This window comes from Antechinus flavipes, chromosome 4 (assembly GCF_016432865.1).
Source record: "Antechinus flavipes isolate AdamAnt ecotype Samford, QLD, Australia chromosome 4, AdamAnt_v2, whole genome shotgun sequence".
NCBI classification, from domain to species: domain Eukaryota; kingdom Metazoa; phylum Chordata; class Mammalia; order Dasyuromorphia; family Dasyuridae; genus Antechinus; species Antechinus flavipes.
Genome location: NC_067401.1, coordinates 106,243,163 through 106,387,341, shown reverse-complemented (window position 1 = coordinate 106,387,341; position 144,179 = coordinate 106,243,163). Strand labels below are relative to the sequence as shown.

Below are 144,179 nucleotides of genomic sequence, written 5' to 3'. Positions count from 1 at the left end.
AAAACTGGGACACTGTTGCATTGTTGGTGGAGTTGTGAACAAATCCAACCATTCTGGAGAGCAATCTGGAATTATACCCAAAAAGTTATTAAACTGTGCATACCCTTTGATCCAGCAGTGTTACTTCTGGGCTTATATCCCAAAGAGATACTAAAGAAGGGAAAGGGACCTGTATGTGCCAAAATGTTTGTGGCAGCCTTGTTTGTAGTGGCTAGAAACTGGAAATTGAATGGATGCTCATCAATTGGAGAACGGTTGGGTAAATTATGATATATGAATGTTATGGAATATTATTGTTCTGTAAGAAATGACCAGCAGGATGAATACAGAGAGGCTTGGTGAGACTTACATGAACTGATGCTAAGTGAAATGAGCAGAACCAGGAGATCATTATATACTTCAACAACGATACTGTATGAGGATGTATTCTGATGGAAGTGGATTTCTTTGACAAAGAGAAGATCTAACTCACTTTCAATTGATCAATGATGGACAGAAGCAGCTACAGCCAAAGAAAGAACACTGAGAAATGAATGTAAACTGCTTGCATTTTTGTTTTTCTTCCCGGGTTATTTTTACCTTCTGAATCCAATTCTTCCTGTGCAACAAGAGAACTGTTTGATTCTGCACACATATGTTGTATCTAGGATATACTGTGACATAATTAACATGTATAGGACTGCTTGCCATCTTGGGGAGAGGGTAGAGGGAGGGAGGGGAAAAGTCAGAACAGAAGTGAGTGCAAGAGATAATATTGTAAAAAATTATCCAAGCATGAGCTCTGTCAACTAAAAGGTATAATTATATAAATTAAAAAAAAAAAAACTTTAAAAAGTAATAGGGAAATTAGGAAGACGATAGTCCTTTGGGATGAAAAATGCCATCTGAATCCACAGTGTGAACTATGGAGATTGAAACAGGCCAAAGCATTGTATTTTCACCTTTGTTGTTGTTTGTATACTTGTTTTTTTTTTTTAAATTGTTGTTGTTGTTGCTTTCCCTTTTGATCTGATTTTTCATGCATAACATGACAATAATGAAAACATATTTAAAAGAAATGCACATATTTAACCTTTAAAAAAATAAAAGAAGTCCTGAACTTAAGATTTGTACAAAGCATTCAGTTTGAGATGTCTAATAGGCAATTGGAGATAATCAGAGAGGTTGAGGCAGTTTAAGTAGATTTAAGAATCATCAACATAGAAATAATAATTGAATCCATGTGAATCAATGAGGTTGTCAAATGAAAATAGTATAAAGAGAAAAGAGAAGAGGTTCAATTCAGAGTCCTATTGAACACTTACAGGAATTGCCTATGATCTTGTGAAAATGGAAACGAATTTCACAGGGTAATTTATGTCCATGAAAGATGTATTATTATTGTATTAAAGTGCTATGTGCAAACCCCAGAGAGGGGAGAAAGAGGAACAGATGAGCTCATCATGATGATTTCCTCTCTTTTCAACCATTTACAAGGATGCATTTTAACTGGAATTTGAAATATTGCAGATGATATTGCAATAAACGGAAATGGAGAAAATAATATTTTATTTTGGGGGAATAAAGGTAGAAGCAAACATACTTAGTTGAAACATAGAGGACATGAAGAGGGGTAGACAGCTGAAAAAAATAGGTGTGAACCACATTTTGGAGGACTATGAAGACAGTAGTAGCAGTTGGAAACATAGAGAGAATTTAGACTTCTCAGCAACCAATGTGTTTAAATAAGAAAGGGTGATGAACTAGGGAGATTACTTTGGCAATGGTAAGGAGAAAACAAATGGAAAAGAGACTAAAGGTAGACAACACAGATAGAACACTATAATTATATAATCCAAATAAAAAGTCCAAATAAAAGATAATAACAGTCCTTAATAATTGTGATTAATGAATCAAAGTGAATTTAGAAAGACAATTCCTTTGTTTAGGCCTTGGTCCCAAGCATTTAATCACCTAGATGGCAAATGTGCAGATGACACAAAATTGTCCAGGAAAACTTATACATTGTTTGACTGTGTCACTTTTCAAAATGGATCTTGGCAGTCTTGAATAAAATTTGTCAATGACATAAATCTAGGAGGGGTTGCAAACACTGGATGAAAAAATAAATACATCAGGATCAAGCAAGATAGTAACCAGCTAGAACACCGAACTGAATATAAGAAGATGAAATTTAATATGGATTAAAATAAAGTTTTATAATTGGGTCTAAAATTGTTTCATAAGTACAATATGGAAGAGACAGTTTTACTTAATAGTCTGTTTGAAAAACATCTGTTTTGGTGAATCATAAGAAGCCTCCCTTAGACTGGGAGCTCCTATTGGCAGAGACTGTCTTTTGACTTTCTTTGTATCCCCAGAGCTTAGGACAATACCTGACACATAGTAGGTGCATAATGAATGCTTATTCATTGATATGGTAACTAAAATGTATTGAGCTACATTTAGAGCTAGAGGCACAAATTCCAGACATATGGAGGTATTAGATCCTTATGTGTATATTGTCTCACAGTATTGTGTTTCATTCTAAGTATCACAGCTTTGAAAGAATATTGAAAAAGTATAGAGAATCTAGGGCAATATAAGCAATAAAAGGCCTCAAAGTCCATGCTATATAATAATAAGATGGGGGGAAAGTGAGGATGGTTAGTCTGAAAGATACAAGACTCAGAAGGTATATATAAGTTTGGAAGATTTTACTATAGGTCAGGTACAAATAGTCCTTATGAACATTTGGAATAAAGATATCTCTAAATTGCACATCACATATTTCTTTTAATCTATTGTAATCCTGCTTTGCTCAACAGCTTTTCTGATGCAGGCATGCCATGCTGGGAAGTCCTATGCCAGTGTTTCTCATGTCTCACAATAGATTTGAAAGTTATTCAGAGAAACTTTGAGAATGTCCTTGTATAGCTCCTTCGACTTCCATGTGAATGCTTATCTTGTGTGAGTCATCAGTAAAAATGATCTTTTTAGGTAAACATATGTTTTGAATTTGAACAACGTGATCAGTCCATTGCAATTGTGCTCTTGGAAATAGATTTTAACTACTGGGCAGTTCAGCTCAAGAAAGGATCTTAATGTCCCAGTACCTTATCTTGCTGGGTGATCTTCAGAATCACTAAGACAATTCAAATGGAAGCAATTCAGTTTCCTGACATGGTGCTGATAGATCAGCCAGGTTTCAGAGGCATACAACAATGAGGTCAACGCAATGACTCTGTAGACCTTCAGTTTGATAGGTAGCTTAAAACTTGTTCAGATCTACACTTTCCTTGAAAGCCTCCTAAATACTTAGCTCTGACAATGACGGCATCAACCTAATCATTATATCCCTGCAAAGTGTATTGCAAAGATAAGTGAACTTATCTACAGCATTCAAAATTTCTTCATTTGCTATATCTTATATCTTGAAAAACTTCTGTTTTTTTGGTATTAATTGTCAGGCCAATCTTAGTTTCAGGAGCTGCATTGAATGAACAATCATTTGAAAAAGTTGTGCATCAACTCTCTCTCTACTTTGATCTTGATTTGTAGCCTTTTGAAGTTAAATAATTTGCCATCAATGGGGTAGTTGACTGTGATGCCATTTTCATGTTCACTGAAGGTATCTGTCAACCTTGTTAAAAACATTATGCTTTAAAAAAAAAAAAAAAAAAAAAAAAAGGAGCTAGCACACTTCCCTGTACTCCATTGATGACTAGGAAACTGTGAAAGCATTATCCAGAACCCATGTAAGAATGCTATTGTGAAAGTTACATGCAATACTGATGCATATCTCTGGAAAGTCAAATTTTGCCATGATCTTCCACAAGTCCTTATGACTGACAATATCAAAGGCCTCAGTCAGACTGATGAACATCGTATATACACTTATGTTCTGCTTCTGGCATTCCTCCTGTAGTTGTTGGGCAGAAAACACAGTTCTCAGACATACCAGTTTTCAGGTAGATGACTTTCTTCCAAATCAAGAAGGAGCTTATTAAGGAGGACTCTAGAAAGAAGTTTGACAGCAATGACTACCACCCTGTGATTGTCACAAAGCAAACTATTTTCTTTTCCTGTATAGAGATGGTCAGTAAAGGCATCCTTGAATGTGGTGATCTTTTTCTTCTCAAAAACGCAGCCAGGTGATAAAAGTTCAGATCTTTTATTATTTCCAATATAGCCCGGTTAGCTTAGAGGCCTATCTCTCTGCTTGGTTCCAAGAGCTCTCTCCAAATGTCTTTAAATCCAAAGGTCTGGTCCTTCAGCCTTTGCCTCTGCTTTCTTCAGCCTCCAGCCAGCTCCAGTCTTCATGTCATTCTGGTGAAAATCCCGACTTGTAGCTTCTTCTTCTAAAGAACTTCTTCGACTGGCCCATTGGCCTATTTATGCTCCTTCCAGAGAGAGGGATTATGGGTTTTCTCCCATAGTGCTCTCTGGCCCAAAGAGCTTCAAGGGAGGTATGAACTCATTGAACTCCAATGAGTAAAGGTGTGAACACAAGCCTTGTATTAATTAGTTCTACTTAGTACCTTGTTTCAGGTTCTGCCCAAAACATCTTCTTGTAAGATTAGATCAACTCTAATTAGTTAACAGTTAGTAAGGATTCCAACATCTCCCCCTTTCTTTTGTTTTAAAACATAGGGGGTTTCTGAGGGGGTACACATAAATCCATCAATATGGGCCAGAACTTTGTAACAGATATACATGGTATACATGAATCCATCAATATGGGAGGCATTATACATAATTTACAAAAGCACACAGCAATATAACACAGGCTAGTGGTAATGTAACAAATAACATGAATCAACATGAAAATTTAACTACTGCAAAAGTCTCATCAACAATCTTTCATCTCAAGAAATCCAATGATTCTTGCAATTGCTTAAAATACATAAGCACATAGTAATATAACACAGGCTAGTAGTAATGTAACAACATAAATCGACCTGAAAATTTACAAATGTCCATAAGTCCTAGAAATAGTCCATAAGGAATCCATTGTGCATTAGTTCATGCGCCAGGAATCTAATAATTCCTGTAAGCTCTGAAGTACTGCAAAAAGTCTCATCAACAATTTTTCATCTCAGGGAATCCAGTGATTCTTGCTGGTTTTTCAGGAACTGAAAGCTGAAGATTTTAAAGTTCTTTTGACAGTCTCATTGTTAGCCATCTGATTCCTTTTCCACCTGTGGAAATATAAGCAGATCCTCTTCCCCAAGCAGTTAACCTATCTAATTCTCTTCTATTTACCACTTTTGGGATTTCTCCTCATCATCTGGTAATTACATTGGAGTTGTTTGCATTGGATATTGTCTTGTTGTCTTAAAAGGCCTGTATTCTTCCCAACTGTAATCCTGATTGCTTTTCTGTTGGTTGATGACATCAGAATTCTGAATTTCTAAAGTCTCTCTGGGTGTAACCTCAGCTGCTATCATGCCCCACCTGTCCTTTGATTGATACTTTGGAGCTGGGCCTTGCCTCTCCTTCCTCTGGGTCAATATACATTTAGAGGCCCAATGAAAGCCTCGGTTACATTTTGGACATGGGGTTTTGGGTTTTCTCTCACCCTGTCTTCTCACTCTATCTCCATATCTACAATGAGCTCTCAAATGTCCAACCTTTCCACAATGAAAACATCGACGAGTTTCTCTAGAATTCCTTTGCCAAGAAGGACCTTGTCTTTCCATGTTCATCATAGTTTGGGCATAATAAGCATTTGTGCCCACTGTGGCACAGTGTCTTATGATTTCCTCTAAAGGAGCATCTTTGTCTAGCCCCCATATAATTCTTTTGCAAACCTCATTGGCATTTTCCTTAGCCAAATGTTTAGTCATTATTTCTGTTGCTGCATTGTCTCCAATGGTTCTTATTACAGCTGTTTGTAAACGTCCCACAAAATCTGCAAAAGGTTCATTGGGACCTTGCTCTATTTTTGTGAAAGCATTATTTCCATCTTTCTGTCCAGGGAGAGAATTCCAAGCTTTTATTGCAGCCTTAGAAATTTGCTCATACACTGTTATGGGATAATAAATCTGTTCTGAACTCTCTGCATACTGACCTTCTCCAGCTAGTTGGTCAAAAGTAACTTGTACAATAGCTCCTGTTTGCCTATTGCGTTGGGCTTGAATCCTACATAATTCATGAAACTCTGAAAGCCACAATAAATTTTGTCCCGGTTCAAGACATGTTTTAGCGATGGATTTCCAGTCATTCGGGGTTAAGATTTCATAAGACAAATTATCCAGTAACATCTTCACATAAGATGATGTAGCCCCATAAAGAGTGCAACCCTTTTTCAAATCTTTAATTTTTCCCAAATTAAAAGGAGTGTATTTTCTCTCTTTTTGACCTGAGGAGTTGAGCTCTTCAATCACAGGATATGCATTTATAAAATCAGATATATCTTCTCCTTCAATTTTTGCTTTAATTAATGCTTTTTCTAATCTTGTCAAATTCTGCTTTACAGGAGAAGCTGACTGTGTTTCTGTCTCTCTCCCTCCCCCTTGTTCCACCCATGAAGGGTTAATTGCGGGGGGAGGGTCATGAGATGTGGAATCACCTAATTCCTCCTGCTGTGAAGTATCATACTCAGAATTGTAATTAACTCCATTCTCATCTGATTCATCCTCCTTTTCACCTAGTAAAGTTGGCACTTTTTCCTCCTGTACTTTCCTTTTCATCATTCTATCACTTAAATAACTTCTTATAGCCAATTGTATTACATTATATGTATTAATTATTGAGTTAGGCCCATTTTTATCATAGAATTGACAAAGATCCTCTCCAACCAATTTCCATTCATTTAGATCTAATTCCTTATCAAGAGAGAAACAAGGACATATATCCTTTACAGTTTGTAAAAGTTCAGTGATTTGCTGTAAACTTATAATTAAACCTTGGCTTTCCATAACTTTGACAATGCTGTCTAAACATTTTCCTTGAACAGAAACAGGCTGTTTTCTAAATATCTGTCCCATCTTAGCTGAAATTCTACTTTAACTCTTCTAACAAAATTTCTTTGTTACACTCACCCTAATTTCTGGGTTGAAGAGTCTTTTCCACTGGATCAGGATCAGAGGCCTTTCCACTTGAATCAGGATCGAGCTTTTCCACTGAAATCCACTGAGGGGGTCTGTCAGTCCCACGTTCAGGGCGCCAAAATGTGGTGATCTTTTTCTTCTCAAAAACGCAGCCAGGTGATAAAAGTTCAGATCTTTTATTATTTCCAATATAGCCCGGTTAGCTTAGAGGCCTATCTCTCTGCTTGGTTCCAAGAGCTCTCTCCAAATGTCTTTAAATCCAAAGGTCTGGTCCTTCAGCCTTTGCCTCTGCTTTCTTCAGCCTCCAGCCAGCTCCAGTCTTCATGTCATTCTGGTGAAAATCCCAACTTGTAGCTTCTTCTTCTAAAGAACTTCTTCGACTGGCTCATTGGCCTATTTATGCTCCTTCCAGAGAGAGGGATTATAGGTTTTCTCCCATAGTGCTCTCTGGCCCAAAGAGCTTCAAGGGAGGTATGAACTCATTGAACTCCAATGAGTAAAGGTGTGAACACAAGCCTTGTATTAATTAGTTCTACTTAGTACCTTGTTTCAGGTTCTGCCCAAAACATCTTCTTGTAAGATTAGATCAACTCTAATTAGTTAACAGTTAGTAAGGATTCCAACACTTGAACTCCTGGAGGATAATCTTCTCTTATCATATAAACGGGAAGACTTCAGTAAGCTTTCATACAAGCAATCAACTCCCTGCCTTATAAATCTCAGTTAAATAGAATCAGGTACTTTGCCAAAGGAGAGAAGCCTAAAGGCTTTCAAAACCTTCTTAAATTGAAGTTTAGATAAAAGAGGGATTGATTTCAATGTGATGCATATAGTCAATGGCTCCAACATTGATTGATGATAGTCTGTTGAGAATGCTATGGAATTATTCAGTCCATTTCTCCAGAATCATGTCCTTGTTAATAATCAACTTGCCTCCATTATTGCTGAGTAATTGATATGTACTGATAGTATTTGTCCCATAAAGTTCTTTCTTAGGGGATCATAAAACGTGCTTTGGATTGTTACAATTTTATCTGTTTCCTTACTGAAGCAAGAATCTTCTATTTTTCTAAACTTCACTTGCACTTTATTTTTGATGGATTTAAATGCTACTTTCTTTTTTTTTTAATTTAATTTTTATTTAATAATTACTTTATATTGACACTCGTTTCTGTTCCGATTTTTTTTCCCTCACTCCCTCCCTCCGCCCCCTCCCCTAGATGGCAAGCAGTCCTTTATATGTTGGATATGTTGCAGTATATCCTAGATACAATATATGTTTGCAGAACTGAACAGTTCTCTTGTTGCATAGGGAGAATTGGATTCAGAAGGTATAAATAACCCGGAAGAAAAACAAAAATGCAGATAGTTCACATTCGTTTCCCAGTGTTCTTTCTTTGGGTGTAGCTGCTTTTGTCCGTCATTTATCAATTGAAACTCAGGTCTCTTTGTCAAAGAAATCCACTTCCATCAAAATATGTCCTCATACAATATCGTTGTCGAAGTGTATAATGATCTCCTGGTTCTGCTCATTTCACTTAGCATCAGTTCATGAAGGTCTCTCCAAGCCTCTCTGTATTCATCCTGCTGGTCATTTCTTACAGAACAATAATATTCCATAACATTCATATACCACAATTTACCCAGCCATTCTCCAATTGATGGGCATCCATTCATTTTCCAGTTTCTAGCCACTACAAACAGGGCTGCTACAAACATTTTGGCACATACAGGTCCCTTTCCCTTCTTTAGTATTTCTTTGGGATATAAGCTCAATAGAAACACTGCTGGATCAAAGGGTATGCACAATTTGATAATTTTTTGGGCATAATTCCAGATTGCTCTCCAGAATGGTTGGATTCGTTCACAACTCCACCAACAATGCATTAGTGTCCCAGTTTTCCCGCATCACCTCCAACATTCATCATTATTTTTTCCTGTCATCTTAGCCAATCTGACAGGTGTGTAGTGGTATCTCAGATTTGTCTTAATTTGCATTTCTCTCATCAATAATGATTTGGAACACTCTTTCATATGAGTGGTAATAGTTTCAATTTCATCCTCTGAAAATTGTCTGTTCATATCCTTTGACCATTTATCAATTGGAGAATGGCTTGATTTCTTATAAATTTGAGTCAGTTCTCTATATATTTTGGAAATGAGGCCTTTATCAGAACCTTTAACTGTGAAAATGTTTTCCCAGGTTGTTGCTTCCCTTCTAATCTTGTTTGCATTAGTTTTATTTGTACAAAGGCTTTTTAATTTGATGTAATCAAAATTTTCTATTTTGTGATCAGTAATGGTCTCTAGTTCATCTTTGGTCACAAATTTCTTTCTCCTCCACAAGTCTGAGAGATAAACTATTCTATGTTCCTCTAATTTATTTATAATCTCGTTCTTTATGCCTAGGTCATAGACCCATTTTGATCTTATCTTAGTATATGGTGTTAAGTGTGGGTCCATGCCTAATTTCTGCCATACTAATTTCCAATTATCCCAGCAGTTTTTATCAAATAATGAATTCTTTTCCCAGAAGTTAGGGGCTTTGGGTTTGTCAAACACTAGATTGCTATAGTTGACTATTCTGTCTTGTGAACCTAGCCTTTTCCACTGATCTACTAATTTATTTCTTAGCCAATACCAAATGGTTTTGGTGACTGCTGCTTTATAATATAATTTTAGATCAGGTACAGCTAGGCCACCTTCATTTGATTTTTTTTTTCATTAATTCCCTTGAGATTCTCGACTTTTTATTGTTCCATATGAATTTTGTTGTTATTTTTTCTAGATCAATAAAATATTTTCTTGGAAGTCTGATTGGTATAGCACTAAATAAATAGATTAGTTTAGGGAGTATTATCATCTTTATTATGTTCGCTCGGCCGATCCAAGAGCACTTAATATTTTTTCAATTATTTAAGTCTGACTTTATTTGTGTGGAGACTTTTTTATACTTTTGCTCATATAATTCCTGACTTTCCTTTGGTAGATAGATTCCCAAATATTTTATGGTATCAACAGTTATTCTGAATGGAATTTCTCTTTGTATCTCTTGCTGTTGGGTTTTGTTGGTGATATATAAAAATGCTGAGGATTTATGGGGATTTATTTTGTAGCCAGCTACTTTGCTAAAATTATGAATTATTTCCAATAGCTTTTTACTAGAATCTCTGGGGTTCTCTAGGTATACCATCATATCATCTGCAAAGAGTGATAGTTTGGTTTCCTCATTGCCTACTCTAATTCCTTTAATATCTTTCTCGACTCTTATTGCCGAGGCTAGTGTTTCTAATACAATATTAAATAATAATGGTGATAGTGGGCAACCTTGCTTCACTCCAGATCTTACTGGGAAAGGTTCCAGTTTTTCCCCATTGCATATGATGCTTACTGATGGTTTTAAATATATGCCCCTGACTATTTTAAGGAAAAGTCCATTTATTCCTATGCTCTCAAGTGTTTTTATTAGGAATGGATGTTGGATTTTATCAAATGCTTTTTCTGCATCTATTGAGATGATCATATGGTTTTTGTTTGTTTGGTTATTGATATAGTCAATTATGCTAATAGTTTTCCTAATATTGAACCAGCCCTGCATTCCTGGTATAAATCCTACTTGGTCATAGTGTATTATCCTGGTGACGATTTTCTGTAATCTTTTTGCTAATATTTTATTTAAGATTTTAGCATCAATATTCAGTAGGGAGATTGGTCTATAATTTTCTTTCTCTGTTTTCAGCCTACCTGGTTTAGGTATCAGTACCATGTCTGTGTCATAAAAGGAGTTTGGTAGGACTCCTTCAATCCCTATTTTTTCAAATAGTTTATATAACATTGGAATTAATTGTTCTTTAAATGTTTGGTAGAATTCACATGTAAATCCATCTGATCCTGGGGATTTTTTCTTAGGGAGTTGATTGATAGTTTGTTCTATTTCTTTTTCTGAGATGGGACTGTTTAGGATATTTACTTCTTCCTCTGTTAGTTTGGGCAAGCTATATTTTTGGAGGTATTTTTCTATTTCATTTAAGTTGTCGAATTTATTGGCATAAAGTTGGGCAAAGTAACTCCTAATTATTGCTCTAATTTCCTCTTCGTTAGTGGTGAGTTCTCCCTTTTCATTTTTAAGACTAACAATTTGATTTTCCTCTCTCCTTTTTTTAATCAGATTTACTAAGGGTTTGTCTATTTTGTTGGTTTTTTCATAGAACCAACTCTTAGTTTTATTAATCAATTCAATAGTTTTTTTACTTTCAATTTTATTGATCTCACCTTTTATTTTTAGAATTTCAAGTTTAGTGTTTGACTGGGGGTTTTTAATTTGTTCCTTTTCTAGCATTTTTAGTTGCAAACCCAATTCATTGACCTTCTCTTTCTCTATTTTATACAAATAGGCCTCTAGAGATATGAAATTTCCCCTTATTACCGCTTTGGCTGCATCCCATACATTTTGGTATGATGTCTCATTATTATCGTTTTCTTGGGTGAAGTTATTAATTATGTCTATGATTTGCTGTTTCACCCAATCATTCTTTAGTATGAGATTATTTAGTTTCCAATTATTTTTTGGTCTACTTCCCCCTGGTTTTTTGTTGAATGTAATTTTCATTGCATCGTGGTCTGAAAAGGATGCATTTACTATTTCTGCCTTACTGCATTTGAGTTTGAGGTTTTTATGTCCTAATATATGGTCAATTTTTGTATAGGTTCCATGAACTGCTGAAAAGAAAGTGTATTCCTTTCTGTCTCCATTACATTTTCTCCAGAGATCTATCATATCTAACTTTTCTAGTATTCTATTTACCTCTTTGACTTCTTTCTTATTTATTTTGTGGTTTGATTTATCTAATTCTGAGAGTGCAAGGTTAAGATCTCCCACTATTACAGTTTTACTGTCTATTTCTTCTTGCAGCTCTCTTAGTTTCTCTTTTAAGAATTTAGATGCTACCCCACTTGGTGCATATATGTTTAATATAGATAGTGCTTCATTATCCATGCTACCCTTTAGCAAGATATAGTGCCCTTCCTTATCTCTTAATTAGGTCAATTTTTGCTTTAGCTTGATCTGAGATCAGGATGGCTACCCCTGCTTTTTTGACTTCACCTGAAGCACAGTAGATTTTGCTCCAACCTTTTACCTTTAACCTGCATGTATCTCCCCACTTCAGGTGTGTTTCCTGTAAACAACATATTGTAGGATTCTGGCTTTTAATCCATTCTGCTAACCGCTTCCTCTTTATGGGGGAGTTTACCCCGTTCACGTTTATGGTTAGAATGACCAATTCTGTATTACTTGCCATCTTGTTAACCCCGGTTTATGCTTTTCTCCCTTCTTTCCCCTTCCCCCCCCCTTCCCAGTATTAAGCTTGTGAGCACCACTTGCTTCTCACAGCCCTCCCTTTTTAGTATCCCTCCCCCTGCCTTAGAGTTCCTCCCCCTATCTTACCCCTTTCCCTCCCAGTTCCCGTATTCCCTTCCGCTTAGCTTATTCCTTCCCTTTTCACTTTTCCCTTCTCACTTTTCAATGAGGTGGGAGAAGTTTCACCATAGATTGAATATGTCTTAAGATTTTTCACTTAAAGCCAATTCTGAAGGCAGTAAGATACCCACTATATTCATCCCCCTCCATTCTTTCTCTCAGATATAATAGGTTTCCTATGCCTCTTCATGAGATGTACTACCCCCACTTTACCCTTTTTCTGATACAATGTCCTTTCCACATCAATTTCTAGAACAAGGTATACATGTATTCTTTATACATCTATATAGTCAAAATATAGTTCCCAAGATTAATCTTTACCTTTTTAGATTTCTCTTGAGTTCTATATTTGTAGATCAAACTTTTTGTTAAGTTCTGGCTTTTTCATCAGAAATAGATGAAATTCGCTTACTTCGTTGAATGTCCATCTTCTTCCCTGGAAAAAGATGCTCATTCTCGCTGGGTAAGTTATTTTTGGTTGCATACCAAGTTCCTTAGCCTTTCGGAATATCATATTCCAGGCCCTTCAATCCTTTAATGTGGATGCTGCCAGATCCTGGGTGATCCTTATTGTGGCTCCTTGATACTTGAATTGGGTTTTTCTAGCTGCTTGCAATATTTTTTCCTTCATCTGAGGGTTCTGGCATTTGGCCACTATATTCCTTGGTGTTTTGATTTTAGGATCCCTTTCAGTGGGTGATCGATGAATCCTTTCAATGTTTATTTTTTCCTCTGTTCCTATGACTTCTGGGCAGTTCTCTTTGATAATTTCCTGGAAAATAGTGTCCAGGCTCTTTTTTTCATCATGTTTTTCTGGAAGTCCAATGATTCTCAGATTGTCTCTCCTGGATCTGTTTTCCAGGTCTGTTGTCTTCCCCAGAAGGTATTTCACATTTTTCTCCATTGTTTGATTTTTTTGGATTTGCTTGACTGATTCTTCTTGTCTCCTCGAGTCATTCAATTCCACTTGTTCAATTCTGATTTTCACTGAAGTATTTTCTTCACTCACTTTTTAAAAATCTTTTTCTAATTGTCCAATTGAGTTCTTTTGTTCTGTGGAATTTTTTTCCATTTCGCCAATTTTGTTTTTTAGAGAGCTGTTTTCTGTTTCCAGTTCACTAATCCTATTTTTCAAGGATTTTACTTCTTTATCCACTCTCTCTTTAACTTTCTCCAGGCTCTTTTGCCAAGCCTCACTCTGCTTTCCCCATTTTTCTTCTAGCTCCCTTGTGAGAGCCTTTTTAATCACTTCTATGAGGTTCATCTGTGCTGAGGAACAGATGATCTCCTCCTTTGGGGATTCACCTGGGGATTGTCTGTTTTTAGTCTCCTCAGGATTTAGAGTCTGCTCTCTATCTGTATAGAAGCTGTCAAGGGTTAAAGTCCTCTTCAGCTTCTTGCTCATTCTGTCTAATAATCAGAGACAAACTACCAAAGAAAAACAGAAAAAACTGGAGTCTTTCTTTGGGGGAGGCTGGGTGTGTTACCAAGCTTCCTCTACAGACTGCAGGAGGCAGCAGTGAGGCACTAGCAGGACTGTGTTGCGCATTTAGGGTTAGGGTTAGGGGGGGGCGGCCAGGTCCCGAGAGACTCCAGCTGTTTGGGGTTGTATTCTTCAGCCCCAGTGTTTTTAGCTTCTCTGCTGGGCTGCTGACTTGCTGCCAGAGCAAAGTATCCAAACCTGTAGCGAAGCTCTCCCCGCAGAGACGGCTGCGATCACTCCCCACCCCCTCTCCAGTCTGCTCCCGTGCTCTCACTTCCGCTGCCCTCAGCCTGCGCCTGATCTAAAACCATTCCAGCCCTCCAGTAAAGACAAACCTTTCTTGGCGAATCTCAAGGATGGCTTCTCTTGGTAACTATTTGTGGGTTTTTTTTCAGTCAAGCATTAATTCAGAGGCTTGTAATGGAATGGATAGTGAGAGAAAGCGTGGAGCTTATGCAGCAGTGTGCCTCCTCTCCGCCATCTTAACCGGAAGTCCCTAAATGCTACTTTCTTATGGTTGGAAGAACTATCCTGGCAAGTCTTGTGGAAATGTCATTTTTCACTTAGCACATTTTGAATTTTGTCAAACCAATGTTGATGTCTTGGAGTTTTCTGGCTCAGAAGAGTAAATACAGTATTATACACCAAATCTTTGAAAGATGCCCACTTCTTTTCTGCTTCACTATTGTCAACTGTATGTTGGCTCAGCTTTTTCTTTAAGTTACCAACAAATTTCCCACTAGGAGAAGTGTTCTAATCTGTGAGCATTAAGTCTTCTGATAATCATCTTCTGTGGAGCTATTGCTCACATTGAATGTAAATATTTAGTTTGGAAAAGATAAATCTAAGATTAAGGCTTCATTTGCAAGCATTGTTTCACTAAGGGTGGATATTTTGTTGTCATGTATATATTGAGTTCTCTTCCAAAAAGAGCAAGTCTACTGCATTTCTTGTTGTGCATACTAACATACTATGTACCAATGGTGAGTGGAATCTTTTCATTAATCCATAGTCCTTTAGGTCTAGCAATGATTCCTCCAGGGTTAGACCTATATACAGTACTGTGTAATATCCCCACCCCCCATTCTGTCTCCAAGGGCTATTTGCTTCAATTTAAAGATTTGTAGCTTTCGTCATTGAGGGGTTAACTACTCTCATATGTTCTAGGGATATAGCATGTGGGTCTATACTCCTAAAACCTAGTTCATGAATTCCTCATGGTGAATTTCTTATATTACTTGATCAGTAGACACAACCTCAAAATCAAAATTATTAAGATGGTATGGCAACCAATAGATAGATAGAGATTAAAGTTGAGAGGACTTTTGGGAGACAGAATAAAAGCTATTATCTATTGGAAAATATGAAAGATTGTGGGATCAATGACATGCATAGAGAGGTTGACTTTGTCAGGAAAGAGGTAGTTCATATTCAGAAACTAGAGAAAAAAAGGGGGGGCATCTAAATGGCACATTGAATAGAGAATCAACCCTGAAGTCAGGAAGATCCAAGTTCAAATCTGGCCTCAGACACTTAACACTTCCTAGCTGTGTGACTCTGAACAAGTCACTTAACTCCAATTGCCTCATACACACAGAAAAAAATAAAGAAAGAAAGAAAGAAAGAAGAAACTAGAAAAAAAAATGAAATGAATGAGGATGATGTCAAGGAAGTTTGAGATAAAGGGAAGAAAAGAAAAAGGAGTTCACATTGAATAGATTCAATTTTCTCTGTAAAATAAGAATAAAAATTTTCATCTGAAAGAAGGGAGAAAGGAGATATGATTTAAAAAAAAGCTTTTGTAGAGAATAATAAAGGGAATCAGTTGGGAGGAATAAAAACATCATCTTGCTGTCAGTGAGGGTCCAGTTAAAATTGCATAAAATGAATTTATAGCATATCCAGTCAGGAGAGTTACATAACTTCTTCCATCTTTGTTCTACAATATATAAATACAAAGGAAGAGGACAGTGAGAGTAATCCAGGGTTAAGGATTGGTACAGGATGGGTGTAATTAAGTCAATAAAGGCAAGGGATTAAGGAGTAGATCATAGAGTAGAGAGAAAAGTAAAATCAAGGCAGAGTTAATAACCTGAGAAGTACTGAGGGAAATTGACTAGGTTTGGGGGAAGATATAAAGCCTCCTAACAGTTCTGAATCAAGAAAGGGAAGTAATTATGAGTAATCATGAGATCTGGGGTGTAATCATTCTTATGTACGGCCATGATGGAATAAAGGAGTGCATCATGGAACTTAAAAATAATAAAAGAAACCGGAATTTTTAAGTAGTTATATAATATTCTCCAACTCCTCCCTCTCCCCCCCAATATACTCTTCCACAAATATGGACAGCATCTGCAGGAAGAGTGAGCAAAAAAACTGAGTTCAATGATAATAAGGCACATATATGTAAAGAACACATAGCTGACAACTCCAGTACTACAATGACTCAATATACTCCCTTTCCAAGAATTTTGCTCTCTGAAGCTCACTTTTTCTTTGCTGGGGTTGAACTCTACTGAATATAGGTTGGCTCTCTTTTCTTCAGTTAGAGGTAATGATGCTTAACACCACTTTCTTCCTCAAGTAACTACCTTTCAATGATCATGTTTTGCTGAAAACTTTCTATCTCTCTTCCCTATTAGATTCATAGCAACTGTGACACAAATTGCCTCTGATTAACTAAATACAGTAGCTCTGCTGCTAAGCATGATGGCCAATGAAGATGGAGATTAGGAGAGGGGAGATAAAGCGATGGGACTGATGGAACTATTTTGAATGTGAATGGATAGATACTGGTCTATGCAATGATATGATTATGTCTCGAGACCTTTCCCAAAGAATTAGTCTTTTAATGAGATGTATTATATCAGATCTCATTTTCATATACTTTTATTTGGGGATATGAGGGGAGGAAGTAAGCTCAGCGGGTACAATAAGTTGGATAAATATAGTCTGAATTTGAAACATAGTTCTATCATTTCTCAGTTTCTCTTGTTTTCATGTATATTGAGTTCAGACTCTGAAGAAGCATAAACTTCAATTCTAGATCCATATGAACACTTGGGAATACCTTATACTCACCACAAGGAAGATACAGTGGAAGAAAATTCAACAATAAAAACACTGCTAACATTATTTCTTAGCTGCCATGGGTTTATTTTGTGAATAATGCCCAAATCCATATTACAGCCCTAATCTCTTAAATAAACTTTATTTTTATCACTGCATGTTAGACACTCAAAATTTGATCAAAACAGACATTATATTTACCACCAAACCTATTCCTCCTTTGAACTTCCCCATTACTACTAATGAAACTCCCATTCATCTTGGACTTCTCTTTCCTGTAACCTCATAAACATTCAATTGTCAAGTCTTTTCAATCTTATTTCCGATCTTCCCCTTCTCTCCATTCATAATCTCTATCTTTGTTTAAGCTCTCATCATCCCCACCTAAATAGTTTAATTATTCTCCTAGTCTTACTGCAATCAATTTCTTCTCTCTCCAAGCCATCTTACACAGTGCCAAAATATTATTTCTAAATACAAAGCTCAGTACATCCTTACAAATTTAGTGGATCCCTCTTGCTTTCAGGATAAAATACAAATTCTTCAGTCTAATATTTAAACCCTTCCACAATCTAGTCCCAAATGACCTTTCCTCCTTAATTGGGCATTATTCATTGGTTCATGATTTAGGAATTGGACTAGATGATCAACTCCTCCCCTTTTACATTTAAGCAAAGTCAGACCCAGAAGTTCAATTACTTGTCCAAGGGCATGTGAGTAGTAAGTGCCAAAGCTAGTACTTAACCCAGGTTCTCTGACCCCAGATATTTCTACTGTACTATATTGTGTCTTTCACACAATCTGTTCTAATCAAACTGGCTTGCCAGCATTTCTCTGTACACAATGTTCTATCTTCCACCTCTGAATTTTTGTTTAAATGATGCCTCATATCTGAAACAAATTCTCTTCTCACCAATACTTCTTAAAACCCTTAATTTCCTTCAGAATTTTATCTTGAACACCATTTCCTACAAAAAGTCTTTCTTAATTCCCACAATTACTTGCACTTTCTTCCTCCTTGATGCTATTTTATTTTTACATAATTTTATTATATATACAATTTTAATATAATTTTAATATTTTATTTTGTATAATTATACTACATTATATCTTATTATTATAAATGCAATGCATATAATAAAGGAACTTCTACCATCACCACTAGATCAACTTTATGATTACATGTATTACATGTATATCATAAGTCTAACCAGCACATGTCACATATATAGGGCAAATTTGACTGAGAAGGGCTTTCTCTCCTCCCTTCTAGAAAACAGCATATTCAATTCTTCCCAAACCCTATCAATCTCTTGGCTCTTAGTTTTGAATATTACCTTACCTCTGATCATGTTCCTTTCCTTTCTACTCTTCTCTCTGGAGATTTTTTCCCTTAGCCTTTTCCTTTGTATCTTTTTTGCCATATTTGATTGCGAGGGTGAGTTCATTGAGCCTAAGGCAAAAGAAAACCAGGTCTTACAATATTTTCTCAACTATAGTTTTTAAACTCCTAAACTAAGATAGAACTTTAGCTATAAGGATAGAGACATACTTCTTAAGTCCTAAATAAAATATAATACATTTTTAGTTGATCACTAAGCTTTCATTATTTCCCTCTTAGATACAACTAATATACAGAAAATGCAGTATACAATATTATGATAAACCATAATCTTTATGTTAAGAAAAATAAAAGCAAAGGGGCAGTTAGATGACATAGTAGATAGAGCACTGGTCCTGAATCTGGAGAATCTGAGTTAAAACTCAGGTTCAGACACTTAACACTTTCACTAGCTATGTGATCCTGGGCAAGTAAGTTAACCCAAATTGCCCTCAAAAAAAAAAAAAAAGTAAGAAAGAAAGAAAAAGAAAGAAAGAAAGAAAGAAAGAAAGAAAGAAAGAAAGAAAGGAAGGAAGGAAGGAAGGAAGGAAGGAAGGAAGGAAGGAAGGAAGGAAGGAAGGAAGGAAGGAAGGAAGGAAGGAAGGAAGGAAGAAGGAAGGAAGGAAGGAAGAAGGAAGGAAGGAAGGAAGGAAGGAAGGAAGGAAGGAAGGGAAATATTTTAAATAGATGACAAGTATATATCAGACATGCACACATACACCTATGAGACTTGTTAGAATATACAAATAAAAAGAGAAAGGAAAATTTGAAGAAAGAAAAACCTTTCAAAATTCTTAAATACATGAACATCATATAGAATCAGCCTGATTTTTTTCATTTCATAAAGTATAATCTTGGCTCTCAGGCAAGACTGCCATGTTCATTCTAAAGTCTCAGGACATCCATTATCAAGATTTTGAAGGGATTGAATGGTAGTTTTTGCCTCTTCTGTCTGTCTGTCTTTGTCTGTTTCTGTCTTTCCCCTGCAGTCTATCTGTGTGTGTGTGTGTGTGTGTGTGTGTGTGTGTGTGTGTGTGTCTGTCTCTCTCTTAGCTCTGTTTCTGTCTCTATCTCTCCCTCTCTCCTTCCTTCCCTCCCTCCTCTCCTCTGTTCCTTCTTTCTCCCTTCCCATTTATCCCAATGGAGTATATATGTGTTTCTCATATATATTTTTTTGTGTGTACCAAAAATAGTTTATATTTGTATGTGATTTAAAACTTTATAGAATTGATTTAAACAGTGTGGTAAATTCACTTCACACTTCTTAGATTGGCTAAAATGAAAATAATGATAAATGTTGAAGGGAATGGCTGTGAAATTATCTAACCATTCTGGAGAGCAAATTGAAACTATGCCCAAAGGTCTATAAAACTCTGCATATCGTTTGATCCAGCAGATCAGTATCCTAAAGAGATTATAAAAGAGGGGACAGGATCCACTTGCAAAAATGTTTGTGGTAGCATTTTTTGAAGTGACAAGGAACTAGAAATTGAGTGGATGCCCATCAGTTGGGAAATGACTGAATAAGTTATGGTATATGAATGTTATGAATATTATTGTTCTATAAGACATGATAAGAAATTAGGCTGATTTCAGAAAAGCCTGGAAAGATCTACATGAACTGATACTGAGTAAAGTGAGCAGAACCAAGATAACATTGTATACAGCAGGGGTCCTCAAACTATAGCCCGTGGACCAGATGTGGCCCACTCAGGACGTTTATGCAGACCATCAGGTTATGGCAAAATCAGACCAGAAATGACATTCGACCTAAACTCTTGTTAGCAACACACACTTCTGGCACTGGGCTGAGGCAGCAGAGACAGAGTGTGAGGCGATTCTGAGGTGAGGTGAGTTCCCAGGCCGAGATGTGTGGTGGAGAAGGGAAAGAGATGCAGAAGCCAGAGAACTGACGGCCTGCGGCCTTGTACGGTAATAGCAGCCACCACAACAGACAGGTGCGGGGGATGTACAGTGCATGCTGCACATGTCACAGCCGCTGCAGGGGGAATTCACTGCAGTAGTGAAGATCAGAAATAGGAGTGCGAAGAGTGGGAGAGAGAGTCCGGGAAATGGAGGTATCACAACACAGAGGTAGCTTCGAGGAAGTTGGGCATTGCGGTCTATATGTCTCTGTGTGGGCAGAGTTATAGCTGGTATATTGTTTCTGTAGAGCTGTGTATAAATATGATTGGTTGATTGGAGAAGTGAGAAAAGATAAAATATTAAAACTGAAAAATACATTGACAACTCAGCAAAATACTTTTGTGAAGCAGAAGCAGCTAATTATTTCATCACTGCGAGCAAGTTTTCAAGTTGCCAAGCTAATAACACACATTGGCAGACCATTCGTGGAGGGAGAATTTGTTAAAGAATGCCTTCTTTCTGTTGCCAAAGAGGTGTGTCCAGAGAAGGCCGATTTATTTAGTACAGTGAGTCTTTCAGGACCTACAATTACACGGAGGACTGAAGAAATGGGAGACAATCTGCATCAGCATTTTCAAAACTCCATAAATAATATTTCATATTTTTCCTTGGCACTGGATGAAAGCAATGATGTTCGTGATTCTGCACAACTTCTAATTTTTATTCATGGGATGCATGATTATTTTGAAGTCATATAAGAGCTTGCTGAACTGCAAAGCATCAAAGGAAAAACTACAGGAGAGGATATGTATGAAAAGGTTTGCCAAACTATGAATGGTTTGGAGCTGGACTGGGCTAAACTAGCCAGAGTTACAAATGATGGTGCTCCTAGCATGGTGGGGTCTAAGAAAGGAGTAATTGCTCGTATTAACCAAGAGATAGACAAACATAACCATTCTCATCAATAGCCATACACTGCCTCACCCAACAACAAGTACTGTGTAGTAAATCACTAAAGTGCGACTCTGTTATGAAAATTGTGGTATCTTGTGTTAAATTCATTAGAGCTAATACACTAAACCACAGACAATTTCAGGAATTTCTGTCTGAGCTAAATGTTGAGTATGAAAATGTTTTGTATCACACAGAAGTCCATTGGCTGAGTCAAGGGAGAGTTTTGAAACATTTCTATGACTTACTTCCACAGACTTTTCTGCTTTCAAAAAACAAAGAAGTACCAGAGCTCAATGATGCAGAATGGAAATGGCACCTTACCTTTCTGACAGATGTAACAGAGCTACTCAACAATTTCAATATGCAACTTCAAGGAAAGGGGAGGCTCATCTGTGATATGCAATCACATGTCAAAGCATTTGAAGTAAAATTAGGCCTCCTTATCAAACAAGTGAAGAAGGAAAACTTTTGCCATCTCCCCACAACTCAAAATCTATTAGTGGAAAAACCGCTGATTGCATTCCCAATCAAAACATGTGTGCATTCACTGGAAAAATTGCAAAAGGAGTTCCAATTTAGATTTAAAGAGCTTCATCTCCATGAACAGGACATACAGCTTTTTCATAACCCATTTTCTATTGACATTGAAAATGTGAATACAATTTACCAAATGGAACTGGCTGAACTGCAGAATTGTGACTCTCTGAAAGATGCATTCAAGTCAAGCAGCCTTCATAATTTCTATGCATCTCTCCCCTCTGAGACATATCCTCATCTCAGGAACCATGCACTCAAAATGGCAACCATCTTTGGCAGCACTTATGTCTGTGAACAGACTTTTTCTAGAATGAAACATTTGAAATCTCCAACCAGATCAAGACTAACAGATGCACACTTGCATCACTTGTTACGACTAGCAGTGACAAATATGGAACCAGACATTGACCATCTCATTAGCCAAAAGCAGACCCATAGTTCCCATCGAAATACTGGAACGTTTGTTGATTTAACTTTACTTCATTTTAAATATTGTATTTGTTTCCATTTTGTTTCTTCACTTCAAAATAAGATATATGCAGCGTGCATAGGAATTTGTTCATAGTTTTTGTTTTTACTATAGTTCGACCCTCCAACAGTCTGAGGGACAGTGAACTGGCACCCTATTTAAAAAGTTTGAGGACCCCTGGTATACAGTAACAACAAGATTATATGATGATGATCATCTGTGATAGACTTGCCTCTTTTTCAACAATGCAGTGGTTCAAGGCAATTCCAATACACCTGTGATGAAAAATGTCTTCCACATCCAGAGAGAAAATTATGGAGATTGAATGTGGAACAAAGCATAGTATATTTCAATTTTTTACTGTTGTTGTTGCTTGCTTGTTTGTTCCATTCTGTTTTTTCTCCCTTTTGATCTGATTGTTCTTAACCAGTATGTTGAATATGGAAATAGATTTAGAAGAATTACATATGTTTAATGTAAATCAGATTGTTTGCTGTCTTGGGGAGGGAGTGGGAGAGAGAAAAATTTGGAGCACAAGATATTGCAAAGGTAAACATTGAAATTTGGAAAAACAAAATACTATTTAAAAAAATTTAAACCTCCAAAAAAAAAGGGGGGGAGGGAAAGAGTGTGGTGTTATATTTCTTTTACTTATGATCTAGACCTGCTTGTTTTAATGATCAAAAAAATTATGTTAGGGAACAGGTTCAATAACCTCACTAGTTGGATATTCTCCTAAAGAAAGAAATGGCTTACTTGATGAGGGATAGATATGGGGTACTTAAATGAATTTAGGATTTAATTGAAGTCTAGTGGCAAGTTCAGGGTACAAGAAGTCAACCAGAGCTCCCCTGCAACCCCATTGGATTTGGTGCAAGAATATGGAGTTAAATAAGTCTAGTAGTGGCGCGAGTCGGATAAAAGCATTTATTGGCCCGAAAAGCTAGATTGATAAAAGAGGTTTATTATGGGGTTTGGAAGTAAGGTTAAAGTATAGTTAAGGAAATAGGTGAAGGTAGAGATAAGAAGGGCACTGGACAAAGGATCCAGTGAACAAAGAGTCCTGACACGCCAGGCATAAGGCTGGTATGTTTGGGACCTCTGCAAAGAGAGAATCCCAACTCGGCCCCTTTTATAATGGGAGTTTTAGCTAAAGGAGCCTGTGGGTGTAGCCTGAAAGTTGGCTCAGATCTGGGTGGGGCTGGGACAGACCTTCTATTGGAATTCAAAGGGACCAGGATTTGTGAATCAAAAGGTAATTGCATTAACTAGAAGGGGTTGGCAATCAGAAAGAAAGGAATCTTAAAGGGACCATACCCACATCATAGTGAGTCATATTCAATCTTCAACCAGATTGAAGCAATTCTGGTTCTGGGTTTTTTATGACCAAACAATTCTTGAAACAAAACTGTACTGTGGGGAGTGAAGTGGTAGCTGCTACACTTACAGTAGGAAAAACAGGGATTGGAAATAGAGTTTTATTTTAAACAGCAGCAGAAGAGTTTCCAGCCTCACTTAACTTGGATTCTGGGATGCAAAAGGAATTTAAGGAAACTAAGAGCAGTTTCTTACAAGAGGCAGCCCAATTAAAAGTTGATAAGACTTAAATAAAAGTCCAAGTTGTGATAATTCAGATTGTTGACCCAAATAAGACAGTCAAATATGCAAGTATACAGCTGGTGAGAAAAATTAATGATTTCCATCCCCTCCTCTCACCCCTACAACCTTCTGGTGCTTTGGAGAAAGCACCATGGCCAGCAAAACTGAACCCAGGCAAATTTAGCTGATTTATTTCTTGTTTCATAAAATTTCTGAGTAATCTCCCCTGAAGCAAAGAATGCTTTACATTTTTCTGGTGCAAGGTTTAATTTATGTGTATGTTTGTGAAACTGTCGCTATGATTTTCCTATTTCAATGAATGGCTTGAGTTAAATGATCTAAGAAAGGTCCTTTGTCTTATGAATTGAAAAATGCATGTTAACAGACATATATATGTATATTATATGCATTCCTATATGTATACATACATATACATACATGTATGTATCAAACAAAAAAGTGGTTCCATTAAAAATTCAACTTTGATTTTGTTTTTTCTTCCAGACAAATATTTCCTTATGAATGGCCCTTACTCCAAAATAAACTGTACCATGAAGTATATTACTATTAACTCCTAAAGATTTAGATCTAGCCTTTGACTAACAGAATGTTTCTGGAATTCCACCCAACTGCAACTGGTGGTATTCAATTGCAAGAAAAACAAGAGCAACTCTCTGATCCTAAGAGTGGGCCTCTTTAAAATAATTGTTAGTTTGGGGATCTAAAACCAAAGATTCAATTCAGAAGAACTAAGGAACTAAGAAGGGACTCATTGCTATGTAAATGAATCAAGATAGAAACTTCAAGGGTATAGCTTGCCAGTTTTTTTGTTGTTGTTGTTGTTGTTTGTTTGTTTGTTTGTTTTGTTTTGCTTTGCTTTGCTCTGTGTGTGTGTGTGTGTGTGTGTGTGTGTGTGTGTGTGTGTGTGTTTTCCACCATTATACCAACATTTATAGTACTGCAGCTAAAGCAGTCATAGATAGAAAGTATGTGTTTCAAAAACGTGTATTAACAAAATAAAAAAAGATCATAAACCATACAACTGAAAAAGCTAAAAAAATGAAAAATTGTAACAACTGCTGCAGAGACTGGAATATTGTATTCTTTCCTTTTCCACTAAAAACCCATCTGTCCTAGATTCACACATACAGTCTAGACTAGGTTTATTCCTAGAGGAAGCTGACCATTTTGAAGAAGGGATAAACTTCTTTTCTCACATTCTTTGATTTGCTATATTCCCTCACTCCAGTATTCCAGGGAAAATGAAAGCTTATTTTTGAGATCATGTCAAAAGTCTCCCTAAATGGGAGTGTGAGGAGGATAAAAAGTACTTAAAATACAATGAAAATCACATATGGAACTGACAATGTAAGAAATGTTAAACATGAAAGGTTTTTACTTGCTCACACTGACAGGAAGACTTAAAACAGGGTTCAGTACATTATAAATATATTTATACTGGTTGTACATGACAGAAACTTAGACAAGTTGTAGTAATAACTACTGTTATACAAAAAGATTGAGATAAGCATTGAAATATAAAGTTAGTAGGACTGTTGAATAAGTACAGTTATATTTCACCTCAACTCTGAAACGTCCAAAAAATACCCTCAAGGTAAATGTCTTCAACAATCAAGACCAGGACTTAAATTCATCCTGGTTTTGGTAATTATATTCTGTGATGCAGAAACTTCTCTTGCCACCAGTTAACTCAGACTACTTGACTCAAATTCTATTGGCCTCCTGAATTCACAAGGTTGCCTTCCTTCAAGTCAGCTAAAATCTCATCTTCTGTGATAAGGCTTTTCTGGTCTTCCTTAATGCTTATCTTAATATGACTACTGTCCATGTCTAGTGTTGGAATCTTTACAAACTGCTAACTCATTAGAGAAGATGTTTTGGGCCAGAACCTGAAACAAGGTACTAAGTAGAATTAATTGATACAATGCTTGTGTTTGCACCTTTACTCATTGGAGTTCACACGTTTGGGAAATTTCAGGGTTTAGTATGAGATATCTGAATTCACACCTCCCTTGAAGCTCTTAGGGCCAGAGAGCACTATGGGAGAAAACCCATAATCCCTCTCTCTCGTATCCCACAATTCCTCCCTTTTGTATAAAAGAAACAGACAGAGGCTCTCGGACAGATTTCAGCAGAATTTCATGAAGAGTGGAGCTGGATTGAAGGCTGAAGAAAGCAGAGGCAGAAGCAAAGGACAAAGCGGCAAGACCTCTTGGAACCAAGCAGAGAGATAGGCCTCTAAGAATCTAGCTATTAGGGCCCAAGGAAAGAGACAAGACTTGGAAGGAGAAATAAACGTTTGTATTTTTACCAGCTGGCTGCACTTGGGGTAATTATTGATCTGAACTGATACTAAGGCTGCCTCCAAGAAAATCTCCCCCCCAAGAAACCTGCTCTCTCCCCCAGAGAGAACCTTCTTATATTATTTTTTATAAAGGAGAACAAGAACTCCAACAGTCTAGCATACTGGCACCAATCAACATATTGAGTGCCTTTTTCAAGATTTCTTAATATTGTGTGTATACCAATGGATCACTCAAGATATTCATGGATTATCTCTTAATCTTGTTATATTATAAGTCCATTTCTTCTTTTTTTGTTATACTTTTTTCTGTTTTCTTGCAATATCCTTTCTGCTTATTTCTATCTATTGTTTACAAGACAAAATTCTTTATATAAATTAATATGGATTTGCATTTGAAGTAGCAGTCTCACAACACTAAAGAACTGTCAATAAGCTGCTTCCTTTTTAATAGCATCTTTCCCAATTACATGTCAAAATAATTTTTACCATTAGTTTTTACAAAATTTTGAGTTGCAAATTTTTCTCCCTCCTTTTTTTTTTCTCTACTCATTCAAAAATGGTTACACATATGTTGTCATATAAAACAAATTTCCAAATCAGTCACATTTGTGAAAGAAGAAACAGATAAAACGCACACACACACACACACACAAAAAAAAAGAATAAGGAAAGTGAAAATATACTTTGATATGAATTCAGAATCCATCAGTTCTTTATCTGAATATGGATGGCATTTTATTTTATGAGATTTTAATACTTATCTTGGTTCATTATGTTGCTGAGAAAAGCTGGGTCAATCATAGTTGATCATCACATAATTGCTGATGCTGAGTATAATCTTTTCCTCATGCTGCTCACTTCACTTTGCATCATTTCATACAAATCTTTCCAGTATTTATGAAATCTGCCTGTTCATCATTTCTTATTGCACAGTATCATTCAGTAACATTCACATACCCTAGCTTGTTCAGTCATTCCCCAAGTGATGGGCATCCCCTCAATTTCCAACATTTTGCCACCACAAAAAGAGTCATCATAAATATATTTACACATGTAGGTCTTTTTTTTCCCTTTTTTTTTTATGATCTCATTGGATACATATCTAGCATTGCTATTGCTAGATCAAAGGATATGCAGAGTTTGATTGTTCTTTGGGCATAGTTCCAAATTGTTTTCCAAAATGAAAGGATCAGTCCACAACTCCATCAACAATGAATTAGTGTTCCAATTTTCCCACATCCTCTCCAACGTTTCTGATTTTCCTTTTTTTATCATGTTAGCCAATTTCATAGGTATGACATAACATCTCAGAGTTGTTTTAATGTGCATTTCTCTAATCAAAAGAGATTTAGAAAATTTTTTCATATGTCCATAGACAGCTTTGATTTCTTCATCTGAAAACCATTTATTCATATCCATTGACCATTTATCAGGTTGGGAAAAGTTGTATTCTTTTAAATTTGAGTCACTTCTCTATATAGTTGAGAAATGAAGCCTTTATGAGAAATGTTTGCTGTAAAGATTGTTTTCCAACTTTCTGTTTTCTTTCTAATCTTGATTTTCTTCATTTTGTCTGTACAAAAGCTTTCTAATTTAATATAAACAGAATTATCCTTTTTCTATATTTTTGTATATATACATATATGTGTATGTATATATGTGCATATATATGTAATCAATATCTAATGTTATCTATATTACATAATGCTTTCTATTTCTTATTTGGTAGTGAATTCTTCTTTTTGCCATAGATCTGACAGCTAGACTTTTCCTTGCTTTTCCAATTTGCTTATGATGCTTATTTCTAAATCATCTACTCATTTTGACCTCATCTTGGCATATGATATGAGACATTAGCCTTTACCTAATTTGTTTTCTATTGTTTTCTAGTTTTCCCAGCAGTTTTTGTCAAATAAAATCTTGTCCCCCAAAGCTAGGGTCTTTAAGTTTATCCAACATTGAGTTACTATAATTATTGACTACTGTATCTTATATACCGAATCTATTCATTTGATTTGGCATTCAGTTTCCTAGTTTGTATCAGATAGTTTTAGTGATTATTGCTTTGTAATATAGTCTGAGATCTGGTATTGGTAGGTTACCTTCCTTTGTAATTGTTTAATATTCTTTGATATTCTTTGCCTTTTGTTCTTCCAGATGAACTTTGTTATTTTTTCTAGCTACATCACATAGTATTTTGGTAAATTGATTTGTAAAACTAAATAAGTAAATTAATTTAGGCAGAAGTTAATTTTCGTTATATTGTCTTGGCCTACTCATGAGCAATTGATATTTTTCCAGTTGTTTAGATCTGACTGTGTGAAAAAGTGTTTTATAATTAGGTTTAAATAGTCCCTGCATTTGTCTTGGCAGATAGAGTCCAAAGTATTTCATATTTTTTCCAATTATTTAAAATGGAATTTCTCTAACTCTTGCTACTGGGTATTTTTTTAATCATATAAAAATGTGGATGATTTATGTGGGTTTATTTTGTATCTTACAGTTTTGCTAAAGTTGTTAATTCAAGTAGTTTTTAGTTGGTTTTCTAGTGTTCTCTAAGTTTATTATCATCTTATGTACAAAAAGTGATAGTTTTATTTTCTCATCACCTAGAATCAATTCATTTGATTTCTTTTCCTTCTATTAGTGCTATATCTAGAACCTTATAGAATAATAGTGTTAATGGGCATTCTTGCCTCATCCCTGATCATCTTGGAAAGACTCTATCCCAGTAGCAAGAGTTAGAGAAATTCCATTTATTTAGATAATCATATGATTTCTGATGGTCTTATTATTGATATGTTCAATTATATTGATAGCTTTCCTAATATTGAATCAACCCTTCAATCCTAGTATAAATCCCACCCTATGATCAACTTTCTAGAATTATGATCAAAATTTTTGTGTCAGCAAAAGCAAAGATTGATCTAATTAAAAGAGATGAGGAAGGAAACTATATCTTGCTAAAGGGTACTATAGACAATGAAGCAATATCAGTATTAAACATATATGTACCAAGTGGTATAGCATCTAACTTCCTAAAGGAGAAGTTAAGAGAGTTGCAAGAAGAAATAGACAGCAAAATTATAATAGTGGGAGAGCTCAATCTTGCACTCTCAGATTTAGATAAATCAAATCATAAAACAAATAAGAAAGAAATTAAAGAGGTAAATAGAATATTAGAAAAATTAGGTATGATAGGTCTCTGGAGAAAACTGAATGGTGACAAAAAGGAATATACTTTCTTCTCAGCAGTTCATGGAACCTACACAAAAATTGATCATATATTAGGACATAAAGACCTCAAAATTAAATGCAGGAAGGCAGAAATAGTAAATGCTTTCTTTTCAGATCACAATGCAATAAAAACTACATTCAACAAAAAGTTAGGTGTAAATAGACCAAAAAGTAACTGGAAACTAAATAATTTCATCTTAAAGAAAGATTGGGTGAAATAGCAAATTATAGACACAATTAATAATTTCACTCAAGATAATGACAACAGTGAGACATCATATCAAAATTTATGGGAGGCATCCAAAGCAGTAATAAGGGGAAATAGAGGCTTATCTGAATAAAATAGAAAAAGAGAAGATCAATGAATTGGGCCTGCAACTTAAAAAGCTAGAAAAAGACCAAATTAAAAACCCTCAATCAATTACTAAACTTGAAATTCTAAAATTAAAAGGAGAAATTAATAATATAGAAAGTAAAAAAAAAAAACTATTGAACTAATAAATAAAACTAAGAGTTGGTTTTATGAAAAAACCAATAAAATTGATAAAACTTTGGTAAATCTGATTAGAAAAAGGAGAGAGGGAAATCAAATTAGTAGTCTTAAAAATGAAAAGGGAGAACTTTCCACTGATGAAGAGGAAATTAAAGAAAAAATAAGGGGTTACTTTGCCCAACTTTACGCCAATAAATTTGATAACCTAAGTGAAATGGATGACTACCTCCTAAAATATAGGCTTCCCAGATTATCAGAGGAAGAAGTAAATGGCTTAAATAGTCCCATTTCAGAAAAAGAAATAGAACAAGCTATTAATCAACTCCCTAAAAAAGAATCCCCGGGACCAGATGGATTTACATGTGAATTCTACCAAACATTCAAAGAACAATTGGCCCCAGTGCTTTATAAACTATTTGAAAAAATAGGGAATGAAGGAATCCTACCAAATTCCTTTTATGACACAAACATGGTACTGATACCTAAGCCAGGTAGGTTGAAAACAGAGAAAGAAAATTATAGACCAATCTCCCTAATGAATATTGATGCTAAAATCTTAAATAAAATATTAGCAAAAAGAATACAGAAAATCGTCACCAGGATAATACACTATGACCAAGTAGGATTTATACCAGGAATGCAGGGCTGGTTCAATATTAGGAAAACTATTAGCATAATTGACTATATCAATAACCAACCAAACAAAAACCATATGATCATGTCAATAGATGCAGAAAAAGCATTTGATAAAATCCAACATCCATTCCTATTAAAAACTCTTGAGAGTATAGGAATAAATGGACTTTTCCTTAAAATAATCATTAGCATCTATTTAAAACCAGCAGTAAGCATCATATGTAACGGGGGCAAACTGCAGCCATTCCCAATAAGATCAGGAGTGAAACAAGGTTGCCCACTATCACCATTACTATTTAATATTGTATTAGAAATGCTAGCTTTGGCAATAAGACTTGAGAAAGAGATTAAAGGAATAATAATAGGCAATGTGGAAACCAAATTATCACTCTTTGCTGATGATATGATGGTATACTTAGAGAACCCCAGAGATTCTACTAAAAAATTATTAGAAACAATCCATACCTTTCACAAAGTTGCAGGATACAAAATAAACCCACATAAGTCATCAGCATTCTTACATATCACTAACAAAACCCAACAGTTAGAGTTACAAAGAGAAATTCCATTTAAAGTAACTACTGATTACATAAAATATTTAGGAATCTATCTGCCAAGGGAAAATCAGAAACTTTATGAGCAAAACTACAAAACACTTTCCACACAAATTAAGTCTGATCTAACCAACTGGAAAAATATTAAATGCGCTTGGATTGGGCAAGCAAATATAATAAAGATGACAATACTACCTAAGTTAATCTATTTATTTAGTGCTATACCAATCAGACTCCCCAAAAACTACTTTGATGACCTAGAAAAAAATAATAACAAAGTTCATATGGAAAAACAAAAGGTCAAGAATTTCAAGGGAATTAATGGGAAAAAAAAATCAAATGAAGGTGGCCTAGCTGTACCAGATCTAAAATTATATTATAAAACAGCAGTTACTAAAACTATCTGGTATTGGCTAAGAAATAGACTAGTTGATCAATGGAATAGGTGAGGTTCAAAGGACAAAACAGTCAATAACTTTAATAATATAGTGTTTGACAAACCCAAAGACCCCAGTTTCTGGGATAAGAACGCATTATTTGACAAAAATTGCTGGGAAAATTGGAAATTAGTATGGCAGAAACTAGGCATTGACCCACACTTAACACCGTACACCAAGATAAGGTCAAAATGGGTTCATGACCTAGGCATAAAGAATGAGATTATAAATAATTTGGAAGAACATAGGATAGTTTACCTCTCAGACCTGTGGAAGAGGGAGGAATTTATGACCAAAGAAGAACTAGAGATCACTATTGACCACAAAATAGAAAATTTTGATCATATCAAATTGAAAAGTTTTTGTACAAACAAAACAAATGCAGACAAGATTAGAAGGGAAACAATAAACTGGGAAAACATTTTTACAGTCAAAGGTTCTGATAAAGGCCCCATTTCCAAAATATATAGAGAATTGATTCTAATTTATAAGAAAACAAACCATTCTCCAATTGACAAATGGTCAAAGGATATGAACAGACAATTCTCAGATGAAGAAATTGAAACTATTTATAGACAAATGAAAATATGCTCCAAATCATTATTAATCAGAGAAATGCAAATTAAGACAATTCTGAGATACCCACTACAAACCTGTCAGATTGGCTAGAGTGACAGGGAAAGATAATGTGGAATGTTGGAGGGGATGTGGGAAAACAGGGACACTGATACATTGTTGGTGGAATTGTGAACACATCCAGCCATTCTGGAGAGCAATTTGGAACTATGCTCAAAAAGTTATCAAACTGTGCATACCCTTTGATCCAGCAGTGTTTCTACTGGGCTTATACCCCAAAGAGATACTAAAGAAGGGAAAGGGACCTGTATGTGCCAGATGTTTGTGGCAGCCCTGTTTGTAGTGGCTAGAAGCTGGAAAATGAATGGATGCCCATCAATTGGAGAATGGTTGGGTAAATTGTGGTATATGAATGTTATGGAATATTATTGTTTTGTAGGGAATGACCAGCAGGATGAATATAGAGAGGACTGGCGAGACTTACATGAACTGATGCTAAGTGAAATGAGCAGAACCAGGAGATCATTATATGCCTCAACAAAGATACTGTTTGAGGATGTATTCTGATGGAAGTGGATCTCTTTGTTAAAGAGAGCTAATTCAGTTTCAATTGATCAAGGATGGACAGAAGCAGCTACACCCAAAGAAAGAACACTGGGTAATGAATATAAACTGCTCACATTTTTGTTTTTCTTCCCGGGTTATTTATACCTTCTGAATCCAATTCTCCCTGTGCAATAAGAAAACTGTTCGGTTCTACACACATACATTGTATCAAAGATATACTGTAACCTATTCAACACGTAAAGGACTGCTTGCCATCTGGGGGAGGGGGTGGAGAGAGGGAGGTGAAAAATTGGAACAGAAGTGAGTGCAAGAAATAATGCTGTAAAAAATTTACCCTGTCATGGGTCCTATCAATAAAAAGTTATTTTAAAAAATAAAAATAAATAAATAAATAAAATTTTTGTGTCAGTATTCATTAGGGAAATTGGTCCATAATTTTCTTTCTCTGTTCTAACTCTACCTGGTTTAGGTGTTAGCACCATATTTGTGTCATAAAAGGAATTTGGTATGACTCTTTCTTCACCTATTTTCCCAGATAATTTATATAGTTTTAGAATTGGTTGTTCTTTGAATGTTTAGTAAAATTCATTCACAAACCTATCTGTTCCTAGGGATTTTTCCAAATCCCTTTTTCTGAGATAAGGTCATGTAAGCACTATTCCATGATATGTCAATAAAAGTGATTTATATTTTATAAATATTCATCAATTTCACTCAGGTTGTCAGATTTGTTAGCATATAATTGGGCAAAATATTTTCTAACTATTGCTTTAATTTCTTCATTCTTGGTCTTGATTTTGCACTTTTCTTTTGTGATACTAGATATTTGTTTTTTTTCTTTTTTAAAATTAAATTGGTTGATAGCTTATCTATCTTTTTTCTCCCAATAAATCCAGTTTTAAGATTTATTTATTAGCTCAATATTCATTGTTATTGTTTGTTTTTTGCCTTAAGTTCTATGAATCTCATTTGATTTTTAGAATTTCAAATTTGATACTCAATGGGGAATTCTTAATTTGTTCTTTTTCGTAGTTCATAGCAATTCATTGGTTTCCCCCCACCCCCACCCCCTTTTTGTTGATGTAAGAATTTAAAGTAATCAGTTTTTCTACTCATTATTTACTGCTTTGGCTGCATCTCATAAATTTTGATATGCTGTCTCATTGTCATTCTCTTTAATGAAATGATTATCTCTAACATTTTTCTTTGACCCCTTTATTCTTTAGGATTAGATTATTAAGTTTAAAATTAATCATTAATCTCTTTCCACTGCCCTTTGTTGCATGTGATTTTTATAGCATTATGATCCAAAAAATACATGTAACATTTCTGTCTTTTTACATTCGATTTTGAGGTTTTATGCCCAATCACACGATATAGTTTTATGTAGGTTCTATATGCTGCTGAGAAAAACATATTCTTTTCTGTTCCCATCCAATTTTCTCCAAAAAGCTGTCTATCCAACTTTTCTAATATTCTGTTTATTTCCTAAGTTTCTTTTTCAATTACTTTTTTGTTGAATTTTCTAGTTCTAAGAAAGGACACTTGAGGTCTCCTATTAGTTCAGTTCAGCTGTCTATTCCTCTAACTTACTTAATATATCTTCTGAGAATTTGAAGGCCACACCACTTGGGGCATGTATGTGTATTTTATTGTTTATGGTTCCTTTTGGTAAAATGTAGATTTTGTTTTCCTTATCTCATTTAATTATGTCTATTTTTACTTTTACTTTGTCTGAGATGGGATTGCTACTCCTACTTTTTCTACTTCAGCTGAAGCACAATAGATTCTGTGCCAGCCCCTTAGGCTTACTCTGTGTATGTTTCTCAGCTTCAAGTGTGTTTCTTGTAAACAATATATTGTGGGATTCTGGCTTTTCGTTCATTCTGCTTTCTGTTTCAATTTTGGGGCAGAGTTCATTCACATTGACAGTTATGATTACTACTTTGTATATTTCCATCCATCTTATTCTTCTCACTGTTTGTTCTTTCTCGCCTTTCCCTTCTTACTAGTGTTTTTCTTCTGCATACCAACTCCTTTCTCCCACACCCCTTTATTTATTCTCTTGCTCTTCTACTGTCTTCTCAGGCATGATAGATTTCTATCTTCATCTTATTGTGTATAATATTCCTTTTTTGAGCCAATACTGAAGAAAGTAAAGTTCACATGATGCTCATTTTCCCCTCCACTGCAATAGGTCTTTCATGCCTATTTATGTAAATAATTTCCTCCATTTTACCTCTCCCTTCCTTCTGCACCTAATATACTCATCTTTCTTTCTTTTTTATTGTAGTAATTTTATTTGTTTTAATATATATTGCTTTACAAATCATGTTGGGAGAGAAAAATCTGAGCAAAAGAGAAAAACCATGGAAGAGATAAAAGAAAAACAGAAAAAAATGAAGTGAATATAGCATTGTGGATTTATATTCAGTCTCCTTAGATCTTTTTCTGGATGCAGATAGCATTTTCTGTCCAAAATCTATTGAGATTATTTTGGATCACTGAACCACTGAGAAGAACCAAGCCTTTCATAGTGGATCATCACACATTCTTGCTGTTATTGTGCACAATGTATTCCTGGTTTAGTTTGTTTCGCTTAGCATCAGTTCATGTGAATCTTTCCAGGTCTTTCTATAATCAGCATATCCACCATTTTTATAGAACAATAATATTCCATTACTTTCATGTATTATAGCTTGTTCAGCCATTCCTCAAATGATGAGCATCCACTCCTTTTCCAATTCTTTGCTACCACAAAAAGAGCCGCTACAAACTTTTTTTGCACCTCCAAATCATCCATCCTATCCTTTCCATACTTTATAATTTCCTTGAGATAAAGACCTAGTAAGGGCACAGCTGGGTCAAAGAATATGCACAGCTTTTTAGGCCTTTGGTCATAGTTCCAGTTTGCTCTCTGGAATGGTTGGATCATTTCCCAATGCCACAAACAATGCATTAGTGTCCCAGTTTTCCCATATCCCTTACAACATATATCATTATCCTTTTCTGTCATCTTAGCCAATCTGATAGGTTTGAGGTGGTACCTCAGAGTTATTTTAATTTGCATTTCTCTAATCAAGAATGATTTAGAACATTTTTTTTTTCATATAACACAAAAGGCTTTAATTTCATCATCTGAAAATTGTCCATTGAACAAAATTGTCCAAAACTGACGATTGATCAGTTGGGGAATGACTAGTATCCTTATATATTTGATACAATTATTTATATATTTTAGGATGAGACCTTTATCAGAAATATCAGTTGTAAATATTTTCCCCAGCTTTGTACTTTTGTTTTAATAGTTTCTGTTGCTTTTGTTTGTGCAAAGCCTTTTTAATTTAATGTAATCAAAGTTGTCCATTTTGTCTTTCATAATTTTCTCTAGTTTTTCTTTGGTCATAAATGTCTCCCTTTGTCAAAGACCCAGTAGATAAATTATTCCTTGTTCTTCTAATTTGTTTATGATATCATCCTTTATGCCGACATTATATATCCATTTTGACCTTTTATTTTGGTATGGAGCATAAGCTGTAGGGCTATGACAAGTTTCTGATATATTTTCCAGTTTTCTTAGCATTTTTTGTCAATTAGTGAGTTCTTATTTAAGAAACTGGAGTTTGGGAATTTATCAAATACTAGATTGCAATAGACCTTAATTATTGTGTCATGTGCATCCAATCTATTCCACTGATGCATCACTCTTACCAGTTTTGATGACTGCTGCTTTATAATATGTTTCAGGTTTGATACTGATAAGGCACCATTCTTTGTATTTTTTCCATTAATTCCCTTGATATTCTTGATCTTTTGCCCTTTCAGATGAATTTTGTTATATTTTTCTACTTCTATAAAATAATGTTTTGGCAATTTGATTGGTATGGCATTAAAAAGTAGAAAAATTTAGGCAGAATTGTCATTTTTGTTATGTTATCTTGGCCTACCCACGAACAATTGATATTTTTTCAAATGTATAGATCTGACAATTACAAAATTGTCTTCACATACTTCTTGAGTTTATCTTGGCACCTGGACCCTCAAGTATTTTAGCTACAGTAATTTTAAAAGTAATTTTTCTTTCTATCTCTTGCTGATAGGCAATATATAAAAATATAGAAATGGTGATAATGTATATGGGTTTGTTTTATATCCTACAACTTTGCTAAAGCTGTGACTGTTTCCAGTAGATTTTTGGATGATTTTTTTAGGATTCTCTAAGTGTTATTATTTTACCATCTGCAAAGAGTAACAGATTTGTTTTCTCATTGTCTATTCCAATTCCTTTTATTTCTTTTTCTTTTCTTATTGTTTAAGCCAGAATTCTAGTACAATGTTTAATAATAGTGATGATAATGGCCATCCTTGTTTCACCCTTGATCTTATTGGGAATGTGAACAGCTTCTCTCCATTACAAATCATTATTGCTGTAGGTTTTAGACAGACACTGCTTATTATTTTAAGGAAAGCTCCCTTTATCGCTGTTATCTAATGTTTTTAATAGGAATAGGTCCCTTATTTTGTCAAAAACTTTTCTCTGCATCTACTGAGATCATCATATGATTTCTGGTAGTTTTGTTATTGATATGGTTGATTATATCATCCTGATATTGAATCAGCCCTGTACTCCTGGCAAAATTCCACTTGTTCATAGCATATTATCCTGCTGATAAGTTGCTGTCATCTCTTTGCTAATATTTTATTTAAAAATTTTACATCAGTATTCATCAGGAGATTAGTTTGTAATTTTCTGTGTTTTGGCCCTTCCTGGTTTAGCATCAGTGCCATATTTGGGTCATAGAAGGAATTTGGCAGTACTTCTTCTTTACCTATTTTCCCAAATAGTTTATATAACATTCAAATTAATTGTTCTTTAAATGTTTGGTAGAATTTACTTGTGAATCCATCTTGCTCTGGAGAAATTTTGTTTAGGAATTCATTTATAGCGTGTTCAAATGCTTTTTCTAAAATGGAACTAAGTATTTAATTCCCTTTTCTTTTAACCTGAGAATATATATATATATATATATATATATATATGTAAACATTCATTCATTTTGGTTAATTTCATTTCAAAAACCAACTCTTAGTTTTGTTTATTAGTTCAATAGTTTTCTTGGTTTCTATTTTATTAATACCTCCTTTGAGTTTCAAATTTTCAAATTTGATATTTAATTTGTTCTTTTTCTAGTTTTGTTTTTTTTTTTTAGTTGCATGCCTAATTCATTGGTCTCCTCTTTATCTGTTTTATGTATGTAACTATTTAAATATAAAATTTCCCCTAAGAACTGTTTTGACTGCATACTATGGGTTTTGGTATGCTGTCTTATTATTGTCATTTTCTTGGAGGAAATTACAAATTGTTTCTGTGATTTGTTGTTCAATTTATTCATTCTTTAGAATTAGATTATTTAATTGCTAATTAGTTTTTAGCCTATCTTTCCCTGGCCCTTTATTGAATATAATTTTTATTGGATTGTGGTCTGTGATTAATTTGTAAATGCTATCCAGGCTCTTATTTTGGTCATGAATTTCAAGTAGGCCAATAATATCTAAATTGTCTCTTCTGGATCTATTTTCCATGTTGGCTGTTTTGCCAATGAAATATTTCACATTTTCTTCTACTTTTTTTCATTCTTTTTAAGTTTGTTCAAATGACTCTGTCTCACAAGTCATTAGTTTCCATTTGCCCTGTTCTAGTTTTTAATGTGTGATTTTCTTCAGTTATCTTTCATATCTCTTTTTCCATTTGGTTTATTCTATGTTTAAGTAGTTGTTTTCTTCAGACAATTTTTTTTCCCTTCCTTTTCAAATTGTTGACTCTCTCATGCATACCTCTCACTTCTTTTCTCACTTTTTTCTTCTTTTATTTGCCTTTTGAAGGGTTTTGTGAGCATTTTCAAGAAGCTTTTTGGAATTGAGACCAATTTATCTCACTCTTTGAGATTTCTTCTGTGGAGATTCTGTCATTGTCGGAGTTGGTGGTTTGGTCTATTCTGTTACCAGAATAGCTTTCTATGGTCAACGATCTTTTCTGTTTCTTGCTCCTTTTCTTTCCTTTTCTTTTGGTACCTTCTCTTTGTTTTTTGTTTTTTTTAACTTTTATGGTCAAGCTATGTTCTTGTGGTAAAGGTGGCACTATACCAAACTTCCTGTGCAGCTGAGCCTTGGCTTTGAAACCAGGGACCCTTGGGTTCATAGGGGATAGTTTGGTTGCTCTTTTCAAAAAAAGAGCCTGGTTTTCCAGAGTTTGTGTTCTGAGTGGAATAGTAGGGGTTGCCCCACAGATTTATTCCTCTACTGATGCAAGACAGAGGGTCATAGTTGCTGATTTCCTGTGGTTAAAATCCTCTAACTGGCTTTCCCAGAGTCTATCTGACATGTGCTGAATACTCTTTTCACCTCAGTGAGACAGATCTTTCTTGAAAATTTTCCAGTCTATCTTGAGCTGGAGAGTTGTTTCATTATCATACTTTGTTCAGAGGCTTGATTTCATGTTGTTTTCAAGGCAAAATGGGAGAGTTTGAACAGACTCTTGACTTTACTCTGCCATCTTGGCTTCACTCCCAGAACCTGTACTCCTCTTTCCAATCCCTTAATCATTATGTGATTACTTCAAATTCACCTTATATTTGGACCTTCTGTCTATGCATATTCTTTGTAGCTATATTATTGATACTTAAAAAAAAAGAATTGCAAATATTATCTTCCCATGTAAGGATCTAAACAGTACAGCTCAATTGAATTCTTTATTTTTTCTTTTGACTTTTTAGCACACTTAGGCTTCTTTTGACTCATTACTAGAGGTCATTTTTTTAGTTAAATTCTTGTCTTCTCCTTATGAAACCTTGAAATTCTATTATTTCATTGAATAGCCATTTTCTCTCTTGAAGTATTATACTTAATTTTGTCATGTAAATAATTCTTGGTTGCAATCCTAGCTCCTTAATCTTCTGGAATATCATGTTCTACAACTTTTGATACTTTACTGTGGCAGCTGCCAAGACCTGGTTAATCCTGATTGTAACTCTCTGGTGTTTGAGTTGTTTCTTTCTGGCCACTTGTAGTATTTCTTTCCTTGACCTAATAGTTCTGAAGTTCGGCTATACTGTTCCTTGGAGTTTTCATTTAAGAATATCTTTCCTGAGTTGATCAGTGGAGTTTTTTCAGTACCTCTTTTCTTTCTGTTTCCAGGACAGTTTTCTTTGATAATTTCTTGCATGTACTTGTTTATGTATATATGGTCTCGGCAGGGGTCCTCAAACTACTGCCTGCCAGCCATGTGGGGCAGCTGAGGACAATTATCCCCCTCACCCAGGGCTATGAAGTTTCTTTATTTAAAGGCCCACAAAACAAAGTTTTTGTTTTTACTATAGTCTGGCCCTCCAACAGTCTGAGGGACAGTGAACTGGCCCCTATTTAAAAAGTTTGAGGATCCCTGGGCCACTCTACATCATCAAAATGTAAAGCTTTTTGAGGCCAATGATAATTTTTGCCTTTCTTTATATCCCTAGCTAAATTTAGCAGAGTGACTGGCATTTACTAAATGTTTGTGGATTGATTTATTTTCTCAGAAGGAAACTAGATACAATAATATGATAATTATGTTCCAATATAAATGATGGGTGGCCTCTCCCCTATACTACACATGGACATATGTGTCCCAACAAATAACCTTCGTCAGGTTGGCAGGAAGGCAATGAGAGATTATCATACTTTTTCTCTTGGGGATCTCCTGACTTAAGAGATAAAAATCCATTTTGTCGCTGGTCCCCTATGTCTTTGGACTGCACTTCTTACTTCTCCTCAATATCCCATTGAAAAATCTAATTTCAATTCACAACAAAGATTGCATAAATGACTGTGTGCAATCACTTGGTTTTTATATGTATCCTATTACATGTATATCTTTTCCCAGAATTACATCATCACTTGCCTAAAGACCAATTGAAATAGTTCCTACAGGCAGTGATAGAAATGAAGGATCTTGACTAAGGAAGCCAGACTATGATTACCAAATTTAATATAAAATATCTCTAAATTCTTGGTCCTATTGGGAATTCTTCCTGGGATGCATTCAAGACACCGATTTTACTCGTATCCCAGAATTTTTTTTTTTTTTCTGTTCCTTTGTTTCTGGGAGAGTACTACTTTTTTATGAATCAATGTGTCATACCTGAAAGGAGATTCAGTGATTGTACCTACATAAAGGAGTAAAGGAGTGACAGTCTATACAGTGCAGTCTAAAAAGATTATCCCATCCCCATGGGGAGATAGGTGAACAGGTAGACAAAAATAGCTAGAATTCTGATAGATCCATGAGTTCTGTGCCTCCCCCTTTACCCCCTCTACCTCTCATATCTCTCTTGCCTCTTCCCTCCTCCCCCCCCCCGCCTGCTCTCTCTCACCAAATTAAAAGAAATTCTACCATCTTCTTTTTGTATTATTATCTAGTTTATCCTAGACTGATATATTCAGGAGGTATCTTGAATCTGTTGGTACATTTGAAAAAGATTCCAGCTCACTTTGACCACCTGAGTGTCCATTCCAGCCACTATCACCACTAAAATCTAGTCTACACTTAAATTAAATGCTATTTCCAACAACAACAACAACAACAACAACAACAACAACAACAACAACAACAACAACAAAGCACAGTGATTCCCTCTGGCAGTATGAAATGTACAACAGGCATGTGTCCTATAATTATTTCTCAGATCAGTGTTCTTCAGGCAGTTGAGATCCAATTTATTTTTCTGATCCAAATACAAATTCCATTAATATTACAGTGTTTTGTTTTTAAGAGAAACATCCTCACAGCAAAAAGTGTCTACTTTGTTGGCTAAACCAAATCAATTCCCTCAAAAATGACAGGTGCTTTTAAAAAGCACCTAGTAGACAGAGCACCAATCTTGAAGTCATGAGATCTTGAGTTCAAATCCGGATTCAGACAATATTTACTAGCTGTGTGATGCTAGTCAAGTCACTTAACCCCAATTACCTAGAAAAAAAGAGAAATAAATAAAACTTCCAAGAAAAAAAGTTATTCTAGAATCTAGAGCAAGCTACGTGAGACCTTCTAAATGCACATGACCAGAAGGGAAACTAGCCTGTGTCTAATACTCATGTCTGATACTAGTTTACATATTGATTATTTCTGAAAAACAGGCAGAATTTCAGAAAACTCTTTGATGCTTCTGATACCTGCTTTTTAAAAAATGATGATGTTTGAAAATAAATTGCCATTTTTGATTTTGTAAAGTTCTGACACAAGTAGCTTTTTACCACATATATAGCTTTGTCTACAAGACAGCAGACTAATAGGATGAACAACAGTGCTGATTGGTTCATGTATTCTTTGTAACTTTTTAGGATGTGTATAAATGGTTTGCATGCCAATGAACCCTTCTTTAACTGTTAAGGAGGGTGGATTTGTGCTTTTGATTCTTGAGATTTAGAATGTAATGTTATATAATTGAATTTATCCAATCAGAGAACAGCTTCTGATGACTTTTAGATTTCATTCTTGGAAGATGAAACTCAGAGAATTACAGACCACATAGTTGAAAGAGATCTTTATGATGATTGCATTTGAACAGTATCCCTGCTGTGAAAATATGACCTCTGCTTGAAAACCATCAGAGTCATGGAATCTTAAGACCTCAAAGCTCTTCTTGTACAAGCTCACATCCAGTTCAAAATATTCTTTACAGCGTTTTTGAATCCATATATTTCAAGTATAATATAGATTATTTATCCCTAAAACATTTTTCTATTACAATTTATTCCTTTCCACCAGATTAGCCTTCACATAGGTTGCTGCATGAACCTGAAACACAATTTCCATAGAGTTAAAGAACAAAAGAATTTTAGAGTTGGAAGATAGTTCCACAACCATCTAGTTCAACCTTCACCAAGTATTTCTTCTAATAGTAATAATAACTAAAATTTATATCATGTTTATTATGTTCTAAAGACTTCATAGTTATCTTATTTGATGCTCACAATAACTGTGGGGAGTTGGTATTATTATAATCTCCATTTTACAGGTAAAGAAACAGGCTAAGTGATTTGTCCATAGTCACACATCCAGACTTGAATTTAAGTCTTCCTGAATCCAGACCCAGAATGCTATCTGCTGTGCCACCTAACTTTCCCAACATTCCCTATAACAAGCCAGACTCTACTTAGAGACTCCAATTTCAGGGAATTTACCATCTTATAAAAATACCATTTTATGGCTAGACTAAATGTTGAGCTCTTCCCTATACTGAAGTAAGCTCTTGCTCTCTGTGACTTCTTCCCAATGCTCCTAATTTTCCCAGTCACTGGTATAAAATAGATCTTCTATATGATAACCTTTAAAATATTTGAAAATATTCATCTTGTCCATCTTCACATACACATTTAAACTTCTTAATTAAACATCCCCAAGTCCTTCAAATATTAATTTTCTGTCATGCTTGCAAGTTCTCTCATCTCTCTATACCTACACAATTAAATATTAGAATTAAAAAAAAACCCTCTGTCCTCAAAGAGCTGAAAATCTAATAGGGGAAGACAATACATGAAAACAAGCTAAAGAAAGATAAAGGAGGAATTCATGACTTGGTCCTCCAATCGGCTTCTTTGATTGAAGCTTACCAAGAGAATTTATGGTTTTACCCAAGAGAACTTATGGTTTTCCTTATGCCTGAGTTGTAGAGGAGAAATAACACAAGCTCCTATCCTTGAAATCCACAATCAGAAACACTGAATTTAACAGTGATAACAATAAAGTCCTACGCTTGCAGAACCTTAAAAAAACAAATAAAATAAAATAAACATAATAAGTACAACAGAAAGGAATAACTGACTTGGCAACCACTCCAGTGAAAAAACTCAAGGAATTTAATTGTAAATTTGATCAGACCAATAGAGTAACAAGACTAACAAGAAAGTTAAAAACGTTTTCTAGACTTTATGGTAAGCCCCAAAGATTCAAAAACGAATAAAAAGTGTTCCTTGCAAGACTTTGTATTATAGTTATTTGTGTGTGTATGTACACACACAAATAACTATAATACAAAGTCTTATAATACTATACTAATATTATAATACAAAGTAGCAATATATCTATATCTAAATATATAGATATGTATATACCTATATAGCTATAATATATATAATGCATATATGGATATGTATTATGTATAATTTGTAAACATGTATACAAATCTATATAAGTGTATATAGACATAGACATATAACCAAAAGAAAAAAAAAGAAAGAAATGTAATGAGATTTTAAAGGAATGAAAGGATTTTTATCTCATAGTGAAATTAAAGAAAGCCTGGAAAAGGTCATAAACGAAATAGCATGATGTCATTGGAGTAGGACCTTGAAAATAAAAATAAATAAGCAGAAAGACTTCTAGGCATATGTAACTTTGGAAGTCCTCTGTGCCTCTGTGCATTATTACTTTAAGAAATCACTCTGTGCCTCTAGCCTATTTCTTCTATATTTCTATTTTCTAAAAGACTCTTACTTCAAGGTTCTTCTCATTAGCTCCCTACTCTCTGAAGCCTTCCCTAATTCCTCCAGCTGAAACTAAGTTGCCCTGCTTCAAATTTGACTGGTCTTGTGTCTGAATCTCTCCTTTGACAATATAATAATTTATCTCTATCGGGTTGTTTGTGAAATGTCCTATTCCCATTACAGTGTATGTTTCTCTGAAGGGACTGAGACTTTTCATCTTTGTAATCTCAGCACCCAATACAATTTCTTATATGCAGCTAGTTAAAGTTTACTGAATTGAATGAAAATTAAGATGAATTGAATGGGAGGGCTCAGCTTTTTAAGGGATTTTCTGGTACATGGACTAATACTATGTGAGGAAAACTAATATGAAACAATCCTGGAGAGATGGTGAAGAGCTAAATTTTGCCAGGCTAAAGATTTTGGAATTTATTTCACAGGAAATAATGAGTCATCACTGAAGGTTTTTGAGTAGAACAATGATCAAGACAATATTGGGCAAAGACTGGAGTCAGGAGAACTGCTAAGAAGCAAATGTAATCATGTAGAGGAGAGATAACAAGGGTCCAGACTATATATACACATAAAGCAAGGAGTGTTATAGTGAGAATTGGACTGAATGGCCTCTGAGATTCCTTTAAAGTTAAGAATCTAGAAAGATAAGGCCTAAATTAGTCTGCAAACAAACCAGAAGCCCAGGGCTTCTGTCTTTTGTTTCAGCCAGCAGCAACTCTTTAGCTGAAGGATCAGCATCAGAATGATCTTGGCTAGCACCTGTCCCTGCCACCCACAGTCAGCCCAGGAACATGAATGCCAGGCCCCCATAGAGTCATAGTGATCCCTGCTCAGTCAGGAGAGCCCTCACAGCAACCTTTCTGCAAACTTTCCTCCATGATTGCCTCCAGAGAGGCAGAGAAAGTTGCTAATGAGCCTGCTAACGAGCATCAAAACATACTCAGTAATTGGAGCGGTAGAGAGGTTGGGAGAGGGAAACCTGGGAAAAGTCCCAGGAGAGAATCTCTGCCTTCATAATGAAGCATGAACTCAACTCTGTTAATTACTAACAATGTCTCTGCAGGGACCTTCTTGAGCTGGGGCTGAGGGAGTGAACTTTGGGGAGGACCCGATCTCCTTCAGGATACCTCCCCCAATTACTTCTAATTGGCAAGGCAAACTTGGAGGTAGTAGAAATTGATAGGAGATATTGAGGGAACAGACCCTGCCTCCTAAGTAGAATCCCTCCTGCCTGGTCCCCCTGGGGTCTCTAGAGTAGCCTTGGCCTCTTCCCAGTATCAATGTGTATGGTGAACAGGGAGTTTAGGAGAGGCACAAGTGAGAATTTTCAATCCAGAGGTCATTAGTTGAGTATGATAATATGATGGAAAGATCTCTGCCCTTAGAGTCAAATGATCTGTACCAGTCCCAGATATGGTCCAACTATTTAGCCAAACCCTAATAAAGGCAGGCTCATGATTAACATGTTTAATTCTTATACTAAATTTTATAAAACCCTCCCAGGGAAAGCATCATAAAAGGACTCTGAAAAAAGCCAATTGTAAAGTACCCTCCAATTATTTTTTAAAGATTCAGCTTGGTGGGAAGGGAGACAAAGACCACAGCAAATGGCCTCCAGAATGAACTTTAGGTCACTTCACCACAGGACAAAGAGTGAGAACCAAAATCCTAGGGTGTGGCAAGGAGCTAGGAAGAACCACAATACCTCTAGCTTATTGTTTTAACTGATTATTCATGACACTTAAGTATGAAGACCAATTGTTTCTATGCCTGTTAAAGAAATATGCAAGGTTCTAAATTCCTTCACCACAGAGAAATATCAAGTTGTCTTGCCCTAGTTATGTCATGACATCACACCTGGATTAGATGTCGCAGATAATGGATATTTTTTTAAAGTAATCCATCATTCCCCTAGAGAAAGAAGTTGGTACCCCTATTATTGCTCTCCCTTTCTAAAGTACTCTCTTTTTTTTTTTTTTTTGCTTTGTACATATACATACATATGTTTATTTTCACACATGTGTTTGTTTTCAGTGTGTCTTTATATACTCATATGTGTAAATATGTGATGTGTGTGTATGTACATGTATGCTGTATAGTATGTTATTTCTTTGAGAGAATTTTTTTTTACCTTTTACTTTTTACTTTTACCTCTGTGTCTTCATGATCTGACTTAACTCTGTCACATAGTAGATTTCTAATAGATGTTTATTGACAGATTAATTGTCATTTTCTCTTTCTAAGGAAATCTGGAATTTGATAATCAAGGAGATGCTAGGATAAGCAAGAGAAATTTAGTAAGGTCGAATGAACTAAAGATTGGGTTTGGGATCAGACCAGAGTGAATTCTATCTCTACCATTCAGTGGTTATAATTATCCTATTTCTTCTGAGTCAGTCTTATCCTACAAAAGATAGCTAGATTGTGCAGTTGATAGAGCAGAGGAAAATATGAATTCAAAGACATCCTCACACATATAATAGCTGTGAAATCCTTGGCAAATCAGTTAATTTTTATTTACCTAAGTTTCCTCAACTACAAAACAGGAATGATAATAATATATAACTTGAAGACTTGTTTTGATGATCAAATATGATATCAGTTATAAAAAGTGTTAGCTAAGCATAGGACCTAGCGTATACATGGCATTATATAAATGCTTGTCTCTTCCCTCTATCCCTTCTTACCTTTTCATTGCTCATTTTCTCTCTCAATATAGTTTTGTTTTAAATTTCTTTTGTTATGTTTGACTTTCCATACAGCTTCAACTCATGCTGATCCATAATGCTCTTGACACTCATTTATTGCCCTGCCATGATCTGAACTTGTTTCTATTTTTGTACATATTTTTTAAATCCAAATAGGTCACTGAGTTCCCTGCCACAATACAATAATCTCAGACAATTCTTATTTCTCTTTATTGAAATTCCCTTTCTTTCCACCTCTTCTTGCCATATTTCTCTATAGAATGCCTGTCCATGGCATCCTACCTATTTTTCTTCTAAACTTTTTGAAATCTCCTGTGCAAAAATCTAAGGCGTGTATTAATCTATATCCAGATTTCCTTTCCTCTTCTATTATATTCTGGGAAGAAATAATCACTTCATTCCAAAGATTGCTATCACTTCTAATCTAGCAAACAGTTCCTCGTGGTTAGTATGAATAACATCCAGATTAGAATTCTCTTTTCTTGCCTTTTCCACGTTTTGAAGGAAGAAATCATTAAGGTGGGCCAATTAATTATTCGTGCTTTTTGCTCTGTTTTTTTTTGCTTTTTTTTTTTTTTTTTTTGGTAGGGTTCTAACAGAAGTCTGTTATCTAATGCATGCCTTTGTGTCAAGAAGGCAAATCCTTTCCTGAACTCATCACCTATTTTCTTTCTATCTAGGTGGTCTGCAGTATAATCCAAGGACAAAAAGCACTTTCCTCTCTCAATTGATCTTTACTCAAATGATCTCCATCTTTTCCCATTCTTGAAATTTTACCTCCTTAGATTAAGACATATAGAATAAGAAACATGCAGCATTGTACAGTATCATGAAAAGAAAGTGGATTTGTCTTTTGAAAGGCAATGCAGTTAAGTGAAATGAGCAGAACCAGGAGATCATTATATACTTCAACAACAATATTGTATGAAGATGTATTCTGATGGAAGTGGATTTCTTTGACAAAGAGAAGACCTAACTCAGCTTCAATTGATCAATGATGGACAGAAGCAGCTACACCCAAAGAAAGAACACTGGGAAATGAATGTAAACTATATGCATTTTTGTTTTTCTTCCCGGGTTATTTTTACCTTCTGAATCCAATTCTCCCTGTGCAACAAGAGAACTGTTCAGTTCTGCATACATATATTGTATCTAGGATATACTGCAACATATTTAACATATATAGGACTGCTTGCCATCTAGGGGAGGGGTGGGGCAAGGGAGGGGGAAAATCAGAACAGAAGTGTTGTAAAAAATTACCCTGGTATGGGTTCTGTCAATAAAAAGTTATTAAAAATTTTTTAAAAAATAAATAAAAACTAGAAAGAGAGAAAGGAAAGGAAAGAAACAAAGAAAGGCAATGCCGTATATTAATAAGAAGGCTAGATTTGAAACTGAGAAAAATCTGTGTTTAAATCCTGTCAACAAACCTAGTTATGTGAGTATGAGCAAATCATTCAAATATTTTGATCTTCATATGAAAATTGGTATAATAATATTTGTAGTACTTACAACTTAGTAACTGAGTTAAAGAGATGTGAGACATTATGAAGGAGAAAGATACACGAAGAGCGTAAAGGAGATGACAACATGAATATAGCTGCAAGAATCAAAGGCAAAGGTAGCTGTTGCTTAAGTTTCAAAGAGGAAAGACTGTGAGTTGTTTCCCCTCTACTCACCCAGAGTGCTTACAACTGGATTCCTTACCATACCAGGTCTTCGGAAGTTTCTGGCGCAGCTTACCACCCTGCTGCATTCTTCCTTACAGAACACCCGTCACACCAGATTGTTAAGCACAGCAAACCACACTTTATTGCAATATCTCTTTCCTTTATATACCTCTCCTCTGGCATAGTTACAATTACTTAAATAGACCCTATTGCGTTATTCCTCACCTGGGTTGCCTTGATAAGTTATAGGTCACTCAGAGGTAATCATCTATTTTTGTCTTTATTTAATGTGCATATCCTGGCCCTCTGGCCCTTCCATGCTGGACAAGATGTGATGCCATAATGATCTGATCACAAATCCTGGAAGCAGGAAGATCTGAGTTCACATTTGTTATCACATACTAGCTGTGTTAGCCTGACCAAGTTAAAATTCATTTGCATCAGTAAATTGGGGATAATAATAGCACCCATTTCACAAGGATTTTGTTAGGATCCAAAGAGATAATAATTGTGAAGCAGTTTACCATAGTATTTGACACATCATAGGTGCTATATAATTGTTAACTTTATTATTATATATAAATGTATGATGTGATGTCATAATTATAATAACATATTTTATTATTAAATGATATTATTAGTCTTCTCTATCCTGACTCCTTCATCTGCTATATTAGCTATTGCTCCCAGCTTGGTGTCAATTGCAAATCTGATGAACTATTATCTCTGCCTTTATCCAAGTCATTGATTAAAATGTTAAATGTCACAGAACCAAGCACAGATCTCTGGGGGCACTCTGCTAGAGACCTCCCATCATGCTAAGATTAAACCATTAGTTAATTTTAAGTCCTGACCATCCAACCAGTTCTGAATCTATTTAATTATATCATTGTCTAATCCATATTGCTCTGCAAAAAAAAAAAAAAAAAAAAAAGAGTATAAGTTACTTTTTATCAAAAGCTTTGCTAAAATTAAGGTAAAACTCTATTCTCTCATCTATGAGTTTGATAATCCTATCAAAAAAGGAAATGAGGTTAGTCTGGCGTGACTTGTTCTTGATTAATTTATACTGGTTTTATGCAATTACCAGCATGCTTTTAGAATGTTCTCCAAACACCTCTAAATAGCAGCTTAAGTATAGTGGCAAACTCCGGAAATTCAGAAGCAAAATTAGAGAAGGATGAGAGGAGATAACATATATTTATATAAATAAAGAGAATAATAGAACATGAATATAAGGTAATTTGGAGAACATGTACTATCTTCCTCCCCTGGGAACTTTAATTTCTTAACAGTATATCTGAGCCAATATTATGTAGTGGAAGAAGGAAGGAGGGGAGGAGGACTAAGAATTAAAAGACATGGATGCTTGTTCCACCTTTGCTAGTAACTAGCTGAATAGCTTTGGAAAAATCATTCAATCAATCCCTTAAACTCTTGGTTTCCTCTTTTGTAAAATGAGAGGGTTAGACTAAATGACTTATAATTCAATAAGCACTCCAAGGTTCCTTCCATCTCTTGATCTCATAACCTAACATTTGATGAATCTATGAATCTGATGAATTTATCAGACTGGTAGCAACCAGAAATCAAATAACACATCCCCTAAGGATTTCCCTACAATACCCAGGACAGGCTTTTTTTTTTTTTAAATCCATAAGGACTTCAAGAGTCATAAAAATCATAGAATATTCCAACTGAAATGGCTCTTGGAGACCATCTAATTTTGGCTCCACATGGTTATCAGTACATAGACAGTTCTTACTTCTATTTTACTTCCTTTTGATAGGTTTAGCCAAAAGGACTGAATGTTTCTGAGGGAGTTTCTGCTCTTTCTCCCTTTCTTCTAGTGTTTGACCTGATATCAGGAAAATCTGAGTTCAAATCCAGTCTCAAACAGTGACTGTGATCTCAGGAAATCACTTAACATCTGCTTTCATCAATTTATTCAGATGTAAAATGGGGAAAATAATAGCTCCTAACTACTAAAGTTGCTGAGAAGACTAAATGAGTCATTTGTAGAGTAACTGGCACAGTGCCTGATACATGTTAGGCATTTAATAAATATTTGTTTCCTTCTTTCTTTTTCTTCCTCCCCTCTTCTTCCTATGTGTCACCCCTATCCCCATGAGAGCCTAAGCCTAGAGCCTAGGCTGATATTTGAAATAGCTATTCCAGAATGCTCAACCTTCATTTTTTTCTCTTTTCATGATATTTGAGTGACAGGCATATAAAGACAAGCCATTTAATATCTTTGTTTAATAGACTCTTCATCTATAAAATAAAGAGTTGAACTAAGTTGACTTTAAAGTTCCTTTCTTGTTCTTAGGCATGATGGAAAAGTCTAAATCTTTGATCTTCGATCTTAAGGGCTTATACCGATCCATGAAATTATTTTTTATTTCATTTTTTTTAGATGGGGAGGAGGTTGTTATTTAGAAAGCTTTCAACTATATGGATTGAAGTGTATGTGTGTGTGTTTAATTTAAAAAGATGCACTCAAACATATCTAAGAGGTGACAAAATATTCAAACCTTTACAAAGACAGCATCAAGACATTTAACAAACAACAAATGAGCAATTGAAGATTTATTTGGTTTGTGTCCTTCTCCAGATCTCTCTGTTGCAACTCACTTTTCATTTCTGTTAAGGGACAGATCAATTCTCTGAGAGCCTCCACAGCTGTGGATCCTAACATCTGAAGGAGTAGCAAAGCAGCCTTTGCTGACACAGGTGTTGCAGACTGGGAAGGAGATAAATTGGAGGCAAAGGGAAGAGGAGAGAGGTCAGACAACACAACAGTCTCCTTGTATTATCTTCTCACAAGAGGAGATCCATTCAGGGTTGAATCTCCAGCAGTCACTGTTAGGTGGCTCCCGTGTATTCCAACAGCTCTCCCATGTATTCCAACATATGGTGTCTGAACATGGGGCAAGAATTACAAGAAGAACCAGAGCTATTCTTGAGAAAGAGCCTTCCATAGTTAAGGAAGAAGAGCCCCAGTAAGGTTTTTTTAGTCAGGGTAATTAAATGGGCAAATACAGACTGATGAGAGATTTAAATATCTGTTCTGATTATAATCCTCTTCTCCATTTGAAAGTTTGCCTCCATGATATTTCACAAAACCAACACCTGTTACAACTATTCAGAAGTGATAGTGCTGCTTGCATTCCTCAGTGTGTGAACCATGCTGTGGGGAGAAAATAACAGCAAAAAACAACAACAAAAAATGGGGAATTGTTAAGGGACTGATCAATTCTCCAAGAGCCTTCACAACTGTGAATCATAACATCTGAAGGAGTTGCAAGGCAGCCTTTGCTGACACAGGTTTTGCAGACTGGAAATGAGATAAATTTGGAGGCAGAGGGAAGAGGAGAGAGGTCAGAGAACAGCAACTGCCTCTCAGTCTTCTTATATCAGCTTCTCACAAGAGAAGATGTGAGTTGAATCTCCAGCAGCCACTGTCAGGTGGGTATTTCAACAGCTCTCCCATGTATTTCAACATATTTCTATTTCTTTCTTTCTTTTTTCCTTTCGCTTTCCTTCCTTCCTTCCTTGTTCCTTCCTTTTGCCTTCTTTTCTTCCTTCCTTTTTCCCTTCATCCTCTCTCTCTCTCTCTCTCTCTCTCTCTCTCTCTCCTCCCTCCCTCCCTCTCCCTTCTTTCTACCTTCTTTCCTTTCTTTCCTTCTTTTCTTTCTTCTTCTCTTTCTTTCTTCCTTTGCTCTTTCCTACACTTTTCTTCTCTTTTGTGTTTTTCTTTCTTTCCTCCCTTCTTCTCTTTATTCTTCTGCAATATTTTAGTCAATTTTTACAAGTTCCTTACAGCTGAATTCACTAATCTAAGTCTTCCCTTATTTTTTTTTGAACTCTGAGTATTTATCACTTTAGAGTTATATAATATTCCATTATATGGATAAGCCATAATCTATTCAGTCATTCTCTAACTTGTGGGACACGGATTTGGAAAAAAAATAGAACAGCTATGGATATTTTTATATTGATAAGTTTTTCCCCCTTTTTATTACAATTTTGGGATAGAATTCTACATTTGAACCACTAGGTCAAAAGGCATGAATAAATCATTTCATTTTGTATTATTGCTTTCCAAAATGTTTACACTGATCTGTAGACACACCATATAATTTAGGGTGCCTCATTCCTCATAGACCTATCAATATTATAGTTTATTACTAGGAGGAGGTTTTCTGTTATTCCAGTATATATGTGGTAATATCTTAGGATTATTTTCATTTTCATTTTCCTGATTATTAAGAGGTTTGAGAATTTTTTTCCTCTTTTTAAACAGCTAATATTTCTTCCTTCATAAATTGTCTATGCTTTTCAACTACTGTTCCATTTGGGACTTTATTTTGTTGATTTGAAATTAGGAAGATCTAAACATTTTTTTGTAGACAGAAGGAACTAGTCATGATAGAGAATTTAAAGAAGCATTAGAAAAAAAAAAAAAAAAGGACTGATAGCTCAAATAAGACTTTGACCTTGGCCACAAGGAATGGGATAAGAGAAAAGTTTGAGGGGTTACTCTTAATGATGAATAAAGATCTATTTTTGACTGAGGGGAGAGCTAGATTAATGATGTTAAAAAAATTTAAGGAATAGAAGAGGGGAGCTAAGACAATTTATGTCATATGACCTCAGTCTTCTCCATAAGATTTAAGGCTTGGATGACATGAGGTTAAAGGGAAACTATGGGAACAATGAAAGAAAAGAGAAAAGAAAATTTTAAAAGATCTATTATAGATTTTGGTAGGTAGATTTAAAGGACCAAGAGATTCTAGGATGGTAGGTAGTAGAACATGACTTGATGTAAAAAAGGGAAGTCAATAAGAAACACAGATCAGGAATATCTGGCTATGTCAAAACCAAAGGGAAAGGTGCATTAAATTTTTTAAAGAGTAAATTCAGTGTAAATAAGAGACTGAAAGATCAATGCTTGATAATAAAAAGAAATATCTTGTCTGTAGTTAAGATCTAAACTTTCATTAAAAATTTGCTTTGCCAAGGAAATTGGCAAAATGCCACATGAAAAGTTTTAATATTGTACAAGAGTTTGCTGACAATAAAGTCGACAAAAGACAGAATAGAATAGGCTGTGGAAAAGAAGGAAAGGCAAGACTAAACCAGTTTTAAAGAAGCCTCTACCATCTTAGAGATTTTCTGACAACACAAGGTATTCTTATGTAACTAATCACAGAAAAAAATATTTGCTGAAAGAAACCTGTCTGTACTATCTTAAATATTTGCTGCCAATATAAGAATTTCTATTCAGATTGACCATAGAAAAATGTTTTTTAGAACAAAGTTTGATTTTTTTTTTTAATGTAAATTTTGCAACTCATAAATCCAAGACTTGAATGATGCCTTTGCCCCTGTGTTTCCTTTCTTCTATGAAATTTCATTGACTGGCTGTGTATTCTATTACTCTGAAAAACTTATGAAAACCCAATCTCTTCCCTAAGAAGCTGAAGCTGCAATGACTAACCAATCTTGTTATTCAGTAGTCTCAGTTTTGTCTGACTCTGAACACATTTAGAGGGTTCCTGGATTCTGTTTTTAATTGTTTTGTTTGTTTGTTTGTTTGTTTTGGTGTTTGTGTGTGTGCGTGTGTGTGTGTGTGTGTGCGTGTGTGTGTGCGTGCGTGTGTGTGTGTGTGTGTGTGATGGCAAAGATACTGGAGTGGTTTATCATTTTCTTCTCTAGTTTATTTTATAAATAAAGAAACTGAGGCAAACAGGGTTAAGTAACTTGCCCAGGGTCATACAACTAGTGAGTATCTGAGATCAGATATGAACTCTGGAAGATGATTCTTCCAGATTTTAGGCCTGGCATCTACCATCTAGCTGTCCTGAAAGAACAAAATTTATAGCTTATATATGACATCTGTTGTTATAAAGTTATTTCTACATTCACCTTCTGAAAACCATTAAACAGAGACACAAAACAGATCCCAGAGAGGTGGAATTAACAAAGAGTTAGAATGAAACAATTTTTAGCTCAGAAAATTTAGAAAGTTAACAGGAGGGGTCCATCAACCGAATAAGGGAGGGGGAACACAATTCTGACAGGAAGCTTCCTCATGAGCCAGTAGCAAGCTCCACCTCTACAAACCAGCAGGAAATCTTGAGCCTCAATGTAGTGAAGTGGGCAAACACTAACCTCAGGATCATCCACATGCTTTCAAAGACAGTGGACTTCAGCTCTGGGAATCAACAGGTACTTCAATGTAAGCCCAGGTGGGCAGGTATTCTCCAGAGGCTGGATCACTATGGACTTTGGCACAGTCCCTGGCCAAAAGGCATCCTCTATTGTCAGACTACCACATATTGCTCTGTACAGAAAAAAGCAGAAAAACCCCATCAAGCCTCAGTACATGCCAATACCACAACTAGGACCCCAGTTCAGCATCAGGTAAGTTCCAAATCCCCACTGCCCCCAGTAACACTGTTCAATCTGAACTCTACCTACGTGTAGCCCCTGGCACTAGAAACCTGAGAAAGTATTCCTTCCATCCTGGGATCAGAGCTCAAATTTATGAGAAAAGAAAAAGCTCCACCACCACCTCTCCCAAAAAAAGATGATAAAAAACAATGCAATAAAAAAACTAAACACATAAAATTGTGGTTTAGACTAAAATACAAACTTGGAAGACAACAATACACCTGTAAGAAAAACCACAAAGAAAAAAGAAGTAGTCTCAAGGTCAGAAAAAAATTCATGGAAAAACAAAAAAAGGAACTTTAAAATCATATAAGAGACATAAAAGAAAAATGGGAAATGAAATGGGAATGATGCAAGAGAAATCATGGGTAGAAAAGTTTACAGGTTGGAAAATTGCTTAAAAGTAGAATTGGCCAAGTGGAAAAGAAAGTGCAAAAGCTAATTGAGGGGAAAAGTAACTTAAAAATTAGAATTTGGCAATTGGAAACTAATGACTTTGAGACATTAAGATTCAATCAAAAAAGTGGGGAAAAATGGAAGAAATTGTAAAATATAAGTGACCTAGAAAATAGATTCAGGAAAGACAATTTCAGAATTACTGGAATACCTGAAAGTCATATTTTTTTTTTCTTTCAAGAAGACCTGGACAACATATTTCAAGAAATTACCAAGGAAACCTGTCCTGATGTCCTGGAACCAAAACAGTAACAAAATAGTTATCCTGATTACCTCAATAATTACCTCAATACTGATTACCACAAGAAAAAAAAATCCCCAAATAAAAACTCCAAGGACCATTATAGTCAAATTTCAGAACTATCAGGTCAAGGAAAAAATACTTCAAATAAGAAAGAAAGAAACAATTCAGATACCAGGGGGTCACAATCAGGATTACAAAAGACTTGTCAGCTGACACATTAAAGGATCATAGATCATAGAGAATGATATTCCAGAAGGCAAAGGAACTAGGACTACAACCAAGAATCACTTACCCAACAAAATTAAGTGTAATGGGCTGAGTCTTGAGTTGATGCACTGAGGTCCCAAGCACATGAGGCTAAATAGTAATTGGACCATACTCTATTAATATATAAGCTTGGAGAAAGAATGCCCCCCACCCACTCTTTGTGCAAGTCCTGATGTGTTGTATAGGAAATGACGATTTTGGTGGGTGGAGGCAGGGGAGTGGAAAAGGAAGGGGAGGAGAGACTTTTGGGATTGCCATTGCCACGGTTGGCTCGGCTCGCGTTGCTCTCTCTTAGCTGGCTTCCTGTTGCAACTGCCTATATTTGCTATCGCAATCTTTCTTGCCTATATTTGCTATTGCAATCTTTATTCACCTCTTCACTTCAATACATATTGAAGATTTTTCCCTTAACCTGAATTCCTGACTCCGGCTGATTTTAAATACGCGGTCATTACAATTAAGCATGATATACCAAGGGGAAAATGGTCATTCAATAAAATAGGATTCAAAACTTTCATAAGAAGACCAGAATTAAATCAAAAATATAACCTCCTATATCAAGACCCAAGAGAAGCATAAATAGGTTAAAGGGGATGGGGAACAAAGGAGATTTCATAGAGGCAAATGGTTTAAATCTATATATGAGAAGATTATATCTGTAATTCTTTAAAACTGTATCATTTACAGCTAGAAGGAATACATATGCACAGGATATGGACATAAAATGAATTTGAGGGAGTGACATAAAAAATAAAGGATGAAAAAGAAGAGTATGAGATACAGGAGGAAGGGAGAAGTAGAATGGTGTAAATTATCTTACATGAAGTTCAAAAACCTAATTTTTGGAGGGGGAAGATGAGAAGGAGGTTGATGAGCATCACTTGAACCTTACTCTCATCAGTATTGATCTAAAGAGGGAATAATATACACAATGAATTTAATATATAAATGTCTTATCTGATAAGTAGTAGGAAAAGAGAATAAGTAAAAGGGAATAGGGTGGAGACTAATAGAAAGGAGAGCAGATCAGAGGAAGTGGCATATAGAAGCAAAACACTGATGAATAAGAAAAGGGTGAAAGTAAAGAGAGGAAGATGACAGATCTGGAGAATAGATCAAGAAGAGAAAATTTTTTTAAAAAAATATAATGCCTAGAAGTTGTAACTAAAAAAAAAAAAAACACTTTGACACAATAATGCAAGAAATAATCTAAGAAAATTGTTCTGGAGTGATAAAACATGAGAGGAGAAGAGAAATAGAAAAAAAAAAATCCATCAATCACCACATCAATAAGACCCTTTGTAGAAAACACATAGGAATATTATTGTCAAATTTCAAAACCCTCAGAACAAAGAGAAAATTTTGCAAAAAACAAAACAAAACAAACAAACAAAAAAAAACAATTCAAATATACTAGAGTCATAATTAGAATTGCACAGGACTTTTCAGCAGCCACAATAAAAGATCCTGGAGTCATATCTATCAACAATCGAAAGAACTAAGCCTGAGGCCAAAAATATCACATCTAGCAAAATTATCTATAATATTGGAAAAATGGACATTCGACAACTTGTAGGTTTTCAGGACCAAACCTGAATTTAATAGAAAATTTAACCTATAAGAGCCAATGTAAAAGGTCAAATTCAAAGGACTCAACATGGATAAATTGTTTATGTTTTTTACATGGAAAATATACAGCATGTTTAAGATTGGCATCAACAATAGAATAGCTCTAAAGAAAGATTGGACAGAGTTAAGATAAAAATAGTAATTATGTTAAACAATGAAATGTGGAGGAAGAATAGACAAAAAAAATCATTAAAAGGGGAAGGAAGGCTCATAGTTTTGAAATCTATTCACATCAGGAATTAAATAGGCAACTATATTTATGTAATTAAAGATATAGTATCCTCAAAATGTATAAATAAATAAGTGGGAAGGGATGGGCAGAGGACAAAGCAAAGGGTTCAGGAAGAAAAAAAGGGAGGGATCCATGGATAGGGGAAGATTAAGTAATAGTAAGGCAAGTTAAGGAGCAGAATCTAATCACAGAGGCAGAAGGGATAGGAAAGATGTAGGTATATGAGTGGGTGAAAGGGGATGGTGTGTGGTGTGTGTATGTATATATATATGTATAAATTTTCATACATAAATATATCATTTTTAAACTATATCCTAACTTGGGGGTGGGAGAAGAGATGAAAGGGGGAAAAGAATAAAGTAAAAATGGTACACAGCAGAGAACAAAAGAATAATTTATAAGGAAGTAAAGAAAAGATGGAAATATATATATGAAGATATACTTTCTTGAATTGGCAATTTATTATTATATACTTTTGAGTTCTCCCTTATGTTCTGTTGGACACATGATTGTTCTCTTTAGCTTTGTTTTATTCTTCTTTATATTCATTTTCTATTTTTCTTATTCTATTTTAAAATAATAACAATTAATTCCATTACTCTTAAAAGCATTTGGAAAAATCAGCAAAGAAGGTCCTACCAAATTCCTTTTATGACACAAATATAATGTTGAAACTTTATAGAGGGCCACAGATAGTGAGGGGAACTCTGGGTGAGGTACAAGACCTACAGCCCAGAAGGAACTTGCTAACAATATCTGGTTCAGTTCTCCATTTCCCCTAAGGGTTCTCAACCTTCCTGGATATGTCAGAAGGCAGTGACAGCCTGTGTTAGAGTTGAAGCAGAGTGATACCAAATGGCAAAGAATCATCTATATACAATAGCAGTTGTTTATGTGGTCTTGCATGTGCAGTATATAGTCAGTACATATGCAGTGTTGTTATTGCTATATAAAGGTATCAGGGTATATAAGGCTGAGAGAATTAAGAATAAATAGATTCCATGTTTTGACCATCCATGTGAGTCTTGCCTCATCACTCCTCTTCTAAGACCAAGGACTCAGACTGGTACCCAGGTTCTCCAGGGAGCTAGTCTGAACACAACAAATAGGATATTATTTTTTTTTTAAAACAGAGTCTAATTGAGAAGAATCCACATCATCCCCTAATTGATAAATGGTCAAATGAACAGGCAGTTTTCAGATAAACAAATTAGAACTATCTATGGACGTATGAAGAAGTTCTCTAAATCACTTTTGTTAGAGAAAAGAAAATTAAAACAACTATGGGATGCACCTCACACCTATCAGATTGATCAATATTTTTTTAAAAGGAAAGTGACAAAAGTTGGAAAGGATAAGGCAAAATTAGGATACTAATGCACTGTTGGTAGAGGTGTGAAGTGATCCAATTATTCTAGAGAGCAATTGGAACGATGACTCTTTGGTCAATCAAACCAAACTCTTTGAAACAGCAATACCACTATTAGGTCTGTTTTCCAAAGAGATCACAAAAAAGGAAACTACCCTAAATGTGGAAAGATATTTAAAGTGGCCCTTTTTGTGATGGCAAAATATTAGAAATTGAGGGAATCAATTGAAGAATGGCTGAACAAGCTGTGGTACATGAATGAAATAGAATACTATTGTGTAATAAGATATGATAAAACAGTAGATTTTGGGAAAAATCTGAAGAGATTTGCATGAATTGATACAAAGTGAAATGAGCAAAATGAGGAAAACACTGTACCCGGCATCAGCAACATTGTATGATGATCAACTATGATCAACTCTATTCTTCTCAGTACAAACATTGGAACACAATTATCCAAGACAAGTACAAAAGACTCACAAAGGAAGATGCTATCTATAATCAAATCAATAATATATGGACTCCAGGAAAGTGATGTCATAAGAGATTTAAAGTTTATTTGTTTACATTCCTACATGGAAGGATGTTACTTGCAACTCATTAGAACTTTCTCATTATTATTGAAGTTAGACGTAGTATATATAGACAAAGAGCACAGGTATAATTCGAATAAAAAAGATATTTTTTTAATGGTAAAATTAAGGGATGAGAGAGAAATGTATTGGGGGAAAAAGGGAAAGAGAAAAGTGGAATGGTACAAATTATCTGCCATAAAAAAGGAGGCAAGAAAAAGCTTTTACAATAGAGGGGAAGGGGATGAAAAAAAGGACAAGTGGGAGAACCTTATTGTTATCAAAATTGGCTCAAAGAGGAAATAACATACATGCTCAATAGGGTATAGAAATCTATTTTTCTCTGCAGGAAAATGGTAGAGGAATGAGATATAGGAAAGGAGGAAGGGTAATAAGAGAGGGATTATTGGGGGAGGGAATGGTTAGTACCAATACATTTTTTAGGAGGGACAGATTGACAGGAGAGAGAAAATAAATGGGGGGAAATTCAGTTAGCAATAGTAATTGGAAAGAAATTTTTGAAGCAATTTTCTTTGAGAAAATCTCATTTCTCAGATATAGAGGGAACTGAGTCAAATTTATTTTTAAAAATTAAAATAAAAAAGCCATGCCCCAATTGATAAATGATTAAAAGATATGATCTGTACCCAAAGAGCTAGAAATCATGCACATTCTTTGACCTAACAATACCAATACTAGCCATGAATACCAAAAGAGATTTAAAAAAGACAAAACAGAAAATGATTTATATGTTTAAAAATATATCCATAGCAGCTTTCTTCTCAAGGAAAAAAACATGGAAATTGAGGAGATGCCCATCAAGTGGGGAATGGCTTAAAAAACTGTGGTATATGTTTGAGATGGAATGTTATTTTTCTATGGGAAATGATGAGCAAGATGCTCTCAGAAAAGAAATGCAATAACCTGAAAAGTCCTCATGAAATCAAGAAAAATGAAATGTATATTGTATATTGTACAAAGTAATAGCAATATTCTGGGATGACCAACAGTGAATGACTTTGCTACTCTGAGTAGTACAATCATTCATAACTACTCTGAAGGATTTATGATGAAAACTCCTATCCATACCCAAAGAAAGAACTAATTGTATATGATTACAGATTAAAGCTCTCTCTCTCGCTCTCGCTCTCGCTCTCGCTCTCGCTCTCTCTCTCTCTCTCTTTATTTTTAAATTAATTTTTCTTCAGGGTTTTCATTTTCATTCAATTCAGTCAATTTATTCAATAGACTTTTATGAAAATGTTTTGCATAACTTTACATATGGTTTCTTAATTGTAGGTGGGGATAAAGAAGAGAACCTAGAACTCCAAAATTTTTAGAATAAATGTAAAAAAAAAATGTTTTGAATGCAACTGAGGAAAAAAAAAATTAAAAATCAATGGACTTTGAATGCAGATTGAAGGATATGTTTTTTTTTATTTACCATATTTTTTCTCTTTTTTTTCCTTTTGATCTATTGCCTCTTTCACAATCCCCTTCAATAGCATATATATATATATATATATATATATATATATATATATATATATATATATATATATATATATATCCTATATGGCCTACAATCTTTGAAAGAGGGAAGGGACAGGAGGAATGGAGAAAAAATTGGTAGTTTAAAATTTTGCAAAAATTAATGCTAAAAATTTTCTTGACTTGTAACTGGAGTGAAAGAGAGAAGTAAAATATTGTAATTCAGTCATGTCTGGCTCTTGTGGAACCCATTTTATCGTTTTCTTGGCATAGATACTGGAGCAGTTTGCCATTTCCTTCTCCAGATCATTTTTCAGTTAAGGAAAGTAGACTAACTGGTTTGAGTGATTTGTCCAAAATCATAAAGCTAATATGTATCTGAGGCAAGATTTGAACTCAGGTTTTCCTGACTCCAGGACTGTCACTCTATTGACTATGTCACTTAAGTGTCCCAGTCTTCCTTTACAAACTAATAAATTCATTTTTCTTTTATTTCAACTGCTGTCTTTATTTGGTCTCTATTCCTATGGTTCTGATAACAGGTAAGATTCTTCCTGAGTTCTCAAGAGCCTACAGTAAGGAATTTCCCAACAGGGAAAAGCAGTGAATAAACTGCATTACCACTGAACTGGGAAGAAATATGAGTAGAATGACAATGTTCAGAAGAATGTATTATGGACATGCTATTTATACTTTAGGCCATGAGGCTATATTATTGGAACTAAGGAACTAGTTTAACAGAAAGTTGTCATGATAATACTTTTCCAGTGGAGTTTCACAAAATGAACATATTGATGTATTGGGAAAATACATCTGTGAGTTTTCTTACCTGTCCAGTATTTGCTTCTAAATTGAAGTTACTGAGCCACTTCCAGGCAAGGAAAACTAAACACTGCATTTATTGGGTGATAACCCAATTATCTATGAAGTTACTTTCCCAGGTCTATAACCAGAATCTTGTAGGGACAAAGTAGTAGTTAGGTGTTTTCAACTATATGCGTTCTATTTAATATTAAGCTCCTAGAGAGAAGAAACTGTCATTTTTTTATTTTTAGTAACCATAGAATTATGTGCACTTATAACTGTTTGACCAATTGAGTTGAATTGAATTGAATTGAATATGCCAGATTAATTTTGTTAGAAGTTTAATTTTCCCAGTCACAATTCTGGACTTTGGAGTCTATGCTATTATATCATAGGCCTATCTTTCTGGTTGCTTCTCTACCTCTCACTCCTCTACATTACATCTCCCTTTTTTTTTTTAGAACCTCACTCCTACACATAACAGCAGAGCTATCTGTATAACACAAAGTTTACAGATCTCCTGATGCAGATTCCCTGACATTTGTGAAGCAGCTTTCTCCTCCTATGCAACTTAACCTGACATAGAGGACTCTCAGACTTGATGAGTGCTTCAGATCACATAATATTAATCAGATATATTTCAAGATAGAGACAAGAAGACAGAGCACTCCTGAGAAGCTAAGTATGTCTATATCTTTGTCTTATATTCTTACTACCAGGGCAAAATAAATTTCCAGGCAAAATAAAATAACATTTTGTTAAATGTTCAATGACTTGTGAATGACTCATCTTCAAACAAAAACAGACCAGACCAGAACTAAGAAGATACTAGTGTTAGACTACACCGATAATTTCAAATCATAAAGGGCTGGTCTTTCTGAGGGATGCATTGCAAAGATATGCAATAAAACCTCCAAAAGATACATCTAATTGTTGGAAAGGAAAAAGAATTAGTGTGATGATGGGGAAGGGAGAAGATCCAAAAGTTTTCTTGTTTACTGAATGTAGTGTCCATATAATGCAGATTGAAAAAAAAAAAAGAAACTACATGGTATTAAAGAAAAACAATCTGTATAGATGCCATTTTTAGACACTGAAAAACTGAAAAGAAAAAATTGTAACCATTTGCTTTGGCTGCATAAAAGTCGTACTAATTACAGTCATTTACATGAACTGCTTCTCATTTATGCCTAATTACCATGTAGAACAATAGCAATTAGGCATATCATCAAATATATGCCAGATTAACTTTGTTGGGAGTTTAATTTGACTATAGCACTAAACTGTTCATCTATGTTCAAGCTTTCTATTTTGTGACAGATGCAACACGGTAGTCTATCATTCATAGCCCAACACAGAAAAAATAGTTTTCTAAATGTTTCTTATTAAAAATTTCATTTTAGAGTGAAGGTAGGATATGATATAACTGCAATAATTTTTGTGATTAATTTCATATAGAACATCAATTATGTGCTAGTAAATGTTTTACAATTGGCTCTGAACTAGTGTTTAGAGGTACTCAACAACTCATTCTACTAATCAGTCTTTTTCAGCCCTAGAACTATACAATCAGTTTTGGGAGAGCCTCATCTTAAAAAAAAAAAAAAAGTTGGAGCTTTTTTCTCAAAAGCTCTGGCTTTTTATATGCTTATTCTAAAGCCCTGGCCCAGGACCTATATTTAGTCCTATCTCTCTGTAAATATGTGATATATACAAGATAATAAAGTACAGGGACTAGACCTATGGCTTCTTTTTTTCACTTAATAGTATTTTATTTTTTCTAAGCACATGTAAAAATAGTTTCGAGATTAATTTTTATAAAATTTTTAGTTCCAAGATATTTTCTCTCTCTTCTTCTCTCCCCCTTCCCAAGATAGCAAGCAATCTGATGTAGGTTATACATATACAGTCATTTTAACATACTTCCCTATTAGTAATGTTGTGAAAGAAAAATCAGAACAAAACAAAAAAATCATGAGAAAAAAACAAAGTGAAAATAATATACTTCAATCTGCATTCAGATTCCATAATTCTTCCTGTAAATATGGTCTGCATTTTCCATCAACAATCTATTGGAATTGTATTGGATTACTGTATCCCTGAGAAAACCTAAGTCAATCATAGTTGATCATCACAGAAGATTGCCATTACCATGTACAATATTCTCTTGCGTCTTCTCATTTTCACTCAGTATCAGTTCACATAAGTCTTTCCGGGTTTTCTGAAACCTACTTGCTCATCATTTCTTATAGAATAATAGTATTCTATTATATTCATATACCGCAGCTTATTCAGCTATTCCCTAATTAATGAGCAGCCCACTGATTCCCAATTTCTTGACACCACAAAAAGAGCTGTTATATTTTTGTATGTGAGTCCTTTCTCCTCTTTTATGATCTCTATGGGATACAGCTCCAAGAGTAGCACTACTGGATCAAAGCACAATGGACAGATTTATAGCCCTTTGGACATAGTTCCATATTATTCCCTAGACTGTTTGGATCAATTTACAATTCCATTAAAAATGTATTAGTATCCCAATTTTCCCATATCCCCTCCAACACTTATTTTCCTTGTCATCTTATCATTTTTTTTTTCCTTTTTGCACTTCTGAATCTAATAAGTCCTGGGTCAAGTTCCATTTGGTCATTGTTTGGGTCCTGATTGACTCAAATTGAATGTAAATAATGGTCAGTTATGCTTGGCAAGAAACTCTGAGGATCCCCTCCCAAATTCATTCATTTATTCATTCAGATTTTTTTTTTTGGACTAGGCTAAAGAGATTCTTTTCCTCAATTGTTACCTAATTTTAATCACGGAATGGATAAAGCCTCAGTCAAACTGAGACCTGTTGAAGACCTTAGTTAAAAAGGCCAAGGTCTTCCATTTCAGCCATGGTCATCTCTACTTGCTTTGATCTGGAGGGGGAATGAGGCAGGTGACCTTGCATAGCCCAATTCACTTGCATGTCAGGGCATCACCTCCCTTATGTCATGGTCCTCTTCAAGAATAAAGTATAAATACCAGCAAACAGCCAATGTGATAGGTGTGAGGTAGTGCCTCAGACTTGTTTTAATTTGCATTTTTCTAATCAGTAATGATTTAAAGCATTTTTTATGACTATACATACATAGCTTTAATTTCTTCATCTGAAAATTGTCTGTTCATATCCTTTGACCAAATATCAACTGGGAACTGATTTGTAGCTGTATAAATCTGACTTGACTACAACAGCCTGTTGCCCCTAGTATGTTCTTGTGTGATTACTTAGGGAAAAGAAAAGAGCTGCCACAAATTTTACTGAATTTGGAGTCAATAAGAACCAAGTTCAAATCTGGCCTCCTTCACTTAACTGTGTGCTTCTGGAGGAATCATTTAGGTTCTCTCTCAGTTTCCTCATTTATAAAATGGAGATAATAATAGTACATATTTCGTATGTTTGTTGGAAGACATAAATCATATAAGGTAAAAAGGGGTGTTATTATTTTATCTTCTTTCTTTTTTCATTTGTGTAATGTTCGAATAGAAATTTAATACATCCCTTTTGTAAATCTGTATTTTTTTCCAATATTGAGTCCTTGTTAAAGTTATTAAATTTTCAAATTGGAGAAAAGCACTTTAAATTCTTTTATAGAAGAATATTACATGAAAAAGTGTCAGGCACATAATTTCAAAGAAGGCAAAATATATAACACTACACCAGGAGTTAGGAATGTAGTTTAACTCTGATTCTGCCACATATTTGCTTATGTAAGTTATTAACTAACTTAGGTGCTTCTTTTCTTTTAAAAGAAAAACAAGGTTCAGTGAATAGAGCAGCAGCCCTGAAGTCAGGAGGATTGTAGGAATTTAACACTTACTGAAGCTGGGAAAGTCAATAACATAATCTTTTTTTTTTAAATTTTTATTTAATAATTACTTTATATTGACAGAATCCATGCCAGGGTAATTTTTTTTTACAACAATATCCCTTGCACTCATTTCTGTTCCGATTTTTCCCCTCCCTCCCTCCATCCCCTCTCCTAGATGGCAAGCAGTCCTATATATGGTGGATATGTTGCAGTATATCCTAGATACAATATATGTTTGCAGAACCGAACAGTTCTTTTGTTGCACAGGGAGAATTGGATTCAGAAGGTATAAATAACCCGGGAAGAAAAACAAAAATGTAGATAGTTCACATTCGTTTCCCAGTGTTCTTTCTTTGGGTGTAGCTGCTTCTGTCCGTCATTTATCAATTGAAACTCAGGTCTCTTTGTCAAAATAACATAATCTTAAAGGGAACAATTCCCTTCCTCCTTCAATGTGGCAGAACCAGAATTGAACTACTTTTCCTAATTTCTGATGCAGAGTTTTATATTTTGTGTCCTCCACAAGAACCAAGTCGACTCAGGAATACTGTGCCCACCCTGAGCAAATAGCAAAACTCATTGCTCCTCTCTTTCTGCACAGGATTTGAATGGTTAGGCAATTAACTTAGCTCTGAGCTTTAAATTCTGTTTTAACTTGTTACTTTAAAGCTTAGTCAAGGCTGAGGAAGAGCTCTGACACAACAGTGGGAAGAACAATGGAGTAATGTCACAGGAAAAAAAAAAGATGAAGTGATTCAAGAAATGAAACTGAAAGTGTTGTATTTATGAAGTTTCTTCTAGCTCCCTTCGTACCAGCTTAGATCCAGAGCCTAGCAGACAGCTCCGAACAGTTTGCAGCTGATTGAAACAACTAGGAGCTGAGGGGAAGCTGTTACAGCTATAACTCCCTTTTTATTCTTTTTTAAAAATTTAATCTTGTTTACTGCTCCAGCCCCTAGCTTATTCAGTTCTTTCCTCGTCTATTTTAGCGATCTCTCTTCCTAACCAAGTATGTTTAGGCTTAGGACTTTCTGCTCTGGTCAAGCCATTGCTGTCCCTCTAATACATACACAAAGGTGCGCACGCGCGCTCACACACGGCTCTCTCTCCCATCCAATACATACCTCTTTCCACAAGGTGTCTTTCTAGGTCCAAGTTCCAGACTTTCTCAGTTCCCATTATATCTTTTCTTGTTGCCTGGGAGACTCCTCCCCCATTAAAAAAGATTTAATATTTCCTGCCCAGCCTCTGACATCATTTCCCGCCTTAGTTTGAGTGTTGGTAGCTCTTTCTTCCACAGAGAATTGCACTGTTTACTTTAGAAGAGAAGGGCATACCGACCGATTAAAATCTGAATCTATAGAGATGTCAACAAGGTAAGAACAACTTTTTCTATCCTTAATAGTCACAAAGAAAGCTTATATAGAAGCCTCGTAAGATTCAGGGCGCAGAGAAAGGGTTTTTCCCAGAAAAGAGACATTTGAGAATGAATCGAATCTCCGGGAGTCACTCAACATGGCGACACATACACACACACACACACACATATGATTTTGTTATTCTTTGTTTGGGTTTTGACTTTTTCCCGTGACTATTTCTCCATTGTCTCTGCACCTGAACATGGTACTATTTGAACTTTTTCCTCTCTCCTGGTTGTTCCTAAAAGCATTATCTGCATTAAAAAGATTATACGTTATGATCAAATGGTATTTATTATGGGAATACATTACTAAAATGACTGGGTATTCTGATAATAAAAGTAATAAAAATCATATGGTTGTATTAATAGATACAGAAAAGATGATAAAAGTACAACATTCATTTATATTAAAAAAAAAAAACTTGAAATTATAGGTATAGGGGAGGATTATAGGAAGATGGCAAAATAGCTCAGTAAATTTCAAGCTCTCTATATTCTTTCCCTCCCACCACACAGAACAAATTTATGCCTAAGGTTGAACATAGAATAGTGAAAAACAAGGAAGATGGGGCAGTTATGGGGTCCTCTTGGGACAATCTAGAAGAAAAACAACAGTACCGTGGTTAACCTGTGTGAGGTGCAAATACCTCCAAGATAACTCCCCAGAAACTGGCAGCAGGAGCTCTGAGGCTAGCTGGGTTAGGCTAGAGCTTCAGCCTGAACTATAGGAACATCCACCACCGCAACAATGTGAGACTCAGAACTTCTGCTGGTTAGGAATATCAAGCCCAGCTATGGTGCTGAGACATGGCCCTGGGAGAGAAGGTATCAACACGCTGGTGAGTGCATAGGCAGTAGAGTAGGGAAGCTGCTGGCTAGGAGCACTTGTAGGAAGGTGGAACCTTTGGATTAGGCTTCCAGGTCAGAACAGATAACTGAAGTGAAACTAGTGTAACCATCCTTCCAATATAGGATTAGAGGTGCTTACACCAATAGTTTTTTTTTTTTTTTTTAATTAATGAGCAGGCAAAAAAGAAAGAACCCTACCATAGAAACTTAGAATAGGGAAGAATAGGATCCATCTTCAGAGGAGGACAATGAAGTAAAGAAAGCTTCTTCCATCGCAAAGAGTAACATTTAATGGTTACCTGCCCAGGCAGAATTTATAAAAGAACTGAAAAAAGACTTTTTTAAAAAGTGAGAAAGATTGAGAAAAAACCTAAAAAAAAAATTCAAGAAGATTATGGGAAGAGGGAGAAGTTAACCAATTAGAAAAGGAGATAAAAAGTCTTAAATAAGAAAATAATTCTTTGAAAATTAGGATTAAGCAAGGGAAAGCCAATGAAACTATTAGACTAAGAAATAACAAAACAAAATATAAAGAATGAAAAAATAGAACAGGATGTGAAACACCTTATGAGAAAAGCAATAAATCTGGAGAAGAAATCAAGAAAAGATATGAGAATAATTGTACTACCAGAAAGCTGTGACCAAAAAAGAACCTTGATACAATAATGCAAGAAATAATCTAAAAAAAATTGTACTGGAGTGACAACATGAAGGGAAAGTAGAAATAGAAAAAATCCACTAATCACCATCTCAAAGAGATCCTTTGTGGAAAATACATAGTAATTGCTAAATTTTGAAATCCCAGATTAAAGAGAAAATTTTGCAAGAAACAAGAAAAAATCAATTCAAATATACTGGAGTTACAATTAGAATTATATAGGACTTATGAGTAGCCACAATAAAAGGTCATAGGACCTGGAATCATATATACTGGTAATCAAAAGAACTAAGCCTAGGACCAAAAATATCATATGCAGCAAAATTATCCACAATATAGAATGAAAAAAAGAACATTCAATGAACTTGCAGAATTTTGAATCAACCAAACTGGAACTTAATAGAAATAGAGCCAATATTAAAGATTAATTATAAGAAATGCAATATGGACAAATAATTTATATGCTTTACATGGAAATGTATACCATATGTTTAAGAATGACATCAGTAAATAAGTATCTCACAAGAAAAATTGGAACAGAGTTGAGTATGATCTGACTCTAAAAAGCAAAACTATCTAGGAAAAGATAAAACTTGTAATTATGTTATACAAATAAGATACAAAAGAATAGACACAGAGGCATTAGATGGAGGTGAAAGGCTTGTAGTTTTTAAAACCTACTCACATTGGGAATGGGTTAAGTAGTAAATATTACATATATACCATGAAGGATATAGCACCCCTCCCCCAAAAAAATCTATAAAGAAATAAGGTGGGAAGGATAGGTGAAGGGAATGAGATAAGGTGAGGTATAGAAGTATATGTAGATTGATAGCAATGGAACAAGGTATGTAGATTAATGGGCAAGAGATAATGGATAAAATGGGGTATAGAAAAGTGTTTTATTATTGTTTTAATTCATTTTAATATTGTTTTAGATGCATGTTTAAACATGGGTAAACATATCTATATATACATGTGTATAGGGGGTATATTTGTATGTATGTAAGTGTATATGTACATATATGTATATGTGTGGGTGGGTGGATGTGAATATATATGTGTGTGTGTTTGTGCTGAAAGAGGAAAAAAAGAATAAAAAGTGTATAACAAAGGACAAAAGAATTACCTACAAGGAAGCAAAGGAAATATGGACACTCATGAAAATAATCTATTTTATTATTATATATCCTTTCTTGAAATGGAAATGTACTGTTTTTTATATATACATATATACACACATATATATTAATATAATATTATATATATATATATATATATATATATATATATATATATATATATATATATATATATTAATCCCTCTTGATGTTCTGCTGGACACAAGACAATGTTCTGTTTTGTTTTGTTTTTCATTTTCCTTTTTGGTGTTTCTTTTTCTATTCTGTTTTTTTTTCTTATTTTGTTTTTAATTCAATATTTTTTTAAATTATAAATATAAATAGATTTTTTCTTTAAATTGATAAAAATTATTTAAGAGCATCAGCAAACATTTTCTGTAAAGGAAATAAATTAGAAACCTTCTCAGGAAGATCAGATGTAAAAGAAAGATATACAATGTCCACAATGTAATTCAATACTGTATTGGAAATCCTAGAAATAGCAATACAAGAAAAAAATGATAATAGGAATCAGAATAGGGAATAAGGTAAGCAAACTCTCTTTTTGCAGATAATATAATGATATATTTAGAAAATATTAAAGATGATTAAAAAGTTAGTTGAAACAATTCATAATTTTAGCAAAGTAGCAGGATATAAAATGAATCCACTTAAATCATCAACATTCTTATGTATCAAAAATAGAACACTATAAGAAGGAATAATAAGAGACGCTTCATATAGAATAACTCTAGAGAGTATTAAAATACTTACCAAAACAAACCCAGGAACCAAGGGGACAAAAATATTTTTAAAAATTTATACAAATAAAATCAGATTAAGTAATTGGAGAAATATTAATTGGGCATGGGTTTAGTTGGGGCCAATGTAATAAAAATGACAATTTTACCTAAAGTAACCTATATATTCAATGACATTTCAATTAAATTATCAAATATTATTGGACTAGAAAAAATAATAAATTCATTTGAAAGAATAAAAAGTCAAGCATAACAAAGCAATTAATGAAGAAAATTTTAAGGAAGGAGGTTTAGCAGGTACTAGATCTTAAACTATATTATGTCAGTAATTATCAAAATTATCTCACACTGGCTAAGAAATAGAAATGTATAACAGTAGAACAGGATAGAATAGTAGAATTTATAGCAGCAAATGACCATAGTTAACTTTGTGATTAGCAGATATAAAGAATGAACTTTTGGAATTGAGAATGCATTATTAAAAAAAAAATTGTTGGGAAAGTTAGAAAACAGTCTGGAAGAAAGTAGATATAAACCAACAGCTTACAGCATTTACCAAAATATGGTCAAAATGGATACATGACTTGAATATAAAAGAGATATTACAAGACAATTTGTAGAACATGGAACATGTTTTGTAAGAACATTAGTGTTTATTATTATTATTATTATTATAGCTTTTTATTTACAAAATATATGCATGGACAATTTTTCAACATTGACCCTTGCAAAATCTTCTGTTCCAACTTTTCCCCACCTTCCCTCTAGTCCCTCCTCTAGATAGCAGGTAGTCCAATATATGTCAAATATATTACAGTATATGTGAAATCACACACACATATATACATTTAAATGTATATGTATACATATACACACATACATATTTATACAGTTATCTTGCTACACAAGAAAAATCAGATATAGAAAGAAAAAAAACCTGAGAAGGAAAACAAGAATGTAAGCAAACAATAACAGAAAGAGTGTGAATGCTATGTTGTGATTTACACTTATTTCCCACAGTTCTCTCTTTGGGTGAAGCTGATTGTCTTCATTACTGAACAATTAATACTGGTTTGAATCATCTCGTTGAAGAGAGCCACATTCATCAGAGTTGATCATCATATAATTTTTTTGTTGCCATGTATAATAATCTCCTGGTTCTGCTCACTTCACTTGGCATCAATTCATGCAAGTCTCTTCAACCCTCTCTGAAATCATCCTGCTGGTCATTTCTTACAGAACAATAATATCCCATAACATTCATATACCACAATTTATTCAGCCATTCTCCAATTGATGAACATCCATTCAATTTCCAGTTTCTAGCCGCTACAAAAAGGGCTGCCACAAACATTTTTGCACATGTGGGTCCCTTTTTCTTTTTAAAGATCTCTTTGGGATATAAGTTTAGGAGTAACAGTACTGGATCAAAAAGTATGCACAGCTTGATAACTTTTTTAGCATAATTCCTAATTGCTCTCCAGAATGGCTGGATGTATTCAAAATTCTACCAACAATGTGTGAGTATCCCAGTTTCCCCACATGCCCTCCAACTTTTGTTATTTTCTTTTCCTGTCGTTTTAGCCAATCTGAGAGCTGTGTAGTAGTATCTCAGAGTTGTCTTAATTTTCATTTCCCTGATCAATAATGATTTGGAGCACCTTTTTATATGACTGGAAATAGCTTCAATTTCTTCATTTGAAAGTTGTCTGTTCATATCCTTTGACCATTTACCAATTGGAGAATGTCTTAATTTCTTATAAATTAGAGTCAATTCTCTATATATTTTGGAAATGAGGCCGTTATCAGAACCTTTGACTGTAAAAATGTTTTCCCAGTTTATTGCTTCCCTTCTAATCTTGTCTGCATTAGTTTTCTTTGTACAAAAAAACCTTTTTAACTTAATAACTTAATATAATAAAAATTATTTCTCGCTGCTTAGCGAGATGGCAGCTGCGGAGCCCGGCGGCTCCCCGGAGAGGGGCCTATTGTCTGGAGCGGGGGCGGCGGGGCCCGGAGCAGCGAGCGCCGGCGTCTCTCCCCCATCGCGCCCTCCGACCCACTGCTTTGGCTGCACCTCAGGAACTGCAGGGAGTCCGGGTCCGGAGGCGGACCTCTTTCCCCTTCTCAGGCCACCTGCCCACTTCGCCGGGCATCGTCCGCAGCGGCCGGCAGCCCCGCCCCACTCCGAGTCTCCCTCCGCCCCCCCCCCCCCCCGCCCCACTCCGAGTCTTCCTCTCCCCCCTCCCCCCTCCTCCCCCCCCCCCCTCCCGCCCCACCGCGCTGTTGGGAAGACTGGGCCAGCGTTTCCGCGCCGCCGCCTCGGGACCTGGGAGCCCTCGGGCCGAGCCGCTGTTGCTCCCCAGAGCAGGCCCCGCCATCGCCGCTGCCGCCACCGCCACCGCCGCCTGGAGCTCCCTCGGCGGGCAGCATGAAGATCAAGGATGCCAAAAAGCCCTCTTTCCCATGGTTTGGCATGGACATAGGAGGCATCTTGTGAAACTTGCTTATTTTGAACCCATTGATATAACAGCAGAGGAGGAGCAAGAAGAAATTGAAAGTTTAAAAAGTATCCGCAAATATCTGACTTCTAATGTAGCCTATGGGTTGACTGGAGTTAGGGATGTTCATCTTGAACTGAAGGATTTGACACTCTTTGGCCGAAGAGGGAACTTGCACTTTATCAGATTTCCAACCCATGACCTGCCTACTTTTATCCAAATGGGGAGAGAGAAAAACTTCTCAACATTACACACGTTGCTATGTGCTACTGGAGGTGGTGCTTACAAGTTTGAAAAAAATTTCGCACGATTGGAAACCTCCAGCTGCACAAACTGGATGAACTTGACTGCCTTGTAAAGGGCTTGCTATATATAGATTCTGTCAGTTTTAATGGACAGGCAGAATGCTATTATTTTGGCAATGCCTCAGAACCTGAAAGATGCCAAAAGATGCCTTTTAACTTGGATGACCCATATCCACTTCTGGTCGTGAACATTGTTCTGGAGTTAGTATTTCAACTGTCCATTCCAAAGACAACTATAAGCGAGTTACTGGAACAAGCTTGGGAGGTGGCACATTTCTAGGTTTATGCAGCTTACTGACTGGCTGTGAAAGTTTTGAAGAAGCTCTTGAAATGGCTTCCAAAGGTGATAGCACCCATGCTGATCACCATGCTCCGTGATATTTACGGAGGAGATTATGAGAGATTTGGCTTGCCAAGATGGGCTGTAGTATCTAGCTTTGGGAACATGATCTATAAGGAGAAGAGAGAATCTGTTAGCAAAGAAATTCTAGCAAGAGCTACTTTAGTTACTATCACCAATAACATTGGTTCTATAGCAAGGATGTGTGCTGGTAATGAGAAAATAAATAGAATTGTCTTTGTTGGAAACTTTCTACGTGTCAATACCCTGTCAATGAAACTTTTGGCATATGCATTGGATTATTGGTCCAAAGGCCAGTTGAAGGCATTGTTTCTAGAGCATGAGGGGTACTTTGGAGCAGTTGATGCTCTCTTGGGGCTGCCAAATTTCAGCTAAAGCATGGAAGGTCAATAATGCCAGCTGAAAATCAGAAGAATTATTATTGCATTATTTAAATTTATGGGAACCAAAGGACAAGGGGGGAAAACAGCAATGTTGCTACTCATTTTTAAATGTCAAAATGGTAAGCTGCTAAATGTTGCCATATTAAAGTGAGATCTTGGTAACATGAAGCATTTCCAGTTGAAATGCTTTTGGGATTTTGGTCTTACTCTTCTGTATATAGCCAGTATTAAATCCTTTTGATGCAATACACAAAATAAATAAATAAATAAATAAAAATTATTTATTTTGTGATCAATATTGATCTCTAGTTCTTCTTTGATTTCAAATTCTTTCCTCCTCTACAGGTCTGAGAGATAAACTATCCTATGTTCTTCTAATTTATTTATAATCTCATTCTTGATGTCTAGATTATGAACCCATTTTGACCTTATCTTGGTATATAGTGTTGTCAATGCCTAATTTCTGCCATACTAGTTTCCAATTTTCCCAGCAATTTTTGTCAAATAATGAATTCTTATCACAAAAGCTGAGGACTTGAGGTTTGTCAAACACTAGATTGCTATAGTTATTGACTATTTTGTCCTGTGAACCTAACCTATTCCACTAATCAACTAGTCTATTTCTTAGCCAGTACCAAATGGTTTTGATGACTGGTGTTTTATAATATAGTTTTAGATCTGGTACATCTAGGCCATCTTCATTTTTTTTTATTGGTTCACTTGAAATTCTTGATCTTTTCTTCTTCCAGGTGAATTTTGTTATTTTTTTCTAGGTCAGTAAAATAGTTTCTTGGGAGAGAGAACAGTATATCACTAAATAAATAGCTTAGTTTAAGTAATATTGTCATCTTTATTATATTTGCTCAGCCTATCCAAGAGCACTTAATATTTTTAAGTGCTTAATATTTGTTTAGATCTGATTTTATTTGTGTGGAAAGTGTTTTGTAGTTTTGCTCATATAGTTCCTGACTTCCTCTTGGAAGATAGATTCCCAAATATTTTATTCTATTGAGAGTTTTTTAAATGGAATTTCGCTTTGTATCTTTTGCTGTTGGATTTTGTTAGTGATATATAAAAATCCTGATGATTTATGTCAATTTATGTTTGCATCCTGCAACTTACTAAAGTTGTGGATTATTTCTAATAGCTTTTTAGTAGATTCTCTGGGGTTCTCTAACTATACTATCATATCATCTGCAAAGAGTGATAATTTGGTTTCTTCATTACCTACTCTAATTCTTTTAATCTCTTTTCATCTCTTATTGTCAAAGTTAGCATTTCTAATATAATATTGAATAGTAATGATAATAGCAACTTTGTTTCACTCCTAAACTTATTGAGAATAGTTTCAGTTTATCCCCATTACAAATGAGGCTTACTGATGGTTTTAAATAGATGCTACTGACTATTTTAAGGAAAAGCCCTTTTATTTCTATACTCTCTAGTGTTTAGATGGGTGTTGGATTTTATCAAATGCTTTTTCTGCATCTATTGAAATGATTATGTAGTTTTTGTTAATTCAGTTATTGATATAGTCAATCATGCTATTTGTTTTCCTAATATTGAACCAGCCCTGCATTTCTGCTATAAATCCTAATTGATCATGGTGTATTATCCTGGGAATAATTTTCTGTAATCTCTTTGCTAATATTTTATTTAAGATTTTTGCATCAATATTCATTAGGGAGATTGGTTTATAATTTTCTTCCTCTGTTTTCATCCTACTTGGTTTAGGTATCAGTACCATGTCTGTGTCATAAAAGAAATTTGGTAGGACTCCTTCATTCCATATTTTTTTTCAAATAGTTTATATAATTAATCATTGGGATTAATTGTTCTTTAAATGTTAGGTAGAATTCATATGTAAATCCATCTGGTCCTGGGGATTTTTTTAGGGAGTGGGTTAATAACTTGTTCTATTTCTTTTTCTAAGATGGGACTATTTAACCAATTTATTCTGTGAATCTGGGCAGTCTATATTTTTGAAGATAGTCATCCATTTCACTTAGGTTATCAAATTTATTGGCATAAAGTTGGGCAAAGTAACTCCTAATTATTGCACTAATTTCCTCTTCATTAGTGAAGAGTTCTCCCTTTTCATTTTTAAGACTAACAATTTGATTTTCCTCTTTCCTTTTTTTAATCAGAATTTCCCAAAGGTTTATTTATTTTATTGGTTTTTCTATAACACTAACTTGTAGTTTTATTTATTAATTCAATAGTTTTTTTTTTTTTACTTTCAATTTTACTAATATCTCCTTTTATTTTTAGAATTTCAAATTTAGTATTTGGGAGTTTTAAATTTGTTCTTTTTTTTAGTTTTTTTTTAGCTGCAAGCCCAATTTATTGATCTTTTCTTTTTCTATATTATGCAAGTAAGCCTCTTGTGATATAAGATTTCCCTTTATTACTGCTTTGACTGCATCCCACAAATTTTGATATGCTGTCTCATTATTGTCATTCTCTTGGATGAAATTATTAATTGTGTCTATGATTTGCTGTTTCACCCATTCATTTTTTAGGATGGGATTTTAGGATGGGATTATTTAGTTTCCAATGACTTTTTGGTCTATTTTCCCCTGGCTTTTTATTGAATTTATTGAATTGAACTATTTATAGTTTTTATTGCATCATGATCTGAAAAGAATGCATTTACTATTTCTGTTTTTCTGCATTTGATTTTGACTTCTTTATGTCTTAATATGTGGTCAATTTTTTTATAGGTTCCATGAACTGCAGAGAAAAAATGTACTCTTTTCTGTCTCCATTCAGTTTTCTCCAAAGATATACTTAACTTTTATAGTATTCTATTTACTCTTTAATTTCTTTTTTATTTTGTGGTTTGATTTATCTAATTCTGAGAATGGGTGGTTGAGAGTTCCCACTATTATAATTTTGCTTTCTATTTCTTCATTCATCTCTCTTAACTTCTCCTTTAGCAATTTAGATGCTATACCATCTGGTGCATATATGTTTAGTACTGATATTTCTTCATTATCTATGATATACTTTAGCAAGACAAAGTTTCCTTCCTTATCTCGTTTAATTAGATCAATTTTTGCTTTTGCTTTATCTGAGATCAGAATGGCTACACCTGCTTTTTTTACTTCACCTGAAGCATAATAGATTCTGCTCAAGCCTTTTACTTTTACTCTGTATATATCACCCTGCTTTAAAGGTGTTTCCTTTAAACAATATATTGTAGGATTCTGACTTTTAATCCAGTCTGCTATCCATCTTTGTTTTATGTGACAGTTCATTCCATTCACAATTATGGTTAAAACAACTAATTCTGTATTTCCTGCCATCTTATTATTCCCAGATTATAATTTTCTCTTTCCTTTTCCCTTACTCCCCTTCCCAGTATTTAATTTATGGGCACCACTTGCCTCAAACAGCCCTTCCCCTTTGGAGTCCCTCCCTCTTAGAGTCCCTCCTCCTTTCTTATATCTTTCCCCTTCTTTTTCTGCATTCCCTTCTATCTAGCCTACCCTTTCCCTTTTTGCTTTTCCTCTTCCCCTTTACAATGAGGTGAGAGAAGTTTCTCTGTAAACCAAATATGTCTAATATTTTATCTTTGAGCCAAATCTGATGAGAGTAAGAGTCACACAATGTTCATAACCTTCCTTTGTTTCCCTTAGATACAATAGGTTTCCTTTGCCTCTTTGTGAGATGTAATTTCTTTCTCTTTACCTCCATTTTTTTTCCTTTTTTTGGTGCATTCGCCTTTCTACTTCTAGTTCATTTTCCATATTATAACAGTAAAATCAAATTATGCATGCACTGTCTATGTATACCCATAAACAGAAATACAGTTCCCAAGAGTTCTTTTTACTTTTTTGTGTTTTTCTTGAGTCCTATATTTTGAGGTCAAATTTTTTTGTTTACCTCTGTTTTTTTCATCAAAAATAAATGGAATTCACCTGTTTCATTGAACATCATCTTCTTCCCTGGAAGAAAATGCTCAATTTAGTTGGGTAGTTTATTCTTGGCTCCATTCCAAATTCCTTTGCCTTTTGTAATATCAGATTCCAGTTCGTTGGCTCCTTTAATGTGGAATCTGCTAAATCCTGAGTAATCCTTATCATAGTTCCTCTGTATTTGAATTGTTTTTTGTTTTTTTTTCTGGCTGCTTGTAATATTTTTCCCTTGATCTAATAGTTCTGAAATTTAGCCACTATATTCTTTGGAGTTTTAATTTTGAGGTCTCTTTTAGGAGGTGTTTGATGAATTCTTTCGATGGATATTTTACCTTCTGCTTCTATGACATCTGGACAGTACTCTTTGATGATTTCCTGAAAAATAGTGTCAAGGCTCTTTTTTGATCATGATTTTCAGGGAGTCAAATAATCCTTAGATTATTTCTCCTAGATCTGTTTTCCAGGTCTGTTGTTTTCCCAAATAGGTATTTATTTTTTTTCTTTTTTTTTTCTTTTTTTTTTTTTTGGGTGGGGGGGAGTTGCTTGACTGATTCTTGATGTCTCATCAAGTCATTCATTTCCATTTGTTCAGTTCTGATTTTTAATGAATTATTTTCTTCATTTACTTTTTTAATTTCTTTCTGTATTTATCCAATTGAGTTTTTAAATGAGTTGTTTTGTTCTATGGACATTTTTTTTTTCTTTTTCACAGATTTTTTAAAGGAGTTATTTTCTTTTTAGAATTCACAAATTATGTTTTCCTGGGAGTTCTTTACTCTTTCCATTCCACATTTCAGGGAGTTGTTTTCTTTTTCCACTTTATCAAATCTTTCTTTTAATGAGTTATATGCCTTTTTCAAACTCTCTTGAAGAGTTTTGCTTTCCTTTCACCATTCTTCTTATAGCTCTATTTTAAGATCGTTTTAAATTTCATCTAGACAAGCCTTGTGTGATGAGGACCAGCTTATCTCCTCCTTTGGGGCTTCATCTGGAGACAATCTGCTTTTAGTCTCCTCAGGGTTTGAAATCTCTTCTCTTTCACTATGGAACTTGTCTATAGTTAGAACTTACTTTGCCTTTTTACTCATTTAAAAAATATATATTGGGATCTGCTTTTTGGGCAAGGAGGTTCCAAGCTTCCTCTATAGACTCCTGGAAGCAACAATGGCTGGACTGAGATCATGCTGAGTCACTTTGGTGTTGGGTGCATGTAGCCAGGCCCCATAAGATTCTGGAACTTTGGGGTACCTTCTGAATTTGTGTTGGATGTTTTATAAATTCTCTGCTGATTTATTGACTTGCAACCAGGGCAGGGTAGCCAACACTGTCATGGAGTCCTCTCCATACAATCTTCGCCTTGTGGAAACTGCACCTACCCCTGGTCTGTTCAGCATGCACTGGCCTCTGTGCTCTGCCTCTCTGCCTGTGCTTAGCCACCTCTTCCTGTGCCCACCCCGATCAAAACAGACCTTTTCTGGTAATCTTTGGAATTATCTTCTGCTGATAATTTGCTGCACTCCCAATATTTGTGGATTCTGTCAGTCTAGCACTAATTCAGGGGATGAATTTTGTAATTAGATAATTTCTCAAAAATCCTTCCAGTGATGAATCAATTTCATGGTATTTCCAAGATCTAATTTTTTTATTACCCCCTTCCCCTCTACTAAAAAAATAGCTTTTCTTCAGGATGGTGGATCTTTATCTCAAAAACTCCTCTTCTTGATGCAAATTATGATTTCTTATACATGGGGGGGGAGGGAGGGAGGAGTATCTTTCTCCCAGTGCACATAATAGAAACTCAATAAATATGTAATTTCATAAGTAATGTACATTTGTTTTAAAGATCTCATGAAAAAAAAGATATTTCATACTTTTAACTACTGATTTCAGTGTCTAATAACCTTAACAAATGTATCCATTCAACAAAAGATTTTCAAAAACTGGTTGTGTATACTGATTCACATAATTTTTATTACTATCCAAGCACCACCATTCTTTGTCATGAAACATAGAACTTTTATGTGCCATTTTTACTCTCTCTTTCTTTCTGTTTGGCTCGCTATTTTCTCTATCTCTGTCTCTGTCTCTCTATATATATCTGTCTCCATTTCTGTCTCTCTGTCCTTCTGTCCCTCCCTCACTCTCTCCTCTTTTTATCTTTCCCTCCCTCTCTTTCCTCTCCTTCTCTCCCTTCCTCCATTCTCCCAGTCTCTCACTTTTTCTTTGCCCCTCTCTCTAGGATGTTTGGAGTTCAAAACTCTTTACACTTTCAAACCTCTTACCTTTTATAAAACATCCAACACAAATTCAGAGGGTACCCCAAAGTTCCAGAGTCTCATGGGGCCTGGCCACATTTTTGGTTTTATTATACCTTATTCCTCCAAAATATGCTCAGATCCATTAACTTTGGCTTCCTTGGTATTTCTTTCACACAATATAATCCAATAGCCAATGAAAATGCCCAGATTCAGGAGATGAAGTGTTGTGTGAAAGAAATTGAACTTTGAACTCCAAACAAAGGCTTTTATATTTCTGTAATCTGTACAGAAAACACTTTACAGAAAAAAGTGTTGTGTGAAAGAAATACCAAGGAATAAAAAGGTGGCTTTTTATTGAATGTAATTTTCATTGCATCATTATCTGAAAAGGATTCATTTACTATTTCAGCCTTTCTGCATTTGAATTTGAGGTTTTTATGTCCTTATATATGGTTAATTTTTGTATAGGTTCCATAAACTGCTTAGAAGAAAGTGTACTCCTTTCTGTCTCCATTAAGTTTTCTCCAAAGATCTATCATACCTAACTTTTCTAGTATTCTATTTACCTCTTTGACTTCTTTCTTATTTATTTTGTGGTTTGATATATCTAATTCTGAGAGTGGAAGGTTGAGATCTCCCACTATTATAGTTTTGCTGTCTGTTTCTTCTTGTAGCTCTCTTAATTTATCTTTTAAGAATTTAGGTGCTACACCACTTGGTGCATATATCTTTAATATTAATATTGCTTCATTATCTATGCTACCCTTTACAAGATATAGTGCCCTTCCTTATCTCTTTTAATTAGATCAATTTTTGCTTTTGCTTGATCTGAGATCAGATGGCTATCCCTGCTTTTTTTACTTCATCTGAAGCATAGTAGATTCTGCTCCAACCTTTTACCTTTACTCTTCATGTATCACCCTGCTTCAAGTGTGTTTCCTGTAAACAACATATTATAGGATCCTGGTTTTTAATCCAGTCTGCTATCAGCTTCCCCTTTATGGGGGAGTTTACCCCATTCACATTTATGGTTAAAATTACTAATTCTGTATTACTTGCCATTTTGTTAACCCCTGCTTATGCTTTTCACCTTTCCTTCCCTCTTACTCCCCTCCCCAGTATTAAACTTGTGAGCACTACTTGCTTCTCACAGCCATCCCTTTTTGGGATCCCTCCCCCCACCCTAGAGTTCCTCACCCCTTTCTTACCTCTTTTTCTCACAATTTCTATATTCCCTTCTGCTTAGCTTACTCCTTCCCTTTTCACTTTTCCCCTCCCACTTTTCAATGAAGTGGGAGAAGTTTCTCCATAAATCAAATATGTCTAATATTTTTCTCTTTAAGACAATCTTGATGAGAGTAAGATACATACTATGTTCATCCCCCTCCCTTCTTTACTTCAGATACAATAGGTTTCCTTTGCCTCTTCATGAGATATAGTACCCCCAATTTAGCCTTTTACTGGTACAATTTCTTTCCACCTCTAGTTTCTAGAATAAATTATACATGTGTTCTTTATGTATCTTTATAACAGAAATATAGTTCCCAAGATTTCTTTTTACCTTTTTATGTTTCTCTTGAGTCCTATATTTGGAGATCAAACTTTTTGTTCCAGTTTTTCATCAGAAATAAATTAAATTCACCTATTTCATTGAATGTCTATCTTCTTCCCTGGAAAAAAAAAATGCTCATTTTAGCTGGGTAAGTTATTCTTGGCTGCATACCAAGTTCCCTAGCCTTTCAGAATATCAGATTCCAGGCCTTTGATCCTTTAATGTGGACTCTGCTTGATCCTGAGTAATCGTTATTGTGGCTCCTCTATATTTGAATTTTTTTTTCTAGCAGTTTGTAATATTTTTCCTTGATCTGATACTTCTGGAATTTAGTCACAATATTTCTTGGGAGTTTTGATTTTAGGATCCCTTTCAGTAGGTGATCAATGAATTCTTTTAACATCTATTTTACTCTCTGTTTCTATAACATCTGGGCAGTTCTCTGATAATTTCTTGGAAAATAGTGTCCAGGCTCTTTTTTTCATGATATTTTTCAGGAAGTCCAATAATTCTCAGATTATCTCTCTCCTAGATCTATTTTGAAGGTCTGTTGTTTTCCCAAGAAGGTATTTCTTTTTTTTCCCATTGTTTCATTTTTTTGGTTTTGCTTGACTGATTTTTGGTGTCTACTTGAGTCATTCAATTCCATTTCTTCAGTTCTGATTTTTAATGAATTATTTTCTTCATTCACTTTTTAATTTCTTTTTCTAATTGTCCAATTCAATTTTTAAGTGAGTTGTTTTGTTCTATGGATTTTTTTTTTCCATTTCACCGATTTTATTTTTTAGAGAGCTATTTTCTTTTTCCAATTCAATAATTCTGTTTTCCTTGGAATTGTTTACCTTTTCTAATTCACTAATTCTGTTTTTCAAGGATTTGATTTTTTTTATCCACTCTATCTTTAAATGAGTGGGATGACTTATCCAGACCCTCTTGCCAAGCTTCCCTTTCCTTTGCCCATTTTTCTTCTAGCTCTCTTGTAAGAGCCTTTTTAACTTCTTCTGTGAGAGTCTTGTGTGTTGAGGACCAAATCATATCCCCATTTGGGGATCATGTGAAGATAATCTGTTTTTAGTCTCCTCAGGGTTTGAAATCTGCTCTCTAGATCAGATAGAAGCTATCTATTATTAGAGTGCGCTTTAATTTTTTGCTCATTTTGTCAAAGAAGAATCAAAGAAAACAAACTAACAAAAAAAGCAAATGCAGTCTACTCTTTTTTTTTGGGGGGGAGGGGAGGTGCTGGATGATATTACCAAGTTTCCTCTACAAACTGCAGGGGGAGCAGTGAGGCACTAGCAGGACAGTAATAGCTACATTGCATCTGTACTCTGAGACTCTGAGAGCATGCTGAGTCACTCTGGGTGGGTGTGCCCAGCTCCTGAGAGACCCTAGCTTTTTGGGGTTATAGTCTTTACCCACTTGCTTATAACTTCTCTGCTGATCTACTGGCTTGCTGCCAGGACAAAGTAGCCACACTGTGGTAAAGTTCTCCCCGCAGAAATGTCTAAAATCACACCCACCCACCTCAGGTCTGCTTAGTGTGAGCTGCCTTCCGTACTGCCTACTATGCTCTCACTGCCTGCCTTCAGTCTGCGCCCCATCTAACCTTCCCCACCTGTGAGCAAAAACAGACCTTTTCTGGTGAATTTCAAGGATATCTTCTGTTGGTAATATATTTGTGAGTTTTTTCAGTCAAGCCCTAATTCTGAGGCTTTTTCATGAAATAAAATATTCTAAAAGCAAGAAGGACCTTAGATAGATGTGTGTGTCCTCTCTGCCATCTTGGCCAGAAGTCGATCTGTCAAAAACTTTTTTCATCTATTGAGAAAATCATGATTTTTGTTACTTTTATTATGATATAGTCAGTTTTCCTAATATTAAACCAGCCCTGTATTTGTTACAATCTCACCTGCTCAAAGTGTAAATATAGTGTGGCAATTTTCGTGTTTGCATAGAAAGCATAGTTAGGATACTTCCAGTAGCAGATAAAATGACATTTATCCTGATTTAGCCTGTTCTATCGCAATTTAGATTTCCTCAGTTAGGTCTATATATTTTGAAGCTTTTCATTCTGATGATTATGATATATAAAAATATTTTTCTTTGATTATAAAGAATCAACATTCTTTTGGGGAATTTGTGAATAATAATTCAATTTGGGATGCTATTTCAGTACCAATGTAGTCTATTGGGATATTTTGAAATTTGTATTTATAATATGACAATTTATCATGTCAGTATATGATAGATATCAAGCTTCTAATATATGTCTAGTCAGTAGTTCGTATGTTGTTAGATATTTGGTAGTTACTAAATGTTAGTGGCCTATATATGTTATAGTTTCTACTGATTCCTAGCATATTCTGCACTGATCACTAATCTAGATTTCTGAACCCTTCTACATTTTCTGGAGATAAATTGCCATCATAAGTCTCTTCGTTCACAAATAAATCTTTATACCTATAGTTATTCTCAGCACCTCCCCTCCAACTACTTTTTGATTGGCATATTATTGACTGAGTTTATATGGGTGTTGCCTATGAAGGCCATTTTGATTCCACTACTGGACCCTAGTGTTTCATAGGTTCCTTTGAGAGGAAAAAAAACAAACATTCCACAAACCAAATTTGTGTACTTGTCAGTATTTATTATTAGTTACTGAAGTGATACCAGCTTATTTCAAAAGATTTTTTGTGAGTTTGTGGCCTATTAATCATCTATTTGTTTCTATCAAACATTTTTCTACATTTCTTGTGAAGTATCATCCTTTATACAACTGCCTTAATGAACCCAACGTCTCTTCATGTATGTTGTCATGACACTTGTCCAACTGCATTGTTGTCCATTTTTGCAATTTTGAATATATATGTAAAAATTGGTATTGCCCAGATAAAGGATTGCAAACTCTGTGTGTGTGTGTGTGTTTGTGTGTGTGTGTGTGTGTGTTGTGTGTGTGTGTGTGTGTGTGTGTGTGTGTGAGAGAGAGAGAGAGAGAGAGAGAGAGAGAGAGAGAGAGAGAAAGCAACCACTTAAACAGTTTGATGAAAGCTATGGCTTTCTTCTAAGAATAATATCTTTAAATTCATAAAATTATATAAGATCATGAAGAAAATAAGTTTTATTGAGATACAGTTATCAAAATAGTTTTAAAAGTCCAGGGAACCTAGACTAAGAACCCTTGGCACAGGCATTAAATATTAAGTTTCTATATCAGAATACCAATAAGTCTTCCAACATATGCAGCTAGATCATTTTACTACTGGCTTTCTACTTGATGGGCCTTGCCTAGACAGGACCAATGAGTTTCTAAATATCACATTCCTCCATTATTTCAATGTGGCTCCAGAACTAAATCTCAAAATTTTTCATCGTTGTCTTCCTCCACATGAATAAAGATTTTTCTATTAATTGAGTTCAAATGACAATTTGATATTGGAAGGTATCCAGTGAAGTGAAGGAAATATTTTAGGCTTGTTTGTTTGTTTGTTTGTTTGTTTTTTGGGGGGCTATCTAGGGTGATGTTATCCATGTACAACAAATAATAAATATAATGCTTTGTTTGATTTCCCTCTTAGAAGTCATACTTAGTTCTACTTAGGAAAGAAAATAATGTATTTAACGGTATACAGGACTATAGTAGGATTTAAATTGTCTCCCTGAAATATACCACATTTTACACATATTCTTTCTGACATTATTTTGGGGTGTCACTTTTCAAAATAGAAAATGTTGCCATATGAATACCAATTATTTTAGCAAACATCTCACTATGCTTTGGCAGTTGGTATATTTATAGCACGTGAACAAGCTATGACACCAAAGAGATCAAATAAAGAGGGAAAAAAAAAAACGTGTACATCTTGTTTTACAGTGGCAAAGAAATGTATACTTGGGAAGTATCCATCAATTGAGGAATGACTAAACTAATTATATATGAATGTAATTGTAATGGAAGACAGTTTGGATGAAGAACAACAAAATTGCACCTAGATAATAATTAACAAAACTTTATTACTATTCAAAAAAGGAAGATTTGTCATCTTCAAACAGGAACAGTCTTGTTGCAAGTCCCCAATGAGAGCCCACAGTAGAATCTTGGATATAGAACCCTGCAGTTAAACAGAATAAATATTAATTGCCTACTGTATACTGAGCACTGTATTATGCAACAGGGATACAAATAAGAAAAAGGAAAGACAGTCTTTGTCTCAAGTAACTTGTAGTCTAACAGGAGAAAATGACACACAAAAAGAGGCTGAAAGTAAGAAGATGGGAAGAAGAGATCTGGAATGGGAGCATGATAGTGAAGTCAAATCCAAGGAGTGCAGCTGGTGGCAAATGTATGTAACAGCATACAAGTTCCCATCAATTTCAAACTTAGAGTTTTATTTTTTTCTACCTAGTAGTAGTATTTTTTTCAATTATATGTAAAGATAGTTTAAAATATTCATTTTTATAAGATTATTGAGCTATATTTTTTTTTTCTCCATTAATCCCTTTCCTTCCTCTTCCCAAGATAGGATATCTGATATAGGTTATATATGTACAATTATATTAAATATAGTTTCACATTAGTCATGTTGTGAAAGAAGAATTCAAATAAGAAAGAAAAACTATGAAAAAGAAAAAACAAACAAAAAGTAAAAATAGTATGCTTAGATGTGTATTCACACAACATAGTTCCCTGGATATGGTCACCATTTTCCATTAGAAATCTATTGGAATTCCCTTTGAGCATTGTATTGCTGAGAATGGCTAAATGCATCAAAGTTGATTAGCACACAATATTGCTGTTACTATGTTCAGTGTTCTGGTTTTGCTCACTTACTCAGGCTGTCTAGGTTTTTTTCTGAAATTCACCTGCTCATCATTTCTCATATGACAATAGTATATAATCCATTCATTTACCACAACTTTTTCAGCCAATTCTCAACTTTATAATTCCAAATTACTCTCCAGAATAGTTAGGTCAGTTCACAATTCTACTATCGATGTATTAGTAGTCTAATTTTTTCATATCTTCTTTAACATTAAGCATTTCCCATTTCTGTCATATTAGCCAATCTGATAACTGTAAGGTTGTACCCCAGAAATGTTCTAATTTGCATTTCTCTAATCAATAGTGATTTAAAGCATTTTTACATGAATAGAAATAGATTTGATTTTTTCATCCGAAAACTGCCTGTTTATATTCTTTGACCATTTATCATTTGGGAAATAGCATTATATTTCTGAGAATGACTAAGTTATTCATAGTTGATCATTGTTCAATATTGCTATTACTCTGTACAATGTTCTCTTGAGTCTCACTTCACTTGACATCAGTCCATGAGATCTTTCCATATTTTTCTGAGAACATTTTGCTCATCATTTCTTATAGCATAATAGTATTCCATAACATTCATAATCTATGACTTGTCCAGCTATTCCCCAATTAATGGACATTGCCTCCATTTCCCATTCTTTGCCACCATTGAAAAAACTATTATAAATATTATATATATATATATATATATATTTTTTTTTTCCTTTTTGTTTTTCATCTCTTTGGTATAAGACCTAGTAGTGGTATTGATTGCTATCTAGAAAAATCAAAAAAAAAAAAAAGGAATACAAAGTTTTGCAAAGATGTTGAATGTTGAAAACTATCTTTGGATGTATTTGGAAAAAATTAAACACTATTTCAATATATATATATATATATATATAGATATAGATAGATATATACATTTGTTCCTTTTTTATTACCATTCAATTTTCTCCAGAAGTCTATCACATATAGTTTTTTTTCCAAAATTCTATTCACCTTCTTAAGTTATTTCTTGTTTATTTTGTGATTTGATTTATCTAGTGCTGAGAGGGGAGGTGAAGATTCCTCACTATTATAGTTTTGCTGTCCATTTCTTCTTGTAACTCACCATCACTGGATGCTAAGTGGTAAAGCATATATATTTAGTATTGATATTATTTCATTGTCAATGGTAATCTTCAACAAGATGTAGTTTCCTTCCTTATATCTTTTAATTAGGTCTATTTTATGCTTTTGTTTGTCTAAGATCAGAATTCTAACTTTTAATGCAGTCTGCTATCCACTTCCATTTTATGAGAGTTCATCTCATTCAGATTAACAGTTAATAATACTAATTTCCTGCCATTCTATTTTTCCCAAGTTATATTTTTTCTCTCTCTCTTCATCCTTTACTTTCTCACCAGTGTTTTGCTTCTGAACATAATCTCCCTCAATGTGCCCTCCCTTCTAAGCGATCCACTCTTTTTTTTTTGCCTCTCTCCCCCTACTTTCCTATAAGATAAGAAAAATTCTATATGCAACTTAGTGTGTATGTTATTCCTATCCTTTTTTGAATCAAATACTCTGAAAGTATAGTTCTACAATGCTCACTGCCCCTTTCTTTTTGTCTATTGCAATATGTCCTTTAAGCTTCTTCATATGATATAATTTATCCTATTTTTCCTCCCTGTCATCTTTCTCTTCCCTTTATTCAGTCCAATTATTTTTTTTTATTTTTTAATTTTTATATCATCACATCAAAATCAATTTATACCATACCCTCTATGTATATTGCTTCTAACTACCCTAATAAAGATAAAGATAGTTTTCAAAAGTTACAAATATTATCTTCCCATGTAGTAATAGAAATAATTTAATTTTAATAAATAACATTTTTCTTTCTTGTTTATGCTTCTCTTGAGTGTTTTATTTGAAAACTGAATTTTCTGTTTAGCTCTACTGTTTTCATCAGGAATGATTGAAAGTCCTCCATTTCAATGAATATCTATTTTTTTCCCAGGAAGATTTTGCTCAGTTTTGTTAAGTAGGGATTCTTGGTTGTAATCTGAGCTCCTTTGCCTTCCAGAATATGATATTCCAAATCTCTGATCCTTTAATGTAGAAACTATTAAGTCCTATGCAATTCTAACTGTGGCTCTACAATATTTAAATTGTTTCTGGCTGTTTGCAGTATTTTCTCCTTGGCCTAATAATTCTGGAATTTGGCTATACTATTCCTTGGATTTTCCATTTGGGGATCTCTTTCAGGAGGTGATTGGTGAATTTTTTCAATGACCAATTTACCCTTTGGTTCTAGGATATTAGGGTTATTTTACTTGATAATATTTTGAAAGATGTCCAAATTAATGGAGTTTTCCTTAAAATGATAAGCAGAATCTATCTAAATCCATCAGCAAGAGTTTCCCAGGAACTATGTGAAGACAATTACAAAACAATTTTTACACAAAGTCAGATCTAAACAAATGGGGAAAAAATCAATTGCTCATGGCCAGACTATGCTAATATAATAAAAATGACAATGTTGCCTAAATTAATTCACTTATTCAGTGCCATATCAATCAAACTTCCAAAAATTGTTTTGCAGAGCTAGAAAAAGTAATTTCAAAATTTATATGGAAAAAAGTCAAGAATATCAAAGGGAATAAAGAAAAAAATTCAAAGAATGGTGGCCTAATTATATCAGACCTAAAACTGTATTATAAAGTGAAATCATCAAAACCATGCAGTACTGGCTAAGAAATAGAATGCATCAGTAAAATAGATTTAGAGACATAAGACACAAATACTAGTCTACTCTTTGATAAACCCAAACTGGGATAAGAACTAACTATTTGACAAAAATTTCTGGGAACAGTGGAAAACAATATGTAAGAAACTAAACATAGACCAATATCTCAAACTCTACGCCACTATAAGGTCAAAATGAGTACATGATTGAGGCATAAAGTTTGATACTTTAAGCAAATTAGGAGAGCAAAGGGTAGTTTAACTATCAGGACTTTGGAAAAGGAAGGAATTTATAACCAAACCAAAAAAAAAAATTGAGAACAATATTAAATGCAAAATGAATAATTTTGATTACATTAAATTAAAAAGGTTTAGCAGAAACAAAACCAATGGAGCCAAGATTAGAAGAGAAGCAGGAAGTCAATTTATACTCATATAAAAAACATGCTCTATTATTGATTAAAGAATGCATATTAAGACAACTCTGAGGTACCATCTTACACCCCTCAGATTGGCTAAAATGACAGGAAAAGACAATGGCAAATATTAGAAGGGATTTGGGAAAACTGAAACACTAGTGCATTTTTGGTGAATTTGTGAATTGATCTAGGCATTCTGAAGACCAATTTGGAACTATTCCCAAAGGGCTATAAAACTGTGCACACTCTTTGATCCAACAGTACTACTATTGGGTCTGTATCCAAAAGATATAAAAGAGGGGAAAGGACTCACATACAAAAATGTTTGCAGTAGTTCTTTTTGTGGTGGAACAGAATTGTGTGTGTGTGTACTTGTCAATTAGGGAATGGTTCAATAATTTATGGTATATGAATGTAATGGAATACTATTTTTCTATAACAATAGGTGGATTTTAGAAAATCCTGAAAAAACTTAGATGAACTGATGCCGAATAAAGTGAGCAGAACTAAGAAAACATTGTGTATAACAATAACAAATTGGGTGATGATCAACCATGATAGACTTAGTTAGCTTTTCTCAGCATTTCAGTGATCCAAGCCACTTTTAATAAACTTTGAATGGGAAATGCTATCTACATCCAGAGAGAGAGAAAACTAGGGAAACTGAATGTAGATAGAAAAATACTATTGTAAAAAATATTTTTATTTCTTTTGCTTTGTTTTAGTTTTTATTTTTCTTTCTTGTGGTTATTCCTTTTTGTTTTTATTTTTCTTTTCCAATATGACATATATAGAAATATATTAAAAATGTACATGTGTAACCTATATCAGATTGCTTGCTAATTTGAAATGGAGAAATTAAGGGAAAGAGAAAAGGGAAAAAAATGGAACTAAAAATCTTACAAAAATGAAAGTTGAAAGCCATCTTTACATATAATTGGGAAAATAATATACTATTAAATTTTCTTTTAAATGATGCTGTCCAGTTTTTTTTTTTTTAATGTCATGGTTTTCAAATAGTCCAATAATTCTTAAATTATCATTGTTTTTCCAATGAGGTATTTTGCAGTTTTTCTATTTTTTAATTCCTTTGGTTTTGTTTGATTGATTCTTGATGTCTCATATTGTTGTACAATGTGAAATAATCTAAGAGATGGCTCCAGAAAAACATGGAAAGATTTACATGAATGGATATATATGAAAAGAACAAGGAAAAGAATTTAAAACATAAAGATGAATGACTTTGGAAAAAAACACAGGACTTCTGATCAGCACATTGGCCAACCACAATACCAAAAGATTGTTGATGAAGCATACTCCCCATTTAATAAGAAATGATTAAGAGTCATTAGCTTTTACTTCTAATTTTTAAAGAATTATTTTCTTCAGTTAGTTTTTGTACCTCATTTTCTACTTGGCCAATTCTATTTTTAAGGACTTGTTTTCTTCAGCGAATTCTTTTTTTTTTCAATTTGACTAATTGTATTTTAATTTTTTTTCCAATCAATTTCTGTCCTTTCATTTACTGAGAGAAGTAATGCATTCAAGATTCAGAAGGAGACAGCAATGAACATTTCCCTAACATAGTAGAATAAATAATAATAATAACTGAAATGATTGCACATGAAACTTCATGTCCATTATGTATAGCTTGCTATTCCTTTTCAATGCATATATATGTATGAGTGTGTGTGTGTGTGTGTGTGTGTGTGTGTGTGTATAAATATAAATTATCATGTAAAACTTTTCCCCCTTTTTTTTCCCTCCCCCATCTATCCTAGGAATTGATACATTAAACGTAATACTCAAAACTGACTTAGTTGCTCAAAGTTTTTCTTAAAACAATATTGCTGTCATTGTGTTCAATGTTCTTTAAACTCTACTCATTCTGCTCTTCCTTATTTAATGCCAAGTCTTTCTATATTTTTTTCTAAGTTCATCAAAGTTTGTTGTTTGTTTGTTTGTTGTTATCACAGTTTGTTGTTATTCAATTGACCGGCATTCTTACAATTTCCAGTTTTTTTTTTTTTTGTTTGTTTGTTTTGTTTTGTTTTTTGGTTTTTTGGTTTTTGGTTTTTGGTTTTTTGGCACTACAAATAGAGCTGCTATAAATATTTTAGAACATATAGGTGGGTTATTTTTAATTTCTTAAATAATCTTTGGGAATAGACCTAGTAGTGATATTACTGAACCAAAGGGTATAGAGAATTTGATAATTCTTTGGGCATAATTCCAAATTACTCTCTAAAATAGTTGGATCAGTTCATAGTTCTACTAATACTGAATCAGTGTCCCAGTTTTTCCATATCCACTCCAAAATCTGTAGTCAATCTGGTGAATATAAAATGATATCCCAAGGTTTTTTTTTTTTTTTAATTTGAATTTTGCTAATCAATAATGATTTAAAACATTTTCCCATAGGACTATAAATTGTTTTGATTTGTTCATCTGAAAATTGCCTGTTCATAATCTTTGACTATTTATTAATTGAGAAATGATTCATATTTTATATATGACAGTGTTCTTGTATCTCAAGTATTTGAGATTTTTAACTGAGAAATTGTCAATAAAAAAATTTGCCCCAAATTTTCTGCTTTCCTTTTGATTTTGGCTGCATTTATTTTATTTCCACAAAAGCTTTTAAATTTTATGTTACTGAAATCATACATTTTACATCTTACACTGCTATCTCTTATTTATGCTATCTCATATTTTATATTCACCTATCCTTAAATCTGAAAGGTAATATATTCCATGTTCTTCAAATTGTCTTGTAATATCTCATAATATAATGTAATATCTAGGTCATGTACCTATTTTGACCTTATCCTAGTAAATGATGTAAGATATTGATCTATATACAATTTCTGCCAGACGGCTTTTCAGCTTTCCCAATTTTTTTTTAAACAGATAATGAATTCTTATCCCCCAAGTTATTATAGTCATTTGTTGCAATAAATTGTAAATCCTCTCTGTTCCACTGATCTATCTTTCTATTTTTAGTCAGTACCAGATAGTTTTGATAACTATTGTCTTATAATACAGTTTAAGATATGATACCTCTTTCTTTTAAAGTTTTTTCATTAATTCCTTTGGTATTCTTCACCTTTTATTCCTTCAGATGAACGCATTACTGTTTTTTCTAACTCAAGAAAATGTTTTTGGTAATTTAATTGGGATGGAATATATAAATTAATTTAGGTAAAATTGTCATTTCTACTTTTTTGGCCCTTCCTATGAACAATTAATATTTCACCACTTATTCAAATATGATTTTATTTGTATACTGTCTTATAATTTTGTTCATATAATTCCTGGGCTTATTTTTAATAGAGATTTTAATACTATCCAGCATTATTTTAATGGAATATTTCTTGTTATTTGTTGGAATCCTTACTAACTGTTAACTAATTAGAGTTGATCTAATCTTACAAGAAGATGTTTTGGGCAGAACCTGAAACAAGGTACTAAGTAGAACTAATTAATACAAGGCTTGTGTTCACACCTTTACTCATTGGAGTTCAATGAGTTCATACCTCCCTTGAAGCTCTTTGGGCCAGAGAGCACTATGGGAGAAAACCCATAATCCCTCTCTCTGGAAGGAGCATAAATAGGCCAATGGGCCAGTCGAAGAAGTTCTTCAGAGGAAGACGCTACAAGTCGAGATTTCACCGGAATGACATGAAGACTGGAGCTGGCTGGAGGCTGAAGAAAGCAGAGGCAGAGGCTGAAGGACCAGACCTTTAGATTTAAAGACATTTGGAGAGAGCTCTTGGAACCAAGCAGAGAGATAGGCCTCTAAGCTAACCGGGCTATATTGGAGATAATAAAAGATCTGAACTTTTATCACCTGGCTGTGTTTTGAGAAGAAAAAGCTCACCACATTTTGGCGCCCTTGCCAATGAGATTTGCAAGAGAATTATATGGGGGCTAGACAAAAAAGCTCCTTTAGAAGAGATCATAAGACGCTGTGCCACAGTGGACATAAATGCTTATTATGCCCAAACTATGATGAACATGGAAAGACAAGGTCCTTCTTGGCAGAGGAATTCTAGAGAAACTCGTCGATGTTTTCAGTGTGGAAAAGTTGGACATTTGAGAGCTCATTGTAGATATGGTGATAGAGTGAGAAGACAGGGTGAGAGAAAACCCAAAACCCCATGTCCAAAATGTAACCGAGGCTTTCATTGGGCCTCTAAATGTATATTGACCCAGAGGAAGGAGAGGCAAGGCCCAGCTCCAAAGTATCAATCAAAGGACAGGTGGGGCATGATAGCAGCTGAGGTTACACCCAGAGAGACTTTAGAAATTCAGGACTCTGATGTCATCAACCAACAGAAAAGCTATCAGGATTACAGTTGGGAAGAATACAGGCCTTTTAAGACAACAAGGCAATATCCAGTGCAAACAGCTCCAATGTAATTACCAGATGATGAGGAGAAATCCCAAATTTGGTAAATAGAAAGGAATTAGGTTAACTGCTTGGGGAAGAGGTTCTGCTTATATTTCCACAGATGAAGAAAGAATCAGATGGCTAACAATGAGACTGTCAAAAGAACTTTAAAATCTTCAGCTTTCAGTTCCTGAAAAACCAGCAAGAATCACTGGATTCCCTGAGATGAAAAATTGTTGATGAGACCTTTTGCAGTACTTCAGAGCTTACAGGAATTATTAGATTCCTGGCGCATGAACTAATGGACAATGGATTCCTTATGGACTATTTCTAGGACTTATGGACATTTGTAAATTTTCAGGTCGATTTATGTTGTTACATTACTACTAGCCTGTGTTATATTACTATGTGCTTATGTATTTTAAGCAATTGCAAGAATCATTGGATTTCTTGAGATGAAAGATTGTTGATGAGACTTTTGCAGTAGTTAAATTTTCATGTTGATTCATGTTATTTGTTACATTACCACTAGCCTGTGTTATATTGCTGTGTGCTTTTGTAAATTATGTATAATGCCTCCCATATTGATGGATTTATGTATACCATGTATATCTGTTACAAAGTTCTGGCCCATATTGATGGATTTATGTGTACCCCCTCAGAAACCCCCTATGTTTTAAAACAAAAGAAAGGGGGAGATGTTGGAATCCTTACTAACTGTTAACTAATTAGAGTTGATCTAATCTTACAAGAAGATGTTTTGGGCAGAACCTGAAACAAGGTACTAAGTAGAACTAATTAATACAAGGCTTGTGTTCACACCTTTACTCATTGGAGTTCAATGAGTTCATACCTCCCTTGAAGCTCTTTGGGCCAGAGAGCACTATGGGAGAAAACCCATAATCCCTCTCTCTGGAAGGAGCATAAATAGGCCAATGGGCCAGTCGAAGAAGTTCTTCAGAGGAAGACGCTACAAGTCGAGATTTCACCGGAATGACATGAAGACTGGAGCTGGCTGGAGGCTGAAGAAAGCAGAGGCAGAGGCTGAAGGACCAGACCTTTAGATTTAAAGACATTTGGAGAGAGCTCTTGGAACCAAGCAGAGAGATAGGCCTCTAAGCTAACCGGGCTATATTGGAGATAATAAAAGATCTGAACTTTTATCACCTGGCTGTGTTTTGAGAAGACAAAGCTCACCACAGTTATTTCTTCTTACAGGCTCTGTTTGTGATACATAGGAATACCAATGATTTATATAGTTTTACTTTATATATCCTGACTCTCTACTAAAGTCATCAATTCCTTCAACTAAGTTTTAAAATTTTTTTCAGTAACTTTTTTTTTAATTATGTGTAGATAGTTTTCAATATTCATTTTTGTCAAATTTTGAGTTCCAAATTCTTTCCCTTCCCTTTCCCCTTCCCAAGACAGCAAGCAATATGGCATAGGTTTTACATATACAATCATTTAAAAAAATATTTCTATATTAGCCATGTTGTGAAAAAAAAAAAAAAACGAAGAAAAGGGAACCCTCATGAAAAAGAAAAAACAAATAAAAAAGAAGTGAAAATAGTATGCTTTGATTTTTGTTCAGTCTCCATACTTCTCTCTTGGGATGCAGATGGCATGAAAATGCCATTCCAAAGCTATTGAAATTGTCTTGAACCACTGCATTGCTGAAAAGAGTCAAGTCCACCATAGTCATCACACAATGCTGCTAACACTGTGCATGATGCTCTCCTAGTTGTATTTCTTGCCATCACAAAAAGAGTTGCTACAAGATAAAGAATTGGAAAATGAGTGGATGCCCATAAGTTGGGGAATAGACAAGTTATGATATATGAACTCACTAACTTCACCTCAACTACCTTTTTAGTTGTGTCTTTAGGATTTTCCAGGTATATCAGAATTTCATCTGCAAAAAGAAATAGGCTAATCACCTCATTTTCTATTCTGATCCCTTCTGTTTCTCTTTTCACTCTTTTTGCTATTGCTAGGATATCCAATACAATGTTGAATAATTTTGGTGACAGTGGGCAGCTTTCTTTTACATCTGATCTTACTGCAAAGTAGCTTATTCCCATGACAAATTATACTTGCTAATGATTTTAAAGATTTTTTTAAAAAATCAATTTAAGGAAAAATCCATTTATATCTATACTTTCAAATGTTTATACTATTATTTTCTGAATTCTGCCTAGCGGCCTTAGGCACTCCTCTCCTACCTTAATCAACACCTACAATTCTAGAGCTCAGCCATTCTATCCCAAAAATGTTCTTGCTTGCTGTGGTATTGCTTCCTGTGGTAATGTGCTTGCAACTCTTTGGCCAAGTCATAGGCCAGGACCATGTCTTGTCGACACCACTAGGACTGGCATCCAAACACAGATTTCCCTTTTCAGCTGTCAGATTCTCACAATTAGATAAAAGTTCATAAGGTAAAAGCTCCTGAGGTCTAGGTTGTTCTTCATTTAGTTGTCCCTCAAGACTTGCTATTTGTTGATTTAGTGAAGTCAGTCTTGGAGTTGTTCGCAGCATACTTGGGCCTAAACCTAGCTCCCAAAGGTCATATCTTTCTAAAGATCCTCTCAAGTTATGTTAGAAGGACAACTTCTTTACTTTTTTGTTTTTGTTGTTCTATGTTCACTTTGAGGTGATGTTTTGTTTGTGAATGAAATATGAAGAGAATAAAATTTTCTGATCTATTCCATCATCTTTCCAGAATCCAATTTGAAATTGTGCCCAAAAGTTTATAAAATTGTGCATAAAAGGGCAGGGACAAGATAATAGAGAAAAGGCAGCAACTCTGATAAATTCCCTTAATATTCTTCTCCAAACAACTTTAAAATAATGCCTGAAATTGAATTCTGGAATGACAGAACTCAAGAAATGTTGAAGTGAAACAATTTTCCAGTCCAAGACAACTTAGGAGGTTGGCAGAATAGGCCTATGTGAAGTGGTTTACACACAGGGCATCACAGGCTTGGCAAAAGTGCAACACTAACAAAAGCAGCAAACCTCAGAAGTAGCTGCAACAGTAGCAGCAGCATTTTAAGGAATTCCCAGCCCACAAACATAAGGGGACAGACAAACTGGTAAGAAAGAAACTACAAAGGACCTTTTTATGGAACTAGGTGCAAGACCTTGTTGAATTGCCCACACTCAGTTCTAGGTCACAGTTCAAAGGAAAAAAGGAGGAATAATGTCTACAGCCACACAGGGGCAAAGGCTCTAATCAAAGTTCCAAGACCAAAGTGATTTTTACCAGTAGTGGCTATAGGGCAAAAGGGCTTTTCATGGGTGAAGACTAAAGCACAGATCAGGACAGCAGTGACCACACTTCTTCTTTGATGATACAGCCTTAGAAGTACCCAAAACTTGCAGACCCCTAGAACTACCTCTAAAAACAGTAGCAAAGCAAACAAAAACTCTGAAGCTTGATAAAAGGGAAAGTAGAGTAAGGTAGACAGAAGTCAGAAGCAAAACATACTTTTGTGGGAAAACAGGATAAGAAAAGAGAAGGCTAAACAGAAGAAAATAAGATCCAAGGAAATACACAATTAGTTATCAAACTGAATGGAAGATGAACTAACCCAAAAAATGGAAGTAGATAACACGATGGATTAGAAACCAGAATCCAACAATCTAATGTAAATAAGAAACATATTTGAAACAAAAAGACACAGAGAAGTTAAAATAAAGGGCTGGAATACAATCCACCTTGCTTTAGCTGAATTTTAAAAGTCAGCAATAGCAATTATGCTCTCAGACAAAATAAAAGCAAAAATAAATCTAATTAAAGGAGATAATCAGGGAAACTGCCTTTTGCTAAAAGATACCATAGACAATTAGAGAAGGAAATAGCAAATAATTCCAGTATCTTTGCCAAGAAATTTTCAAAATGGTGTCACAAAAAGTCAAACACCACAAAAATGAATGAATAACAAAAACCATAGAAAATGAAGCAATAAAAATATTAATAGTACATTTCTCTGATAAAGGCCTGATTTTTGAAATATAAAGGGAACCGAGTCAAATTTATAAAAATAAGACCCATTCCTCAATTGATAAATGGATATGAAAAGAGAGTTTGCAGAAAAAGAAATCAAAGCTATCCATAGTCATATCTTGAAAAATACCCCAAATCACTATTGATAAAAGAAAAACAAATTGAAATACTTATATAAAGAAAAATGCTGGAGAGTTGAGGAAAAATAGTAGCATTAATGAAGTGTTGGTAGTAAACTGGTCCACCCATTTTGGAAAACAATCTGGAACTATATCCAAAGACTTATAAAAAGTGTGTATACCCTTTGATCATGCAATACCACTATATCCAATTTTTTTTTTAATCTTGGACATCATGTAGAAGAAATAAATGAAAACTGTCCAGATCTACTAGAACCAGAGGGCAGAAAAGAAGAACCCAAGACTCCATCCATTTCCTCCCAAAAGAAAATCCAAAAGGAAAAGTCCTAAACATATCATAGCCAAAAGTCAGAGTTCCTATTCTGTTGGAATCTTTACAAATGCTATCTCATTAGACTTGATAGATTATTGATCTGATCTTACAAGAAGATGTTTTAGGCCAGAACCTGAAACAAGGTACTAAGTAGAACTAATTAATACAATGCTTGTGTTTACACCTTTATTCATTGGAGTTCACATATATGAGAGATTCACAAAGTAAACTTTGTAACTTTGTGAATTCACACCTCCTTTGAAGCTCTTAGGGCCAGAGAGCACTATGGGAGAAAACCCATAATCTCTCTCTCTCGTATCCCACAATTCCTCTCTCTCGTATAAAAGAAACAGACAGAGGCTCTTGGAGAGATTTCAGCAGAATTACATGAAGAGTGGAGCTGAAGATTGAGAAGTCTCTCTCAGAGGCACAACCAGATTCATCTTCATCTCTCACCACTGTGGTGGTTGGACTCCTGCACGTCTCCCACTGAGACCAAGCTGGTCTGAAAGACTCACCAGAAAGCTAGCTGAGCCCCAAGTGAAGAAGACAAGAGATTCATTCCATCTTTGTGCTGGCTGGAGGCTGAAGAAAGCAGAGGCAGAGGCTGAAGGACAACACCTTTGGATTTGGAGACATTCAGAGGGAGCTCTTAGAACCAAGCCAAGAGATAGGCCTCTAAGAATCTAGCTATCCAGGCCCAAGGAAAGAGACAAGACTTGGAAGGAGAAATAAACATTTGCATTTTTACCAGCTGGCTGCATTTGGGTGATTATTACTTTCAACTGCAACTAAGACTGCCTCCAGAAAATCTCCCCAAGAAACCTTCTCCCCCAAAGAAAATCATCTATCTTATATATTTTAAAGAAGAACAAGAACACTACACTATTCCAAAAGGAAAAAGAAATGTATCCAGAAAGGAACACCTCGAGTATCAAGGAAACACACATTTAATATCATACAAGATCTGTTAACTTCTACTATAAATAATAAATAGTAAGGAATATTTCAAAAGGTAACAAATATAGGTTTATAACTAAAAATAGCTTACACTAAAAGGCTAAGTTTTTTGCTCTTTGGTAGAAAAATAAACTTTTAATGGAAAAGAAAACTTTTCAGTCTTTTTAATAAAAGTACCAGAGCTAAACAGGAACTTTTAAATAAAAATTTAAATATTCAAGCAAAATCTAAAAAGACAAATTTAAGCAAAAGGAAGTAGCTGTATGATGATTTAGAACTAACATTCTAATGAGGAAAAAGAAATGTGTTCCTTCAGAACTTTAATGTGCTCAAGGTTACTGAGAGTTATAAAAGAAAAAAAGTAGGTGAGGGGCATACTGGATTGGCTTGATTCTGTTCTAAAGAGGAGAAACATAAGGGAAGGAGTATACTACTGTAAAAAGCAGAAAAGAAGAAGGAAGCAGAATTTGCTATTTCTCAATATAGATTTGCGTGAGAAAAATCCACAAATATGGAGTAAGAGTTGAATCAGTGGTGCCAGAGGAAACTCACTCTTATCTTGAAATGGAAAAAAAAAAAAAAAGGATTGGACACACATAATACTAACAAAGTTAGGATGGAAATGCATTAAATTCATCACTGGAGAGGTAGAATATACTGGAGAGATAATAGCTGTATGAAAAACAAACTTACTTGATCAAAGGGCAGAGCTAAGATGGCAGAGAGGACACATGCTTCATTCTGAGCTCCCTTCTACCCTCACTACTGATTACAAAATTCAGCCTCTGAAATAATGCTTGGCTGGTAGAATCCACGAATACTGGGAGTACAACAAATTACCAGCCAAAGATAACTTGGAAGACCAGAAAAGTTCTGTCTTAATGGGGGAGAAGGGAGGAGGAGGCCAGCACAGACAGGAAGGCAGAACATGGAGGCCAATACACACTGAGCAGACCAAAGGTGGGATGCAGTCTCCATGAAAATTTGCAGGAAGGACTTTATCACGGGTTGGCTGTTATGCTTTGGTTGTAAAGCAGTAGAACAACAGAGAAGTTACACAAATGCAAAAGGTAGAGTGTACCCCCAAAAACACCAGAGTATCACAGGACCTGACTACACTAACATAGCACCGGGAGTGAATCAGCATGATCACAGCACAGTCTCAAGATCACAATGCAGTCACAAGATCACAGTGTGGCTGCTCTTCCCAGGGCAGTGGCACTTCTGCAGCCCGGCTACTCTTCCTTGCAGGACAGCCACTGTCTGTCTTCATCTGTCCCTATTCTGTAGAGGAAGCTGGGACAGTCCTTGCACTAAAGGCAGATCCCAAGGGTTTTTTTTTTTTTTTTTTAATGAGTAAAAAAGCAAAGTGAGCCCTAAGTATAGATAGCTTCTATACTGAAAGAGAAGAGATTTCATATTTTTTTTAAAATAACATTTTATTGACAGAACCCATGCCAGGGTAATTTTTTACAGCATTATCCCTTGTACTCAATTCTGTTTCGATTTTTCCCCTTCCTCCCACCACTCCCTCCCCAAGATGGCAAGCAGTCCTTTACATGTTGAATAGTTTACAGTATATCCTAGATACAATGTATGTGTGCAGAACTAAACAGTTCTCTTGTTGCACAGGGAGAATTGGATTCAGAAGATATAAATAACCTGGGAAGAAAAACAAAGATGCAAGCAGTTTATATTCATTCTCCATTGTTCTTTCTTTGGGTGTAGCTGCTTCTGTCCATCCTTGCTCAATTGAAACTGAATTAGCTCTCTTTAACAAAGAGATCCACTTCCATCAGAATACATCCTCAAACAGTATTGTTGTTGAGGTATATAATGATCTCCTGCTTCTGCTCATTTCACTTAGCATCAGTTCATGTAAGTCTCGCCAGTCCTCTCTGTATTCATCCTGCTGGTCATTTCTTACAAAACAATAATATTCCATAACGTTCATATACCACAATTTACTCAACCATTCTCCAATTGATGGGCATCCATTCATTTTCCAGCTTCTAGCCACTACAAACAGAGCTGTCACAAACATTTTGGCACATACAGGTCCCTTTCCCTTCTTTAGTATCTCTTTGGGGTATAAGCCTAGTAGAAACACTGCTGGATCAAAGGGTATGGACAGTTTGATAACTTTTTCAGCATAGTTCCAAATTGTTCTCCAGAATGGCTGGATGTGTTCACAATTCCACCAATAATGTATCAGTGTCCCTGTTTTCCCACATCCCCTCCAACATTCCACATTATCTTTTCCTGTCACTCTAGCCAATCTGACAGATGTGTAGTGGTATCTCAGAGTTGTCTTAATTTGCATTTCTCTGATTATTAATGATTTGGATCATATTTTCATATGTCTATAAATAGTTTTAATTTCTTCATCTGAGAATTGTCTGTTCATATCCTTTGACCATTTATCAATTGGAGAATGGTTTGATTTCATATAGAGTCAATTCTCTATATATTTTGGAAATGAGGCCTTTATCAGAACCTTTGACTGTAAAAATGTTTTCCCAGCTTATTGTTTCCCTTCTAATCTTGTCTGCATTTGTTTTGTTTGTACAAAAAACTTTTCAATTTGATATGATCAAAATTTTCTATTTTGTGGTCAATAGTGATCTCTAGTTCTTCTTTGGTCATAAATTCCTCCCTCTTACACAGGTCTGAGAGGTAAACTATCCTATGCTCTTCCAATTTATTTATAATTTCATTCTTTATGCCTAGGTCATGAATCCATTTTGACCATATCTTGGTGTATGGTGTTAAGTGTGGGTCAATGCCTACTTTCTGCCATACTAATTTCCAATTTCCCCAGCAATTTTTGTCAAATAATGCATTCTTATCCCCAAAACTGGGGTCTTTGGGTTTGTCAAATACCAGATATTAAAGTTATTGGCTGTTTTGTCCTTTGAACCTAACCTATTCCATTGATCAACTAGTCTATTTCTTAGCCAATACCAGATGGTTTTAGTAACTGCTGCTTTATAATATAATTTTAGATCTGGTACAGCTAGGCCACCTTCATTTGATTTTTTTTCATTAATTCCCTTGTAATTCTTGACCTTTTGTTTTTCAATATGAACTTTGTTGTTATTTTTTCTAGGTCATCAAAGTAGCTTTTTGGGAGTCTGATTGGTATAGTGCTAAATAAATAGATTAGTTTAGGTAGTATTGTCATCTTTATTATATTTGCTCACCCAATCCAAGAGCATTTAATATTTTTCCAGTTGGTTAGATCAGACTTAATTTGTGTGGAAAGTGTTTTGTAGTTTTGCTCATAAAGTTTCTGATTTTCCCTTGGCAGATAAATTCCTAAATATTTTATACAATCAATAGTTACTTTAAATGGAATTTCTCTTTGTAACTCTAATTGTTGGGTTTTGTTAGTGATATATAAGAATGCTGATGTCTTTTGTTGGTTTATTTTGTATCCTTCAACTTTTCTAAAGGTGTAGATTGTTTCTAATAACTTTTTAGTAGAATCTCTGGGGTTCTCTAAGTATACCATTGTATCATCAGCAAAGAGTGATAATTTGGTTTCCTCATTGCCTATTCTTATTCCTTTAATCTCTTTCTCAACTCTTATTGCCAAAGCTAGCATTTCTAATACAATATTAAATAGTAATGGTGATAGTGGGCAACCTTGTTTCACTTCTGATCTTATTGGGAATGATTGCAGTTTGTCCCCATTACATAGGATGCTTACTGCTGGTTTTAAATAGATACTACTGATTATTTTAAAGAAAAGTCAATTTATTCCTATACAAGAGAAGAGATTTCCAAACCTGAGGAGACTAATAGCAAATAGTCTCAGACAAAAACCCCAAAGAGGGATATAACCTGGTTCCCACCACACAAGGCTTTCCTGGAAGAAATTTTAAAAGATCTTAAAAGAGAGCTAGAAGAAAAATGAGGAAAGGAAAGAGAAGATCTGCAAGAGAGTATGGGAAAAGCATAAACTCATTAAAAGAAAGATTTGAAAAAATGGAAAAAGAAAACAACTTCCTGAAATGTGAATTGGAAATGGTAAAGAACTCCCAGGGAAACAGAATTTGTGAACTGGAAAAGATAAAGAACTCCAAGGAAAGTAGGATTTGTGAATTGGAAAAAGAAAATAATTCATTAAAAAATTAGTATTATGGAAAAAAATTCCATAGAGCAAAACAACTGATTTTAAAAATTGGACATATACAAAAAGAAGTTTAAAAAAATGAAAAAAAAACTCATTAAAAAATCAAAACTGAACAAATGGAAATGAATGATTTGTTGAGACAACAAGAATCAGTCAAGCAAAACCAAAAAAAATGAAAAAAATAAAATAAAAAAATGTTAAATATCTACTTGGAAAAACAACAGACCTGGAAAATAGATCTAGGAGAGATAATCTAAGTATTATTGGGCTCCCTGAAAACTATGATGTAAAAAGAAGCCTAGACACTATTTTTTAGGAAATCATCAAAGAGAACTGCCCAGATGTAATAGAATCAGAAGGTAAAATAGGCATTGAAAGAATTCATTGAACACCTTCTGAAAAACACCACAAAATAAAAACTCCAAGGAATATTGTGGCTAAATTTCAGAACTATCAGACTAAGGGAAAAATATTACAAGCAGCCAGAAAAAAAAATTCACATACCAAGGAGCCTCAATAAGGATAACTCAGGATCTAGCAGCTTCCACATTAAAAGATCAAAGGGTCTGGAATCTGATATTCCAAAAGGCAAAAGAACTTGGAATGCAGACAAGAATAAACTATCCACCTAAGTTGAGTATTTTCTTCCAGGGAAGAAGATGGCATTCAATGAAATAGGTGAATTCCATTTATTCCTAATGAAAAAACCAGAGCTAAACAAAAAAACTTGACCTCCAAATATAGGACTCAAGAGAAGCATAAAAAGATAAAAAGAACTCTTGAGAGTGGTATTTCTGTTATGGGCATACATAAAGAATGAATGTGTAATTTGATTTTATTGATTTAATATTAACAAAGGAATTAGAAGTGGAAAGGAGGTTGTTATCAGAAAAAGGGGAAAATGGAGTTTGTAAAAAGAGGGAAAAAAGCAAAGGAAACCTATCATATCTGAGGAAATTAAAGGAGGGGAGGAACATTGTGTTAATTTTACTCTAATCAGATTTGGATCAAAGAGAAAATATTAGACCTATTTGGTTTACAGAGAAACTTCTCTCACCTCATTGAAAAGGGGGAAAGGAAAGGAGAAAAGGAAAAGAGTGGGCTTAATAGAAGGGAATATAAAAATAATAAGGGAAAGGTATAAGAAAGGAGGAGGGACTCTAAGAGGGAGGGACTCCAAAGGGGAAGTGCTGTTTGAGGCAAGTGATGCCCATAAATTTAATACTGGGGAGAGGGGTAAGGGGAAAAAGAAAGAGAAAAATATAATCTGGGGATAATAAGATGGCAGGACATACAGAATTAATAGTTTTAACCATAAATGTGAATGGGATGAACTCTCCCATAAAGTGGAGGCAGATAGCAGACTGGTTCAAAAGCCAGAATCCTACAATATGTTGTTTACAGGAAACACATTTAAAGCAGGGTGATACATACAGAATAAAGGTAAAAGGCTGGAGCAGAATCTATTATGCTTCAGGCGAAGTAAAAAAAGCAGGGGTAGCTATCCTGATCTCAGATCCAGCAAAAGCAAAATAATAATAATAATAATAATAATAATATAATAATAATAATAATAATAATCTAATTAAAAGAGATAAGGAAGGAAACTATATCTTGCTAAAGGGTACCATAGATAATGAAGCAATATCAATACTAAACACATATGCACCAAGTGGTATAGCATCTAAATTCCTAAAGGAGAAGTTAAGAGAGCTGTAATAGAAAAACTATAATAGTGGGAGATCTTAACCTTGCGCTCTCAGAATTAGATAAATCAAACCACAAAACAAGTAAGAAAGAAGTTAACAAGGTTAATAGAATATTAGAAAAGTTGGTACACTTTCTTCTCAGCAGTTCATGGAATCTATATAAAAACTGACCATATATTAGGACATAAAGACATGAAAACTAAATTCAGAAAAACAGAAATAGTAAATGTGTTCTTTTCAGATCATGATTCAATAAAAACACATTCAACAAAAAGTTAGGGGAAAATAGGCCAAAAGTCATTGGAAACTAAATAATCTCATCCTAAAGAATGAATGGATCAATGCTGTAAAATTACCCATGCATATAAACTTGTAAATAAAAAGCTATAATAAAAAATATTAATATATATAAAAAAGAGAATGAATGGGTGAAACAACAATCATAGACACAATTAATAATTTCCCCAAGAGAATGACAACAATGAAAAAAAATATACCAAAATTTATGAGATGCAGCCAAAGAGGCAATAAGGGGAAATTTTATATCTCTAGAGGCTTACTTGAATTAAACAGAGAAAGAGAAGATCAATGAATTGGGCTTGCAACTTTAAAAAACTAGAAAAAGAGCAAATTAAAAAACCCCAATCAAAAACTAAACTTGAAATTTCAAAATCAAAAGGAGAAATTAACCAAATTGAAAGTTAAAAAAAATTGAATTAATATCATAAAAATAGAGTTGGTTTTATGAAAAAACCAACAAAATAGATAAACCTTTGGTAAATTTAATTGAAAAAAGGAAAGAGGAAAATCAAATTAGTCTTAAAAATGAAAAGGGAGAACTCTTCACTAATGAAGAAGAAATTAGTGCAGTAATTAGGAGGTACTTTGCCCAACTTTATGTCAATAAATTTGATAACCTAAGTGAAACCTCCAAAAATATAGTTTGCCCAGATTAACAGAGGAGGAAGTAAATTCGTTAAATCCATCTTAGAAAAAAAAAATAGAACAAGCTATTAACCCACTCCCTAAAAATGTTCCCAGGACCAGATGGATTTACATGTGAATTATACCAAACACTTAAAGAACAATTAACTCCAATATTATATAAACTATTTGAAAAAATAGGGAATGAAGGACTCCTACTACCAAATTCTTTTTATGACACAGACATGGTACTGATATCTATACCAGGTAGGTTGAAAACAGAGAAAGAAAATGATAAACCAATTTACCTAATGAACATTGATGCAAAAATCTTAAGTAAAATATTAGCAAAAAGATTATAGAACATCATCCCCAGGATAATACACCAAGACCAGGAATGCAGGTCTGGTTCAATATTAGAAAACTATTAGCATAATTGACTATATAAATAACCAAATTAAAAAAAAAAAGTATGATAATCTCAATAGATGCAGAAAAAGCATTTGATAAAATCCAACATCCATTTCTGTTAAAACACTTGAGAGTATAGGAATAAATAGACTTTTCCTTAAAAGAATCAGTAGCATCTATTTAAAACCATCAGTAAGCATCATATGGAATGGGGAAAAACTGCAACCATTCCCAATAAGATGAGGAGTAAAACATGGTTGCCCACTATCACTATTCCGATTCAATATCGTATTAGAAATGCTAGCTTCGGCTATAAGATTTGAGAAAGAGATTAAAAGAATTAGAGTAGAGAATGAAGAAACCAAATTATCCCTCTTTGCAGATGATATGATGTATATTTAGAGCACCCCCAGAGATTCTACTAAAAAGCTATTAGAAATAATCCACAACTTTAGCAAAGTTGCAGGATATAAAATAACTCCACATAAATCATCAGCATTTTTATATATTTAATAAAATCCAACAACTAGAGACACAAAGAGAAATTCTATTTAAAATAACTGCTGATAATATAAAATATTTGGGATCTATCTGCCAAGGGAGAGTCAGGAACTCTATAAGCAAAACTACAAAACACTTTCCACACAAATAAAGTCAGATCTAACCAGTTGGAAAAATATTAAGTGCTCTTGGATAGGTCGAGCGAATATAATAAAGATGACAATACTATCTAAACTAATCTATTTATTTAGTGCTATACCTACCAAAGAAATGCAAATTAAGATAACTCTGAGATACCACTATACATCTCTCAGATTGGCTAGCATGACAGGGAAAGATAATGATGAATTCTGGAGGGGATGTGGGAAAACTGGGACACTGATACATTGTTAGTGGAATTGTGAATGCATTCTGGAGAGCAATTTGGAACTATGCTCAAAAAGTTATCAAACTGTGCATACCCTTTGATCCAGCAGTGTTTCTACTGGGCTTATATCCCAAAGAGATCTTAAAGAAGGGAAAGGGACCTCTATGTGCAAAAATGTTTGTGGCAGCCCTTTTCATAGTAGCTAGAAACTGGAAATTGAATGGATACCCATCAATTGGAGAATGGCTAAATAAGGTGTAGCATATGAATGTTATGGAATATCATTGTTCTGTGAGAAATGACCAGCAGGATGATTTCAGAAAGGCCTGGAGAGACTTACATGAATTGATGCTGAGTGAAATGAGCAGAACTCAGGAGATCATTATACATTTCAACAATACTCTATAATGATCAATTCTGATGAATGTGTCTCTCTTCAACAATGAGATGAACAAAATCAGTTCCAATTGTTCAATAATGAAGAGATTCAACTACATCCATCAAAAGAACTATGGAAAATGAGTATGGACCACAATATAGCATTTCCACTCCTTCTGTTTTTGTCCACTTGCATTTTTGCTTTCCTTCTCAGGTTATTTTTACCTTATTTCTAAATCTGATTTTTCTTGTGCAAAAAGATAACTGTATAAATATGTATACATTTATTGTATTTAACATATACTTTAACATATTTAACATGTATTGTTCTACCTACCATCTAGGGTAGAGGGTGGGAGAAAAGGAGGGGAAAAGTTGGAACAGATAATTTTGTAAGGGTCAATGCTGAAAAAATTACCCATGCATATATCTTGTAAATAAAAAGTTATAATAATAAAACAAAAAGAAAAACAAACTTACTGGTGCCAAGGGAAGAACATAAAAGAGAAGGAAAAGAAGAATTAAAATATAAGGAGAATGTTTTGCTTCTTAGACAATTTGAAAGTATTTGAACAAATTGTGGTATACGGATTTTTAAAATATTATTGTGCCTTAAGACATTACAAAAGACATGATCATTTCTTCAGACAGTCATGACTAGGTGTAAGATGCACTTTGTATTGTATACTCTGTTAAAAATCAAGTTGTATGATCTGTAGAGAAGAAAGGAATTTGTGGCCAAAGAAGCACTATCAAATTTTACATGTCCTTTGACCCAGCAATGTTTCTATTGGGCTTATATCCCAAAGAAATCTTAAAGGAGGGAAATTTTACATGTACAAAAATGTTTGTGATAGCCCTTCTCATAGTGGTAACAAACTGGAAACTGAGTGGATGCCCTTCAATTGGAGAATGACTAAAATTAAGGTTTACGAGTTTTATGGAATATTATTGTTTTATAAAAAATAATCAACATAATGATTTCAGAGAGTCCTGGAGAGACTTACATGAATTGGTGCTAAGTGAAATGAGCAGAATCAAGAGATCATTAAACATGGAAACAACAAAAGTATATGATGAACAATTCTGATGGACATGACTCTTTTCAATTGTGAGATAATTGAGGCCAATTCCAATGATCTTGTGGTGAAGACAGCCATCCATACCTAGAGAGAGGGCTGTGGGAACTGACTGTAGATCACAACATAGCATTTTCACTCTTTTTGTTATCTGCTTGCATTTTATTTTCTTTTTTTTTTCTTTTTGATCTGATTTTTCTTGTGGAGCAAGATAATTGTATAATATCTATACATATATTGGATTTAACATATATTTTAACATGTTTAACATATGGATCACTTGCCATCAGGAAGGGAGGAAGGAGGAGAAATTTGGAATACAAGGTTTTGTAAGGCTCAGTATTGAAAAATTATCCATGTACATGTTTTGAAAATAAAAAAGTTTTAATAAAAATCAAGTAGTAAGAAACAGAGATTTGTGGTTTCATAAAGAATCTTTTTTTCTCTATGTATGGAAAATAGTTTGGTGATTTAAAGTAAAAATAAAATTAAAAAGAAATATTTGATCAGTTTAATTCTGAAAGGAAACTAGAAAAATGATTTGCTAATAATTAGTGTTCTACTTTTTAAGCCAAAAAGTATAAATCTTAACCAATATGAACCCCTCTTCCTCCAAGTTTTGCTCAGTATCTAGAGTTTCAGACACCACCATTATGTTCTGTCATTCATTATAATAATAGGGTGTAGTCTGTCTTTGTTTAATCCAGCTTACATTGTTGTTTGTTTTTTGAATTCTTACAACCACATGGGCATCCAAAAATTCTCTATCATTTTTCATTGAGGTTCTCTCTCTACTTTTTCAGCCTCTATATTTAAAATTTTGATTGATATTGAATTTTTATTTTCTTTTTTGTGCTGCTTTCATTTTTCTTAATCTTTTGACTTTTGCATTCAACTGATTATTAGTGAAATCTTTTTCCCCTTCTGTATTCCATTTCTGCATGTTTCTCTTTTTTTGATCAACAAGCATTCATGAAGTACTTACTGTGTAACAGGCATTGTGTTAAATGTTGGCACTACAAAGAAAGTTTAAAAAAAAAGAATTCCCACTCTCAAGGAGTTCACACTTTCTAATGAGAAAAATAACATAAAAATAATTGATTATATACAAGATATACAGAGAGCTGGATGCTCTCTCAATATACAAAGAAATGGATGCCCATCAATTTGGGAATGGCTGAGCAATATATGAAGATAATGCAATATTATTGTAAAAAAAATGAATAAGCTGATTTTAGAAAGGCCTGGAAAGATTTACATGAATTGATGCTGAGTGAAAGAAGCAGAACAAGGAATACATGGTACACAGTAACAGCAAGAATATATTATAATCAATTATGAAAGACTTTGTTCTTATCAGTAGTTCAGTGATCCAAAGAAATCCCAACAGACTTTGATAGAAATTTCCTTCTGCATCCAGAAAAAGAACTGTGAAGATTGATTATAAATCAATCTAAGACATGCTATGTTCACTTCTTTTTTCTGTGTTTTTTTCCTCTCCCATGGCTTTCCCCTTTTGTTCTAATTGTTCTCAATCATTCATAAAGCAAAGTGCATTAAAAATAAATAAATGAGGAAAAATGAAATAAGATTGGGCAACAACTGCCCAACAACTTACATGGGGTAAGATAACCACTAAGGATAATACTGAAGTTGAAAAGTTGGATAATGATAGTAATAAAAAAGTTTGCTCAAGGGAAGGATTTAGGATAAAGATAAAGATTTCTCTATTGGACATGTTGAATCTGAGATTCCTAAGAGACATGTAGTCCAAGATGTCCAAGAAGCAGCTGATGATATGGCATTGAAAATGAGTAGAAAGACTGGGGCTGGATATCTAAACCCAGGCATTATCTTCATAGAGATGATAATTTAACCTATGAAATCTGATGAGCTCATCAAATGAAATAATATAGAGTGAAAGGTACAAAAGTTCCAAGTAGATCTTTAAAAGACATTCACAATAAGTAAATTTTCAAGGTTGGAGGAGACATAATTGTGCTTGTAAACACTTATGAAGAAGTTTGTGGAGGGGGACAGATTGAAGAGAGAGAGACAGAGAGGAGAAGAAAGGGGATGGAACAAAAAGAAGGGAAAGAAAGGGGGAGGAGAGAGAGGAAACTGTCCAGCAGAACAATCTGCCAAAGACTATAGGAGGGGACTGAATCAAAGTTTCATGTAGAGGGATTGGTCTTGTGAAAGATAGAGGTTACCTCATTATCAGAGACTTAAAAGAAGATATTGCATGAAAGATATTTGAGTAATATGAAGGGAGAGGAAGAGAGAGTACTCTGCAAATTGTCTTTTTTCATGAATTGTGATATTAATAATAATGTTAATAATGTTAATAAGGATGGCTCCTTAACTGAGAGGGTAAAAGAGGGAGTCCTGTGGGATGTTTGAATGGAAATAAGAAAGTTTGATCATATGATCCTGTATGTTTTGTGATCTTTTACAGACTGAATCCAACTGATGAGATGATGATTAAATTGGGGGAAATTTTGCTAGAAACATTGACAGAGCTGGATGAAGATGAATTTAAACTATTTAAATACTATCTAAAGAATAGAGGTTTGATCATCAGGATGGAAGGAAAAGCTGATAGAATTGACATAGCTGAATCTATGAAAACAAAGTTTGGTGCTGTCTCTGCTCTGAAGCATATCACTAACATATTTAAGAAAATGAATCTTAATGAAATTGTTAAGAACCTTCAAGCAAAAAAAGCTCAAGGTAATTTATCTCAAATACTGCTGCTCTTCCAACAAAGAGCATAGTTCTGTGGAAAGAATACTGGACTGAAAGTCAGAAGATCTTCTTCTGATTCCCCTTTTTGTTACTTACTAAGATCATGATCGAGTTATTTCCACCTCATAATTAAAATGTAAGACCAGTGCTTGATGACTCTTTAAAGTTTCTTTCCGTTCCAGTATTCTATGATTCTTTTTTTCTGAAGCCTCAGCAATTGCCAAATCCTCACTAGAAGGGTCACGATCTCACACATGGCCACAAGATGGCAGTAACTACACACAGACGTCCAGGAGATGGGAGCATCCTGAAAGTCTGGCACACTTTTCTCAAAACCTAGGAAAATCCAAATGTTCTGGAGGGCTGGATCTGAATTAAATATTAGCTGTTACTTAGTGTGGCCTCCACAGGACTGTAGGTAGAAAGTGACTTGCTTAAAGTGGCACTACAAGTAAACAGAAGTGGTAGATTCAAATTCAAGTCCTTTGACTCATTCAATAACAGTGTGCTGGCAAAAAAAAAAAGAATTGGCAAGATTAGGCAGAGTCACTTAGGAATGAAATAAAAAAATGATGCACTCTTTACTCTAATAAAACGATATCCTGGTTTTCCCAAGTTCCATGAAGATCTGAAAATAGTGCTGGTATGCATCAGATTCAAAAACAACCCACATTAAGTTCCTTCTAGTCCCATGATGATGATGAATATGATGATCATGATATTAATATGATTGTGCATTATATCACATATAAAATCGCATATATATGTATGTTGTATATGATTACATTAATTATAGCACAATTACAGATACTATTATATTATATATATAATTTATATATAGTATGTCATAGTATATATTATATTACATACTAATATATTATATAATATATAGGCTATTATGTGATATTATATAACACTTATGTAATTATGCTAATGTAATATATAATCTAAAATAGTGTTTGGCTACATGTTTAATGAATTATCATAACTAGCATTTATAAAGCACGTTAAAGTTGCTACTTTACATATATGATCTTATTTCTTACAACAACTATGAGAAGTAGGTGCTATTATTATCCCCATTTTATAGATGAAGAAACTGAGGCTGAGAAAAGTTAAGTAACATGTGAAGGGTCAGACAGATAGGAAGTATAGGGAGGAGGATTTGAACTGAACTCTTCCTAATTCCAAAATCAACACATTAATCCATGTACCAGACCCTTCTAGGAGTGTTATCTCTGATCTATGAATGTGGGAAATTATCCTTGCCAGAAACTAGCCTATGAATGCAAATTCTAGACAAATGGTAGGTAATATATTCTTTAGACTCTAAATAGCAAAAAAATCTGAGAGGAAAGACTTCAACAGTCAAGAAGTGTAACTCCTAATGCATCTGATCCAAGATATAGCTAAAAGTGGTAAATGGATAAATCTAAAGGTTGGTCAACTAAGTAATGACCCTCCTCCCACATGACTTCCTTGATTAACTGCCATTGTGATAAGCAGTGAGTTGGTGCAGTACATAGAGCACTGGATTTAGAATCAGAAGTTCAAATCTAGCTTCTACCTTGGTCAGGTCACTTAATATGTTGATTGATTAGAATATTAATGCAGTCCCATCTCTAGCATAAATTTTTTTAATGAATTTCTATCACTAAATCTTGGAAATTGAAGTTCCCTTTCTTTTCATCTAACTGAATCTTCCCTGATATCACTAAACAGATAGACTCCTTTAATAAGGTCATGCTATCACAAGACTGCATATTGTTCTGGTTACCAAATCTCACAAAACATAGCCGGACTAGAGATCTTTATAGAGGTGACAAAATCATCTCTAAAAGAGACCTTAAAGATTGAGCCAAGTTCCCTCAATTATTAAATAAAGATTACTTGGTCAATGTCATAGAGGTCTCTAGCCTCAATACAATTTTCTGTCCATTTTGTTGTTCAGTTGTTTTCAGCTATGTCTGACTCTTTGTGGGCCCATTTGGGGTTTTCTTGACTAAGACACTTGGCTAAGAATGGTTTGCCATTTCCTTCTCTAGTTCATTTTACAGATGAGAAAATGAAGCAAACAAAAAATGAAGCAAAAGTAACTTGCCCAGGGTCACACAGCAAATAAGTCTAATATTGGATTTGCACTCAGGTCTTTTTGACTCCATGCCTGATGTTTTATCTATTGCACCACCTAAATACCCATACTTTATTAAGTTTTTTTTCACTTTTTTCTTAATAAATTATCTGAGGTATAACAGAAATGATTGAGTGAGTCTTTATGCTTGATATAGATAGACTAAAATAAATCAGGGCTCCTCAATTGAGATTGAGGAAATTTGAAAGATATGATCAAAGATTATGAAATAATGGTGTAGATAAGATAATTACAGACTTGTTCTCTAAATCCTAAGTAATAGACCAAGCTTAGAATAAAGTTAAAATAATTCGCTAAATAGCAAATCAAAGGAATTTTCACTTTTATAAAAGGCAAAAGACCTATAAGATTCATTTGAATAGATTTAAGCTAATTAATGGATGATAGATCCCTATTAAGCCATTAAGGAAAACATGGGTGATTTGTACCATGGAATTGAGAGTTAAAAACAGCCTTAGAAATGATCTAGTCAATCTACTTATTTTACAAATGAAAACAACAATAACAACAATTTTAAAAAGAAAGAAACCCAGAGAGAGAACATGACCTGCCCAAAATTCCATAATAGTAAATAGCAGAGCCAGGGTAAGAATAGAGACCCTCTAACTCCAAATTCAGTATTCTTTCATAAAATAATTATAACTAACATTTACATGTTGCTTTAGTAAATCACTTTACATATATTGTCCTTGATCCTCACAACCCTGAAAGATATGGATTATTATTATTATTATTACTGTTTTACAAATAAGAAACTGAGGTTATGAAGACTTTCCCAGAATTGTATAGTAAGTAAATATCTGAGGCAGGAACTGAATTCACATCCTTCTGACTAGGTTCAGAATTCTATCCACAGCACCACCTTGCTATACATGGCTTAAGGAAAATTAACTGGCATCATGGAGGAAAACCACAAAATGTCATTATTTATACTGTCACAGACAAATCCTGGACTAAATGAACCACTGTTCTGACCTATGAAGATAATTCTGCTTATCTAGGGTCTAAGAATTATATCTCCTTCTTTTCCCCCTAAAACACATCTAGTGGAGGGAAAGACAAACTGATGAAGAAAACACAATGACTTGTCTGAGCTCTCCCCAAAACTTCTGCAAAGAACTTTGAATAATGCCTCAAAACAAATTCTGAGATGGCAGAACTTACAAAAGGATGAAGTCAAACAAGTTTCTAATCCCAAACTACTTAGAAAGCCAGCAAGAAAGGTCTTTTGCACCCAGGTGAGAATGGAACATGATTCATGCAGACTGCATCCTAACAAACTAGCAGTAGATCATATAGGTGACTAAATCAATAGCTATAGTGACAGTTTCCAAACTTTTTAGCCCACAGATGATAAGGGAGTTAGACAACTGGTTGAAGGAAATCACCAGAATCCCTTTGCTAGATCAAGAGGGGAAACTTGCATTGCCCATTCTTGGATCTGGATCAAATTCCGAATATCAGTCCTGGAGTGAAGGAGCATTAGTATATCAGAGCTTGTGACTGCAAGAAAACTGGGACCTCTTTCCCCTGTGAATTCTAAAGCAGAAAAAGTGTCCATGTTTTTGCTCATAGAGCTGAGCACAGGCCAGTAGAGTAGTGAACACATTTCTCCCTAGATCATACAACTTAGAAAAACTGAAAATTTAAAACTTATAGATCCCCAGTATTATTTCTAAAAACAGCTGCACAAAATTTCCAAAAAACAAAATTAAAAACTGTAAGCTTAAAACAATTTCCCCTACACTGAGGAAGCAGAGTCTCACTTTACCATAGTGTTAAATTTAAGAGTAGAAAAATAAGCAAATAGAAGAAAAAGATTTTAAGTACAGAAAATTACTATGGTGACAGCAAAGATCAAATCAGAAATTCAAAAACAACAACAACAACAACAAAGTTAAAACTCCTACATCCAAAAGCTAAAAGAAAAATGTAAATTGGTCTTTGTTAGAATCCTAGTGTTAACTCAATGGAATTGATACAATGCTTATTGGTTTACACATTAGAGCAAATCCTTACAAGGTGTTAAGTCACTAGTATTGATAGAAACAATGCTTGTGTTTGCACCTTTGAGAGTTGACACATTGGTTCACACATTGGAGTTCACAAGTTCAGGAGATTCACAAGTCAGAAACCCACAATCCCACTCTCTCGGAGGAGGAGTCAACCTTTGTGTTCATATCTTTAAGAGATCATATATAAGAAGCTCTTAGAGCTTCAATCAGTCAGTCAGTTTGGAACATTGCCAGGAGTCAGAGTTGAGTTAGAGGCAGAAGCTGGAAGAGCAAAAAGACAAGCTGCAAGAGCTCTTGGAACCAAGCAGAGAGATAGGCCTCTAAGAAAACTAACAGGGCTATTTTGGAAGAGACAATAAAAGATTGGATTTTAACTCCTGGATGCATTTGGAGTGATTATTATTCTGAACTGATACTAAGGCTGTCTCCAGAAAACCTCCCCAAGAAACCTGCTCCCACAGAAAATGATCATATATTTTTAAAAAATAGAATAACACCACAGGTCTTAGGCCATAGAAGAGCTCAAAAAGAATTTTTAAAACCAGGTAAGAAATATAGAGAAAAGATTAGGAAGAGAAATGAAAGTTATGCAAAAAAAATCATGAAAAAATAATAGAGAGTTAGGTTAAAAAAAAGACACAAAAACACTGAAGAAAACAACACTTTAAAAACAGAATAGGGCAAATAATAAAAAAGCACAAAAATCCAATGAGGAAAAGGAAGTCTTAAAAAGCAGAATTGGTCAAATGGAAAAAGAGACACAAAAGCACCAAGGAAAGTAATTCCTTAAAAATTAAAAATGGACAAATAGAAGCTAATGACTTTATGATACATATCAAGAAATCATAAAACAAACCAAAAGAATGAAAAATAGAATAAAATGCAATATATCTCATTGGAAAACATAATTGAGCTGGAAAATAGACCCAGAAGACATAAAGTAAGAATTATTAGCCTACCTGAAAGCAATGATTAAAAAAAAAAAAGCCTAGACATCATAGTTCAAAAAATCACGAAGAAAAACTTGATATTCTGATATTCTGGAACTACAGAGTAAAGCTACAGAAATGCAAGGGATCCATCCATAACTTCCAGAAAGAAAACTCCCAGAAATATTAGGGCCAAATTCCAGAACTTCCAGGTCAAGGAGAAATTATTGCAAGCAGCCAATAAGAAGTAATTCAAATACCATGGAGGCATAGGATAACACAAGATTTAGCAGTTTCTACATTAAGTAACTGGAGGGCATGGAATATAATATTCCAGCTGGCAAATGAATTATGATTACAACCAAGAATCACTTACCCAGTACAACTGAATATAATCTAATTGCCTGAGGAGAGGGGGAAGAGCATGTTCAATGAAACAGAAGATTCTCAAGCATTCCTAAGTTAAAAAAAAAAAAATCAGTGCTGAATAGAAAATTTATTTTCCAATACAAGACTCAAGAGAAGCATAGAGTGGTACACAAGAAAGAGAAATTGTAAGTTCCTTACAAGTTTATATTCCTTAAGATTAAACTGTTTATATTCTTACATGTGAAAATGAGAAAATGATACTTGTAACTCCTAAAAAAAAATAATTATTAGGATAGTTCAGAAGACACATACATAACCAGAAAGAGTGGGTGAGTTGAATAAGATAGGATGGTTATCTTAAAAATAAAATAAAATTAAGAGATAAGAAAGAGGAATGGAGTAGGAGGAGAAAAGGAATAGAATATGCTATGTTTTGTGACATAAGAGAAAAGCAAAGGAGTTTTTACAGTGGAGGGGAAGATGGGGGAGATAGAAAAGAGCACATGAACCTTCACTGAAATTGGATCAAGAGAGAATAACATATACACTTAGTTGGGAAAGTAGAAGGGAAAGAAAGAAAATGATAAAAGGTGTGAGTTTGTGGCGAGGTGCTGAAAGAAAGAAGGGAAGATTGGAGGAGGTAAAAATCATAGGCAAAACACTTTTGAGAATAAACTAGGGTGAAAGAAAAGGTGAAAAATAGGATGTAGAAAAATGCAAAGTAATTATCACTGTGAAAAGTTTCTCTGATAAAGTTTTTCTGATAGCTTCCTTTCTCAAATATCTAAGGAAACAGAGTCAACTTTTTAGAAATGAGCCATTCCTCAATTGATAAGAGGATAAGAACAGATAATTTCAGATGAAATAATCTAAGATTTCTATAGTCATATAAAAATGTTCTAACTTGGACTTCTGGCCAAGATGGCGGAGAGGAGGCACACATCTGCTTAGGCTCCAAGTTTTCTCTCGGAATTTGATTCATGACAACCCTCAGAATTAGTGCTTGACTGGGAAAAAGAAAAAAAAAAACCTGAAATAATTACCAACAGAAGACATCCTTGAAATTCACCAGGAAAGGTCTGTTTTTGCTTGAAGGTGGGTCCAGTTTTAGATCAGGTGCAGACTGAGGGTAGGCAGTGGCAGCGAGAGCACAACAGGCAGCCCACAGCTAAGCAGACAGGAGTGTGGGATGTGAGCTCAGCCTTCTCTGCAGGGAGAGCTTTACTACAGTATTGAATACTTTGCCCTGGCAGCAAGCCACTAGACAAGCAGAGAAGCTAAAAATACAGGGGGTGAAGAATACAACCCCAAACAGCTAGGGTCTCTCAGGCCCTGGCCACCCCCACCCCCAACCCCAGTGTCTCAGCATGTTCTCAGAATCTCAGAGCACAAGTGCAACACAGACATTACTGTCCTGCTAGTGCCTTGCTGCTGCTTCCCCCAAACACACCCCACAGTCTGTAGAGGAAGCTCAGTAACACCACCCAGCCCCTCTCCCCCCCCCCAAAAAAAAAAAAAAGCAGATTCCATTTGGTTTTGGGTTTGGTTTTTGTTTTTTGTTTTTGCTAGTTTGTCTTCTTTGATTTTTCTCTGACAAAATGAGCAAAAAATTTAAATAGATCTTAACCATTGATAGCTTCTATATGGATAAAGAGCAGATTTTAAACCCTGAGGAGACTAAAAACAGACTCTCTCCAGATGAATCCCCAAAGGAGAAGATCAGCTGGTCCTCAATACAGATGACTCTCATAGAAGAAATTTAAAAGGCTCTCAAAGAGAGTAGAAGAAAAATGGGAAAAGGAAAGGGAGGCTTGGAAAGAGAGTCTGGATAAGTCATCTCACTCATTTAAAGACAGAGTGGATTAAAAAAAAATCAAATCCTTGAAAAATAGAATTAGTGAACTGGAAAAAGAAAATAGCTCTCTAAAAAAATAAAATTGGCAAAATGGAAAAAAATTCCATAGAACAAAACAACTCATTTAAAAACTCAATTGGACAATTAGAAAAAGATATTTAAAAAGTGAGTGAAGAAAATACTTCATTGAAAGTCATAATCGAACAAATGGAATTGAATGACTCGAAGAGATACCAAATATCAGTCAAGCAAAACCAAAAAAATAAAAAAATAAAAATAAAAAAATGGAAAAAATATTTCCAACAGACCTGGAAAATAGATTTAGGAGAGACAATCTGAGAATTATTGGATTCCCTGTAAAATATGATGAAAAAAAGAGCCAGGACACTATTTTCCAGGAAATTATCAAAGAGAACTGCCCAGAAGTCATAGAAACAGAGAGTAAAATAGACATTGAAAGGATTCATCGATCACCTACTGAAAGGGATCCTAAAATCAAAACACCAAGAAATATAGTGGCCAAATGCCAGAACTATCAGACAAAAGAAAAAATACTGCAAGCGGCTAAAAAAATCAATTCAAATATAGAGGAGCCACAATAAGGATTACCCAGGATCTAGCAGTGTCCACATTAAAGAATCAAAGGCCTGGAATATGATATTCTGAAAGGCTAAGGAACTTGGTATGCAGCCAAAAATAACTTACCCAGCCAAAATGAGCATTTTTTCCCCCAGGGAAGAAGATGGACATTCAACAAAATAAGTGAATTTCATCTATTTTTGATGAAAAAAACAGAACTTAACAAAAAGTTTGATCTACAAATATAGAACTCAAGAGAAACCTAAAAAAGTAAAAATAAATCTTGGAAGCTGCTATAAAGATATATAAAGGATACACATATACCTTGTTCTAGAAACTAGAGGTGGAAAGGAAATTGTACCAGAAAAAGTGGAGATACTACATCTCATGAAGAGGTAGAGGAAATCTATTATATCTGAGAGAAAGAATGGAGGGGGATGAATATAGCCATCAAAATTGGCTTAAAGAGAAAAATTTTAGACATATTCAATTTATGATGAAACTTCTCCCATCTCATTGAAAAGTGGGAAGGGAAAAGTGAAAAGGGAAGGAATAAGCTAAGTGGAAGGCAATACAGAAATTGTGAAGAAAAGGAATAAGACAGGGGGAGGAACTCTAAAGTGGGGAAAGGGATATTAAAAAGGGAGGGCTGTGAGAAAAAAGTGGTGCTCACAAGGGTAAGGGGAAAGGAAGGGAGAAAAGCATAAATAGGGGTTAACAAGATGGCAAGTAATACAGAATTGGTAATTTTAACCATAAATGTGAACAGGGTAAACTCCCCATAGAGAGGAAACAGTTAGCAGAATGGATTAAAAGCCAGAATCCTACAATATGTTGTTTACAGGAAACACACCTGAAGCAGGGAGCTACATGCAGAGTAAAGGTAAAAGATTGGAGCAAAATCTACTATGCTTCAGGTGAAGTCAAAAAAGCAAGGGTAGCCATCCTGATCTCAGATCAAGCAAAAGCAAAAACTGATCTAATTAAAAGAGATAAGGAAGGGCACTATATCTTGCTAAAGGGTAGCATAGATAATGAAGCAATATCAATATTAAAGATATATGCACCAAGTGGTGTAGCATCTAAATTCTTAAAAGAGAAATTAAGAGATCTGCAAGAAGAAATAGACAGCAAAACTATAATAGTGGGAGATCTCAACCTTGTACTCTCAGAATTAGATAAATCAAACCACAAAATAAATAAGAAAGAAGTCAAAGAGGTAAATAGAATACTAGAAAAGTTAGGTATGATAGATCTCTGGAGAAAATTAAATGGAGACAGAAAGGAATACATTTTCTTCTCAGCAGTTCATGGAACCTATACAAAAATTGACCATATATTAGGACATAAAAATCTCAAACTCAAATGCAGTAAGGCAGAAATAGTAAATGCGTCCTTTTCAGACCACGATGCAATGAAAATTACATTCAATAAAAAGCCAGGGGAAAATAGACCAAAAAATAATTGAAAACTAATTAATCTCATACTAAAGAATGATTGGGTGAAACAGCAAATCATAGACATAATTAATAACTTCACCCAAGAAAACGATAATAATGAGACATCATACCAAAATGTGTGGGATGCAGTCAAAGCGGTAATAAGGGGAAATTTCATATCTCTAGAGGCCTATTTGCATAAAATAGAGAAAGAGAAGGTCAATGAATTGGGCTTGCAACTAAAAATGCTAGAAAAGGAACAAATTAAACCCCCCCAGTTAAACACTAAACTTGAAATTCTAAAAATAAAAGGAGAGATCAATAAAATTGAAAGTAAAAAAAAAACTATTGAATTAATTAATAAAACTAAGAGTTGATTCTATTAAAAAAACTAACAAAATAGACGAACCCTTAATAAATCTGATTTTAAAAAGGAAAGAGGAAAATCAAATTGTTAGTCTTAAAAATGAAAAGGGAGAACTTGCCACTAATGAAAAGGAAATTAGAGCAATAATTAGAAGTTACTTTGCCCAACTTTATGCCAATAAATTCGACAACTTAAATGAAATGGAAGAATACCCTCAAAAATATAGCTTACCCAGATTAACAGAGGAGGAAACAAATTGGTTAAATAGTCTGATTTTAGAAAAAGAAATAGAACAAGCTAGCTATTGACCAACTCCCTAAGAAAAAATCCCCAGGACCAGATGGATTTACATTTGAATTCTACCAAACATTTAAAGAACTATTAATTCCAATGCTATATAAACTATTTGAAAAAATAGGGATTGAAGGAGTCCTACCAAATTCCCTTTATGACACAGACATGGTACTCATACCTAAACCAGGTAGGTTGAAAACAGAGAAAGAAAATTATAGACCAATCTCCCTAATGAATGTTGATGCTAAAATCTTAAATAAAATATTAGCAAAGAGATTACAGAAAATCATCCCCAGGATAATATACTATGACCAAGTAGGATTTATACCAGGAATGCAGGGCTGGTTCAATATTGGGAAAACTGTTAGCATAATCAACGATATCAATAACCAAACTAACAAAAACCATATGATCATCTCAATAGATGCAGAAAAAACAGTTGATAAAATCCAACATCCATTCATAATAAAAAAACACTTGAGAGGATAGGAATAAATGGACTTTTCCTTAAAATAGTCAGCAGCATATATTTAAAACCGTCAGTAAGCATCATAAGCAATGGGGAAAAACTGGGACCTTTCCCAGTATGATCAGGAGTGAAACAAGGTTGCCCACTATCATCATTATTATTCAATATTGTATTAGAAACACTAGCCTTGTCAATAAGAGTCAAGAAAGAGATTAAAGGAATTAGAGTAGGTAATGAGGAAACCAAACCATTGCTCTTTGCAGATGTTATGATAATATACTTAGAGATCCCCAGAGATTCTACTAAAAAGCTATTAAAAATAATTCATAACTTTAGCAAAGTTGTAGGATACAAAATAAATCCACATGAATCCTCAGCATTTTTATACATCACCAATAAAATCCAATAGCAAGAGATTTATAAAGAGAAATTCCATTCAAAATAACTGTTGATAGCCTAAAATATTTGGAATCTATCTACCAAAGGAAAGTCAGGAATTATATGGGAAAAATTACAAAAAAACTTTCCACACAAATAAAGTCAGATTTAAATAATTGGGAAAATATTGAGTGTTCTTGGATAGGCCAAGCAAATAAAATAAAAAGGACAATACTCCCTAAACTAACCTATTTATTTAGGGTTATGCCAATCAGACTCCCAAGAAAATATTTTAATGATCTAGAAAAAAATAACAAAAAAAATCATATGTAAGAACAAAAGGTTGAGAATCTCAAGGGAATTAATGAAAAAAAAAAAACCAAATGAAGGTGGCCTAGCTGTACCTGATCTAAAACTATATTATAAAGTAGCAGTCACCAAAACCATTTGGTATTGGCTAAGAAATAGATTAGTTGATCAGTGGAATAGGTTAGGTTCACAAGACAAAATAGTCAACTATTGCAATCAAGTGTTTGACAAACCCAAAGATTCTAACTTTTGGGATAATAAATTCATTATTTGACAAAAACTGCTAGGAAAACTGGAAATTAGTATGGCAGAAATTAGGCATGGACACACATTTAACACCATATACCAAAATAAGATCAAAATGGGTCCATGATTTAGGCATAAAGAACGAGATTATAAATAAGTTAAAGGAACATGGGATAGTTTACTTTTCAGACTTGTGGAGGAGGAAGGAATTTGTGACCAAAGAAGAAGAAGAGAGCATTATTGATCACAAAATAGAAAATTTTGATTATATCAAATTTTAAAAGGCTTTGTACAAGCAAACAAATGCAAACAAGATTAGAGGGGAAGCAACAAACTGGGAAAACATTTTCACAGTTAAAGGTTCTGATAAAGACCTCATTTCCAAAATTTATAAAGAACTGACTCTAATTTATAAGAAATTAAGCCATTCTCCAATTGGTAAATGGTCAAAAGATATGAACAGACAATTTTCAGATAATGAAATTGAAACTATTTCCACTCATATGAAAGAGTGTTCCAAATCACTATTGATCAGAGAAATGCAAATTAAGACAACTGTGAGATACCACTACACACCTGTCAGATTGGCTAAGATGACAGGAAAAAACAATGATGAATATTGGAGGGGATGCGGGAAAACTGGGACACTGATGCATTATTGGTGGAGTTGTGAACAAATCCAACCATTCTGGAGAGCAATCTAGAATTATGCCCAAAAGTTATCAAATTGTCCATATCCTTTGATCCAGCAGTGCTACTATTGGGCTTATACTCCAAAGAAATATTAAAGAAGGGAAAGGGACCAGTATGTGCCAAAATGTTTGTGGCAGCCCTGTTTGTAATGGCTAGAAACTGATAAATGAATGGATGTCCATCAATTGGAGAATGGTTGGGTAAAATGTGGTATATGAATGTTATGGAATATTATTGTTCTATAAGAAATGACCAGCAGGATGAATACAGAGAGGCTTGGAGAGACTTACATGAACTGATGTTAAGTGAAATGAGCAGAACCAGGAGATCATTATATACTTCAATAATGATACTGTGTGAGGATATATTCTGATGGAAGTGGATTTCTTTGACAAAGAAAATATCTAACTCAGTTTCAATTAATCAATGATGGACAGAAGCAGCTACACCCAAAGAAAGAACACTGGGAAATGAATGTAAACTGTTTGCATTTTTGTTTTTCTTCCCGGGTTATTTTTACCTTCTGAATCCAATTCTTCTTGTGCAACAAGAGAACTGTGTAGTTCTGCACACATATATTATATCTAGGATATAATACTGTGGCATATTTAACATGTATAGGACTGCTTGCCATCTGGGGGAGGGGGTGGAGGAAGGGAGGGGAAAGGTCGGAACAGAAGTGAGTGCAAGGGATAATGTTGTAAAAAATTACCCAGGCATAGGTTCTGTCAATAAAAAGTTATAATTTTTTTTAAATGCTCTAACTCACTATTGATTATAGAAATGCTAATTAAATGAACTCTGAGATACAAACTCATACCTATTAGATTGACTAATATGACAGAAAAGGAAAATACAGATATTGAAGGGGATGTGGGAAAATTGAGACACTAATGCACTGTTGGTAAAGTGTTATATTGATTCAAACATTCTTTAAAGTAATCTGGAACTATGTCCCAAAGGCTATAAAACTATGCATACCCTTTGCTCCAGCAATACCACTGTTAGATCTGTTTTCCAAAGAGAGAGAGAAAAAAGGAAAAGGACTTGCATGTACAAAAATATTTACAAAAAAATTTTGTAGTGGTAAAGAATTGCAAATTGAATGGATATCCATCAATTGGGAATGGCTGAACAAGTTATTATATATAATTGTCATAGAATGTCATTGTGCTATAAAAGATAACAGAATACTCTCAAAAAACTTGAAAAGATTTACATAAACTGATGCAAAGTTAAATGAGTAGAATCAGGAGAACATTACATAAAGTAACACCAATATTGTACGATGATCAATTGTGACTAACATAGCTATTCTGAATAATACAGTGATGTAAGACAATTCTGAAGGACTTGCTCATGAAAAGTACTATCCATCTCTAGTGAAAGAATTGATGGAGTCTAAATGTAGATTAAAGCATACTTTTTATTGTGATTTTTTTGTCTGTTTTCTCCCACAACATGAGTAACATAGAAATATGTTTAGCATGACAGATATAATGTGTATAAACTTTATCAAATTGCTTTTCTTCTCAATGAGAAGAGAAGGAAGGAGAAAGGAGGGAGAAAATTTGGAACTCAAAATGTTTTTTTTAAAAAAAACAAACATTAAAAATTGTATTTATATGAAATATGACAAAATATAAAATTGAAATACATCTAGGAAAAGCATTTCCTTGAATGATATCAAAAAGGTATAGGCTTCAAGAGCCAAGAACTGTTGCTTCTTTTTTTTTTGAATGCATCTGATACAAGTCAGTGAAAAGAGGGAATTAGGTAACCCAAAGGATTGTCAGTAGGCAAAGCTCATCCCACATGACCTCCTTGACTGATTGCTATTGTGACTGGCAGTGAGCTGATGTACTGAAGAGATCACTGAGCCTGGGATCAGAAAGACCAAAGTCCTTGGGCAGTTAACGTGTTTGCTTCAGTCTTTATAACTGTTAACTTTCTGGGTTATTCTGCAAATCAAATAAGAATATAAACTACTTAGCAAAGTATCTATCTATACAATAGCTAGCTATTATTATTGAATTTTAAGAGCTCACTTCATTTTCCTGAATGGGAAGCAGTTGAGTTACAACACACTTGGGGACAGACAGTCAAAACCATAGGCAGGAATTTCTGAAGGCTAAACTATACATCTACCATACAGTCATGTTATATAGTGAGTCTATATTTGAAGGTCAGTGCACATGGTGGAACTTTATGGTATAGTGCATAGTGTTGTTTTCGTGAAGTCAGAAAGATCTGGTTTCAAATTGAAATCTTTATGCTTATGAGCGCTCTGATTTTGAATAAATCACTCAACATCCCTCATTCTGTTTCATTTTCTGGATGTGGATGACATTTTCCATCCCAAATTTATTGGAATTGTCTTGGATGACCACATTGCTGAGAAGAGCTAAGTCTATCATAGTTGATCATCACATAATCTTGTTGTTACTTTGCACAATATTCTCTTGATTCTGCTCATCATCAGTTCATATAACTCCAGGTTTTTCTGATATCAGCTTGCTCATTATTTCTTACACCACAATTGCATTTCTTTATATCATGTATCCCAGCTTATTCAACCATTCCCCAAATGATGGGATCCAATTTCTAATTCCTTACTACAAAAAGAACTGCTACAAACATGTTTGTTGTATGGGTCCTTTTTTCTCTTTTATGATCTTTTTAATAGTGGCACTGCTGGATCAAAGTGTATGGGAGCAATGGCATTAATCTCAATTGATTTTTGTAAGGATTAAATGAGATTATCAATGTAAAGTGCTTTGCACATCATAAAGCATTATTATTGTGAATTATTTGTACATAATATATAACATATTATGTATTTTATATATATGTATATATGTGTGTATATATATACACATACATACATATGACATTTTTGTATATACCTGACAGAATAATGTACTGGAAAGAGCGTTCAACCAAGACATCAGAATATCAGGTACTCAGTTTTGCTACTTACTATATGACCTTAAATAAGTCAGCCTCATTTAGCCTCAGTATTCTCCTCTGTAAAATGGGGATAATAATGTCTTTCTTGTCTAATAGAATCAAATTGTCATTAGAATCAAATGAGATAGTGCTTATAGACCACTCTGTACCTAGAAAGCACTACACAAGAAAAATATTTTTGAAAGAAAAAGATTTTGAAAATTCTTTACCCATCCAAGAAGGATTCCTTTCAGTTAACCTATCATTTTTCTCAAATCAGTTGAGAAGGAATACAATAAGAAAAAAGAGAAGAAACCAGTGACAAGAGACGATCAGACCCAAATGAGAAAAACAACTTCTAACGGCAATGATAACATTGGTAAACCTCAGCTGACCAAGAAAAATAACCTGAAATCCACCAGTGAGACAAAGAATAACCAAGTTGCTAAGGTAAGTGGGATAGCAGACCATAAGGAGGTCTTCAATCAATAGACAAGGCAGTGACCTCTGCTGTGATTCTCCTTTCACTGTCCACATTAGGTTCTTTTCTTTTTTTTTTTCTCACTTGATAGTATTTTTCCAATTACATGTAAAGATAGTTTTCAACATTCCTTTTTTGTAAGATTTTGTGTCCCAAATTTGCCTCCTCCCTCCCTTACCTTCTCTCTTACCAACGCAGCAACCAGTCTAGATTATACATTACACATTCATTTAAAAAATTTCCCTATTAATCATGTTGTGAAAAAATAAGAACAAAAGTAAAAAAAAAAATACTATTCTTTTGATCAGCATTTCATCTCCCTAATTCTTTTCTCTGGAAGTGGATGGCATTGTCCATCTCAAATTAATTGGACTTGTCTTGAATAACTTCATAGTTGAGAAGAGCTGAGAATCTATCATATCTGATCATTATACAATCTTGCTGTTATTGTATATAATGTTCTCCTGGTTCTTCTCACTTCCCTCAGCATTAGTTCAAGTAAGTCTTCCTAGGCTTTTCCGAAATAAGCTCACTTATCATTTCTTAGAGAACAATAGTATTCCTTTACATCATATATGACAACTGATTCAGTCATTCTGCAATTGATGGGCATTCCCTCAATTTCTACTTGCCACAAAAAGAATCACTACAAACATTTTTTCATAGATCGATCCTTTTCCTTCTTTTATGATCTCTTTCGAATACACACCTACTATAGTATAGAATGGCACTGCTGAACCAAAGGGTGTATGTGCACAGTTTTATAGCCCTTTGGACATAGTTCCAAACTGTTCCTCAGAATTATTGGATCAATTCACAACTTCACCAACAATTCACTAATGTTCCAGTTTTCCCACATCCCCTCCAACATTTATCATTATCTTTTCCTATCATTTTAGCTGATAGGATAGGCATGATATGGCACTTAAGTTATTTTAATCTGTATTTCTCTAATACACAGTGGAGTTTTTTTTTCCTTCATTAACCTCTCAATGTGGAAATAAGAGACAATAGAAAGATTGAGAAACACAAATTTTGAAGGGAGGAAAGGAAGAGATGAGAGAGTGTTATTACTAATTCTATCACTCATCAACTCAAAGCTACTTCTTTTCACTAATGATAATGTTTCCTATATTGCAATCTCCTGAAATCAGAGAGATGGACTATATGACCTCTTAAACTGATGATCTATGGACAATCATTTTCTGGCATCCTGACCATCTCTCTTTCCTCAATGACTATAATTGGACTTGATGGCCTCTAAGTCTAAGATTTTATGGTTATCCCATACCACACCACTATTAGTCACAACAAACTTTTTTTTTCCAGAAAAGAAAAGCACAAACTGAAGAGGGACAAGAGATCAAAAAAAGAAAGACATCCCAGGAATCTCTCCAGGTATAATAAATGTTTGTAGTTTTGGGGGGTTTTTCCCCTTTAGTGAGAGTCTTATTTCAGAGTCTATTAGAGGCATAAAACTAAAGCAGAGATTGCATCACTTTCCATTTTCCATCATATTTACCTCATCTCAACAATCTATCCTTAACCAAGGCTTGAACTTCCTACATTTTCTTTATATCCACCTACCTTTCATAATACTCTATTGAAACTTCAAGAGATCATCTCATCCATTGCCCTGCCTATGACCTTTGAATAAAACAAACAAGTATTCTTAAACAGGTTTGTGTTTTCAAAGGCCTCTTTAAGTTACATACAACATATGTGAGCCAATCCTTTCTTTTAATTTACCTATTTTCTGACTATAATACAGTGAGGACAATCTTAAGGATGGTATGAAATCCAAAAAAGCTTAGGAATCACAGTGTACCATATACAGACATGCATGAATACACATGAACATCATAAACAAAAATATATACACATGTATATGTGCAATACAAATTTACATATGCATATGTTTGTGTGTATAGAAATGCATATGTGTATCTGCATATATAAACATACCTACAAAATATGAGTGTGTGTGTATATATATGTGTGTGTGTGTGTGTGTGTGTGTGTGTGTGTGTGTGTGGCTATGAGGTGGATAGAGCAGCAGGTCTAGAGTCAAGAATATCATCTCAGGCATGTACTATATGTATGGCCCTAGACAATTTAACCCTTCTTGCCTCAATTTCCTCATTTATAAAATGAGCTAAAAAAGGAAATGGCAAACCACTCTAGTTTTTTTACCAAGAAAACTTCAAATGGGGTCATGAAAAGTCAGACATATCTGAAATGACCAACCAACTGCAAAAATCTGTATATCTCCAAATGAAATTCAGTCTGGTCAAGAAACTTTAGATATCAGCAGCATTTAAGTATTGCTATCATCAATGCTGTTAAGTGAAGGTGATAGTTGGAAGGAATTTGATCATTGCACTCCTGATTAATTCCTCCTTACTCAGATCCAAAAGTAAGGACTTCAGAGGACAAATGCAAATTTGGGAAATGAATAACTGGTTAAGTGATGATATTTGATAAACAAAATTATTTGGATTTTTTGGCAAAAGTTCAAAATATAAGACAATGCTTTGCCCATGGTAGATACTTAAAATACCTGTTGAATTTAATCGAATTGAAAAGGAAAGAGGAAATTTTTCTAGACAATAATATAAATACATAGCCAACTCACTGACCAAGAGATTTTTTTTTCCCAAAAAGAAGTATATGAAGAAAAAAAGCAAGTAAAAAATCATGACCCAATCCTTTGAGATGAAAATCAAAACACACTAGCAGATACCTGAATTAAAATGACTAAGAGATGAAAATCAAAATACACCAGCAGATAGCTGCCTTTGAGGAGATGGTCTTACCAGAGTCAAAAAAATTATGTATTCAGGCTATTGAAAAAAAACTGGATATGATTACCAAGATATTTTAAGGAGAAATGGAAAGATACTACAGGACTGGAAAAGGGAAATTTCCCAAGTTCTTACGAAGAGAAAATAGTAGAGTCTGTAAACTAGAGGCTAGGGAACTTGACTTTGATTCTTGTTGATGTTCTTATCTTTTAAAAAAAAAATCTCTATATCTTTTCACTAACATTTCCCCTTCATCAAAATAGAACCCTTCTTTATAAGAGATAAATATGATTTAACAGAACAAATCAACACATTGGTCATATGTGTGCAGAAGGTAAGAAGCCTTGACAATGGTAGAAATGCTTTGGTGAGTATGATTCACTAAGAGATCAATGATTTCCAAGACCCTGAGACCTGAGGGTCTAGATTTCTCTAAGCACAGTATCTCAGATCAAAGTTACTTTTTTGATAGATTTTTCTCTCTTTCAAGAAATGTTGCCCCATTATGTTGACCTTCATGCCAGACCTAGGGTCAAAAAGATCTGAATTTTTGTGAGAATCAAATGAAATTTTTTGAAAAAATATTTTGCACAATACCTGGAACATAATAGCCACTTAATAAATACTTATTGCAGCTCCCTATCTCTCACATTCACTTTAACTTCACAAAACCACAAGATGTTCAGAGATGGAACAGATCTTAGAGGCTATATTACCCAATCCCTACCTCAATTCTTAGGACTTGAATAAGTCACCTAAATGGTTCTCAGGTTCATCATTTGTAAATAGTGGGGACTTCCAAATGACCTAAATCTGTGATCCCATGCCTGTGGGAAAAATACAAATTTTGTTTAAAGTCCTCTAATGAAAAAGAATTGACTGGCACAGCTGTTTCCACACAGGGATGACTTATTAGGAAGTTTTTTGCCTTCATCTCTATCTTCTCCTTGAGAACAGCATGAAAGAACTTGTTCAATACTTTGCATTATTCTACTCCAGGAAAGATAAAAGGCTAATATCAAATTAGCAAAGATAAAACAGTATGAAACATTGGAGAAAATTTAATTCAACTCAATAGACATAAATTAAACATTTATCATTGGCCAGACCCTATACTAAGTGCTGGGGAAACAATTAAGAAAAAGATAAATCCTACCCTCAAGGAACTTAGAATCTAAAGGGGAAAGATAGCAGACAAAAGGAAGCTGAGATTGAGGGGGTGGGGAATGAGGAGAGACGGGGAGAAACCAAGGGAATCTGGTCTCAGTCCTTCATTTCCCTTGAAATTCAAGACAAATTGAGAGGGAAAGGTAGCTGGGAAAGTCCAAGCCCAGCCTTCTTATAAAGGAAAGCTTTGGGAATTCAGTAGTTCATCTTCCAGCCCTCCACAAAGGATTTGTTCTAATAAAATAATCAATGGGTGGAAGGACTCAGATAAGCAAATTATCTTGAGGACAAGAGATCTATTTCAGGTCTAGGTTAAAACAGATAGTCAGTTAACACTAGAAGAAAAGCCAGATCAAAGGCAAAATTCAGAGGAAGTCAAGTGCCTTTTATGCTAAAGAGCAAGCCAGAGTTATTCCTACTTTCTCATTCTATTTGATGGTCCGCCTCTGAAGGGGGTGTAAGCTTACTTTTATTCTTCTGAAAGGAAAACCGCTATCTTAGGACCCATATTAGACAATCCCTGAGTGACAGGACCTTAATGTGAAATGATTGCACCCATGGGAGCCTCAGTCTTTTCTCAGCATAAGAGGGTAGAACTACTCTCATGGTTTTTTCTGACCTGCTACTTCCCTGCAAAACTGCTCAAATTTTTGAAGTACTGGAAGAGGGAAGAGGATCAAATCCTGATCTTCTGGGACAATAGTCTCAATCCACAATGCCCTAGAGAGAGCTCTGAAAAGCAGATTTGCATATATTGTATTTCTTATACAGGTTTCTGGGTTTTGTCACTTTCGTCTAAATTTTTCAAAGGTGGGTAACTATTTCAGTTCTTGATGAGGTACTCATAGTGGATAGGGTAATCCTATATCTCTCTAGATGTTCAATAATCAATCAGCCACACTACAGGAATTGCTTTGTCCACATTCAACACATCCAACAGTACTACACCAATGCCTCAAACAATATAATGAACTTAAAACCATTTACAAATCTCAAAGAGCTGCATGAATAATGATGGACATTTATATGGCAATTTAAAATTCAAGTTATTTACTTACATTGTCTCATTGAATTTTCGTAACTCCATAGGAGAAATTCTAAAGATTTTAATCCATTTCTCAGAAAAGGAAACTGAGGCTCACAATGATTAAATTACTTACCCATGACCACACAACTAGGAAATGAAGGAATTTGAACATGGGTGCTTCTGATATGAAATTGGGTACTCAATTTGCTTTTACTATCTGCTCAATGAAGTATGGGGTTTTTCACAGGTTATCTCAATGAATTCTAGTAGGTTCTTTCCAAAAAGAAATTTTGGAGCACAGATCCACAAAGTATTATCTATTATCCAAAGAATTGCCTATTCAGCTCAGAAAAGTTCATTGACAGATGATAATATTTTTTTCTTCTTAGAAAATTAAGACCATCTACTGAGACGCAAAAATAAATGTGATCTCTGTTAGCAAAGAGAATAATTACCTCAAGGAAATCCCAGATCCTTAAAGTACTGAATTAAGTCTATTCTTCTCCAAAGCACATGTCATTTGCAATGAGACAAGAGGGAGAAAAACAGGCAACCTCAGCCCCTCTTGTCATTTTTGTCATCAGTTGATGGCTTGTCTCCATTTCTTTCAAGAAACACGATTTTTCACATGAAAGGGAGTGATGATATGAAGATAAGTGAAGGAAAACTTTTTTTTCTGTCCTCCATACTCAGGATTAAAGAGAATAATAAACTATATAGCATTATTTGTCCATATTTTCAAATGGTTGTGCCATCTATTTGGCAGTGATGTCATATTTATTATACACACACATGCACATACATCTAGCAACCTTGGCATTGGTGATAAATAATTCTGATTCCCTAATCTTTCCTGTTTAACATAATCTCATTCCAATTATCTCATGTTATATGGATACTGTTATTTTTTTTAATATTTAACAAAGTGACTGAGACCTCTCCCTCTAATCTTCTTTGATTGTTCATGTTTTCACTCTGATTTCTTTTATCCTAATCAGAAAACAAAACCAGAAGCTGAAAGAGAAGATGGTCTCCAGACAATGCCCATGGTAGTAATGGTGCTCAAAGTGAAGGAGACATTTGAGTATGATACTCAAAAAGGAAAGAAAGAGATGTTTCATGCCATTGTGGCAAATGAGCATGAATTTATCCGGGTAAAGGTTCTCAACATGAATGTCAAGGAACAATTCAAGAAAAATAAGGTCATCGAAATATCAAAAGCTTATTGGAACAGAGGTTTCCTAGAAATAAATAAATGTTCCAAGGTAGAAGATATGACTACTAACAAAAAAATCACAGTACCCCAAAACATCATCAGAAAAGCGGCTAAAACCACAAAACTCCAAATGCTTGAAAAACTAAAACCAGGAAGCTATGTGGATGGTGTTTATGAGATCCATAAGGTAAGTTCACACTGTTTTAAAGAGGTGGGGGGAGTTATTCTATAAACTTCAAGCCAAAATACAAGACTCCTTAAAAAATGCATTGCCTACTGAGTAAACTTTAAGTCATGGTGCTCCCAACCCAGGGACACATAAAGCATGAATTGGATATATCATTATAGTCAGCCCATATTCTTATGTAAATCTTTTGTGGCAGTCCCTGCAAACTTCGAAGGACAGACTTGAAAGTCTGCTTAAGATAGTTTAGGATCAATCAATCAATGAATCAGCAAATATTTATTGAATGCTTGCTATGTTACCAAGTATTATGTTGGGTGCTGGGATACAAATGTAACAAGTGAAACATTTACTTTAACCAGGAGTTTACACTGAGGGAGTTAAGTATCAATGCACATAGAATAAATATAAAGAAAATAAATACTCAAAAAATCATAAAATCAATAAAATGAAAGATAGTTTGGGAGGGAGGACACTGGCACTTAAGGGCATCTTTCACTTAGAAGGTAGTACTTGAGTTGTGTCTTATAAGGCAGAAATAAGAAATGTATTCCTGGCATGAGAAACAATCAGCAGAAAGGCAGGTAGAGGGGAGAGAGAGCATTATAAGTGAGGAACAGAGAAGGCCAGTTTTTGCTAGATTATATAAAAGCATCTCTTCTATCCCAAGAAATTTCTATACAAATTATTACAAAAGAAATACATTGGGAAACCTCATCATTTTGTGATCTGAGAGAAGTATTTCCACCCACTGTGATCTAGCTGGCAAAGGAGTAAATACACTCACCTTTCATTCACTAAGCTCACACTTTTTGGATGATTTTTACATCTGTGTGCCCAGCCTTATCGATATCAAATGATTTTTATTTCACTTTGAATAATGGTCTCTAAGGCAATATCTCTGCATGTACTAACTATAAAAGCTAGGACAAGAAATAGATAAAAGGCTCTTTCCCAGAATCAGACTAGATTCAATAGTTAGTTGGGCAAATCATCAATAGTTCTAAACCTATATAAAGTTGTGATTTCCTTGGACTTATTTAATAGAAGACTTTTAAATTGGTTAGGAGCTGGATAAGTTTTGAACTGAAAAGGACATTAAAAATCATCTAATCCAATAGAAAAGTTAGTAGGGATAGGAAATAAGAGATATACAGAACTATTATAACAAGAATCAGAAGTGGAATTAGAAAAATGTAGGTCTAGTAATCATTGATTTCAAAGTTTAACTTAAAGATCCAAACAAGAGAGAAATCTACATTATATGTCAGCCATATGTGTGTGTGTGTGTGTGTGTGTGTGTGTGTGTTTCTATGTATATGTGTCTGATTATATCTGGGTATGTATGCGTGAAGGCCTGTGTATGTGTGTATATACAGATATATGTACATGTAGGTGGGTCTGAGGGTGGGTATGGATGTGTGTGTATGTATGTGTATACATATATGTATATGTGTATATATATATATGTATATGTATATATAAATATATCTATACTTAACTGTAGCCTACTTGGGGGAAGCAGTGAGAGAAGTAAAAGAGGGAAAAAATAACAAAGTAAAAAGTGTGCAACAGAGAACAAAAAGAATAACTTGCAAGGAAGTAAAGAAAAGATGGTTACTCAAGAATATAATTTCTTCTATTACAATATATGTTTTCTTGAAATGGAAATTTATTGTTATATATTTTGAATCCTTCCTGATATTCTGCTGGGCACATGACAATGTTTTGTTTTGGTTTGGTTTTTATTTTCATTTTCTGTCTTTTTGTAAAAAAAAAAAAAAAATCATTTAATCCAAGCCATGCATCTTGCAGACAATAAATACAGAAAGCAAACACAAAAAGTATACATTCTCAAAATCACATGACTAATTATTGGATTGGTCTTCACACTCAAGTCCATCTCTTACATGCTGCTAATTGCCAACAACTTCCAACTGTCATAGAATCACAGTATCTTAAATTTAGAAGAGACCTCAAAGGGTACCTAGTCTACCCCTATCTAAAACACTTCCTTCTCAACTACTGGTAATTTCTTTAAAGACCTTCAGTGAGGTTAAATCCACTACTTATAGGAGCATCCCATGTTACTTTTGAAGTAGTTTAATTTTTAAATTTCTTTTTCTTAAATACTGGTAGGTAATAAAGAAAATTCACACACATACACACACACACACACACACACACACCCCAATATACTTACCCGTATTCAATTATGTTTGTCTTCTGGGATACCTCTATAGACAGCATTCTAATTTTGTGTGTAAAATAACTGTACTCACATAGATAGTGTTAAATATTGATGGTTGATGGATTAAGCAAACAACTACGATGAGTGTACTAAAAATCACATGGCCCAGATAAATAAAGAGTTAAAAAAAAAAAAAAAAAAAAAAAAAAAAAAAAAAAACCTCCAATACAGGAAGAGGAAGGAAGGGCAAAGAATTAGAGATCATGTGGAGGAGAGTGACAGAAGGAGCTGTCACTTAGCAGAATTAACTACAATTAATATTAATAATAACAATATTAATAAACACTTATGTAGCACTTCAAAATAATGGTATCAATCTCAAATAGAAATAGGTGTTACTAAACCACAAGTAAAAATCCTTGACTTGGATTATACTGATTTGGTATAATTATGTATTAACATTATCTATATTCTACTGTATTTTTATTTCTTTTGTTAAATATTTCCCTGTGACATTTAATCTGGTTCAGGCTACACTGAGAGTATTATGGGTCCTATATGTATGAGGTCTCTGCTATAAAAGATCATAAAATGCTTTATAGCCTCTCTTCTAATGTATAGTCTCATATTTCCAACTACCCACTAGACATCTCAAAGTGGATGTCATATAGACATCTTAAAATCAAGATGGGCAAAGCTGAACCCATTATCTCCTATCTTCTTAATTTTCCTATCATTTTTTGAGAGCATCGCCATCTTCACTCTCCATATTCAATCTGTTACTAAATCCTGTCAATTCTACCTTTATTACATTTCTCATATACTGCCTGCTTCTCTCCTCTGCCACTGGCCTAGTCCACACCCTCATCACCTTCTACCTGGAGTATTAAAATACCTGCTGTTTGGTCTCCCCGTCTCTAATGTATCTTCTTCTCAATTCAAACTGGGTTTCCTAAAGTGGAGACTTGACCATGTCATTCCCCTTTTCCCATATTCAGTAGCTTTATATTAACTTCAAGATCAAATATAAAATCTTCTATTTGGGAGCAGATAGATGGTACAATAGAGCACAGGAGTCAGGAGAATCTAAGTTCAAATCCAGCCTTAGACACTTAATACTTAGTAACTATGTAACCCTGGATAACTGCCTCACCAAAACTAACAACTTTCATTTGACTTTCAAAACCTTTATAATCTGACCCCCTTCTATCTGTTCAATTTTCTTACAACTTCCATCCCACCTACCCCTACTCACATACTCTGGGATTCTATGACATTGAATGCTATTTCCCAAACACACCATGCTATATTTTCCTATTCTAAGTATTTTTCATTGGCTGACCTCAGTGTCTGGACTTTCTCCCTCCTCTTCTTTACTTACTGTCTAGACTGGTTTTTCAGGGTCCAACTAAAATTCCTTCTTCTCCAGAAGCCTTTTTCAAATCCCTCTTAATACCAGTGCCTTCCTTCTGTTGATCATCTCCAATTTATCTTGTCCACATATTATTTCCATATAAATGTTTGCATGTTGTTTCCTGTATTAGACTGTGAGTTCCTTAGCACTACACCTGGCCCATCCCTTTAATTAATTAAAGGGCCTTTGATTAATTTTAGTTATCTAACAAACATTATTTCATTTGACACTTAAAACAACTGGGACTATTATTGTCATTTTACAGATGAAGAAACTGAAGTTCAAAAAGCTTAAGTGGCTTGTACAAGATGTTAAATATTTGTAATTGAATAAAACAGAATGGAGTGATTACTAAGTACTTGTTAGAAAGACTCTGCTGAGTCAGAGACTTATTTGAACCAGATTCAGAATGATATTCTGCTTAACTCAGGATAGGATCTATTTTTTAATAATATCAGATATTGGTGACCTATGGCCAGAAGACTTGGGAAAATGTCAAGGAAGTAGAGAAAAACCTGAGAAGGTTGACAGGGAAAGAAAGTGTTTTTTTTTGTTGTTGTTGTTTGTTTTGTTTTGTTTTGTTTTGTTTTTTTGGGGGGGTGAGAGATGGACTTGGCAGATTAAGCAGAAGAATTTGGACTAAGTATCTCTAAAATCTATTTTAAGCTAGACAAAATTGAATTCTGTATTTACTTTCTGTACCTGAAATCATCAATCTGTATGTAGTTTGTACCCTTTCAAGTAAATAGATATTCACCTTCAAGTTTCTCCTCCTATGCCTACCCTCTCTCAATGTGATGACCATAATATAAAAATGATATTAAGCAAGATGGAATGTTGATTTTCTTTTGCAGAAAACCGAAAAAGAGAATTGTACATTCTTTGAAGTGAAGGACAACACAGGAAAAATTAAAGTAGTGGCATTTGGCAAATGGGCCAAAATAAAGAGTGAGAAAGGAGACAAACTTCGGCTTACCTGCTTTGAGTATAACAGTTTTGGGGATGAAATGCAACTGAAATCTGTAACTCATAGTTGCATCCAGGTAAGAGCCATGTGGGAGGACATACACTTTCCAAGAAGGTTAGAAATGTATTTGCTTTGGAAAAAAATTAAATTGGTGTTATTAGACAATCTATCCAGCAGATGGTGTCCTGTTCTAAGCAATGACTCAGGAATGTCCTCTATCCTACTGTAATAAGACGTAGATTGTTGATGAAATTCTGTCCATACTTGAAAGAGGTTGTGGGCAGTGATATAATCAATATCTTTCCTCTTTCTTTTCTCTTCTCCCTCCTTCATCTCCCTTATCCCTTCCCCTTCTGCTCCCTTCTTTCCTCCTCCTTCCTTTCCATTTCCCTTCTCTTCTCTTTCTCCCTCCTTTCCTCTCCTTTTTTCCTTCTATTTCTTTCTCCCCTCCCCCTTTCCCTTCCCTTCCCTTCTACCCCACCTCTTTCTCTCTCTGTCTTACACACACATGCATGCACGCACACACACACACACACAGAGAGAGAGAGAGAGAGAGAGACAGAGACAGAGACAGAGACAGAGACAGAGACAGAGACAGAGAGAGTTTTTCCTGTATATCCTTATTCCTCTATTTAAAGAAACTAAGCTATGAACCTCTATGAACATTAATAAGATACATAAGCATTCTGGACACTCAGAGAAATAGTATAGGATCAGAAGTGAGAAAACCTGGGTTCAAATCCCACTCTGTTACTTAATGCATGTCATGACCTTTAGCCAAGTGATTTGATTTCTCTGGGTCCTGTTTTCCTCATTTGTAGAATGATAGTATGGGAAGTGTGATATTACAATGATAAGAGCACTGACAATATAGAGACCTGGATTCAAATCCTGCCTCTGACAGTTATTACTTATGTAACCTTGAAATTATCACTCTGACCGGATCTTTCTCAGGAAAACCTACTTCAGCCCCCATCCACATCATTTATTTCTGGACTCTTTGATTTAGAGATTTCCTAGCAATCCCATGTCAATTACCACATCTAGCTTCTCCAGGGCCCCAGAAGACATTCTGAAATCTATTTTAAGCTACCAGTTCTTGACCAGAAAACCCAGATCATAACTTATTCTGCTCCTGCCTATTGTGAGGTCACCTTCCTAAGCCTCTCACCACTTGTCACAATGTGGGACTTCAAGGAAAGATATTAAACAGTACAATCTCCTCCCTCCCTCAACAAGTCCCTCTCCTGTTACAATTCAGTGTTTAAAGTCATTCTTCTCTGGTTAACATGCCTTCCTCATATTCTCCCCCAATTCCAGTAATTTTTGAATTTCTGGTTGTTGTATGAACTTCTTTTACTAACCCCAACAACCCATTTCCTAATTCCCATATCTCCCAACCTAACCCCACTAAATTCCACTCCACTTATCTATTCCTTCCACTGTGCCCTCTGGAATATGTTTCATAACTTTGAAACTAGTTTTCTTCTTAAACTTTTCTTTCTCCTTCTATCTATTTTCTAAGACCTGTCTCCCTCCCATCACCCAACATGTAGGCGCTGCATCTCTGGCTACCTTTTCCAATTACACTTTCACTCATATTCCCTGACTCAGTAGTCATGAGAAAGGAATCACAAGTACTCTCACTTCCTAATGCCATTTCCAAGCTTTTCCCCTACTAGCACCACTTAGTAACCTTTCCATCTGTGCAATCCAAATTTATCACCAAATCATGATTCTAGTTATTGTTATCTATCAACCCTCAGAATATTTTCTTTCTTCCCTTAATGAAAGCTAGTTATCTAGCTCATGGTTAATTTCCCTACTTTATCTGCCCTGATAACTGGGGGATAGGTAGAGAGATAAAGAGATAGAAAGATTCCATTTTGTCAATATATTCAATTTCATGACTTCTATACTGTACCTCAATTATACACATATCGTGACACTCTTGATCTAACTATCTGGCTACTTCCATATTCATGAACTCTAAAATTCCTTTATCTGATCACAATCTTTTTCATTTCATCTTTCCCTCTGTCTTGTGACTCCCAACCCTGATTTTAATTCTCACTGTGATCTCTAATCCCTCTGCCCTTCAGTTCTATCTCAAGCCATCATCTCTTCTTTGGCTATGCACTTTTCCCTTTCCTATTTTTACCCCATGATGAATCAGTCCAACTCTACACTATTCTTAACATGTAAATCCATTGTTTTTTTTGTTTTTTTTGTTTTTTGCTTGATTAATGGTAATGTCTTACCAAAACTAATCCTTGCCCCCTTTGGTCTTACTCATATGCTTCTGAAAACATAAAAACATACAAATTGTTCATATTACAAATTCATTTTAAATGATCTCAAGTGGGCACTCACTACAGCAATTCCTTTTAAACTTTTCCAATCACTATACTTTTCACCATATCATCTAGGCTAAAACTTTTCATCCTTTCTCAAGCCTCCCATGGCATTTCCCTCTACCTCACCCTTTCAACTTCTAGAGAAGATTACTCCTTCATCATTCTACTCTGTCCCTAACCTTAAATCTCTCACTACCTAATCCTATAGTACCCATCAACAAAAAAACAAAAATACCCTTCACTTAATTCCACAGTTGTCCTATATCTCTTATCTTCTCTATAACTAAACTCTTTGAGGAAGCTACCTATATTATCTGCCTCTACTTTCTTTCTTCCCATTCAATAATAAGCATTCAGGAATCTGGATTTTTAGTTAATAGCTAAAAGTCAACAAAAAATCCCTGAAATCCTATTGCAGAAATCTCCAGTGTGATTTCATTTTAGAAATTATCATGCACTGAATAAGAAATAAATATAAACTCATTTAATAAAAACTACAACTGAAATTGTTCTCTTTAGTTAAAAGTGACCTTTCTGCTAAATCTAATAGCTTTGTCTCTATGCAGAAAATTCTTAGAATTAGATATCTAACTCTCTTTTCTTAGCTCAAGTTATAATTTACCAGTCACCTCTTTGGTACCTCAAACTAGATATTCTTTAGACTTCTCAAGCAACATGTCCCAAAATAGAACTCATCTTTTCCCTTCTTCACATCTTTCCAATTACTGTTGAAGGCACCACCATCTTCCCTTGCAACCTAAGTATCATACGTGACTCTTCATTTGCACTCACCCTACATATCTAATCTTTTGCCAAGTCTTGTTTCATCTAGCTTTACAGCAAATCTAGATCATTTCAGTATCCTCCTAACAATTTCAATAGCTTCCCTACTTTATCTCTCCTTCCAGGGGTCTTCAAACTATGGCCCGTGGGCCAGATGCGGCAGCTGAGGACGATTATCCCCCTCACTCACGGCTATGAAGTTTCTTTAAAGGCCCATAAAACAAAGTTTTTGTTTTTACTATAGTCCGGCCCTCCAACAGTCTGAGGGACAATGAACTGGCCCCCCATTTAAAAAGTTTGAAGACTCCCTGTGCGGGTGGGCTAATCTATCTGTTTCAGAAATAGCAAAGCAATTTTCCTAAAATATAAGTTTGTTAATGTCATATCCCCAACTCATTAAGAAGCCTCAGTGGTTCTCTATTACTTCCAAAATCTAATAGAATTCTCTGTTTAGTTTTTAATTCCTTTACAACCTGAGTTTGTCCTAGCTTTCCATTCTTTTTACATTTTCACCCACAATCCAGCATCTGATCCTTCCGTTTTTTTCTTGTGGAATATTCCATCTCTTGATTCTGTTCTCTTACTGGCTATTTTCCATACCTGGATTATTCTCTCTCTCTCTCTCTCTCTCTCTCTCTCTCTCTCTCTCTCTCGGCTTTCTTGACTTTTTGTGAGATTCATCACAAATCCCATTTTCTATAGGAAACTTTTACCCACCCTTTCCTCTATACACATATACAAACTATTAAGTCCTCCGTCCGAGATTACCTTGCACTTAGACTGTATATGCTAGTTACACAATTTATGCAAGTCATCTACTCTGTTAGAATATGCTTTGCCTTTCTACATTGGCATTGTGCCTAGTATTTAATAAGCAATAACTGACTAACAGACTGAACTTCCTTGAGCCTGTTTTTTCATCTCCTATAGTGGGAGAGCTAAATAAAATGGCATCTGAGGTATTTTTCTATCTGTGTCTTTGATCCACAGAACATTTAGCATTCTTACAGCTGTAAGTCTTAGGATGGTTAGATCCATTCCAAAGCTTATGACCAGATGAGATCTTGCTTTCCTTTCTCTAAACTTTAATGATTCAATTAAGAACTCTTTCTTCAAAATCTCAGCATTAGGTTCTACCAACTTCCTCTATTTGTTCATTCATGTCCCCTTGTTCCTTTTAAGGGAACCTCTCTTCATGTGTATCAATTATTTCAGGCCTCCAATCAGGAAAAGAAATAAAAAGATAGTGAGATATTCAAGTAGGCCAAAAAAAAAAAAAAAAAAAAAAAAAAAAAAAAAAAAAAAAAAAAAAAAAAAAAAGATGTTTAAAAAAGGCACCAGAAAAGAAAGATGGGGACTTAGCAGTAACTGTGTCTCAAACTATGGATTTAAATTTGGAAGTAATCTTAGAGGTCCAACTCCATCATTTTACAAATGGAGAGCTAGAAGTACAGAGATATTAGGTGTCTTACCAAAGACCTTTCAGTTATAAAGGATTAGAGTCAGATTAGAAACACAATCTTCTGATTTAAAATGTTAATCTTTTGACACTCACCAAATGGACATTTTTCTCTTTCTCCTTATAGGTCATCAAGGCTAAGAAAAATTAGAAAGATAGCTCAAGAGAGAACAAATTGATAGTCCTGATATTGTCTCCTCTCTGTCAACTGGACCTTTCTGATGATATCAGATTCAACAGCTACAAACCTAAGAATTCAATACTTTAAAAATAACAATCTAAGTGCAAAACATGGCATAGGGTTCCAGTTTGATCCTGCCTCCAGTACTTAGTTCTGCAACTTGGATAAGTTATATTACTTTCAATGTCAAGCTTTCTTTTAATTTTTTTTTAGTTGACAAACATTTATTTTCTCTGCCTTCCATCTTCTCTCTCCTCCCCATTAAAAAGGGAAAAAAAGCAGGGGAGAGGTAATGCCTTGTCACAAATATTCAGTCAAGCAAAATAAATTTACCCTTTGGTCATGTCCAAAAATGTATGTCTCATTCTGTATCTTAAGTCTATCATGTCTCAGTAGGTAGTTGGCATCCTTCATCAAGAGTTATGGAAGTGTGGTTGGTCATTGTCTTGTGCAGAGCTATTAAATCTTTTAAAGTTGTTGATTCTCTCAATGTTGTTATTGTATAAATAATCCTCTTAGTTCTTTCCATTTTCTTCTGTATCAGTTCATATAAATCTCCCCAGGTTTCTTGGAAATATTTCATTTATTATAGCATAGTCAATGTAAGTTCCAAATGGACACATTACAGATATAATAGATAACATCATGAACAAACTTGAGAAGCAAAGAAGAATTTACCTTTCAAATCTATGAACAGGGAAAATTTTTGTGATCAAATAATAAAACAATAAAGGAGATAACAGAAGATAAAATGAAAATTTTTTATCACAGAAAATTTTCAAGTTTTCAGATATCATTTTTCT

General features: G+C 34.5%; 1 protein-coding gene and 1 pseudogene across 1 annotated transcript; both read left to right on the top strand.

Moving 5' to 3' along the window:
• The first annotated feature begins 67,250 nt into the window (after nucleotides 1-67,250).
• Nucleotides 67,251-143,729, top strand: LOC127559733 (interferon-inducible protein AIM2-like). Its single transcript, XM_051993706.1, has 7 exons — nucleotides 67,251-67,363; nucleotides 111,813-112,087; nucleotides 127,426-127,595; nucleotides 128,956-129,024; nucleotides 133,623-134,027; nucleotides 138,484-138,672; nucleotides 143,323-143,729. Exons 1-7 carry the CDS (start codon nucleotides 67,353-67,355, stop codon nucleotides 143,344-143,346), a joined length of 1,143 nt encoding a protein of 380 aa, XP_051849666.1. The 5' UTR covers nucleotides 67,251-67,352; the 3' UTR covers nucleotides 143,347-143,729.
• LOC127559734 (pantothenate kinase 3-like) lies at nucleotides 73,102-74,604 on the top strand (annotated as a pseudogene).
• Nucleotides 143,730-144,179: the final 450 nt, after the last annotated feature.

Excerpts from the sequence above, each read along its gene's own strand:
- LOC127559733 (XM_051993706.1), top strand. Across the intron at positions 127,596-128,955 it reads AGAATAACCAAGTTGCTAAG|AAAAGAAAAGCACAAACTGA; the intron begins GTAAGTGGGATA and ends TTTTTTTTCCAG. Across the intron at positions 129,025-133,622 it reads CATCCCAGGAATCTCTCCAG|AAAACAAAACCAGAAGCTGA; the intron begins GTATAATAAATG and ends TATCCTAATCAG.